The 123,686-nt window shown below is 39.9% G+C and overlaps 1 protein-coding gene and 1 long non-coding RNA gene across 14 annotated transcripts; one reads left to right on the forward strand and one right to left on the reverse strand.

Moving 5' to 3' along the window:
• Window positions 1–20,666: 20,666 nt before the first annotated feature.
• LOC142045828 (uncharacterized) lies at window positions 20,667–30,420 on the reverse strand. Of its 2 annotated transcripts, XR_012654715.1 has the most exons (3): window positions 30,307–30,420; window positions 25,070–25,305; window positions 20,667–21,203 (listed from the first exon to the last, which is right to left on the reverse strand). It is a non-coding gene; the product is annotated as an uncharacterized LOC142045828 (long non-coding RNA). The 2 variants fall into 2 exon arrangements; XR_012654714.1 differs by lacking the exon at window positions 20,667–21,203 and having other exon boundaries at window positions 22,848–25,305.
• Window positions 30,421–30,466: 46 nt separating this feature from the next.
• SFSWAP (splicing factor SWAP) lies at window positions 30,467–121,616 on the forward strand. Of its 12 annotated transcripts, none has more exons than XR_012654713.1 (20): window positions 30,474–30,847; window positions 33,376–33,545; window positions 34,115–34,252; window positions 42,636–42,721; window positions 45,727–45,952; window positions 47,724–47,836; window positions 49,837–49,972; window positions 59,431–59,668; window positions 60,352–60,501; window positions 60,861–60,954; window positions 73,404–73,572; window positions 82,851–83,084; window positions 86,377–86,567; window positions 96,976–97,047; window positions 99,481–99,749; window positions 111,477–111,619; window positions 112,826–112,951; window positions 119,044–119,214; window positions 120,218–120,290; window positions 121,194–121,616. XR_012654713.1 is itself a non-coding variant. In XM_032805973.2 (20 exons), exons 1-20 carry the CDS (start codon window positions 30,603–30,605, stop codon window positions 121,257–121,259), a joined length of 3,105 nt encoding a protein of 1,034 aa, XP_032661864.1. In that variant the 5' UTR covers window positions 30,476–30,602; the 3' UTR covers window positions 121,260–121,616. The 12 variants fall into 12 exon arrangements, 11 of the variants coding, with proteins under 11 accessions (XP_032661866.1, XP_032661870.1, XP_032661864.1 ...); XM_032805973.2 differs by having other exon boundaries at window positions 30,476–30,847; window positions 60,370–60,501; window positions 111,477–111,632; XM_032805972.2 differs by having other exon boundaries at window positions 30,477–30,847; window positions 111,477–111,632.
• The last annotated feature ends 2,070 nt before the right edge of the window (window positions 121,617–123,686 follow it).

Genomic DNA, 123,686 nt, shown 5'->3' on the forward strand with positions numbered 1-123,686 from the left:
CGTGAAACTTCATCTATTGGTTTAAAAAGCACACACTGCAATACAGACAAAACTTCAGCAACATTTTCAATATTCTAAATAGATGGCTATTTTTTTAATCTCTGAACTGCCCCAGGTTTTTTAGACTAACTCAGATTTCATGAGCTTTGGAGTCCCCAAAATAGAGGATCCCTGCATTTTCACAGAGGCACAAAACTCTCTGTAAATAATCCTTTGTTTATATGATTAAGTTGTTGATAAGATAAGTTGACAGCCATAGTTCCCTGTATAGCCATGAATATTAACATATTGGTTAGAGGTAGATGAACATGCACCTTAAAGCCTCAAAACTTTGCATTATATCAGAACCAGTCAATGTATACGGAAAAAAAAATTCCTCAAATACTAAAAGCTGTTCTTTCCTGCACTTCGCTGTTAAGGTGTTTTTTTTGTTTTTTTTTTTAAATTGTATCATTCTGCTTATGAACTTTGTTATGACTTTAAAAATATTTTGAAGGGTCTATTATAATATAAAGCAGATTACCTGGAATATGCATGCTAGTTAAACAACAGGAGAACAGGGATGTTGGTTAGAATTGAAGCATTTCACATCCCCATCAATGTTACTGGTGTGGCAGACAAGCAAGCAAGGAAATCTAATTCACCCACATAATTTAGTCAGTTTCTGAACTAAGAAAAGCTGCGGCCCTGAAATAGGGAGCAGTCAGGCTGTTTTTCAAAGCCAATTTAATTTTCAATGTTGAATGTGCGGGGAAACAAATAGACTGCACGACACTCTACCAGAAATGAAAAACAGTGGCAAGCTGTTAAATGCATAACCTTGTGACACAGAAGAAAGCATTTCTTGAATGGTTTTATTCCTTTTGCGGTTTTGATTGCATTCTAGCTCTAGTAAGGGGGAAAGCTTTATTCTTTTAAAAAGTTAAACCACCTTGATTCCTTGATGCAGAGAAAACATATTGGACTAATAGTATTTTCTCCACAGTGCAGACTACAATGACATGTCATCCGTTGGAGCACAGAAACTGGCTTTTCAAAAATCTGTAGTTTAAAGATAATATGTTTCACCTAAAGAAGAAAAAGAAAAGGGTAATCCATTGTTTTGTCTAGATCTTCTGCCTTTCTCCTTCCTTCAATAAAGCCACAATCTTTGATAGCTGCTTTCAGCTACCTGAAAGGGGTTCCAAAGAGGATGGATCTAGACTGTTCTCAGTGGTAGCGAATGACAGAACAAGGAGTAATGGTCTCAAGTTGCAGTGCGAGAGGTGTAGGTTGGATATTAGGAAAAACTTTTTCACTAGGAGGATGGTAAAGCATTGGAATGGGTTACCTAGGGAGGTGGTGGAATCTCCTTCCTTGGAGGTTTTTAAGGTCAGCCTTGACAAAGCCCTGGCTGGGAAGATTTGTTGGGGATTGGTCCTGCTTTGAGCAGGGGGTTGGACTAGATGACCTCCTGAGGTCCCTTCCAACTCTGATATTCTATGATTCAGATATTTTCTAAGGTGCTGGATTTTTGTAGCTAGTGTAACAATGCTGATCCATATAGTCATTAAAATAACCCCCCTGCCTCCATATAGGAGGCTGGTAAATACTTCCTTGCCCTACCCTTGTAATGAAGGTGTTCTGTGACAGGGGCTTGGGAAGGATGTTATCAGAAAAGGACAAGAGGTTGAATGTTTATGTTAAATGTTAGTTTTTCACTAAAATGTTTTTGCCAGTGAGAAGCTCACAGCAAACAGTGTCTTTTGAACCTCTACTGATTCCGGCTAAGATGAGGAAATACTGTCTATTTCAGTACTTCTAGAAAGTGCCATTAAATTGCATCAGTGTTTCTCACAGCAATGCTCTTGCAAACCCTGATGTTACTAGTTATAAATTATTGTATTTGGCATCACATTTTTCTGGAAATCCAGCCAAGTTTTTTATGTAGCCAATTAAAAATATTTTACTATAAAGGATTTTTTCTTGAATATATATGTGAATAACTGGGGAAAAGAAATGGTCGAGGTAATTCTAGACTAAACAAAGCTCTGTCCTACGAAAAGTGAGCATCTTGTTCCCAATTATATACAGAACGTGCACAATGAATGTGGGACTCAGTTTGCTAAATTGGATCTTTTGCTAATAGTGCAAACCGTAAAGTTTCCCAATGAACTTCAGAGGGAACAAAACATGAGTTTCAAAATTTAGGATGTTACTCCAAGTCTAATTTGCAAATCTGAAGAGAAGCAAAAATGGCACTTGCTGGTCTACCTGAGTAGGAAAAAAAACCCCTGTGTTGCAAAGTCTTCATTTATTCTGTGCTATATCTAGTAACTAATTACAACACAGGCTGTATATTAACTGCTGTGCCGTTGTACACCACAGAAGTAGCACATACATAGCCTCATGAATATACATTTATTACTTATCTGTTCACTAGAAGACACACAACATCCTGGGGTTTTAGTATGCAAAAAGAGGCATCATAGAAGGAACTAAACCAGCATGGAGATTTCTGAGCTCTTGAGTACTTGGGCAATATCGCCCTGCAGAAGTGAGCCTTCTGCTAGTGATGAAACTGAGCTTAATTAGTCTTTAGTAGATTTTCTCCTATACCTTTGCAAAGAACATTAGGCATCCGCAATACAGATCTTTTTAGCACCCTGCTCTTCTAGCACCTGAATTGCATCCATCTTCAAAGGACTGATCTACACAGCCTATGGCAGGAAGTCTCAGAGGCTAGGTCGACAGACTTGGGGCTTGCAGGACTCACTCTAAGGCATTAAAAAACCAGCTGTGTAGATGTTGCAGCTAGAGGGACAGATGGACTTCAGAGCTCAAGCCCAAATGTTTATGCAACCATTTTTAGCACTGTAGCACAAGCCGAGTCTGTCGACCTGGGCTGTATGCTTTACTGCAGCAGGTGACTCCTGTGTAGACATACTCAAAGGGCACTGTAACAGATTTGCATATGCATCGTATTCCATTTATTTGATTTAATTGAGCTGTTCTGCCCCTGTATTGTATCAGAGAGGTAGCCGTGTTAGTCTGGATCTGTAAAAGTGGCAAGGAGTCCTGTGGCACCTTATTCCATCCCTGTATTGACATGACTAAGCCCAACTGTCCTTTTCCTGATATCAGTTTAAAGGAATTAAAAAGGTTCTTTCCCCGCTGGCAAGGAACTCTGTGGGGCTGGAGTATCCTCAGTGCAGACGGAATATTCAGACTGTTTTCCTGACAGCTTTTAATGAACCTCTGAGTATGTGCAAACTTTTCAGAGTCTTTAATGATGCCCAATTTGAGTGAATTTTCATGGGAACAACAAAAGGCACCTCCCTGACTCCAGCGTTATGCCCTTGCCAAATTCCAAGTCCTAATTCCAAAGCATAGAGGTATTACAGCTTCTCAGTGAAACAGTTGTGTTTTTTTAAACATTGAGAAGACATTTTTCTCTATGCTTTTTCTCAAAAGCGTCTTAAGAATTTTTGGTGAAGCTTTTAAAAAAAAAATCAACCTCAATAGTTAGTTTGGCAAAGTTATAAGCAACTAATAACAATCTTAATATGGAAAGTGTTAGGTGACCGTAATAATAGGCATTACAGACCCATCTGCCTATGATGAATAGAAGTTTTAGGAATTTGGGTCATATTTAGAAGTCCCTACTCAAATTTTATTCAGTCTTCTCTGAAGCAAAACTCACTCAAATCGAAGAGTAAAGGACTACGTAAAACCTGATTAAGAACTTCAGAATTTAAGCCCATAAGAGGGTAGGATTTTTTACCCCATAGAACAATTTCACTCTAACAAAAATCACAACTGAAATTGATTAACCTGATTTGGGACGTTCATTCTAGTTCACTATCAATGGATTTCAATTATATCTGAGTTTACTCTAAGTGGACTCCACTGCATTTGACTAATGGAGTAATTTGGTGAATACTTACTGGTATAAGACACTGCATGCTACAGCATATAAAAGTACATTTTTCTGTTGTGTAGGTGATTTGGTCTCAGCGTATAGAGCATATGCAAGAAAAATATGGCAACTAGTGAAGGAAATATGAAAAAAATTCTGCAATGCATTAAGGACGAGAAACAAAAGGATCTTCTTATACAAGACTAACTGAAAATGCAAATTGGAGATCATGGCTGAGTGGATGAAATGCTACTGATTTTCTGTGTGTAACAGAACCCCAGGAAAGAATAAACTGATCAGGCCTCAAACAGTAATGGGAATTACCATATGAGTGGAAAGTACAGAGTAGAGTCATTAGATTTTTGGCAGCCTGAATTTTAAGCCTCATAACTGATAGGATCTTCCTTTTTGGAGAACAACATGCATTTTCCAAAGTTTTATGCTCACTGAAAGACACTAATGGAATTGGCAGTAAAAATAATGAAGAGAAGGGATCTTGGGGGAAAGCTGCACCAAGAACAAGAGACTTTGTAGACGGAGGTTAGCAGAGCAATTCTTCACATCTGAGCCAAGACAGCAAGAAATCTTTCACGAGGATGAAACTTTAATGTAGCTACTCACATAAGGAATGTATATATTTGAGAAATGGTTTTCAGGTCCTAGCTAATGGGAACTCAAAATTCCTTGCTTTTCCAGATAAAAATATTTGTGCATACAGCTGTCTATATAAAGAGAATCTGACAACCTTTGCTTGTTGCATTAGAGAAAAAACATATTATGCTTACCTTTCTATAAACCTAATTGTTCTGAACTTTAATAACTATATAGCAGCCCAGAAGACTACTGAACATGGAGCTGAGAAATAAAGATCTAAGGACTCTACAATAGTCTTTTGATGTGGCCTCAGAGGTTTGGACTGCTTAGGAACAAATATAATTAAGAAGATGCTATTAGGCTTCTCCTAGCCAGAGCTCAGTTATCATAATTATCCAGACATTAAGTCCCAAGCTCACATTTAGGGCTTGTTTACACTTGAAACGTTGTAGTGCTTCAGTGTAGACACAACCTACACTGATGGGAGGGGTTCTCCTGTTGGCATAGGTAATCTGTGACCATGTCTATATGTAAAGCACTCTAACTGCATGAATACAGCTGCACTTGTGCACTGCGTCTGGGGAAGACACTCTATGCCGACAGGTGAGAGCTCTCCCATGGGCATAATAAAACCACCTCCGAGATCAGCAGAAGCTATATCAATGGGAGACACTCTCCCGCTGACATAGTGCTGTGCACATGAGCTTATGCCAGTGTAATTTATGTGGGGTGGTTTCTTCACACCCCTGAGTGACATAAGTTGGGCCAACATAGTCTATAACTACACTAAAGCCTACCTTCCTGAGCCTTCTGTCCTTGGCTACACTGGCGCTTTACAGCGTTGCAACTTTCTCACTCGGGGGTGTGAAAAAACACCCCCCCGGGCGCAGCAAGTTACAGCGCTGCAAAGAGCCAGTGTAAACAGTGCCCCAACGGGACACTCCCATGGCAGCTTTGGAGTTTCGAGTGTAGCCAACCCCTGAGAGGTGGTAGCTAAGGCAACAGAAGAATTCTTCCATTGACCCAGTGCTATCTACACTGGGGATTAGGTCGGCTAAATTACATCACTCAAAGCTATTGATTTTCATACTCCTGAGCGATGTAGTTAAGACAACTTAATTTTCTAGTTTAGACTAGGCCTAAAGATACATTGGTACTCAAGATTAGTTTTCCAGGGCTTGGAACATCTTGTCTAATTCAGCAGCCTACAGATTTGGACATTTAGTCAAATATGTAAAGTAACAGATATTTATGAATCCTGCTATAGGGGAGATTTTTGAACAAGAGAGGCACAAAAAGCATTTTGGGTACTAAACTTTGATCTTTGCTAACAAGATGTTGCTAACTAATTTGAACTTAAAGGTGGGAAAATAAGTGAATTTGTGAAAATGTTGGACTGAGAGACCTGAAGAGCAAAGTTCTCTCTTCATCCAGAAACCGGGTAGAACCACAGTCAATGACAGTGCAAGCTTCTCCAAACTAATGTGCCCCAACGCTGATCTTGAGTGACCATGCCCCCAAACCTTTGCCTCTTTGCTCAGACTACCAGCAAATAGTCTAGTCCAAAGGGAACTAGACTTAGCCCATCGAACTTATTTCACACAGGATGCCATAGAGCCATAAGATTGGTAACCTTTTCCGTTACTGACCTAGGCTGGATCTGAATATGTAACCTAGATGTTAAAGATTTAATGTCTCATTACCAATCCCTTAAGCTATCCAGTAAAACAATGAATTTTATCAGTTTAAGGCCATGAGAGATTTGCCATCCTGACATCAAAGTTTCAGCATCCTCACAAATAGTGTAACACTTTCAGGTCCAGCTGGAGCTAAAAAGTGAAACTATGCAAATCCCACACTATGTGAGCCTAGGGGCTGAGAAATTTCAGAGTCCCTTATGTGGTAACTTTGGAAAACATTCTGAGGAGTTACTAGGAAGTCTGGACATCTCAGGCCTTTCTTAATTATCCAGAGACAGAACAGGAACCTTTGCTGCAGCAACTTAAAGAATCAATTTTCTGCATCCAAAAACTTTACTGGAGAGAAGGCAAACCAAATGTTCTCTGAAGGGGGAAAGTGGAAAGCTCTCTGGGAAAGTATTTGGGGAAATATGAGAGTGCTGCAGAGCTAGTCAACCCTCAGTATGTCATCTTCTTATGGTAAGCATGGCAGGGAGGCTGGAGATCCCGAACAGGGCAGCTACGAAGAGCACTGGGGAAATCTGAGCACTTTTCAGTGAACATTAGCCAAGTTCTGGCTTCATGTCAAAGCCAGGCAAGTTTCACCTGCTTTGGTGGGTCACTGAACATTTCATACAGCCCTGCCTACCCAGTTCCCTTTAAATGCCACTTGTAATGAGATGGCAGAAATAGCCTGTACTTCAGCAACTCCAGCACAACATATTCCACAAAGAACAATAATAACCCAAGGACATGTCCTCCAGTAGAATTATAGATTCATATGCATAGCAGTTAACTAGCTTTCATAAAAGGAGGGCAACTAGTGTTTTCAGACATAATCATCAGATTGTGAAAGAGGGGCTGAAATCATTATAATACAGAAACCAAGCAAAGCAGCCTTCTAATGAGCTTTGGCTGGAAGTCAATGCAATTGTTGTGAAAAGCAGGTAATGTGACCTGGAGGTAACTTCCAACAGAGAACTTGAGCAACAGAATCCATATTGCTTGGAAATCTGCAATAAGTTAGTTTGGAAGACAACAGGAACCATAATAATCCAGCAGTAAATCAGATGCATAAATCAATGTTAAAAGTCCCAGAAATAAGTAATTTTTCTTGAGATTGTGAAATCTTCACTTTAAGGGTAAGTGAAATAATAATTTGGATTGTATATCGCAGCTTTCATCTCAGGATCTCAAAACGTGGTAAAGATGGCTCATTATTTCCATTTTATAGATGAGGGACTGAGGCATAGAGAGGCTAAGGGCTAATTCTTCTAGACTGTCCACATGAAAGGTTTTCAGCAGTGGTGAACATCTATAATTGCTATTGAAGACTACTGGAGCCAGGCATTGTACTCAGCTTCTCTGAAAGTCATTCACTACGGGTCTCAAACTGGGCACCAAGAAACTAAAGAAACATAAAAATAAATGGACAATCTTGATTGATAAAATGGGAATAATAATTGAAGTAAACAAATATCAGGTACTTTTCCAATTAGAGTCAACACCCAGTCCCCCTTTATCATAGGCTTTGAGATCCTCTGACGGCATTAGCGGAAACTTTTGAAAATTTAGGCCTGTGACACCTCCCGCAGGTCACACTGAATCAGTGGCGGAGTCAGAAAGAGAACCCTGATCAAACTTGTGGATCATACTGCCTGGTTTTAAAGAGCAAGACAAGAATCTGATAAAAGAGTGAAACACTCTACAAGTAGGGAAGGTAAAAAATAGTCAGCCAGATTATTAAAAGTAGGGGAAATACTTAAGAGATACCAAGTGCCAGACAAAACTGCTGTTTTTCATTCTTTACTCAAACACATGTAATAAGAAACATGTGGGTACAGTGGGGTCCAAGTCACTTGTCTTTATTAACTGTGGAGAACATGCTATTCCTAGCTACACATATTCACTGCTGCGCTGGCAGGGTTCTGGTGACTTCTGAAATACAGAAGACAGTGAAGGCCACTAGAGTGCTCCCAAACAATTTAAAGGAATACATCCAATTCCTGTGCCTTACTAAAGGTAATTGGGTCTTCCTGACATGAAGCAATAAACTAAAGCTCAGACATGCAAAAATTAATGACCACGTGAAAGTGAAGACATACCCAGAAGATTGCTCAATCTTAAAATAAACCTGAATATAATGATGGGCACAAAAATGGAGAGAGAGCCAGACCACCAAATGACAGAACAAAGCAGAGGTATCTATAAACAAAGGTAGACTGGCACCAAAACAGAAGCCTTTGCTGATATATTAAACAACTGTAAGAACCGAATAGGAACCAACATAGCTAGCAAGCTAATAACAGGCTTCAAACCAATATGATGAGCTACTCCTAATTCCAACACAGAGGGAATTGATCCAGTTCCCATTGCAGTCACAGGCAGGACTCCTATTGACAACAGGAGGAGGACTGGACTCAGGATGTAAGCCAGAGCAACATAATCCCTTGATCCTGAGAATTAACTGATGCTAAAATGAACAAGGCAGATGGGCTTTATCAGTGTACACAGGCAGATTGTTAACCCTGCAGCTTGACATGACTTTATTGCTGAAGTCCATTCCAAACCCACATTGGCAATTTTCAGATAAAGTTCTTAGACAATTAAACCATTAATTGATTCAGAATGGCTTGCTCCAAAACCTGGGCTCATAAAGATGACAAATTGCCTGGAGTTAGGTGTATGACAAGTCAGAGAGCAGCAAAAGTTCCACCACAAGCCAGCATTAAAATCCATTCACTTCCTGCCCAGCAGCAACTTCTAACTGTAATGGAAGAGGGACAATAACTTTAAACATAAAATGAGACCCCAGTTACTAAAATTCTCCAAAGTGAGGGGCCTCTTCCGCAGTCAGTGGAGTTCAGGGTGCTCAGTACATCACTGGATCAGCTCTATATTCTAAAGCAAAATATTTGGTGGGATAATACACATGACTGGAATACTGGTATAGAAGGGTAAAGCTTGCTCAGGAAGGACAGGCAGGGAAAAAAGGGAGGAGGTGTTGCCATATATATATGTATAAAAAATGTATACACTTGGACTGAGGTTGAGATGGAAGTAGGAGACAAATTTGCTGAATGTCTCTGGGTAAAGATAAAAGGGGTAAAAAACAAGGGTGATGTCATGGTCGGGGTCTACTGCAGATCACCTAACTAGGAAGAGGAGGTACATGAGGCTTTTTATAAACTAAACTACTAACAGATTATCCAAGTTCTTGGAATGTATTGGAGAAAAATTTTTATTTCAGAAGATGGAGAAAGCTACTGGGGAGAGATTATTCTAGATTTGATTTTGACAAATAGGGAGGAACTGGTTGAGAATTTGAAAGTGGAAGGCAGCATGGGTGAAAACGATCATGAAATGGTGAGTTCATGAGTCTAAGGCAGTGGTTCCCAAACTTGTTCCATCGCTTGTGCAGGGAAAGCCGCTGGGAGGCCGGGCTGGTTTGTGTACCTGCCACATCCACAGGTTCAGTCGATTGTGGCTCCCAGTGGCCGCAGTTCGCTGCTCCAGGCCAATGGGAGCTGCTGGAAGTGGGGGCCAGTAGGTCCCTTGGCCCGCGCCACTTCCAGCGGCTCCCATTGGCCTGGAGCAGCAAACCACAGTCACTGGGAGCCGTGATCGTCCGAACCTGCGGACACAGCAGTTACACAAACCAGCCCAGCCTGCCAGGGGCTTTTCCTGCACAAGCAGTGGAACAAGTTTTGGAACCACTGGTCTAAGGAATGGTAGGAGGGAAAACAGCACAATAAAGAAAATGGATTTCAAGAAGGCAGTTTCTTGTAAACTCAGGGAGCTGGTAGGTAAAATCCCTTGGGAAGCAAGTCTAAAGGGGAAACAGTTCAAGAGAGCTGGCAGTTTTTCAGAGAGACATTATTAAGGGCACAAGAGCAAAGTATCCCACTGCATAGGAAAGATAGGAAATATGGCAAGACCCCACCCTGGCTTAACCAAGAGATCTTCAATGATCTAAAAATCAAAAAAGAGTCCTACGAAAACTAGAAACCAGGTCAAATTGCAAAGGATGAATATAAACAAATAACATAAGTATGTAAAGACAAAATTAGAAAGACCAAGGCACAAAACGAAATTAAACTACTTAGAGACGTATAGGGTAACAAGAAAACATTTTACAAATACATTAGAAGCAAGAGAAAGACTAAGGACAAGATAGGCCCATTACTCAATGAGGGGGAAAAAACAATAACCGAGAATGTGGAAATGACAGAAGTGCTAAATGATGTTTTAGTTTTAGTTTTCATCAAAAAACGTTAGTAGTAATTGGACATCTAACTTAATGAATGCCAGTGAAAATGAAGTAGGATCAGAGTCTAAAACAGAGAAAACACAAGTTAAAAATTACTTAGACAAGTTAGATGTCTTCAAGTCACCAGGGCCTGATGAAATACATCCTAGAATACTCAAGGAGCTGACTGAGGAGGTATCTGAGACATTAGTGATTATCTTCAAAAAGTCATGGAAGATGGGAGAAATTTCAGAGGACTGGAAAAGGGCAAATACAGTGCCCATCTATAAAACAGGAAATCAGGACCACCTGGGGAATTACAAACCAGTCAGCTTGTACCTGGAAAGATAAAGGAGCAAATAATTAATCAATCAATTTGCAAACATCTAGAGGATAATAAGGTGATAAGTAACCATCAGCTTGGAATTGTCAAAAATAAATCATGACAAACCAACCTAACAGGTTTGTCTGACAGGGTAACAAGCCTTGTGGATGGGGACGGAGGGGAGAAGCAGTAGATGTGGTATATCTGTGGTATAAGGCTTTGGAAACTGTCTCACACAACCTTCTCATAAACAAGCTAGGGAAATACAATCTAGATGGAGCTACTATAAGGTGGGTGCATAACTGTTTGGAAAACCATTCCCAGAAAGTAGTTATGAGTGGTTCACAGTCAAGTTGGAAGGGCATATCGAGTGGGGTCCCACAGGGATCAGTTCTGGGTCTGGTTCTGTTCAATATCTTCATCAATGATTTAGATAAAGGCATAGAGTACACACTTATAAAGTTTGCGGACAATACCAAGCTGGGAGGAGTTGCAAGTGCTTTGGATGATAGGATTAAAATTCAAAATGATTCAAACTGGAGAAATGGTCTGAAGTAAATAGGATGAAATTCAATAAGGACAAAAGCAATGTATTCTACTTAGGAAGGAACAATCAACTGCACATATACAAAATGGGAAACAACTGCCTAGAAGGGAGTACTGCAGAAAAGGATCTTGGGGGCGGGGGGGGGGAGGTCATAGTGGATTACAAGCTAAGTAGGAGTCAACAGTGTAACACTGTTGCAAAAAAGCAAACATCATTCTGGGATGTACTAGCAGGAGTGCTGTAAACAAGACACAGGACGTAATTCTTCTGCTCTATTCTGTGCTGATTAGGCCTCAACTGGAGTACTGTGTCCAGTTTTGGGTACCACATTTCAGGAAAGATGTGAACAAATTGGAAAAAGTCCAGAGAAGGGCAACAAAAAATGATTAAATGTCTAGAAAACATGACCTATGAGGAAAGATTTAATAAATTAGGTTTTTTTAGTCTGGAGAAGAGAAGACTGAAAGGGGACATGATAACAAGTACATAAAAGCTTGTTACACAGAGGACAGAGAAAAATTGTTCTCTTTAACCTCTGAGGATAGGACAAGAAGCAATGGGCTTAAATTGCAGCAAGGGAGATCTAGGATGGACATTAGGAAAAACTTCCTAACTGTCAGGGTAGTTAAATACTGGAATAAATTGCCTAGGGAGGCTGCAGAATCTCTGGCATTGGGGATTTTCAAAAGCAGGTTAGACAAACACCTGTCAGGGATGGTCCGGATAATACTTAGTCCTGCCATGAGTGCAAAGGACTGGACTAGACCTCTTGAGGTCCCTTCCAGACCTACCATTCTATGATTTCCAACTAGTTGATTATTTAGAGAAACACAAACTTCAGTTTTTAAAGGACAAACTACTCTCAGTACGGAGTTGTCAGGCCCAAATACACTCAATCACCAAGGCTGCCTCAGATGCTCAATTGACTTCAAAGCTCAGACGCACTTGCTTTACCCATTTCGCCAGTCCATATTCTTAGTTTGAAGCTCACTGAATGACTCAGAGATCTCCAGCATAGTCTGTAATACAACACAGCCCAGGGCCACTCAGAGAGACTGGTATCATCTCTATACCTTTCCCTCAAACACTCCATCTTGAGACCATTCAAGACATCTCTTTCATCAGGCTGTTTTAGCTTCAGAACAAAAACAGGGCCAGCAATTCCAAGGAATTGCTCTTTATTCTCTGCTTGTTAGGAACACACACAGTTTGAAATTAAAAGCTTCCCAGCAATCCAAAACCCACACAGTTGTAGTTAACGCAGCTCCATATTGCCTAACTTGCTAAATTAACACTCTTCTTCAATGATTAGCCTCTCATTCTTGTCTGCTGGCAATTGCAGATCTCCCAGCAACTGCAACAGAGAGAGAGCAACAAATTATATTCAGAAGCGGTACAAATGGGACCCTCCAGCACTGGCAGTTTCTTGCCTCAAACATGGATTGAGGTAAGAGGCAATGGCCAAAACAAAAAATAAAAATAAGAGAGAAAGGAGTAGAATTAGTAAGAGTTGTCAAAGTGTTCTAATGGAATAGCTACCGGAGGAAATTCAAGACACATTGGTTTCACCACTAGACATCTTGAACCTGTATCATCACTTATCTTATTTTTCATAGCACTTAACAACATTGCTGAATGACCAACACTTCTATGCCCCCAGCTCAAAGTTATTGAACAATAGTTCAACCATTTGTGAAGTGTGGAATTCCCTCCAAACCACAAGTGCATTTCCTGGACTAGAGATGTCATCTCTTAATTTTGAAGTAATATAATGGCAGTGCAATTCTTCTTCTCTGTCATCTAAAGAATTAGCTTTATAGGCTGACATTCTTTGCTGTTGTAGATGTTTTGTTTGTACATGAACTTGCTTAGAGTAACAGTCAATTGATCTGCCCAGATAAAAGGTTCTGTCCCTTGCCCTCTTTGGAATAATTTAAAGCCCATTTTCATTTATATCAATTTTAGTTTTTCTATCCATCTCTCCTAAACTTCACCAGCAATTAATCACCAATATAGGCCATTACACATACATATATTACAATGAAAATACTTGGAGATCTGATCCAGGTTGCCAAGTGTTACTGTTTATCCCATAAATCAAGCATCATCTCACAGAAACTAATGAAACTCCCCCAAATGTACATGGGAGTGTTTCATTTTCCTCTGGAGCACGGACAAGCTGTCAGATCCAATATGCCAAACTTTATGTTCTTAACCAAATGATGCTAAGGTATTAAATGTAGATTACTTCTGCTGGAAGGAACTTTAGGAGTGAATGACTGCCTGCTGAAGAACATTCATTTTGTTTTTGTGTTAATAGCATTTGGACGTACTCTGCTTCAGTATGACAACTATTTATCCTCCAGTAAAATTCATAGTACTTCCATATCAACAAGATTGTACAGAACAGAACGAAGGCAACACATGAAGTTTATATTGAGGGCATGTCTACACGCTGTTGGAGTTTGGGCTACAGGGGGCATGAATAGCAGTCCACATGAAAGTGCTATGCTGTAATTCCCTCCTTGCAGATGCTGCAGGTGCAAACAAAAAGGTTCCTAGTTAATGTAGAACCTTAGCATGCACAGATGTTCACACCTCTGTAGTCCAAACTGCGAGGCAGTGTAGATGTGCTCTAAGTCACTGTGCCTGCCTAAGTTATGCCTACACTACAAGCTAAGTGTTGTCTTTGGGACTTGGGTTTGTGGACTCTGTGTTTCCAAGCCTGTGCTTGAGTGTTCACACTATATCGTAAAGCTAGATTTACAGATGCTGACCCAGGTCTCAAAGCTGTGCTAATGAATCCACACTGCACTATGCAGGCCTTCCAATTTGGGTCTGCAGGTTGAACTATGTCCACACTGCTGAGTGACAGGGCTTGGACCACAGCCTCAGAAGGAACCAGGCTCTGAACCGCCACCCAGCAAAGTCCTAGGACCCGGTCCTGAGTGTTGCCTGACTCGAGTCAGACTGATCTATGTGTGGACAGAAGCAGGGCTTGGACTCAAGCTTGCGTCAGAGCCTGGGCTTCCTGGGCAATGTAGGTATACCGAGTGAACAACTTCCCTCATCAGCCTTCCATTATAACCCTCTTGGAAGAGGGAGCGTCTGTCTTAAACATTTAGAATGTCCTGGCCTCATACTTGTTCATGTTATTGCCCAGTAATAGCCATCATCAGAGAATCACATACAATTTACATGTACCTTACTTGAATGACCATACTTTATTCAGCTTGGTATTTCCCTGGGCAGCCACAGCTTTTTTTTTAAAATGAAGTTATACCTCAAGCTTTGTGCACAATGGATAAGCCAAAAATAAAGCTAATTCACTTAAATTTCCTCTTATCACCCCAAGGCAGATTTTTCTCATAAGGTCATCATTTAAAAATGTTTCCTTCCCCGCCACCGTGTTCTAGAGTATGGTGCTAATTGGAATGTTTTAGGAACAGACACTTCTAAATTGGTAAGGAACAAAAATATTGCATCAAACAAAGTCTTTGTGAACCCTCAAGATACCCTACAGCATTTTGCTTCTATCAATATCTGGTAGCTGAAAATTTTATTTTCCTAACCAGAACAATGATACTCTGGGCCTCCCGTATAGACTTCTATCTCATATTAGGAAAAGGGGGTGTCCAGGGTGGGGCAGGAAGATTTTGGAGGATTAAGATCATGCCCCAAAAATGAAAGCTCAACTAGATGTGATTACTCAAACTAGCAGTCTCAACACGGATGCCCTGGAGACATTTTAGTATCTCTGTGAATCACATGCCATTCCAGGAAATCTTACCCCTTCTCTGCACTATTGACATGATTTCAAGAGTTACAAGCCCTGAAGCAGCAACCAAAATGAAACAGAGCGTTGTCAAATACTGTTTTGCACTCTATCAGTGGTTGAGCATGTCCACCAGCAACTGCTTAGCTACTGAAGTTAATGGGTCAATTGATGTCTGTGGTGCTGCCTAGCTTGCAGAATTTGTGCTGCGTGTTTGATAGAGGTGCTTTTTATAAAGCAGTACTATGACTCAAAATAACAGAATGTTTTTTCAAGACAAACAGCTGGAAATTGGATGAACTTTTTTGTTGTTGAAAAATGCCAACTTATAGAAACAAACTTTTTCTGGTAAAGGCACCATTTTGACATATTTCCTGACTCAAAAATGGTAGTACCAAATCAATCAATCAAACCCTTGAGTGATTTCCTTCTTTGTTGATTTGTGGGGTGTTGGGTTTTTTTGTTATTGAATGTTTTAAAAAACATCTTTCTGTTCAGTTGTCACATCAGACTACTCACCTGTTACTTCCTATCATCCAACAGTAAGTTGTACAGCTGAATAACAAAGAAAAAATGAAGAGGGAGTGAAGTCCAGATTTATTCATTAACCAGCATCTCAACTTTTTCTCTCTCTCTCACCCCTCTTCCCCCAAATTAGAGAGTCAGTGAACCAAGAAGCAGCAAGAGGATTTCACAAAGAGACTTCTCCCCAGCACTAACCAAAACAGGCTAGTTAAAGCTTATCCCACCCTCCACCTCCGCACCTCTACCCAAGCCAGGTTCTGTGCTGCATCTTTCAGGCTTTGAGCCACCTTTGTCCCTCTCTTCTTCAGCTTACTCCAGCAGCCAGCCTCCAGCACTACAGAGTAGTCCTAAGTGTGGCACTAATTCATAACATCTTTGGGCTGCCCCACAGCTCAGACTAGCCAGAGAGTTCTGTACTTTGGCCACTCCCACCTCTCGGTCTCACTCTGATTCCAGCAGGAGTTATGATTGGGTAGTGTAAAGCTGTTGTGCAAATGCTATGCTGCTCCTGCCCTGGAGGGAATTCCCCAAGGGTGGTGCCATGGCAGGGGCCATAGCCTGACCCAGTAACTTCAATATGAGCTGCACCTAGAACTCTGAGGCGATAGTTTGGCCTTTTGAGCTGGAATAGGAAGCGGCCTTGACTGGATAATTCAAATAAACTTAACACTCCACATAACTGCAGCTGATGCTGAACAACAATTAAAGCAAATCTATTCCATGCTACAAACCAACATTACCCTGAATGAACGCAGTTAGAGAAATATATAGATGCTCAAGCTACAGAATTGGTCTGATATATCTCATTACTATAAATCCACTTAATTCTGGAACTGACAATAACAACTTCATTTGCCACTATAGTATCTATCGAGACCCTTGGGGAAAAAGAGCACATTTTTATTGCGGCACAATTTAATTAGCACCGCCCAAACCAAAACTCAGCAGTGAATGGCAAGCCATTTGCCAAACGATCACTTTCTTTGATGCTGTTAAGGATTTCCTGAAGGCAGTTACAGAAATGTTTCATACACATGAGACTTTGCTACTGATATCCTTGAGACAAGCAATTATACTTCAGTCAATGCTCAGGGACACATGTCTCACTGCTTGGTAATGAAGCACCCCATTGTAAAATTTTACCCCCACAATACGGCATAGCGGGTTTGTAGTTTTATTGGAAATAGTAGACATTTTAAAGGGCAAAAGCCTCCCCTTCTTTGTCCTTGTCCAACCTGGGGATTTGTCTCAATTATAGCTATAAAGTAGCCAGCCACTAGCATGGCTGCACTCATGCAAGTCCTTAGAGTAGGCAGGCAGTTGAACCAATGCAGCTGATCCCTGCTGGAAACAGGGGTAAGCCCCACCAGCGCAAATAATTGTTTTTCGTGTTTGCTCCCTCCATGATGCGATGCTAACGGCCTCACCCTCTGTGGAGAGGGCTCTAAACACCTGTTTTAAGATACCATGAACATGGCATTTATAAATTTTAAATTTGAAAACATGCGTATAACTGAGTTCTTCTACAAGCGCTAGATAAAATTTAGGTGATTAACAGCTGCCTTACCTTTACTAAAATAAATGTCACTTGATATTTGTTATGCAAACTAAAGATTATTTGCTATTCTGTAGTTTGGAAAACTAAGGTGATAAAGAGGCAGGTTATGTATTTGAGCAGTAGCTAAATAGCCTTTAATTAATTAGCCAAATAGCTGCTCATCACCCAGCTCTATAGAGATCCATACTGGCTCGATACTGACAATTACCTATATAGACTACACACTATTGGTCTTTCATGAGTGACTAAATAGAATTAGCTCAAACTGTCAGAGGCTGGCATTTTTTATTTAACTGGGAAATGCGACCAAGATATGTAGTTTAAATATGAGCAGGCTGCCATTTACTAGAAATACAACATGGGATGAAATTGATGCTGTACTTTGCTGACTATTCTCTGACAAAATTATGAGATTTGAGGCCTGTAAAGCCTAGTGTAGACACTGATTCTTGAAAAAGGGAAGAAGAGAGCTTCAGCCGCCTGGACACAGTTATTCAATTGCACAATAATTGGAAATCAAGGGCTGTGTACTGCCATCTATCTGTGGTGGAACTCCCACGGATCAAGGGCAACTGTGTAATAAAAGGCATCTATAATCTTTAATATATCAGTCTAACTGTATGCACTTTTTTAGTATATAAATGTAGGCACAAAAACGGCATTGCAAATAATTACATAGTGGATTTCTACATCAGAGAAAGAATCATTTTATATAACTACCAATACGTGTTGTTTACAACATAGAGTAAGACTGCTTTAGTGGACTTATTTAAAAAAAGATTTATTTCCCCACAGGTTTTGACTTACATATTTTTAAACTATTCATTAAATTCCTAGGTAACCATCCAAACAGAGAAAATAATAGTGATGTTCTAGGCCCCAATCTACCTGGGCAGAACTTTGGGCCTACTAGCACCTAGGATTGATAACTTTCTTTTTGCAGAAAGCCAAGCACCCTTGCCCCGCCCCTTCTCCGAGGCTACGTCCCTGCTCACTCCATTCCCCCTCCCTCCACCGCTCACTCTCCCCCATCCTTGCTCACTCACTCATTTTCACCGGACTGGGGCAGGGGGTTAGGGTGCGAGAAGGAGTGAGGGCTCCAGTTACGGGCTCTGGAGTGAGACCAGAGATGAGTGGTTTGGGGTGCAGTAGGGGGTTCAGGGCTAGGACAGGAGCATGGGAGGAGGTGCAGGCTCCAGGTAGCACTTACCTCAGGCAGCCCCCAGGAAGCAGTGACAGCTCACTTTGGCTCCTAGACGGAGGCGCAACCATGGGACTCTGCGTGCTGCTTGTGCCTGCAGGCACTGCCCCCTCAACTGCCATTGGCCACAGTTCCTGGCCTATTAGAGCTGTTGAGTTGGCACTGTGGGCAGGAGCAGCATGCAGAACCCCTGTGGACATCCATCTGCCTAGGACCCAGAGGGAGATACCAGCAGCTTCCCAGGAGTCACACGGAGCCAGGTAGAGAGCCTGCCTGTACCACCAACTGGACTTTTAATGGCCCAGTCAGCTGTGCTGACTGGAGCCGCCAGGGTCCCTTTCTAACTGAGCATTCCAGTTGAAAACTGGACACCTGGCAACCCTATTGGCACCCCACTGTAGTAAACTGCTCCATGCAAGTTGATGGGTTCTCCTGCACAAAAGAGTTCTACAAAACGGGGGCCCAAACATGGGACAAATTGCTAATTGTGAATATTCACACCTAAATGTTTGCAAGCCATGTGCAGATCTGGAGAAAATTATGAAAGTCAATATATTGGAGAGTATTGTTTATTGTGATCTGTTCGCTGACTATGCGCAAACAATGAAAAGGCAAAAAAAGGTTTTTTTATTTGTAGCGATTTATTTGCTCAGTTACAAATATATTATTTGTCCACCTGTCCTTTACAGAGCTGTCTTTTCAATCTTCTGAGCGCTGAATCTCCAGCAAGGATTGTCTATCTTCCTTGGACAGTTTGAGAATTCTTTGTGGGCAAGCTTGATTTTCTTATGGGTTGGGCCAAGCTGCCATCCACATGTGTGTCCCATACATCTGTCCGTTCCCTTGCTTGAGAGGTAACTTCCAAATTTGCCACATTGAGGACCTGATATTGATTTGAAACTTCTAGTGACATGGAATTCCTCCTGGTCTTCTTTTGGATGGCTACAACCTGCCCATCTGCATCTGTCTCCAGCCATCTAGAGCACCGCCATGACCTCCTGCCTCTGGTGATTACAAACCACCAGGCCTCTTCTGACTTCCTTTCTCTCAGATTCCTGGTGGCCAACTCCATTCTTCCTTGAACCTGGGGTACTGGTGTTTCCCGAACATGGTTGCCTAGCAACTCCTCAACTCTTCAATAGCATCTTAACCTGCTCCTGCAATCCAACAATCTTTTCCTCCAGCATAGCCACTAACTTGCACTTCATGCACATGAAATCCCTTTGGTTTTCAGGCAAACCACTATTCCATCCCTGGCCATCTTTATATCACTTGCAGTGCTGCACTTGGAATGGAAGCCTCTCCCACACTCCTTCCAAAACTCTTTTCACTGGCTCTTGAGTTTGCCTACCAGGTGGCTTTTTATACCAGTCCTCCCTGCTTAGTTCAGCTCCACCCCTCACCACCAGGGAGCAATTAACCACCCAGAGTCTTCAAACAGCTGGGCTGATCAAAGCTCCAAGGGCTAGAGCCTTGCAGCTTTCAACAAGGCACCTTGGATCTCAGTCCGCTTCAACAGAAAGCATGTGTGAAATATTTCCTTATGCTCGTCCTCCCCCTCTGTAATGTGTTTCAAGATGTAATCTGTAAGTTTACTGTTGCTATCATGCATTACTACAGCTGCTAAACAGAACTGAAGCACTCAGTATTAGTTGGTTAAGGAGTGGCTTGTCGGGGGCTTGTTTAGAGAGCCAATAGGATTTGTCATTGTTGAAAAACCTGGCCCTTAAAGGCAGGCCACTCTGTTACAGTTGTACAGTGCTACATAAATGCCAAGTATCTGAGTGTATGAAGAGTGACTTTCTTTTTGACAATTGATCTTATCCTACTTCATTAGTTCAAGTAATGTCATATCACTAGCTCAATGATACTCACTAATATTCACCAACTAGCACGTACAGCAGGCAAGCCTTGCTTAAAATAAAAAGTTTGTCTTCTGAATGTACAAATCCTGCTATGACCTTCTCTTGCAAACCTTCTCTTAATGTTTATGAAGACACAAATACTATTAGCCAGATTGTAACACAAGACTGGCTGTTCTGTTGCACATAGAATTTAATGTAAAATTTCCTTGAGGCAAGACAGCTGGGTTACCAACTTTGAAAGTGTGCCCTTAAACATATTGCTGTGCTATCTACCAAGAGGCAGTTAATTCTGATTACCGAATGTGTATGTGCAAGACAAAACATTACTTAAAAAAGTCAGAATGTAAGCAGCAATCCATTGATAACACAACACACACATTCATTATGGAGATTTTGCCAAAATGTAAATACCATGTGTTTCTATAGTAACAGAAAATCAGATCCAGAAGATGAAGGCTGAATATAAAGTATTTGTTTTAATTATAAATTGAATACATTATAAAACTGTTTATTTCCAGTGCTATGTGCAATGTAACAGAAAATTCTCTAATCATAGTATATATTGTCCAGTAGAGAAGCATGTTTGGAAAAAAAACAACTAAACAAGAAAACTGGTGTTATAAGCAACTCAGAAACAAATCCAAATGTCAACTCCCAGGGGTATGCGTAAACTAGAATTCATTGTTTTCAAACATGCATCCATAGAATGATGTCATACATTTCAGCAGTGAAGATATTAATTGTAGTTAAAAACAAAAACCACACACTGGTTTTCAACAGCTTGCTGCTATTGCTCTCTTCCAGTCACAGACTTATGAGGAGGCTTTGTAGCTCCTGTCTATTCCAGCATTTGGAAAGAACAGCCCAGGTATTCAGATTCAGAGTATGGGTCTGGACATTAGAAAGGTTCTCAGTTGTGGTCTTTAAATGTGAAAGAGCAGCAGGGTGGGAGAGGACAGGCTGGAGGCACGCAGTGGAAGAGCAGGCCTGCCCAGAATATTCCTGGAATGAAGCTAGAAAAAAAGGGTGGGGGGGTGGGTGGGTGGGAAAAAGAGAACAATATCATTTATCCTGATTGGGGTCTCTGGGTGCTACTCTAATACAAATATTTTATAATGCTAGTATCACCATGTCATGGGGTGCACACACCACTGGTGCACCTTCTTCTGGCCACATTTCGGGATTAGCTCCACTCTGGTCCAAAACCCCTTTCTGCTGCTTGCTGCAGTCACTGTCACTGCGCTCTCTCTCACTCTGCGACTTGGGGTGCTGTGTCTTTATGCTTGGCCCTCTGGCTCAGTCACTGTGTTTTCCCCCTTCCGAACGTATCAAAGTCTCTTCCTCCAAGATGGCAGTCTTTCCTTCACTTCTCCAATGGTGCCACTTCTCCAGTGACTGGTAGGGGAAGCCAAGCCCAGACTCTACCTCAGGTTCCATCTTAAAGACCCTCTAATCAGTAGCCACAGTCTGCACTCCCTTAAGCCTTCCTGCCTTTTCTCTGAGCCTTTCCCTACACAACCTCTACCTAGTGTCCCTTCTTTCCCTCTCTACAATCTAGAGAGCAGCTATAGGCTCACTCACTGGAGCCCCATTCTACTGTCAACTTCCTGGCTTTATCTTAGCCCTGCCTGTTCCTTGCCAGCTGGGCTTCATCTTCAGTCAGGCTTTCAATCCCTGGCTCTTTCCCAGGTACAGCCCATCTGGTTAATTATCTTAATTTAACCTGCTCTGCTACCTTGTGTGGAGGTGGACACCATATCACACGCCATCCCAAGTTTTCTCTGAAAAATCCCCCCACTCCAGGGGTTCTCAAACTTCATTGCACTGCAACTCCCTTCGGACAACAAAAATTACTACAGGACCCCAGGAGGGGGGACCGAAGCCTGAGATCACCCAAGCCCCCTCCACTCCCAGGGCGCAGGGTTTGGGGGGGAAGGTAGCCAAAGCTGCACTGCCACTCAGCCCCAGGCAGGGGGCCTGTAACCTCAGTCCTGCCGCCCAGGGCTGAAGCATTCAGACTTGGGCTTTGGCCCTGGGCCCTAGCAAGTCTAAGCCAGCCCTGGTGACCCATTAAAATTGGGTTGCGACCCACTTTGGGGTCCTGACCAGTTTGAGGACCGCTGTCCTACCCAATGAGAAGGCAACATAAGAAAGTTGATAAGGTGTAGCAAAAATGTACAGACATTTTTATATCTGTGGCAAAGTAACATGAGATCTATCTATTTCACACAATTATAATTGTATCCAGAGTTTTTGGAACTCATTATTCCCTTTAGACACATCAATAAATGGAATCTTGACCTCATCCACTGGGACTCATGATGCACATGAAAGGTAACAACTCACGGAAACAAAGAGGTAGAACAGCTAAACTCATGAATCAGTGCACATTCATAACAGTAACTTGGAAAAGATCCTAAACACTGGCAAGCACGCATTGCTGTAGGTAAAATATCCATAATTTATCTACCCAGGGTGCTCCTGTTACTATCATGCACTTTATGCAGTGATACTGCATTGAAAAAGTGATCTCATTCCGATATGTTTTTGGATGTGCTATGTTGTGGATCCTACCGCACTGGCAAAAGTGGCTATAACTTCTATTGAGAAAGTCAGAATTATTTAGAAAACTTTTCTTTTTTGATAATAGAATTATGAGAAGTTTAGCAGCCTTGTAAATGAGGGATTTTAACACAGGCAGCCTCTGGGCAAGTTTCTTTAACAAATCTACAACTCCCTTGCTATTCTAGCCCAGGGCTATTTTTTAACACTGCCTGTTAATGATGCTTCCTTGTGCCAAATTCTGAAGTGAACAAATGGGAACCAAGACTGGAGAAAAATGCTTTTCCTCATGTATCCTGAACCAGGTTTAAACAAAGGTCTTCAAAGGAGAAAGGCAAGTGCATGAGCCCATTGCACCAGGAAGCATCTCCTCCCCCAACTTACTGTTAGTTGTGCTGACACTAGGAGATAAAGGGAAAGGAAATCTTTCTCTTCAGCTAAACAGACACCTTTAGAAAACAAAGAAGAGTATGGGCTACTGTAGATTATATATTCATGGTGTTGTCTATAACACATATCAACACTTTTTCTAGGAAGTGATTGTTTATTCCGATTTCTCTTGCTTTCAAAAAAAAACAATATAAACATTTTCAAATAGCTGATGATTGTCAACATTATTCTAATCTGGCATTTTTTTGTAGTCTAAATATCTATAGTATTTTTAAATTAATTCTATAATATTACTGAAAAGTATTACACCATTTCAACATTCTCATCCAAAAAACATTGTCCATGCTTTGGTTATCTCCCATTTTGACCAAGGCAGCCTCCTCTCTCCTATGGTCTTCCCATATATCAGGGGTGGCCAAACGTACTGGCCCTCTGAGCCACATATGACAATCTTCAGAAGTTCGAGAGCCAGGGCACACCTGCCAGGAGCCACGAGTTGGGGCTTCAGCCCTGTTCTTGCTGAATCCCCAAGCCCTGGCTGAAGCCCCAAGACCCACCATCCCGCTGCAAGGCAGAGGTCCTGAGCTTGCCCCTACCTCCACCCCAGTCTGGTAGGTGGAGAATTGGAGGGTGTGTGGGGCGCTGTGAGCTGCACTTTAATGATACAAGAGCCACATGTGGCTAGCGAACCACAGTTTGGCCTCTTCTGCCATATAGCATAGATTCCTCCAACCTTCTGCACTAAGATGAAACTTCCCGTGCTCACCTGCATAACTCTGCCTTTCCCTAGTTGCCAGGTATTTCCTCCTATTCCTGTTTAACAGTCTACATGCCTACCCCGTCTCTCTCCTAAATGTTCTTTTTGTAGCTTTCCTCAGTTTTCACATCTGCACCTTTTCTCATGACACTGCCTATGCTGGAACCCCCATTTGTATGCACCATACAACTGCCCTCTCTTCCTTTAAATCTTCCCACATAACACACCTTTTCTACTAAATCTTTCCATGATAACCTATCAGAGAAATGTTTAAAAGAGAAATCTGCATTAATCTGAAATGGACCCGCCTATGATCATCCACTGTATTGTGTATTTGAATTGCATTATCAGTCTAATTTGGGGGACATGACTTTGGAACAGAATGTCTTTCTCTGCTTTGTGCACCACTGTATGGTGCTTGGATTATTAATCAACAGCCAGCATTAAAGTACTATTTACAGAAAGCAAAACACACAGATAACTGTTTTTTACTTGTATGGGGTGGGGGGGATAGTTCTGCATAACAAGAAATGCAGTTTCTCCTTAGCTTTCCTTTTTAGAGGATCCCTGATACGAGAGCCTACGAAGACACAGGATGAGAATGTCACTCCTTACCTAAAGCCTGGCATTAGCTTTTATTTAATTACTTATCTACACCAAGAATTCCTTCTTATAGAGTGTGAGAGTGCATATGATATGGATAGGGTACAAACAATGGTTAATTATCAACACGGCATGCTTTCTTTTGAAACCTCCTTGCAAGCACACAGGAAACCCTTAGTTCCTCTGATTTAATGGCAAACTGAACAGGGCCATGTCCATCTCTGCTAAACTAGGGAGAAGAGACAGGTGTCAGCCTCAGAAAGGGAAACTTTATTTTAACTTATTTTATTGCTTCTCTCCCGCCAAGTAAATGAAAGTAGGATATCTTACCTAAGACAAGCTGGAGAAAATAATAAATATTCTTATCCCAACTTCATCCAGCAAGAGAGAAACTAATTCTGTCGATAATTGGCTTCTTGAGGTCCAACAAGGCCAACTGGGGCTAATTTAAGATATAACACTGCTGTGATAATCATCAGGAACTGAGGCAGCATGGGCATTTTGCTATATAAAGGCTTTGTGGCAGAAGCCTGTAGTTTACCTCAGAGTATCTTCTCCCATTGGTATTGAGTTACAGTCTGCTAAAGTTAAGCAGTTTGTCTGTGTTGTGGATTTTGTAGACACTGTATCCTGTGGTTTGTTTAGCTCTTCTCCTTAATAAATGTGGTTCGTTGGTCTACTCCGATATCTGTTCTGCATCACTGTTTTCCAAGACTGCAGTAATTTGGCCAGTGACATCAATTCTATTCCCTGGAATTTTTAACATCAGTGCTGATGCTGGTGCACACAAAGAAGAAAATAAAAGTAGTCAGATTAACTTTAAACTTCATTATAAATGCTGAAGGAAAAATTATTGTTACCCAATGGAAAAGCATCAAGAGCATTGGTACATTAAGAGCCCTGAAAGTCTGCCTAATGGTTACAGTGCTAGCACAGGAATTGGGAGACCCTGGGTCCACCCCCACCTTCACTATATTCTTTCTATGTGATCTTAGGCAAGACATTTGCTCAAGATGTGCCTATGTTTTTTTCCACGTAGTTCTCTCTAGGCACCTTAATTTTCTGCCACGGGGTATGTGCAAAGCCACCTCAGTCCTGATACCACCAAGTTGCTTGGCACTTAATTCATGCTTATGCCCCCAATGGGATTCTAAAACTATAGGCATTTCCCTGCCTAACTCACTGGCTGGGATCTGTTCAGTGGGCATGCCTGGAGCATGCCTAACACACACCAGACAGCAGGGGACAACCTGGCTGGGAATTTTTGCAACTTGCTGTGTGCACTGCAGAATACCACATAGCTCAGTGGCTAGAGAAGGCCCAAAGTTAAACCCCTCCACTCTGTCTGAGTTAGAGCATGTCTTTCACCTCCCAGCTGCATGCCATAACCATCAGGCTACAAGGTATTCCAAAGTGGGATGCTCTCTAGCTCTCCTGATGAAGCTGTTTCACTTTGTATAAATTTTCATTAGAGAAGGCACTTGGCCTGACTCTCCTATAACCTAGGGGAAGACCCTGTCCATCAGGCTATAGAGACACTCTCTCTCTTTCTCATCCAATGAATATTTAATTAGTATACAGAATGGAACAACTGCAGCAGGAGAGACTGAGGAAGACCCACCCCAGAATACCTGGTAGTCTGGTGGTTTAGGCACTCACCTGGGAGAAGTGGATCCAAGTCTCTGCTCCAAAGCAGACAAAGTGGGGATTGGAAAACAGGTCTTCCACCTCCCCTGGGAGTGCTCTAACCATTGGGCTATTTGCTAAAATTGGGTGGGTATGTCTCTCTCTTGTTTTTCATGAGGAACGGCTAACCTGGCTTAGCTGCCTCACTCCAGGAGAGGGTTCATGGCTGTGAATTCTGAGCAGAGATAGCAGGTGCCCAAGTACTTTCCCTGATCAGGGACCTAAGCCTTGCCCTTTTCCTCTGCCCAATAGTTCTGGCTAGCTTAGCTGGCTTCCAGCTCAGATTTCTGTGAATCCCTTTCTCAGGTACCTGATGATCTCTGTGAATTGTATGAGGAGCCTCGGTGCCTAACTCAGGACTGTGAATTCCACTGGATGGCAGGTCACCTAGGATCTAGGCATTGACACATATAAGTCCCCTTTCCGAACCAAGCCCTTAGTCTCTCTGTGCCTTGATCCCCCATCTGTAAAATGGGGGTAACAGTTCTTTCCTAACTCATAGCAGCGTTGTAAGGAGAAACATGATAACAATTGTGACGTTCTCAGACACTAAGTTAATACCCTCTTCAGGATCAGAATGAAATGGGATTGCGTTATAGAGGCCACTGATCCCCCTTTCTGCAGAGCAAGTGTCAGATGGATGGATCCCACATATTGGCCCTCAGAAAATTGCCTTAGCTGTTCATTATTTCCTGGTTCTGCCATATGCTTACTATGAGGCTAAAATGTTTAACCAATGCTTTAAGTTTGCAGGGTAAAATAGTCATGAATGGTGTAGATGTCAACAAATGGCTTCTGCTAGCTATGTTCCATCATAGCACATGGCAAGTACCATGGGGAACTGCCAGAGCCTTTCCCCTCTGTCTCCCCATGCCAGAGACTTCTCCCACTGCTGGAGTCTTCCCCTGCAGTGGGGAAAGGCTTTGGCAGCAGGACACACAATACTTCTAAAAATAGCAGTGTAGCTAGGAGATGCACTGCTTGGGCATGTAGAGAAGCGTGTAGGGTACATACCCACAGAGTTCAGGCATGTCTTTATTCTACTCACCTCAACTTACCATCTGCACTGCTATTTAAACCCATGCTAGGTAGAGCAGTGGGCACAAAGAATGGGCAGTGTAGATGTACCCTAGAAGATGCCTTTCCAGTGCCCTACTATCTAGCCAGAGGAGCACCCCAGGGATCTGGTTAACCACTAGTGTGAATCATGCAAAGAAAATGATTTTAAGAAAAGCATTCAAAATCCTCACGTGTCTGAGAACTTCTCTAAAAGGCTGGCAGAGGTCGGAATCAACTTGACTGGTGTCCAGTGCAGAGAGCATATCAAACACCTAAAGACCCTCTACTCCAAGGATAAGGATGACGACAGCAATTCTGGCAAATCACTGTCTACCTGCTCCTGTTAGGAGGAGTTTGACTGACTGCTCACTCGACCATGTGACTGCTTTTCAGGGCTTGGTGAAATTATACATGTATATAAAATTATATGTGCATCTTACTTAACTAAATCGAGGATTGTGAAGCTTAATTAGGTTTCGTAATGCACTCTGAAAGGCACTATAGAAACACAATGTATTATTATTCAATTTCATGGCTACAGAAGCAGATGAAGTGCCCAGGGGATTTTCTAGATTTCTCCTTAAGTAAATTCACATTTTGGCAGGCTTCCTTCATACTCAGAGATGCAGCCCTACTCAGCTCTGTGTCAATATTTGTGCACCACATAATCTTTAAATAATGTATTAAATCTTTTAGCTACAGTAAGTACAAGGAAGTCAATGAGCTGTTGTTATGGGCAGAACTGGTAGCACTGTTTGTAATTAAGTTTGCCTCACACTTCCCATCATAGGACATTATAATTTTACCAAAATTTAATCATTGGGACTGAAATTTTCCATTTTGAATATCTACTTCAGCTGAATTTTTTTTGAGTTTCAACAAAAATAGTTCAATTGTTTCCACAAATGAGATTAAGGAAAAACATGTTGTTTTCTCCATGCTAAAATAATTCTTATAACTGTTTAATTGAGAAGCTCTAGCCTATATGCTTTGGTGCAAGGACTTGAAATTTGGCAGGTCGGATTGCCCTAGTGTCAGAGTTAGGGCTGCCAACTTTCTAATTGCAGAAAACCGAACACCCTTGCCCCACCCCTTTGCCCAGAGGCCCTGCCCCCACTCACTCCATTGCCTCCACTTCCGTTGCTCTCCCCCACCCTTGCTCGCTCACTCACTCACTCCTTTTCACTGGGCTGGGGCAGGGGGTTATGATGTGAGAGGGGTGAGGGCTCAGAGTAGGGACAGGGATGAGGGATTTGCAGTGCAGGAGAGGGCTCCAGGCTGGGGCAAGGGGTTGGGGTGCGGGAGGGGCTGAGGGCTCCAGATGACAGTGCAGGCCAAGGATGAGAGGTTTGGGGTGTAGGAAAGGGTTCCACGTTGGGTCCGAGGGGTTTGGTGTGCAGGAGGGGGATTCAGGGCTGGGGCCAAGGGTTGAGGTATGGTAGGGGGTATGGGCTCTGGGCTGGGGGGCAGGAGGCGATGAGGAGTGCAGGCTCTGGGCAGCGCTGACCTCAGGCAGCGGCAGGGAAGTGGTGACATGTCCCTCTGACTCCTAGGAGGAGCAGCCAAGGGCTCCCCATGCTGCCTCTGCCAGCAGGCCATGGTTCCCGGCCAATTGGAACTGCGGAGCTGGCCCTCAGGGCAGTGCCTGCAGCCAGGGGCAGCGCATGGACCCTCCCTGTCCGTCCTGCCGGCTAGGAGCCAGATATGCTGTCTGCGTTTCTGGAGCCTCCTGCCTGCCCTGCTGCACTGCCAACCGGACTTTTAACAGCCCGGTCACCACTACTGACTGGAACCCCCAGGGTCCCTTTTTGACTGGGTGTTCTGGTCGCAAATCAGACACCTGGCAACCCTAGTCAGGATGCCTTGTGGTGTATCCAAGAAAATTCACCCAAATTGGGCAAGTTACAAAACTTTGAAAAATATCTCAGTTTACACATGCTCAAAAGAAACGTATTATAATTTGGCATATACATTTTCTGAAGTTTCCATCTACACTAACCATAACCCTGCCCAGAGATGCAAGACTTTTCTTGCAGTTGGTATACTCTGCTATGCACAGGAACTGAGACCACAGAAACTCTCTCTCCTGGGTTTTCAATGCGCTCCCATGGGCTCGGCAGCATGGAGGAGGAAGACTGGGACAAGGAGCCTGAGATCAGACAGAGAATGGGACAATGATGAGGAAATAGGTGGGAAGAGACAGGATTGTGCTGTGACAGGGACAAACTGGTGCATGTGGGGCAGAGGGAAGGGACAGGTGTCAGGGCTGGGGGCAGGAACAAGGACAAACAGGCTGCATAGGCAACCACTGGCATTTCCTAACTATTGAGTGCCGGACTTTGCAATTTCCCCAGCAGCCTGGTCATAAGAGTCTCTAGGCATCACACATGCTCCAGGAACAGTGAAACCCGGGCACTGCTCTGCCACAGGGAAATAGCTTCCTCCCAACTGCCATTGCACCCTCACCTGGCTGCGTCCAGGAACCCAGCACTCAATGTGCCCCAGCCCCTCAATCGCCATGGCCCTGGCTGCCCCTGCACTATCACTGGTCCTCCCACTGCTCCCTCTGATGCCCCCACAGAGTCCTCACTTGTCTCTCTCATTGCCACTGCCTCCCCCAGCTCCCTTAGATACTGCTCCCCATATTGCCCCTGCCCCAACTCAACCACTCCCCATAGCCCCCACTGCCACTGACCCCCCACAGCTCCCTGATGCCCCTCCCCATAGCATCCACCTGCCCCCACCTCTCCCTCCGAGTCCTCACCTGTCTCCCTCATTGCCACTGACCCCCCCCAGCTCCCCTGTGGATGTCCCTCCCCATAGCCCCCACCTGCCCCCCACTGCTGCTTCTGATGCCTCTTCCTCCATGGCCCTGTCTGCCCTCCCGGCCCATCGCGCCCTCAGATGCCCCTCCCCGCCCCTCCCCCATAGCCCCGTCTGCACCCCTCTCTAGCTCCCCTCCCTTTGCTCCACTTTCCCGCGGCCCAGCCCCGCGGTTTCCGTAGACAGTTTCGCCACTCATGTCATAGCTACCCTGCCTTGCTCCAGTAGTTCCCTGCCCCTGGCCAGCTGCCTGGCTGCATCTTTCCACACTCGGCCCCAAGGCGCGCAGCAAGATTAATCCATTGCTTGTTGAGTTATGACGAATCTGCTGTTTACCGGAAGGCAGACGTTTGTTTACCCCGCCTGTGACCGGAAGCGGAACGGCCACCATTTTGTCTCGGGCGATGGCGACCGCGGCGTTGTGGACGTGGGGAGTTTAGTAGCTGGGGTGACTCGCTTCGTTCGCTGTTAGCGCGCTTCCTACCTTCCCCTCGCATCCTCCTGTGATGTACGGAGGCACTGGCGGGCTGCGCCGGACTGTGGAGGAGGCAGGGCCGCCGCCGCTGATGTTGTTGTCCAGCGGGGGCGCGGACCCGGGGCCCCCCGGAGGAGGCGGTGGGGGCAGCCGCGTGGAGCTGCTGGTGTTCGGCTATGCCTGCAAGCTGTTCCGGGACGACGAGAAGGCCCAATACCAGGAGCAGGGCCGGCACCTCATTCCCTGGATGGGAGACCCCAAGATCATGATCGATAGGTCGGTGCAACCCAACCCCCAGCCTTTGCTGCGAGATCTCCTGTGATAGCCTCTTTCTGCCCCTCCCCCAGTGCTTCGGGATGTGTGGGGGCCTCCCTCTGGCAGGAGGAGTGGGGGAGTGCTTCGTCTCTGGCAGCGTTAAGAGGAGGCCCTTCTGCCTGGCAGTTGGCTTGGGTGTCCCCGTGGCGATGCTGGGGAACCCTTTCCTCTGGCAGGGAGAGTATGGGAGTCTCCCTCTCTGGCAGGACTAGGAGCCTCTCCCTTTCCTCTGGCAGATGGTATTTACTGGGGTCCCCTCCCCCTGGCAGGGTGGGTGTATGTGAGAAGGGGTGGGGATAATATGCTCCTTTTCAAATCAAACCCCCAGGCAGCTTTTCACCTCAAAACAAGGGGGTCTCTTGCTATAAAGGAATGCTAAATTAGAAACTTAAGTCGTGGGGTCCATAAGCAAGAAGTGAGAGAGATTATTTGCACAGAGAGGGAGATTAGGCTGAGCTGAATTTCTCCATTTAATTTAGACCATAAAATGCTGATTCCTTGGCCTGATTGCTCCCTTGTCATGCCATGAGTTGTGGCAGTTAGGCCAATTAGCTTTCCTTCCCAGGAATTTCAGACTTCTAACCTCAACTAAAAAAAGTTGCTTTTTTGATTGTTTATGTGATTGTTAGCAGCTCATAGTCTGAGGAATTAACAGGATCTGGCTATTTGATCCCCCCCCCCCCCCCAAAATAGATTCAGCAACTCAGGATCAGATGGAGGAATGAATTAATTCAAAACCTGCTTTTCAGTGGTTCTTGAGAGGGGGGGATGGAGAACTAGGTCAGGACTATTTTATGGGGGCTTGAAAAGCACAGTACTTTAAGCAGTTGTGGTTGGACCTGAAGACTCAAGTGGGAAAACCTGAAGGGCTTTGATTTGAAAAGGATCAATCACATCACATACTGTAGGCATTTGCTCCCTCAATTCCCGCTTCATTAGGCCTCTTTCATTGGTTACATGTGATTTCCAGATCCTAGGTTCACAACCACATTTACTTGATTGGAATAAATCTTCACTGAAAGCAAGTGGTTGGAACCCCATTATGTGAGACTGGGCTGGGCTGAAAAGATTCATGATGTCTTGTTTGGAGTAGTTAACATAACAGGTCTTTCCCATTTATGATTTTGCTGATTGAAGTTAAACATCTAAATTGGAAAACAGAGCAGAAATTAATCAATGTGTATTACAGTGGTACGTTATTGTTGATATGGAATTTTAATCTTCATAATGGGGCCTGTCATCTAATGGTACAGTAGTTTTATTTTTGTGATGAGAAATTTCATTAGCCAGTTCTGTGGTGTAAATTAAGGCTGTTGTGGTTTCGTATAGCAATAGCCTGAGATAGAACAGCTGCAGAAATTGTTGGGAGCAAACTCTAAGTATGTGCATATATGTATACATAACATTTAAAACCAATAACAATCTACATTTGTAAGTTAAGGAGGTTTGCATTTATGAACAAAAGATGAAACATTATGCACTAACCTTATCAGCTCCTTTGGAAATTCAGATTTTTATCCCCAACAGCATGAGATCTTTTTCCCCAGTTGAAGAAAGCCTATTACTGTGGGAAGACTGGGGCACAAATTTGCCTGTGGATAAACACCTTGATTAACAAGACCAACATATCTCAGTAACGTTTTCTATTAGTTATATGTACTTCCTTTGTTTTTGATTTAGCAAGATGGCTCAGTCAAGAATTGTGTGTGTGAAGACTAACCAGCGGAGTGAAGTTTACGATCTCTTTATTATCTATTGGTTTCTAATATTGATACGTAACAGAGAAATATGTCAAATGTTATGTTAATGCAGCACTTTTTCTGTGCACAAAACCATTTCTGCTTAGGAGATGAAATCACATCGTTGGTTATTGGTGCCATTTTTTATGGTGAACCTCCTTAAATTGCATGTATATGTTACTGTTCCTATGTATGTTTGTCTCTCTATCACATAACCCAGAACTTATTTCCTCAGCCAAATGGCTAGGGGCCGAGCCTAGCCATGATTTTACCTCCAATGGACGCAAGTTTCTTTGGTGAAGATTTCTCCTGAGAGTTCGGGACTAGCAGAAAGAAGCGAGAAAATTTCGACCGTTTGGTTCTTACGGATAGGTATTTATGTATTCGGGTTTGTGTGAATGTAAGCTATTTGACTTTCCAGAAAAAGTATTTTGCAAGTGACATTGAATGGTTGGTTGAACCATATACGGTAAGAACTGTTAAGGAAATTGATCCCATGTAAACTATTAAAGGATACTTTTGCCTTTAATTGTACTCTTTATTATTCTGCTAGAGAGGAATTTAGACTATTAAAATATTTCATTTTGATAGTTGGTGTGAAATGAGTAGCAAAGAGTAAATGTAACTTCTAAAACGAGGCACGTTTTAACATATTAGTATTTTTTTCATTTTAATTGGTAAGTATTTTTAAGTAGTCACACAAACCCAAACCCTAAGTTTTCTGCATTGACCAGCCTTTTCATCTTGCAGGTATGATGGACGTGGTCACCTCCATGACCTCTCTGAATATGATGCTGAATATTCCACATGGAACAGAGATTATCAATTGTCTGAAGAGGAGGCTAGAATAGATGCCCTCTGTGATGAAGAGAGGTATTTAGCCTTGCATACGGACTTGCTTGAGGAGGAGGCGAGGCAAGGTATTGCTCAAGGAAACTTTCCTGAGTTAGAACACATTTAATTAAATTTAAATAATTAAAACATTAAATTTACTCCCACTCATTTTATACTCATTCTTTCTGATATTATCTTGACAGTACCCAGTGGATTCGAAAAACAGGAGTCTTTGCCTATCTGAGAGGACCTCAGGATAGTTTATATATAGATCCACACAGAAATTGCCCAGATTTTGAGGGCAGACTGGGATTTGAAAAAACAAAACACCCCCCACCATCCTTTTAACTGTTCTTCTTTAACAGTATTGTATAACTGAACATTCTTGCATTTTCCTTAATTATCTTAGACTGTATAACCACAAAAATCTTTATCTCAGCAGGAGGAAATGACCAGCAAAAGGCACATGCATTCTGCTATCTTTGGTTTTCACAAACTTGCTGGCAAAAATTACTATGCCTAAAGTGTGAAGAACACAATTTTTATCTAAAAGTTAGGTTGAAAACATTGGTATAGTGTTTTTTTGTTTTTTTTTAAGAAATAGTGTAGATTAATTATTTCATAGTAGTAATTAGAATTTTCATTTTTCTTCAAGAGGAAGAATATAAGAGACTGAGTGAAGCTTTAGCAGAAGATGGTACCTATAATGCCGTGGGATTCAGTTATGGCAGTGATTATTATGATCCTTCACAACCCACGGAGGAGGAGGAGCAGCAGGCCTCCAGAGAAAGAGGTGAGGAATCAAAATAAACATTGGGGATTGGTAGGGAATGGTAAAAGCACTTTCACCTACCCTTACTACTTTTACAGTTGCAAGTTGTGAATCCATACTTCACTAAAATGTGCATGTCATAATTTGAGGGCTTTTTTAAAAAGTTGGTAACATCTCAGCAAAGCTCTTATAGAAGATGCTTCAGTGAGTTCTCATCTTAAGATTAATATTTTGAAAAAATAATCTACTTTTCCCAAGTTACTGTGAAATACCATACCATACTGTACCATAATTGTCAAGATAAAGAAACAGTAAACTTGGTGATGCATTATGTTTGTTTTTTGATTGTGTTCTTATTCACAAAATTCAGTAATACACACTGGGTCTACCAGTTCATTTATGCACATTACTCTAATAATATGGTCTATAGTTGTCATCGTTTGGCATTCATTTTCTCATGTTATGACGGTAGTTTAGGGAAGATGGTTGTGTCTTATGTTGGAGATGTCATCAAGCCCTCATTGACTCCGTTAACTAGTAAGGATTTTATATGAAAGCTGGAAGAATGTTTGTTTCACTATTTTAAAAACACATCAAATGAAATAAATGCAAAATAGTTACGTAAACTAAACTTAAAATTGGCTTGAAGGGCTACATTATGTTTGAAAATCATATTTATCTGAAAAGTTACAGCTAAGAACTGAAGTTCAAGAAATTAGAAAAACTAAAATAAGTTTTTTATGCATTTTGTTTATAATCAGTAGGAGGAAACTGACTAACTGAAAAGACCCCTGGAAACATAAATAGGGCAGCTGAAAAACCCTCCTACAATTGTATCAGAAGAATTTTGAAAAATTAAGATGTATAATCTGTAGTCTATTAATAAATGATTTTTAAAATTCGTCCTAAATTTTTTGAAATTGTTTTTCTTTAAAGTGCCATTACAGGAGTCTGTAACTGGCAGATACCATGACATTCAGAGTTGTAGTCTTTTATTTAATTTTCAATAAAAATACTTTGCATTTATAACAAAATCCACTGTGTGCTTTAAAAATATTGCTGTCTTGAGTGTCTCAGCACTCCTGATTTTTACCATCATCAGTTGGGGCATCTATGAATGTCACTACATTACTTAGCAATTTGAAAATGATTGCTTACTGCAGTATGTGAGAGAGCCTGGTGTTCTGAGACCCAGGCAATAAAAATGGATGATGGAATTAATCAGGGCTGAAGAAAGAGCTCTTGATCTGTACATTTCCTGGCATTTGTCTGTTTATACTTTGGTCTGTAATGTTTTTTAAAGTTTCTCCTATTAAATCCTTTCTGTAGATCCCTGTAGAAGGTTGTGTACGTTCTTACACTTTACTGGGACTGAACTCTCAATCCATGGCAGAGTCACTGTAGGGCCTGCCTGCCCCTTATTTTCTAATACGTTTTTCTTCTGTTTTTTTCAAGGCAGGGCCTGCAAGAGCTTTCTCTCGTCTTCTGCCTATTTAGCACTAGTTTTTAATCACTATGAGACAAGTGGCTATCAGCCGTCCGAGTAAATAGCATCAACATTTGTATATATGTAAAAAATAGTTTCAAGTAAGGCTCTTTTCCAAAGGAAGCCTTACTTTTTCTCAGTGTGAGCACTTTGTAGTGATGCTGTGACTTGATGAAAACATGTATGCCTAAATCTCTTGAAAAATCCAAGGCAGTCAATAACAAGTCTGTGGTTCATCTGCGTTCTCTGCCTCACATGGGGGAATTTTGTACAGCCTTGTGAGGTGAACAGTAACTACGTACGGTCATTATCTGAGAAGCAATGGCAGGGGTCGGCAACCTTTGGCACGCGGCTTGCCAGGGTAAGCACCGTGGTGGGCTGGGCCAGTTTTGTTTACCTGTCGTGTCCGCAGGTTTGGCCAATCGCAGCTCCCACTGCCAATGGCGGTGGTGGGAGGTGGCGGCCAGTACATCCCTCAGCCCACACCCCTTCCCGCTGCCCCCATTGGCCTGGAGCAGCAAACCACAGCCACCATCAAAATTGCTATGGTGTCAGCTAAGTTTAAGGTAAGTAACTTTTCAGTGAGAATCATTACCAAGCATATGGAGAAACAGATATTCAGAAAACGCAGAATCTTAGTATGTCACCAAGATAGACAACTGAAGAAGAAAAATACTGTCACAGAAGAAAGTCATATTTTGTAAGGTTTCTCAATCCGGTTAACAACCAGACAGCCACAAGTTGGATGAAACAGAGCCAGAAAGATGCACAGCTTGGCTGATTGTGCACTGAGGCTAGGATTTAGGCCTTGAATCAGAGATTTATATAGATTCAGAATGTGTCAGCGCTGCAATTTACAACTTATTCATGTTTGAAAGTTTTTGTTCACAGCTATTAGGACCCTTTCCATTTGCTAGGGAACATTTATTACCCATGGTGATACAATCCTACTTACTATATTATTTGTATTTGTTCAGTCTCACCTAGCTGGGAGATTCATGGAGTGAAAGACCCTTTCTTTCCTTAGAGAATACAAAGACTGAGGAAAGCTATTACCAATGCTGGTCCTCCAGTTCTTCAGTCGGGGCTCAATCAGAAGAAAGAGATGATTAGTGGTTCTGCATGCCAGGATTCACTAGAGACTCACAATGTTGTTCTGAAGGACTGATCCCACGTCTGAATTTCAGGAAGGATGCTGTGTTACCAGAGCGGGTCGCACATTGAATATCTGGGTGGTTATGCTGTTTTGATATTAACTTTACACAGAATCAAGTAAAGATCATGTTCATAATCAACACATCTCCGGTCAGATGAGCGTGCTACCGATGCAGAGTGATTCATCTTGGAATGAAGATGCTATCCATCCTCATATCTTCAGCTGATAAATCCATCAGCCTATTCACGTAGCAATACAGGTCTCTGTGAACATATTGCGCCATAGCACTATTACAAGGGATTGGCCCAGGCTGCTTGGGAAATTGGTCCTCCCTTCATGATGACGACTTCCCATGATAGTTATGTTCCACTAAAACAATAGAACTGTCAGTGAAAACTCATAAATGTGGGGAAAAAGAACTTTCACAGGAAGTGGACCTAAACTTCTGAGTTCACTCATACTGGAGTGAAGAATGACAATGGACTTTCAGAATTATTGTAAAACTCTGTTTTAGTTTAGGTGTCCCTTAATTTCTACGTGTATGGACAATGTGCACACGTATACAAACAGAGTTGTTTATAGATTTTTCTCCTGCTTGCTGTGTAGCAATAAGCAGATTGTTTCTCTTTGGAAGGTACTGGAATAGTATAATGCTAGGAGCCATATAAATACATAGTTACTTCTCTGGAGAACCTCCAAAGCAGCAATTTTCTAGACTCAAAGGCAATAATTCTGGATTGGCTTTCTCATTCCAGTAACTTTAATAAAACATGCCCCAAAAATGTTGAACAGCATGTTTTCAGATCTATAGGTCGACTGTGGAGGGCACTTAGAAGTTCTGTACAATAGAAGGGCGAGGCTGGCAGTTAAATGGGAAGAAAAACATGTGTTGTCCACCAGTGGCTTTACGCATCTGAGGGAAGTCTGACATGCCAACTGAGCAGGTCCACCATGATGCAAGGGAAGTGAAGCGTCAAGTATCTTTAGCCAGAGAGTGGTTCTGTGGGAAAACCCCTTGGTAGAATTATATCAGAAGAGAGTTCAGAAATGAAGAAGTTCGTTGGAAGGAAAAGACATAGAAACCAAAATTAACCAAATGGAAATTCCAGCTTTGTGTGCCTACTCGTTCTGTGTACACTGGAGAGAAACCATAATGAAGCAACTGAGTTGATGCCACTGGTACCAAGAAAACTCAAGACCTTTCTATATATTCAGACTCTTAGTGGCAGAGATTGTTCAGTGCAAGATCCAATACTTTATTAGAACTCGGTCTTTCTCAAGTAGGCTGTGCAGTTTGAGAGAGTTGAACAAAGTATAAGGTCATTTTAATCACTGGAAAAGATGGTATCGACTACGTAATGGAAGCATCAACAAGGATTTGGAATTTTTTATATATGTATATAAAAAGGCAGAAATATAAATGCCAACAAAGTCACATTATCAGTTACTTTGAAGTTCTTACACACAGATTGACCATTGTACTCAATGTAAGTTCTGTCAATCACTGCAGGTTATCTGTTGCAGGTTTCTTTTACTCAGCAGGACCATCAAAGTTAACCAAGTGTCTCTTTGTGAATCAAGTAGAACCTTTTGACTTAAAAATAAGGTATGCTTCTTTGAAACGTAACTTGCTTTTCAGTACTCTGATATCACATCAGTTTGAGACCATCATTTCTATTCATTTTCCATGTTGTTGCCTTTCTGATCAATGTAACTTGGCACAGAGATTATCTGAGCTATTGTAGCTGTATTGAACGTAAGTCCTTCACAGAGATAATTTTGAAGGTGTGTGCAGACCAGAGTTTCATAGAAGGTGGATAAGGAATTAATTTCCTCTCAGGAAATATTACTCCTATTTTCCAGTGTTCAGAAAAAATAAAATTCCTGGCTTAGCCTGCACCTTCCTTCCTGATGTTCAGAATATTTGAAATCCCCCCCCCTTTCTGTGTAGATGCATGGGGAAACGCTTCCTATTCTGTTAAGTAGATCTGAATGCCTCTTGGAAAACAAGGCAAAAGGTTTATAACCTCCATGGGAATTAGGACATATTCGTCAAGATTAGTGGTCATTTTATGGTCTGAAAAGGCCTGAGCAATTTGATGAAATCTGTAAAGCAGCCACATGATTATCAGCTCACTTCAGAGCAGCATTATGAGATCTATCTCTAGCTATGTCTTCACTGCAGAGTTAACTCAGCTCAAGTGAGAACAGCGACATTACAAAATAACACAGGCTGCACAGAGTGATTGTTAGCAGCTGTCAAGTTTTACTAACTCGACTTGTAGCCTGCACCCCATAAAAAGCCAACCAACTTGTCATAAAACCACTACCGGTGCAAATTAATTTGGCCGCTTTCTGCAGGGCATTATGTTAGTCTTCAATTACATTAAGGGTCGGTAACCTTTCAGAAGTGGTGTGCCGAGTCTTCCTTTAGTCACTCTAAGGTTTCGCGTGCCAGTAATACATTTTAATGTTTTCAGAAGATCTCTTTCTATAAGCCTATAATAATTAACTAAACTATTGTATGTAAAGTAAATAAGGTTTTTAAAATGTTTTAAGAAGCTATATTTAAAATTAAATTAAAATGCAGAGGCCCCCGGACCGGTGGGCAGGACCCGGGCAGTGTGAGTGCCCCTGAAAATCAGTGTTTGGCACTTCTAAAAACCATTTTTTTTTTGTTTAAACATCTTTTAAAAAGCCCTCCTTAAATAATGGTATGATTTCTGTCAAAAAGAAAACATAACACCTCCCATCCTTCCCTTCCCCCCCCCCCAATTCTTCTTTCACTAAGTTTAAATAACTGTAAAGTTTTATAATGCTAGAGTACATTGCATCAGATCTTGCACTGCATTTTGAGAGTCAGTACTGCTGAAGGGAAACAGATGTTCCTAAGGCAGTTCATTAAAATGGAATCCTGACAGTGAACTTGTTTAAATGTACCTTGCGCAAAATACTTTTGTAGAAACAAACGGAGGTAGCAAAGTAGATTTTCTTGGAAAAGGGAAGACAGTTGTTATAGCAGATGAAAAGATCTATCTTCTGTAATTTGCTGTATTTTACCGTGCTATGAACTTTCAACAGAATGGTGCAGTTAAGGTTTCCCTTAATGTTGACCTGTGAATTGTAAACATGCCCTATTTACAAGTCAGCATGGAGCAGAAATTTAGTTACTGGACTATATACACCAGTGTAACCTGTTAATGTGAACTTTGGCAATCACTTTAAAGAAAGCGATTTTAATCTAGTTCTGTTTTGGAAAAGTACATAACAAGCTCATTACTTTAAAAAGCCAGTTAATCACAATTACAAATTTACAACTCTTTGCTAGTGTCAAGGGGTAGCCTAAACTTCTTTAGTATAACTTTGCTTCCACTTTCAGGGTCTTATTTTTCTTATCTGCAACATTTGACCTAAAATCCCCTGGACTTATTTTTTTTTTTTTTTTTTTTTGAAAGAGTAGAAAATGTTTGTAATTTATTTTGAGGCTTTTTTGTAATTGCCCGTTCTGAACTATGGATGCCAAATAAAGCAAATAGTTTGTAGGTCACGAACTTGTAACAGACTTAGACTCCGACTTTCCACACAAATAATAAAGTAGTCAACAAAGCCATCATATCTGCATCCCATCAAACACGTCTTCCCTAGAGGCCTGAACAAAGTGGACTTTCAGTGCCTCCCCTGAAGGAGGGTTCTGGTTTTCACAGAAGTTCTGTGCTTTCCTATTCTACTCCTTCTTTCTTTATTTCCACCATAAAGTAATTATTTTTATTTGGATTAAAGTTTAAATCAGAGAGTTGTTTTATTCAGAATGAAATACCTCAATTAACAGTTCACTTTCTGGATTTTTTTTGATGTACATCTAATACAGCAAATGACAGATTGCTGTTTTCTGCAGGATAGTATGGAGGAGCAACACTCGCTTCAGTTCTAAAGATTACTAAATAGAATACCATTTTAATGTTGCAGTCATGCTCTTCTTTGTACTTTTATCTTTTAATACTTTCATATCTTTAAGTTAATTTTCAAAAATGGTATTATACATAAAATCAAATGGACAAAACATATTTTTCTAAGATTTATTAAATATACAGTAAAAAATAAATATGTTCTGTATTATTGCTTCCTTTTTTATATTTGTGCAAAATAAAGTTTGTATAATGTAAATCTATTAAATATCTACAGTTTTATTCCAAAACAACGTGAAATGAAAGGAGCAGAGGAGAAAGAGACCATTACAATTCAGAGAGGGATGAGACTTGTAAGAGTTTAAATATCATTTCTTGAATCTTCCACTTAAAGTATGTTCAGCTAGAGGGAAGCGTTAGCAGTGTGGCCTACAGCTGTTTGAAATCAGACCAGCATGTCTCCATGCATCTTTCTCTAATGTGTGAAACTGTGTAGCATTAATATATCGTAGTAGAGGAGAACTGTTGCTTTTTTTAATATATTTGCTTTGTTTATCTCTTCATATTAGCAGTATTGCAAATATTAGCAGTATTTTTCATAGGTCACTGAAGCTGAACACAAATAATAAAATATTGAACCTCACTGTGTTGATTGAACTGCTTGGAAGTACAAAAATAAAATGCTGTTTATGTTGCCCATTTTCTCATCCAATCCTTCTCACTGTTTGCATTCTCTAGTTTGTCAAGGTGAGAGTGGATTCAGTCTTGTCTTGAAGCTATTTAAGTCTAAACTAGTAAAGTGGAGCCTTCTAAAACAACGACTAGTTAAAATACACATTTTCTGTGCAAACAGTAACTACATTTTAATAAAGTAAATATTTAGTAGAGGGCAAACATTTTTAGTCACGTATACTTATTATTCCAAATAACGGAAAGCAATAGAAACTCACCTTTGTGTTTAAAAGAAACAAAACAAAAAACACTTTTTCCCTCACATTCATGCTTGTCCTGATCCTGCAATGCATTGCATATGAGTAGACATATGTGCCCACATAGAGCCTTATTGAAGTTAATGAGATTACTCACATGAGTAATCTGCACATGTGCAAAAATTTTGGTGACCTTGGGAACATAGGAGCTCTTCAACTTGCCTAGTCGCAGAAAGGAAATTTGCGCCTTAATTTTGGAAGAGAAAAACTTATTTAAAAAAATAGACATAGCAAAGTGTTTCAAGATATAACGAATGTTCCCTGCAATATCAGACTTGTTTATGTTCAGTGCTGGATCAGGAGTTGATGATTTGTCAGATATTCAATCTTTAATAAGCCACTGGTACAATATCCTATAACTCAAAATACCGGTCCAGTGCTTAATATAAGCAAGTTCCATGTTGGAGAAAAAAGCACGATAGTAATTAGCATAACTTGATTCTTAACGTCCAGTGCCTTTGGAGTCACTTCATGGTGAGTAGTGCAAATACTTTTCAGCACTTGTCCTGGTCCAGCAGTTAGAGCAGGGGTTCTCAAACTGGGGGTTGGGACCCCTAAGGGAGTCGCGAGGTTATTACATGGGGGGTGGGGGGTTACGAGCTGTCAGCCTCCACCCTAAACTATGCTTCGACTCCAGCATTTATAATGTTGAATACATTTAAAAGTGTTTTTAATTTATATGGCAGGGGTCGCACTCTGAGGCTTGCTATTTGAAAGAGTTCACCAGTACAAAAGTTTGAGAACCGTTGAGAATTCTGATTCTTTGAACCACAGATCCTATCAGTATTCATAATTTTAATACATATTTTGTATTTCTAATTTTTGACTAGTTCTGTACTGTAGCATTTCGCTTTGTCATTTACTGTAGAAGCAGCTCAGGCAGAAAATGTCGAAGAAAATGAAGAACCTTTCATTGCTCCGTTGGGACTGAGTGTACCCCCTGATGTAGAACTGGTATGTGTGTATATTTAATACTGCCTTTATTGCTATAAAGTTTTATGGCCATGCATAAGGTTTTAACTGCATTTTTCCATTGACTTTGAGTTACAATCTACCCAGCTATTTTAAAATTAGTGGGTTAATTTTAACTGACCAAGGTAATGTGGAATTAGAACTGTCATATTTTACTTGCTCCATTGAAAAAGAGTGTAATTTTTGTTGTAATGTGCTTTTAGCATCACTTACAGTATTGATTAAAGTACTCTGGAAGAAAACGTAATTGTTTTTATATTTATTTTTAAAATTGCAAAATGTATCCGCCAACAAACAAGGTTATGTGCTTATAAAATGGCAAACTTTTGCAAATTCTTTAAAATAAAAGCATAAAGAACCACATTAATATAATTTTTATCTATCTTCTCATTTGGAACAAAGATAAAACCTTGAGCAAAAATGTATTTAAATTCAACTTAATTTACAAAAAAGAGGAAAAAAATTTAAAATAGGGCTTGCACTAAGTAAGCAAACATCAGCTATAGCCATGTTAGAGAGCTCTTCTATGATGGAGTGATGGAGAAATGAATAAATTCTAAGAAATATATCCCTTTATTTTGGGAACATCATAACCACAGAAGTTTTGTTTTCATTCAGTGTTGTCACCACAGTCCATGCAATGTAATTTTTGAACTTGATACAATTTACCTGTTTTCTATAAAACAGAGACTGAATCAACTCTTCCTTCTTCATGGAAGTTTGATTTCACTGAAGTGAGGTACCATTGATGGTTGACTACATTTGTAAACGCTTGGAATTCAATATGTTTCACGTTTTGTATAAACAGAGATTTTTATGATATAAACAATCCCTATGTATTATAGAATATTTTGAAAATGTTTCTGTGGAATTGCCTCAGCTCAGAGGCAACAGATTACTTAGCAATTTGCTGATGAGATCTTAATTGGCAAAAATTACTAGAATTCTGAGTAAACACTGCATTACTAGTACAATAAATACTGGAACACGCAGTATACCATAGCGTTGTCTTCATTCGGTATTCATTGAAGTATTTCATCCTGTTTAATGTTGGTATCATGTGGTACATATCAGAGCTATTCATTTAACAGATCTTATATCCTTGTTTTACCATTTGAAACTTTTGTTTTATTAATGTCATGTTTTTTCCAAAGGTTTCTGTGAAATGTTTATGTAATGAAATTACGGTAGACGTATAATAATGTGCCATAAATATATCTTCAATGCAATTGTCTTGGCAGTAGGGTTTCTTTGTTATAAATGTTGGAGGTTGAGTTGCTGTCAGTGGTGGAACCCATTAAATTGTATTTTCCCATTGGTACATTAAGAATAAATCCAGATGAACTACTGTGACCACAGTGGAATCTCTTCATTCTGGGCTCCCATTTCTCTCTCCTTTCAATATCGTTTTTTCTCACCTGGTAGACTGCAGTTGTGATACTGCTTTTTGATTTTATGAGGGCATACAGATGGCTGATGGTGGTGTGCCTCCAAGGACCCTCTAGAAGTTGCTAGGGTCCTCTCTTAAGTTTGTGACATGTGCCAAGTGTCATCAGTCCTTTTATCAAAAAATCCAAGGTTACTATCTAAAATGCAAGTTTTCTATTTTTTCAGAGTTACTGTCAATCCCAAACCCCATTTTTAAAAATACACTTTATTTTACAGGCCAGTAGTACTAATAATCTCAGTAATAAGTTTCCCTGTCAGCATAGCAGTAATTAATCATAGCATATATTTTTCAGTGGCTTGTTCTGAAAGGAATACCATGAACTCTTTCTCTAAATATACTAGATTTAGAGTTAAAAATAAGTTTGATACATCTTCTGCCTCCTGCTGATATTTATAGCTTCGATAATATTTTCCTGTTTTGTTTCTCTCGCCTATTGCTGCTCAAAAGGGCCACCAGAGACCAACTAATTAAATGATTGCATTGTGAAACTGGCTGTGCACATAGTTCTGTCAGATACACAAGTAAAGAAACTGATACTGTAGAGAACTTCTTTGCTAACTTTTAATTATAATAACCTCAGGTGTTACTTGTAACAGTTGGGGAAAACATTAAACAAAAGTGTGATTATTTTTCAAGTTAATATTTTAATAAAGACTTCTGTAGAAATAAACTTGCCAAAATAAAGATCCTTTATGTTTCAAGGTGATGTAAACACAAATATTTTTCCACATTTAAACAAATGGCACTAATCTTAATAACATGGTTTGCCTTAGCTATTTTGAAGTGGAATCTTGCTGTGCTCTACTCAGATTTCTGTATCTGTCTATTGGTGCAAAAAATGTAAAAACACATAGAATGAACCATTAATGTGGCATCTAGTTCTTCTTGGGTATCAGTAATCATTTTAATTGTAGAAATTCATCATGTGTAGTTAAGAAAAATAGACTTAACCAAGTAGCGAATTAAATAAAGACAGTGAGCAGTACTGTTTATGAAGCATTTCAATTCTTAAATTACGTTCTTGTTCTCCAAATGGTTTGATTTTATTCAGAAGTGTGGGGGGCAGCTTTCATTCGTCCTCACTAGTGAGTGAGAATGATGTAGTGCTGTTTAGCTTTATTCCTTGAAAAAAGCATTCAAACTTTGATATGTTTGACTGTGGTTGATTGTGGCAGCACAGAAGAATTGCAGTTCAGAGGACACTGTTCAGATATGATTTCCTGGAGGAAGTCTTGCTACTTTATATCGATCTCTCTACCAGCGTAGGACACTATTTGCATACTTCGAGAGTATTGTTAATTGCCTTCAGCAGAAATAATGGTAACTATGTTGAGAGAGACTAGTGGGAGAAGTTTACAGGAAGGAAACATAGTGAATCTTCAGGGTTTGTTCAGATATGGAAGCTGAAGAAGCTTCTTCCAGATATGGAAGCTCTTCTTTTGTTTTAACTGTAGATAGACGTCTCACTAATTTACTTAATTGTTCATGGATTGATTGGTAAAATATGTTCATAAGTATTTTTACTTTGTTCCCATAGCCACCAACTGCAAAAATGCACGCAATTATAGAGCGTACTGCAAATTTTGTGTGCAAGCAGGGAGTTCAGTTTGAGATTATGCTGAAAGCCAAGCAAGCCCGCAATTCTCAGTTTGACTTCTTGCGATTCGATCACTACCTCAACCCCTATTACAAACTCGTTCAGAAGGCTATGAAGGAGGGACGATATGCTGCTCCTTCTGAAAACAAAATGGAAGAAAGAAAGAGTAAGTTATTGTTTGATATAAAATGCATGTTTTGATCATGTGTGGTTTTATAAATGTTCTCTGCTTTATTTTGCAAAAATGAGGCAATTACCTGAACTGGAATAAGGCAGGGCCACATGCGAGTTACTACATTCTGTCTATGTAAATTACTCCAGCAGCTTCATTTGAGTAAGGTGGTGATCACTGCCTGTCCTAAACTGTTGTGCATTGCTGCTACACTTCTACCCCGATATAACACCACCTGATATAACACGAATTTGGATATAACACGGTAAAGCAGCGTTCCGGCGGGTCTGTGCGCTCTGGATCAAACCAAGTTTGATATAACACTGTTTCACCTATAACGCAGTAAGATTTTTTTGGCTGCTTATTACCTCAGAAGTGGCTGAATGTCATGGGTACATGAAGTGATCATTGTATATAGCCTGCTTTTGGATGAAAGTTGCCACATGTTTGTAAAAATGCTTTTGTTTGGCTTGCTTTCTGCACCTTTCTGGTAGCATTTGCTTTTTGTAGAATTAATTGCATAATACTGTTTTCTAAATCTTGTGCAAAGGTAAAAGAACTGAAGTCTTCGTTGAATTATTTATTGATCTTTGTTTCCCGAAAGGGGAATACATTGCGTAGAGGGGGAGCAGGGCAATCACTGAGAAAGCATTCAGCTAATTAATACACAGGAAATACTGGTTTACTTAATGTTGACAAGTTAGTTATATGTAGCACCAGTATGTGTGAGCTGCAATATTTGCAAATAAAATTTTAGAAATATGTAAGTAGTACTGTCAAAATAAAATAGTTTAAAAATCTGCCGTGCATCGGCGCACCCTCACTCTAATATGGAATGCTCACTCTGTGAAGAAGAAAAGAAATAAACAGCCACATTTTATTTTTTTAAGCTGTCGTCCTATAACTGACATTGTTACAGTGCCTCAGGACAAAGGAAGTTTACTTTTACAGCAAAATAATTTAAAAAAATCTCTAAAGGGAGAACATTTTATATTATTCAGATCTAAGAGCTGCTGTGGTCTTGGAGCACCTATAATAAATTCTGTTCGCTTCTAAAGTCTATTAGTCCATTGGAAAAGTACTCCATGCAACTAAATATTGGTCTTAATTTGATAGCTAACCATGCTTGTTTGTGTCTCTCATTTTTAGTAGTCTGCCTGTAAGACAGTAAATGGTTTTAAGACTTCCGTTTGTCCGATAGATTAATAATTTATGATGGCCAGTAATGCTACTGTGCCTCTTCTGTTTTCATCCTTTTTTCAGAGTTTAATAATCTGTAGCCATGGGCTTGGCCTACACTGTTGAAAAAACTTAAAACATAAAGCCTTCAACTACATATACAAGTGAGAGTAGAAATTTACTTTACACATAAATTTCATTTGAATTTGAACTGCTGTAAATTATGCTTGTTCAAATATGTATGCATCTGTTGCCAACTTTTAAATGGTCACAAGAGCATTTTAATTGTATTGTGTAATAGTTTAGTTTGTCAAGATTCATTAGGCTTTTCATTTTTGTTCTGTAGCTGTTACTGAAGATAAAAGGAGATACAAAATACCAGATTTAAAGAACTCAAAGTTCATTCACACATTAGAATTTCTGTAGGTTATTCCTTGAATGACTGAGTTTCTTAAAGCCATAGTTTCTAATGCTGTTCAAAATTAACTCTATTCCTGCTCCCTTTCTCCCTACTTGACACCTCTTAAAATGGCAAGAGAGAGAAATCAAACTAAAATCCCCCCTCTAAACATTGGCTTTTATGTAGATGCAAAAGTTAACTCTGATGAAGAGGAGGATGACGATGATGAAGATGGCAACTACCTGCATCCGAGTCTCTTTGCCTCAAGAAAGTGCAATAAACTTGAAGAGCTTATGAAGGTAAGCCATCTGGAGAATGGACTGTCTTTTGTTCTCTTTGTAGAGTATCAATCACAGTGGGATCCTGGTCCATGACTTGGGTTCCAAGGTGCTACTGTAATACAAATTACTACTACTAATAAAAGGTATTTGACCATATTAAAACTATGGTTCTAGGTTGTAATGCTTCAAGTTACAATTTCTGATTTGTATCCAGTACAGTCTTTGTAATGCCATACTTCCCTTGCTTTGTTGACACAGCCGGAAAAAATAGAGCCTACATATTGGTAAAAACTTGGGAATATATAACTTCTGTGCTTCAGTTTTCCTGCCTCATGCTTTCTTAATTTCCTGGACACCCTTGCTAATTGCCAAGATTAGTAGTTTGAATAGTTAGTTCTGTTCCCTAACAACCAGCCTTCTCCTCTATTTTATTTTATAGTGAAGTAGTTGTGCTGAAATTGTGACATACTTTTAATGATAAAAATCTTATGTCCCAAGCACAAGGTTGAGCAGCACAAGAAGCTGGGTTGTGAAAGAGAAACTTCTCAATCACAGATCTGCTGCAGTATTAACGTTGATTTAGAAATTATTGGAAAAAAAATTGCTTTTTATTTTCAAGTTAGGTTTGCCCTATTAGGAAAATAGTTTAACATTTATTTCCTGATCACTTGAATAAAAAAAATCCTACGTGAACCCTGACATGTAAATCATATCATTTTTAGCAGTCTACTTTTATCTTTGAGGTGTTCTGACTTTGAATACACCTTTTTCTGTTGCATAACAGTAAAGGATTGTTTTCATATTAACTATGTATCAGCGATAAACAGTTCTTTAAGAGATCTTGTCCCTTCATACATTGTCTCAACTTTATGTTTTCTTTTTACACTTTGATAGAATCCTAGTATCTAATGATGGTTTAATTAATGTTTCCTGTATTTATTCAAGATCCCTTGCTAATGGTAATGGCATAAACAGCTGTAAGAATGTAATGGAGACTAATCTTTCACTTATATTTTTGAGGATGTTCAAGGGGAATGGTAAAAATGCTAACTGGCCAATAATAAAAAACCCTGGCTGGAATGATTTAGTTGGTGTTGGTCCTGCTTTGAGCAGGGGATTGGACTAGATGACCTCCTGAGGTCTCTTCCAATCATAATATTCTATAGAAATACCTCATATTTTCACAAGACCCATCACTGATATTTAATGCTAGCTTTGATAGCATGTTGCTTGTAAGGCAGCTACAGAATTCCTTATCTTAGAGGTTTGTTTAAAAATGTAGAAATACAGGAACTCCTCAGTTAAAGTCGTCGCAGTTAACATTGTTTCGTTGTTACGTTGCTGATCAATTAGGGAACATGTTCATTTAAAGTTGTGCAATGCTCCCTTCTAATGTTGTTTGGCAGCTGCCTGCTTTGTCCACTGCTTGCAGGAAGAGCAGCCCGTTGCAGCTAGTTGCACCACCTCAAGCAAACTTCACACTCATCATAGCTGTGAACAGTATTAAATTTTTTGTTTAAAACATATACTGTTTGTATATATAATATAGTTTTTTGTCCGGAGAAAAAAATTTCCCTGGAACCTAACCTCCTACCCCCCTATTTACATTAATTCTTATGGGGAAATTGGCTTCGCTTGACATTGTTTCACTTAAAGTCACATTTTTCAGGAACATAACTACAACACTAAGCGAGGAGTTACTGTATGCTGTTTTATCATTCTTATTGCTCACTTCAGGTATGCTTTTGTGATAAATCTAAGACTTTTCAGCAGGTTTCTAGCCAGGGTGACACAAAAGGTATAAAGGATAGACCTTTAATGTGTGAGAGATCCATTCAGACTTGTGTTCCGAACACTGTGTCATTATTTCTCTAAAGCATAACAGTGAGGCATTCTGAAGTCATTGGGGGAAGGGGGTGTGTTGTTGCTGTTCTTCGTCCTCAAATTCAGAAGTGCTAAATGCTTGTAGTTAAAATTGTTGATCAAGTGTTAAATTGATGTCATTACAATTTCTGCAGCCTTTAAAAGTGGTGGATCCTGATCATCCACTTGCAGCACTTGTCCGCAAAGCTCAGTCTGACAATAATTCATCTACCCCACAATCAGCAGATGGTGGAGCCATACAGACATCACAGGTGGACTATCCTGCAGATTGTAAGTACATTGTGACACAAAGATTATAGTAAATGTGAGAACTGTCCTTTTTATAGATGAAGGTAATGAGAGGTGATAGTATTGATCTATCTTTCCAGATGGATAGTCCTTTTATCTAAGGACTGGTAACTTTCCAGTGTAAGTTTTACACCAAGAACATTATTTTTCTGGTTTCTTAATTAAGCCTTGAAGAGGTTCTGTTTATTTTTATTTTGAGAGAAAATGGAATTTCTTTTATACCATATAATTTCAGCAGTCACAAATCCAGTACCTGTACCTGATTTCCTAGGGGAGTGTAGGCATATGGAATCTCAAGATCAAGCCCCATGCTTTCTTGCACTGCTGTATAATTGGTAGTAATTTATCTTGAGATCGCTTAATAATGAATGGAAATTACTTGGATTTATACTAGGTCCGTAGTATATGCAGATGGGTGTCTAGTAGGAATGAACAAAACTGTCAATGCGTTCAGTATGAAGTACACTAGCAATATTGCACATATATATAAGTTATGCCATCAGTGTTTTAAACTTCCCACTCTTGGGTGCTAACATAGTAGCAATAGAAAGAAATGCCTCTTCCCACCTCTGGACACTTCCATTCCATGGTTTCATCACTCCCTAATTGAGATCACTCCGGTCCACCTCATTCTGTGTAGAATTGACTAATGTATTTGAAACTACAGCTTATTTAGTGTCCACCAAATTGCTTTCTGGACAAGAAAGACCAACATGAACATCTCACACCAGGCCTCCTGTGAGCTTCTCAAGCTCAGTGTCCAATTCCAGATTCAGTTCAAAGTTCTGGTGGTACTCCACAACAAGTATTCCACTGGGTTGAGGCCTACTTATTTTAGAGACAGATGAACCTATTGAGAGAGAGAGAGACTGAATGCTCTGTTAATTGCTGATGATTGAATCAGAAATGGTCTGTCTTCATGCTGTCTCAGTTGCTGCTATGTGCCAGTTCCATTTCCTTGTCGGTTGCTCTTACCAGAGGACAGATTTCAAGGAGATTCAGAGGACGGTTACCGTTGTAAGATCAGTCCTGGTACTAAATTTGACATTACACACAACTCTTGGAGTTCATAACCTTCTGTGCATGTTACTATTTTTTCCAGACTCAAAATGAGAACCACAGTAGATGTTGAAAACAATGTACTTGTCCCACTAACAAGATACCCATTCCGTGCTGGCTGTGCTTCATGATGATCTAGTGGACAGTCTCAGAGAACATCTGATAGATGTACAATTTTCTCATCCTCCTGCTAGTCTTGTCACAAATGCATCTGCAACTGCTATTTTTTGATTGGCTGAACTGATCAGTTTGCTCAGAATATCCCAAAATGCAGTGACTGATTGTCCATATGACCCAACTTGTTCAGTGCCTCCTAGCATAAATTTCAAGTGATTATCCTGGAAAATATAAGCAGTACAATTTTTTTGAAATCTATGCCTGAATAAGAGGCTTTATAAATGTGAAATAAGATCTCTTTTGAGCCTGGGAAATGGAGAACTTTGAGAAAGAAAGTTATTTATTTTGAACGTATCTATGAACAGGGAATTAGAACCTGTGAAGTGTTTTCTGTATTACGTGTCTCTCTCGATCACCTTTTGCCCATAAGTGGGACAAGATTCATCAGCTGAGAACCAGAGAACTGACACTGTGTCAAGTTTTACCTCTCCAGTTTTCTGTTCATTTGCCACCATGAAAACAACCAACCCTTGCTTGTCTCCTTGTAGAAACATTCTAGTTTGGAAAGGACAAATAATATCATTCACGGCCTATCATAAGCCTTTCTCCCAAATCTGGACCGTAGCGTCCAAAATCTGGGTGCTTAGCATGAACCTCCAAGCTTAATTACCAGCTTGGATCTTATCTCGCTGCCACCAGACAGAATTACAGCGCCTGCATCGCTCTGGTCACCCCCCAACTTTCCCTGGAGGGAACACAAGACCAGAAGCCTGAGTCTTACGGCAAGGGAATACATCCACTTCCCTTCCCCCTCCCTTTCCCACCCGACTTTCCTTTCTGTTGCTAACCTGAGAGTATGTGATGCATCTCTTACATCACAATACCCAAGAACATATCTTCTCTACTTCCAGCAAAGAGACAAAACCACCAAATACAGGAAACCAGAAATGGATCTCCTACTCATCTTTCCTCCTCTCACCAATTCTCCTGGTGCTGCAGAGCTTACCTCCAAAAAGAAGAAAATGTAGATCTAACACAAGAGAATTCCCTCCCTTGTTCCTTAGGCCTAGCCTCAGAGAGAAAAACTTAAAATCAAGTTCTTAAAAGAGAAAAACTTTATATAAAAAAAAAAAAGAAAAGAAAAAAGAATCAAAATTTCTCTGTATCATTGATGAAAACAAATACAGGATCAATTGCTTAAAAAAAATGAATAAAAACAGTCTGATTCAAAAAGAGATCCAATTTGAAAACATCAGATCAAGCTACCACACATTAAATACGAGTACCCAAAAACAAACATAAAAAGCCTATATTGTTTTTCTAACCTGTACTTACAATGTGGAAACAAACGCTTAGAAAGATAGAAAGAACTTCTCATATGAGATAGAGGGAGACAAAAGACTCAGACCCCAAAAATCCCCTCCCTGACTTTTGAAAAATCCAGTTTCCTGATTGGTCCTCTGGTCAGGTGTTTGGTTCCCTTTGTTAACCCTTTGCAGGTAAAAGAAACATTAACCCTTAGCTATCTATTTATGACACGGCCTTCCTTATGGAACTCACTTTTTATCAGAATAGTGCAGATGTTTGTGAATGTGGCACAGCTTGTTAACTACCGTCAATTACTATGATTTATATATAAGCCTGTGGTGATTTAAGATCTGCCAAGTTTGCAAGGTGGGAGACTTTTTTGAAACGTTGTTCACTGTATTAGAGTGAAACTGCAAAGTAGTCTACCCTTGAGCATGCAGCATGTATAACTATCTTACACATAAATGCTGTTTATTGCGTACCATGTTATTTGTGCTATGGTTTTGAAGAGGATTGAGTATTGATTTTGCTAAAGGAATCAGTGTGTGAAACACTGCATAAGGTTCTTTGTGTTTGGGGTTTATTTTGGTTATGGGTTTGGAGTTTGTTTGGGGTTTTTTTGTTTTTTTTTGATTCTCCCCGCCCCCAACTTCCAAAAATATGGCTTTGGAGAAGAATTAGTTAATTTGCTTTCACTTTTAGTGTAGCTCCACAAGAAATACTACTGTAAATGCACTCTGGCAGCACTTTAATGCCAGCAAGCCTCATTAAATACTCAGCTCATTATGCTTGGTTTCCCTCTTTGTTTTATTGTATAGATTTAAAGAAAGCAGCTCTAACCATGGGTTGTATATGAGCATTGACTCCATCTTCATATGATCAGTCTACTTTTCAATAGACCAAATGCACAGAGTTGCTGCCTAAATGACTTCAAGCTTTTATCAAACGAAGTACAGCAGGTTTAAATAATTTCTGAAGTGTTTTAGTGATCATCATGTAACTTGATCTTTCTTGGTAGTAAAAATTACCTGGTAAATTGTTCAAAAAGGGCATAAATTAGTGAAAATTATTTGTATTTATAAATCCCCATTCAACTTGGGAGAAATAAAACCACCAATTAAAGAAAATAGCAAGGTCTTAATAGTAATTTTGGATGATTGCACTTCATATTACCTTTTTCTTACAAAATGGCCTTTTCTCTTAATCTCAAAATAGATAGCATGGAAATAAAAAAGGTCCAGCAAAAGGTGATCCTCTCCTAGGAGAGACTTTAAAAGTGAAGTCAAGTTAGAATGCAGAGCAGTAGGAGATAAAATAGAGTGGTAGTATAAACTATATAACTAAAGAGAAAGTGTTATTCATTTCTGTGATAAATAGAAGACTAAGAAACGATATGATGAAACTAAAGCATCAAAATTAAAATGTGTAAATAGAATAATAGTTTGATGCAATATAAAATTAACTTGTGGAACTTGGTATTGCAAGATACTGTTGAAAGGGATAGTTTTAATCTGAAAACAAGATTACATGTAGGAATAGGCATAGCATAAATTGTTGCACTAACTAGAACTAAATTACAAAGGGCTCTTCATCTTCATATTTCTGACGATAAAATGATCTCTTGGGTGTCTCTTCATGGCATGATATTGCTCAGTTATGTGTGTTAGTGGTTAATGACAGTTAAGAAAAACTGTTTTTGGCAGTATCCTAGTAATGCATTCTGGTGATTGCCCTGTTAACTTGGGTTACATGGGTTACTGTAACGTCATACTGATGTTAAAGCCTGTTAAGGCATGACTGTTGTTTTCTTGATTAAGATTTTATAACTAAAGCTATGTGATGCATTTTTTCAAGGGGTTTATAGTGCGCTCTTGGTGGTTATTCTTTCAGACCCTGATCTTGCTGTTGACAACATTCAATAGCCCTGCGCTCATGCAAAGCATTAATTTAAACATCAATCCTTAACAGACTTAAGTGTTTTGCTTTAAAATGTTGCAAGCATTTTTTAACCACCTGGGGCAAACAGTGTACTTCTATCTTATTGCTTAAAGTTTGTGAGTTGTATTTTGTCTAGATTTTGTCTGCTTTTGGAAGCTGACAACCCTTCAGCTTGTTGATGCCATCACTTAGTAAAGAACCTTTTGGATAAATGTCTTAGCAAGCTGAGCCAGTCCTATGCAAGCTGCATTTAAACTGCAAATCTGTAAACTGTTAATAACTTGATATTTCTTTTTTTGGGCATTAGCTACTAATTAGTTACTTTCTAAGACCTTGCTGCATTTAGTAGTTGGAAAAATTCAGATTTCCACAATACCTATATTAAAATCATCCACAGTTCTTGCACAGTATTCATTGACACAGTCATCGGACTAAATTAAGCTCCTGCATAAGAGGATACAGGTTTCCTTGAAGTGAAAGGGAGATGTGCCCATTTATGTGTAGAGGATCCATTGTAGCATTGTGCTAATCTTCATTTAAAATGTTTGCTTTGTAGTAAGTAGATAGGTATAAAATATTTAGGTAGGGCAAAGTAAAGGGTAAATGGGTTACCTAGGGAGGTGGTGGAATATTCATCCTTGTAGCTTTTTAAGGCCCGGCTTGACAAAGCCGTGGCTGGGGTGATTTAGTTGGTGTTGGTCCTGCTTTGAGCAAGGGTTTGGACTAGATGAGCTCCTGATGTCTCTTTCAACCCTAATCTTCTATGATTCTCTGAAATGCTAGAAATTTGAAGGAAATTTGTCTACTTCCACAACTCAGTGGTAAGAAATTGAACATCTGTCTTTCTACTTTATGATGCATAAAAAAGCCATTGCAAATTTTTCTTACTGGGGGATAGGGGATGGGAGGAATATTGAGGGGTTTTTTTTACATTAGAAAGTCAGATGGTGTCCAGTTTGAGAATTCTTTGACTGTGGTTGTTTATGTGATAATTCAAGATAATCTATGGCCGTCTTCTGCAATCCATTAAATAAATCTGAATATGTCATGAAAGATGACATGATTGTTTCATGCTATCTACACAGTAACATCATGGTAAGTTAGGATGGATCATACCTGTGGCTAGTGGTTGATGTTTCTAGAGAGGACTGAATCAGAATCCAAAACAGTTGAATCCAAATCTGGAAGTTCATTTTGATGGCAGCATTCAGGCTCAAGTCTTTAATACAAGTCTAGCTAGGTGTCTGGTAAATTCATTGCTTTGAGCTGATTGCTTGTGACCTACATTCTCAAAAGAGTGGGTAGTGATTTGGGGAGATTTAATTTTGAGACATCTTAAAGGGTCCTAATGTTCAGAAGGCAAGTGCTTAGGATTCCTTAAATATATGGTCCCTTTCAGCTGTTTTGGGTTTAAGCAAATGGAAACTGAGGCACTCAAAATGCCAGTTATGCTTAAATTTGTCATTTTCTATAGTTCGTTTTCTTCAGCTCTCTAAGCAGGCATATTTTAAATGGCTGAGCGGTTGAGGTGAGTTATTCACACACACAGTTCTGTCAAATGCATCTTTTTAAGGGAGGAGCGTTGGAAGATCTGTTTCACAGTAAAGCAGCTCTTTTGCTCACTAATGAGTTGAATTTTGTACAGGTTAAAAGTTTATTTTGCAATTTTCAGATCCACCAAAAGCAAAGTACAGCGTACATGATGAAACAAGATGGTCTAGAGACCTTAAATGAGCCCCTCTCGAGATTAAATAAGGAAGTAAGCAAGTAACAGATTGCAGGGGTATTCTAGATTTGCTAATTATTAGAAAAGAAATTTTTTTTCTAGGGTTGGTTTTTGGTACTTATACTTTCAGGATCCAGCTGTCATAATTTGCTACTTAACAAAATCAGAACATAGCAGTGGCTCTTCCGTAAATGTAGGGGAAAAAAGGAACATTTTTGTTTTTATAATTTTTTCCCATCTAAATGACATCTTTATTATGGTGTGGAGAATATATTATATGTGCTTGTGCTTAAAAGTTATATGTTAAAAAGGTGGTGATAGGACTAATTGGGGAATTTTGTTACAATTATATCCTTCCGTGTATAAGCATTGAATCTGTTTGGCTCTGTCTGTACAGAATATGTTTCTATCTTGTCTATCAGTAATTTAGCTTAGTAAATCGCAGTGCAGTACAATTTGTTTTTCTTCAAGACACATTCAAGAATTCGATGATAAATTTTAGAATCGCATCCCTCAGAAGCAAAGCAGTAACAGCTATAAATTTTTCTGTAGATTGTTGTCTCAGAATCTTCTAAACACGATGGCCAGGTAGTCAACCTTTTGCTCATCTATGGAACGAAGTTCCTCGGTGGTGATTTAGTACCAATAAATTCAGTGCATTTAAGATGTTGAATGTGAGTCTTTTTTCTCTTGCTATCTTTTACTGTAAGGGAATATCTGGAGATGTGATAGGCTCTCTGCTAAATCAGGCATTCTATTAAGCAGGGATGGGAGTAGTCAGATAATTAGACAATCAAGAAATGCACCAGTCTTTCCATATACAGAGTATTGGATGTTAAACGTTGGTCATAATTTTCAAATCTGTATCAAGTTCTAAAAATTTACACATAATCCTGTTTGTATTTTGCAGAGTTTTTACTAAGTCACATCTGAAATTATTGCATGGATTTTTTTTCTGTTCCATTGTTTAAATTTTACAAATATTGCTGCATAGTAATTGATAGAATACTATCAGATAAAGATTTAAGTTTAAAGTCAGATAAAGATTAAACTAAAATTTTGAATTTTGTGAATGTGAAATCATTGCACTGAATTTCCTTGGTTTCTAAATCTGTTAAGCAACATAACCAGCTATTGATAAATCACTAGCTAAAAGGTGTATCGTTCTTACTGCAGTACTTTGCGCGTATTATGAGTAAAGTTTGGGGTAAAGGAGAGGGGAAGGATTGTGGAATTTCAAAAACTAGACATTGCAATTTTCCGTGGTAAAATAAAGAACCTCACGGAATGACAGGAACCTCTTGAATTAAAACCCTGTTGAGCTAGATGGAGGTAGTTCATTTTTCCGTGCATTTGTGGAATACCACCTTATAGAAGAACCAGGGCAGTTCTCCTGTACAGGCATGGGGCAGTATATGAGGAACCTGATACACTCTCTGCATTGAAGCAGATCAGCTGTGTGGGGGTTTCATTGTTGTCAAAGATGGGAATTGGGGGCAGGCCTGCTGAATTGAAGATTCCTCATGCTTATACCATGTGCATTTACCTGTAGGAATCTCTCTCAAGTTGAAGCCCTGGTTCTCTTTTCTGTACTTCAGAGATAACCTCTTTGATCTGAGAGACAAGTCTAGCGCAGCTATTACCATTCCTATGCTGCTTCGTTATGGAGATTGCATCTTGGGTTGCCACGTTTACCCCCCAGTTCTCTTTTGAGACTATTTGGCTTCCACTGGATGCCATTTCTTTCGCAGTACTCCTTTGTTTATTCCTTGGTGCAAGACAGAATGCAAGGGACAGCTGTGGTAATTCTACTGTTAGATTTTAAATATGGGTGAAATACAGGGCTCATGAAAATGAAGCTTTTAAAGACCTGACTTTACAAGTATGTGCCATTCAAACTTCCTACACAGGTCTATTGAAGCATCTCAAGCTTAGTGTAAGTATCACTACTTTTCTAGTCCTGAGCCTTTCTAGACCAGCCTTTCTAGACCTGCCCTTCACCCAATCATCATACATTTTGCTTTGAATAGAGACTTGAGTTAAGCTTAAACTCTCTCTCCAGACCTGAACATCTCTGAACTTTGGAGTTTGTCCTCTCTGCTGGAGAGAGAAATCCACTGGCAATGGGATGAGACTAACCAACTTATTTTCACAACTGAAAATTATGCTGTTCATAACTAAACACCAGTGGCACATTCAGCTGGTGTTTAGTTAGGAACAGCAGTGGTACACCAGTGGCACATTCAGCTGGTGTTTCATAAATGAGGGATTCATACATCTATAATTAATAGAATAACACATTAACAGCTGTGAATTTTGTATTTTTTGTCTCTTGAGAATGAAATTATAATTTTGTTGTGCCACTAGCGCATATGAATTATGCAGGCTTTTGCAGCCCATGACAGTGAGGCTATAAGCTAATGCTGAAGTATTCTAAATAGACATTCCTCTGTAAGGCATATTCCAGCTACAACCAAAAACGCTTGCAAACTTTAATGCTTCAGGTTTTGTGCATGCATATATAGTTTTTAAGCTAATTAATTGGCAAATTGTTTCTTATTCTACATGACTGGATACAGATTAAATTGTAACTTTAAGTCCAAAAGTTTGTAATGCGGCTATATCTTTAGTATTAAAAGGAGGGAAATTGATTAACCAAGCAACCTGGATTTTTGGCAGTTTATGTAAACTAACATTTTACTTGTCCTGGGTAGTCTGGAAAGATTCATTAATCTTTTTTTCTAAAAGTATTTAGAATTAAGTAAACTTTACTAGAACTTTTCTGTATTAAAATTAATTTTACTCTACTAGTACCTCTCTGATTAATGTTCTAATTTTCTTTCCTCAAATTAAAGAAGCTGATTTTGAGTATAAAATACGGATTATTTTTCCTAATATTTACAGTGCACATATGGTTTTAATTTAGCTAAAACTTATAAAGTATTAACTTTCATGAAGAAGAAAAGCAGGCTAACATGCAATTTATGTGCCTTTAGTGGTTCACTTCATTGCTCATGCCTCTTTGGTTTCCAGTTGGCCTTGGATGTGCTCTGATGCCATGTTCAATATGTCTGTCTCATTTAATCTAAATGTGTTGATGTGAACCATATTTCTTTTCCTATACCAAAAGAATAAATAAAACGTTACTTGATTTGAAATATGAATCAGTGACATTCTAGTTACCGTAGCAGTGCAGAAAATCTGTTTGTTTTTTTTTTACCATGTGCTTTTTCTTCAAACTTCCTGAACTGTTGATCTTAAAACAAATGGGGTTTTTTGGATTTCTTTATAGCAACAGTGGCAGCCATGTATTACAGTTACTATATGCTACCCGATGGAACCTATTGCCTGGCACCTCCACCCCCAGGAATAGATGTTGCTACCTATTACAGTGCACTGCCTGCAGGGATGACTGTATCAAGCACTACGGGAGTAACATCAGTACCTCCACCTCCTGGTACTACACCTCCACCTCCCCCAGATACAACTGATTCCAATAGTGGGTTAACTTCTACTACACCTGCTCCGAGGTACCATACTTTCATGTTATATGTATGTTTCCTATAGTCAGCTTGAAAAAATATTGTTTTTAAGCAATGAAAGTTTAATTTTAGTTTCACCAATGTAATGGAATGTCTCTTATTGACAGTATCTAGGGGCGATGGTTAGTTTGGATCAGATGTGGTCAGGAACACACTACAAATGCATTGTAAATTCCTAGAAACATAATTATTACCACACACACAATCCATTTAAAATATTAAATATGTTTTTTTCCTGCATGAAATTGATCCATATCTGAGGCATGTTTAATTTAGCTGTGTGACATTAAAAACATACCAAGTTAGATTGCTTGTGATCACTTAGACGCCTGTAACAACTGTTTTTGTTTTAAAGCAGCTTGGATTATTTGCACCACTACTGTATAAACCAGTGTAAAATATTTTGAAACAATTGTATTAATCGCTGTATTTATGATTTGTTTCCAGAGATTCGTCAGATAACATTGATGCAGAATCTCTCATTTTTATGAGACTAGGTGAACCAGATGATTGATTGCATGTATGGTTTATCATAATGAATTTTTTGCTTGAAAGCAAATATTTAATCTCTAGAAGTACATAGCAGCCCAAAGAGTGAACTTCTGTATAAAATTTTTGGTAAAGCAATAATCAAATTGAAATGTGTTCATATATCCTATTTATAAATAAAGGACTTCTGATGTTTGCAGCACAATTGCTCCAGTGGTTGCCATTATCCCACCACCTCCAGATATCCAACCTGTTATTGACAAGCTGGCTGAATATGTTGCTAGGAATGGAATTAAGTTTGAAACCAGTGTTCGTGCCAAGAATGATCTGAGGTGAGAAAGTCTTCTCTTAACTTTCACTTTATATTCTTTTTAAAAAAAAAAAAAATCAGCTGGACTGTTTGTTTTTATTGGCAATGCATCCATTTCTGAAGAAAAGTGTTTTAAGGAAGGTATTTGGTAATTTTTTGTGTTAAAATTCAAGGGACCACTTAAAGTTAATGCTAAAACTCAGAATCCAGAAGTTGTGCTTCTGAATGCGTGTATCTCCTGGGAATTTAGGGATAAGCTGTTATATTTCAGAACACCAAATAGTGTTCCTGTGCCTGAGGTGGTGAGATGGTAAATGATTGTTCGCATTTGCTTTGTTCATGTGTCTATTTCTCAAATTACTTGTCCTTCTCTCTTAATAGGTTTGAGTTCCTGCAACCATGGCACCAATATAATCCCTACTATGAATTTAAGAAACAATTCTTCCTTCAAAAAGAGAGCAGTGACAGCTCTCAGGTATGTTTATGATGGGACAGGTAGTGGGGAAGGTAGATCATTTTGTTCTCTTGTATTCTACATTCAGAGAGTAATATGTAAAACTGATTCCTGTAGACTGTGTTTGTGTTGGGGGAGGGACTTGGATGCCTTTTATTTCGTGTAATATACATCTGTCAGATTTGTAGCTTTAGTCTAGTATAGCATAAGCAAACAATGTTCATGACAGTGTGAAAAGTGAAACATCCTGAGAACCTTTTGAGCAAATTACACGGCTGTTATGTGGAGATCCAAAACCAGTGTGGTACTCTGCTCCCATGAAGCTTAGGAGCATAGCAGTAGCAGTTACCTCTTCCTGCATGCCTGAGTCTGCTGTCCCTAAGGCAACTCTTAAGTTTTTTCTGATCCACTACCTCTCAGAGAAACTTTAACTGAGACGGTCAGTGTAATCTGGCAGCTGTCCTGATTGTTCTTAATTGAGAAGACCTGCTTCTTTCTGCATCCCACTGAATTTCTGCTTTTGGGGAAAACAGAACACACATGATTGAAGATAGAGAAGCAAAGTGGAAGAAGGCAAGAAAATTACAGTTTTTGTGGATTTATGAAGCTTTTTGGCTAAGTAGTAAATTGCCACATGAGCAGGTTCAGTATTCTCACAGGCTGTAGCTATAATAGGACAAAGCAGCATGTTGAAAGTGATTCTAAAAAGGAAGTTTAAATTGCTCTTACCAAACTACCCAGTCAAGAACAACTTTTCCTGTCAGGCTCCTAGTAAGCTGTCTGTAGAGCAATGGCAGCAGCAGGAGGACCCTTTCTAGAAGCAGTGATGACATCCATACAAATGAATTACTGTGCAGTAATTAAACCCAAACCCTTTCTTTAGAGCATCTGGCCAAGCAGTTTGGTCTCATGACTCTCAGCAGATGCCTATTTTTAACTCTCTCATTAGCCGTCTACGACTGCTATAGAATCTTTCAGAACTTTATCTTCAGATATCTTCTAACCAGAAGCTTCTTTTAAAGCGTCAGTAACTTTGTATATAACTCAGTGAAGCACGTGTAAGGATTAAATATATGCATTTCTATTTTAGAGAGTTTACAGTGCAAATTCAAGGGTATGTGAACTTGGGTTATAGAGTGGCAATATTGCAGCTAAGGAATTACTCTTACTAACAAATTTTTCATTACATAGTGTAGGCTCCTCTTAAATTGGTCATTTTTATGCAGAAGTTTCTTTTCTTTAATATCCAGCTATTCTTCATGACATATACTAGCAAAAGCAATGGGTTTACATTCTATATTAGTTGCCTAGATTAATAAGAATTTATTTTAAAAAAATTGTGAGGAAATGATGCATCAAAGAAAAGTGATATTAAGGATTTCCATTTAAAATTGAAGTATTGTAACTTTCAGACCTAGTGATCAGTATAGCTAAGAAGCCAATGGAGCATGATTAAATAAGTTCCTTGGGATTTTGTGTAACTATACGAACTTTCCCCTGTGTCGTTGTGCAGATAATTCCCTTACTTTTCAAAAAGATGAAAGCTATTTGTGCTTTTAATATTATGGCTAATGGTATTTTTTTTTTTTGCATACTTTATTCATATAACTAAATATAAAGCCTTTGATGCCTGCTTCTGCATCACTTTAAATCAACTTTTACCATTAACTTCAGCGAGTACTGGATCAAGTCCTTAATGCTTTTTTGTTATATATTATCACTATAAACTGTTTATAGATTAGTTCATGCTTGGCCAATGAATGGCTGCAGAGGGAGGGATGGATGAAAACCTCTGATGGCTGAAATATAAAATATGGAATGAGTCCTTCCTTAACATTTAAAATCTTTAAACAATAAGTATATTGAGAAGCAGCCAAACAATCTGTTACGGAAGGGTCATTGGAATAAAAAAGTTTTTGCTTTTGTTCATATACTTCTGAGATCCTTCAGTCTTTCAACTCTTTTTTTTTATGGAGAACATGCCAAATAGCCTTCATTTAATATATATATTTTTACCTTGGCATTTTCCCATACCAGAATAATTGAATCGTATGACAATAAAGCCACTTGTACTTCTAATAGTATCACCCCTGTTGAGGATTTCAAAGCATCTAGGGAGTTGTGTTCTAACAATTTAGTTCACAAATACCAATGGCAGCTCAAAGTATCCATAGTAAGAAAGAGGCTTCCTGTTTCTCTCTCCTTATTGAAGACTGTTGCTAATTATTTCACATGGATCGTTAGCTTAAAGTGTTGCACACAGCCAAAACAATTGTGCTCTAATGTGGGAAGCTCTTAAATAATTAAGCCCCAATCTGTGTTTTTAATTTCCATTTATAAGTTACTTTTTACACTGAAATGGTTTCTTAATGACCCTGTCTTCACTTTCTGATTGAGGGGAAGGGTTAGGTGATCTTTGAGACTCAGACAGGAGACTGTCAGACGGGAGGCCTGACAACAAGCAAAGTCCCAGCTTCTGTCCTGTGACCCTACACAGATGTCTTCTCCCAGAATCAAGCAAGGAGCGACTCAAGTGGTTCCCCGTATCTCCCCTCTTACCCGCCTTCCCTCTTTTTTGCATCCCAGTAACTTTTGTGGGAGTTATGGCAAAAACTAGTGAACAAAGGAGGTTTCAAGCCAGTTGTGGGAGGAAGAGGTGCTTCTGCTGCTGCCATTGCTATTATGGAAGAGGATCCAGGTGTGCATGAAAACCAGCCCTCTTCTTGAGAGATGGTTTTGTGAATACTTCCAATCTGCGCTGAATTATTGCTTAAAGCAAGGAGCTCACTTCTTAACCCGCTTCACAACCTTACCTCTTTCCTTCTCCCTTCAGGGGGCTTCAGAGCAAGAAGTGGTAATGATGTAGTGCTGCTGCTGCTAAGGAAATAAATTTTCTCTATAGCAGCAGCAGCAACTTGGAATAGTTTTAAAGTCACTGACGAGCTCCCCATGATCTTTGTCAAAGAATCATAGAATATCAGGGTTGACGTCAGGAGGTCATCTAGGCCAACCCCCTGCTCAAAGTGGGACCAATTCCCAACTCAGTCATCCCAGCCAGGGCTTTCTCAAGCCTGACGTTAAAAACCTCTAAGGAAGGAGATTCCACCACCTCCCTAAGTAACCCATTCCAGTGCTTCACCACCCTCCTAGTAAAAAGTTTTTCCTGATATCCAACCTAGACCTCCCCCACTGCAACTTGAGACCGTTACTCCTTGTTTTGTCATAGGTACCACTGAGAACAGTCTAGATCCATCCTCTTTGGAACCCCCTTTCAGGTAATTGAAAGCAGCTATCAAATTCTCTCTCATTCTTCTCTTCTGCAGACTAAACAATCCCAGTTCCCTCAGCCTCTCCTCAGAAGTCATGTGCTCCAGCCCGTTAACCCTTTTTTTGCCCTCCACTGGACTCTTTCCAATTTTTCCACATCCTTCTTGTAGTGTAGGGCCCAAAACTGGACACAGTACTCCAGATGAGGCCTCACCAGTGTCGAATAGAGGAGAATGATCACGTCCCGCAATCTGCTGGCAATGCCCCTGCTTACACAGCCCAAAATGCTGTTAGCCTTCTTGGCAACAAGGGCACAGTGTCGACTCATATCCAGCTTCTCGTCCACTGTAACCCCTAGGTCCTTTCTGCAGAATTGCTTCCTAGCCATTCGGCCCTAGTCTGTAACAGTGAATGGGATTCTTCCGACCGAAGTGCAGGACTCCGCACTTGTCCTTTTTGAACCTCACCAGGTTTCTTTTGGCACAATCCTCTAATTTGTCTAGGTCCCTCTATATTCTATCCTTACCCTCCAGCGTATCTACCACTCCTCCCAGTTTAGTGTCATCTGCAAACTTGCTGAGAGTGCAGTCCACGTCATCCTCCAGATCGTTAATGAAGATATTGAACATAACCAGCCCCAGGACCGACCATAGGGGCACTCCGCTTGAAACCGACTGCCAACTAGACATGGAGCCGTATAAATACAAATTAAGAATTATTAAACAGGATATTGTATGTTAGAAGTGACATGACCTTTTCATTCTGATCATTGTAAATAATCTTCATTGATTCTGCTGAAGGCCCCCTAAGGAGCTTGAGACCAAGAATAATACAAATTCGAGGGAGGGAAGCTTTGGGCATTAATTTTGAAACTGCTGCTCCTCAAAAAAAATAGCTGAAGTAACGCTACTGGCAAAACAAATAAATTCATGGAAAACCATTCTTTTCAAATCATCCCATGTTACTTAGGCATTGCAGGCAATTTGTGTGTGTAATTTTTGGTTCTTATGTGTAATTTAATATCTGATATATTCAGAATTAACCAGGAACAGCAGAACGCCTCTTTATTCGCTCATATTTTTCACTGCTTAAACCTTTAATACATTTTACTGCATTGTTTGTGGTTATTAAGTTGTTTAGATTTACTTCAAGTTCAAAAAAACCCAAAAGAAACATTACGTCTGTTTTTTTACCAGCAGGGTTACTGATATATATTGCAGCTAATATGACTATTCTTTTGAAATGGCTGGAAGAAATAGACTGAATTTTATAATATTAACTCTGGTCAAAATGGCTATAATATGATGGAGCTGCATATTATAGCCGTTTTGACCAGAGTTAATATTATAAAATTCAGTCTATTGAACAGCATGAAGTGAGAATTATATATATAATAAGTTATATGTTGGGTATCATCTAAGCAAAATTGTTGGTAAACTGACTTTTGTAGTGGTTCTAATTTACATATTTATTGGAGAGGAGTGAGGGAATGGGTTTTAGGTAATATCTTACAATTAAGACACGCAAATCTAGTTTCTGTTCTGTTAAATTCGTGAAGAGCGTATATTTTGTAGTAATTGTACTTGATGAAATGTTACAAAAAATAGATAAAATATTTGACTGCAATTTCTCTGAGGGAAAATCTTATGCAACATGCATCCTTTCAAAGAAAAAGTGGAAAAAACATTTTTCTCTAAGTATAATTGACTTTGTATTGAAAAGTTCAGCTCTCTCAAAAATGTCTGTTTCCTTTTCAGAATATATCATTTGTCCTGGATCCTTCTATTATATAGTAAAGCACACTGAATAAGTGAAAGGGTTAAGAAAGAGGCAATGTACATGAACAAAATAAGTCTGCTTCAATAACAGACTTAGTATGAAATGTTTTTGCCTGCCTTGCATAGGCAGCAGTTAACGAAGGTCGCATTAGTTTGCTATTCTTTAACATCTGTATTCAGAGGAAACAGGTTATAAAACCCTTGCCTGTCCTTACTGAGAAACTGAATACATGTGCTGACAAAGTAGAGAGAGGGTTATATGGGTTATATAACATTTGGGGTTATATGTATTTGGATTTTTTTCTTCCATTTCTCTAGTGTTCCTGGGTAGCTCCTCTGGAAATGATGAAGAAAAATATAAGATCTGCTCCTCATTCAAAAGTAGATCTTGTGAGAACAAGGAAATAAAATTTGAGCTCTTGATGACAAATCAAGCCCTAAGACCAGCTTCTGACCCTGGATCCAAGAACTATCTTGTACACCAGCGCTGGGGGAGGTAGCTGGAGGTGGGTCTGATTTCCCTTTGAGCATGATCATGCATGGGAAGAGGAAGTCCTGTCCCTTCCTAGCCCAACCAGGACTAGCAGCTAGGAGCTCCTGGCTGGGGCGTTCCCTGCAGCATGTGGGAGATCAGACCCACTTCCACCTCTGGCTGCAGAAGTGCTGCAGCTGCTGCCTTCAGAGTCCAGCTCTAAAGGCAGCACAGAAGTGATGGCGGCAGTCAAGCAAGACCCCACAACAGCTTCATGACCCTTTTTTTTGGGTAGGAGACCCCCATGATTACAATACTGAAATTTCAGATGTAAACATCTGAAAATGTGAAATTGACTAATTTTAATACCCTCTGGCCTGAAATTGACCCTGATTTTGGTAGGGCCCTACCCATAAGGAGGTGACACCTCATACTAATATCTCGTCATCATCGGAGACTGCAATGCCCCCACCACCTTCCTTGGTAGTTGACTTCAGGCAGTTACAGGAGCAGATGAAACACCTTTAGTAGAGGTCCAGAATTCTTTTTATAAACTGAGTGTTTTACATACTTCTATACATATGGCCTGCCTTGTCAATAAAACTATGCTAAAGCCTGCCAATACCATCTAGCAGACTCCACCTACTACTTATAAACTTGCTGACAAAAAAAATTTGTGTGTCAGCTCCAGTGTCAGAGTTTTATTTTCACATCCAACGTCGTATTCCCAGGTAGTGGTTGCAGTTTAATGAACATGATAGACAACACAATACTAAGTCTACCTCTTATCACAAAAACTGACTTGACGACTTTGGTCGTAAAAGTTATTCCTCTGAAACGTTACAGTTCAGATCAGTGAATCATCAAGCACTTATGTCAAAATATGACTATCTGAATTACTATGAGTTTAACAGTTTTATTGAACTTTTACCAGAGAATCCACACGAGGAGTTGAAGACCATGAAGTGCAACTCTTAGCAAAAACATGTTGCAGGCCTCCTTAGATGTAGCCTGTACTGCAGCCTGGACCGTTTCCACCGTGATCATGATGCAACGAATATCTTGGCTCCAGTTATCCATCTTCACTAGGGAGGTACAGAGTACTGCAGAGGACCTTCCCTTTGATGGTCACTATGTACAGGTGGTCATTTGACATCTTGAAGGATTTGAAGGCCATGCATAGGTCCCCTCAGATTTTTTACGCCTGTAGGTAAGAAAACGTAGCAGGTCTCAAACAGCACAGAGATCTCACCCAGTTCACTTTTCTAATTTCCGTAGACCACCTGAACCAGCAGCTAAGAGACAAGGTATTCAAAAAAGTCAGCTGTTGCTGCCACCAATTCATCTCAGCCACCTATGTTGTCTAAAGGTTCGGCATTTGATGGTTTGGTCGAGAGTCTGAACGTCTGCTTTATACTGTTCTTCAGCCTCCCCCTCCGCTCCCCTTTGGACACTTCCCTGTTTTCAGTCTTCATGGGGAAGAACAACATCTGATGTATGGATATTGGAGGTCATAACATCTAGTTATTTTCTGTCTTTCACCTCCATTCCTTTCTCATATTCCCTCTTCCCTGTCTCTTTTCAGGGACACATCTCACGATTAGTTGCAGAGACAGGAAGTCACCTCCCTTCTATGCTCCCTTCCACTAATCAGAGCCAAATCTGTCAAGATCGTGACACTGTGGCCTGTATGTTTTGTATGTTCAGTTGTCAGAGTGGATGTGCTCAGTCTGTCTCTCCCTGGAATTGATACATAGCTAACTAGACAGTCATTTCAGCTTCCTATGTTCTACATATATAGAACACCGTGACTGATGACCTCAGCAGATGCTTCTCCTAGAGTTGTGAATGGGAGGTGGATTCACAATTCCTCAAAATATTTCTAATGTGGGGGTTTCCAAAAGTGGATCTTTTTACCATCACAGCCAGTGCAGAGTGCATGAAGTTCTGCTTGAGAGGTAGACTTTGTCCTCAATCACTAGGAGATGCCATCCTCATTTCATGACTGAAGGGCCGCCTTTATGCTTATCCACCAACACTCTTGCTCTTGAGAGTTCTCAACGAGATCAAGCAGGACAAGGTCATTTTGATTGCACTGACTAGGCTTGGTATCCTTACCCAGTTTGATTCACTTCTCGTCCACCACTGAGACTTCCACGCAGTTGCCACTTGTTGTCTTAGGAGAACACTCAGGCACTTCATCCCAGTTTTGATGCTCTGCGATTCTAAATGTGGCTTTTAGATGGTTCTCGGTAACAAGGATTGCCTATTCAACAGAGATGCAGCAAGTATTTAATAGCAGAAAGATCGATACAAGAAATACCTTCAGTAATGGAAGAGATTTCACCATTGATGTACCCGTCATCAAGTCTCAGCTGTTCACTTTTCCCTTGCCACTATCCTGGATTACCTGATAGAATTAAAAACATCAGATCTCACTGTGAGTTCCATCAATCTCTGCTGACCGCACAGTGTCAAGATTCCTTAGAGGACTGAAATCTTTTTCCACAGATTAGGCAGCCTATTCCAGTGCTGTGTTTGAATTGAAGTGATTATTAACTCTAGTTAAAGCAGAAAGCCGCTGTGCTTTTGTTTCTTAAAGGAGCAATGTACCTCATTACTTCTCTGAATGGTCCAGGTAAGGACTGGACATTTCAGGGAAGACGGTTTGGGGAAAATTCAGGTGGTGGGTGTGTTGGTCTCCACCAGCTTTGGCTACTAGCAGCCAAGTGAGCCCAGAGTGTGACTATAGTGTAACAAGCAGGTTGCTGGAGTCAGAGTTGCTAAATCTGACCTGCTCAACACACACACACTCAAGGAGCTGCATGTTTTCTGCTGGCTGATGACATCTGAGCTGTGAGCCACCAACAGCAGAGCATTTAAGCACCCAGGGTTCCACGCAGTAGGTGATACAACCTCTCAGTGGTCTGCAGTGCACCCCAAAATGGAACATTGGCATAGTTATTATTGGGGCATTTAGTGTAGTGCATAAAGTACACTTCAAGTTGTATATGCGGGTGAAATGATACAATCACTACACTCTCGAATGAACTCACACAGAAAAATAAGACAAAAACACCATAAAAAGAGAAATAAAAACAACCAGGAAACTACAGACCAGTTAGTTTAACTTCTGTGCCAGGGAAGATAATAGAGCAAGTAATTAAAGAAATCATCTGCAAACACTTGGAAGGTGGTAACGTGATAGGGAATAGCCAGCATGGATTTGTAAAGAACAAATCGTGTCAAACCAATCTGATCGCTTCCTTTGATAGGATAACGAGTCTTGTGGATAAGGGAGAAGCGGTGGATGTGGTATACCTAGACTTTAGTAAGCCATTTGATACGGTCTCGCATGATATCCTTATTGATAAACTAAACTAGGCAAATACAATTTAGATGGGGCTACTATAAGGTGGGTGCATAATTGGCTGGATAACCGTACCCAGAGAGTAGTTATTAATGGCTCCCAATCCTGCTGGAAAGGTATAACAAGTGGGGTTCCGCAGGGGTCTGTTTTGGGACCGGCTCTGTTCAATATCTTATTGCATCAGACTGTGGTGAGGAGTTGAGCAATAGAAAGTTGTGCTTATGTAAAGTTTGCGGACGATTACCAAACTGGGAGGATGCAACGCGTTTGGGACAGGTTCAAAAGTCAAAATGACTGGACAAATTGGGAGAAATGCTTCTGAGTCAAAGGATGCAAGTTCAACAAAAGACAAAGAATAAAGTATGCTCTCACTTATGAGTGAAGCCTAAGTACACATACAGACGGGAAAACCTGTCTAGGAAGAGTGGCAGAAAGAATCTAGGGGTCATAGTGATCACAAGCTTTAAAATATGAGTCAAACAGCTGTATACTTTCAAAAAAGCAAACGTGATTCTGGGATTGCATTAAAGGTGTGTTGAAACAAGACACGGAGAAGTCATCTTTCCGCTCTAACTCTGCTCTGGTTAGTCCTCAACTGGAGTATTTGTGTCCAGTTCTGGGCACCGGCATTTCAAAAAGATGTGGAGAATTGAGAGGATCCGAGAAGAGCAAACAAGAATGATTAAAGGTCTTGAGAAACATGACCTAACTATGAAGGAGGCTGAAAGAATTGGTTTATTTAGTTTGGAAAGGAGAAGACTGAGAGGGGACATGATAGCAGTTTTCAGGTATCTAAAAGGGTGTCGTCAGGAGGAGGGAGAAAACTGTTTAACTCTTAGCCTCTAAATGAAGAACAAGAAGCAATGGGCTAAACTGCAGCAAGGGAGATTTAGGTTGGACATTGGAAAAAGTTCCTAACTGTCAGGGGTTGGTCTGCCACTGGAATAAATTGCCTAGGGAGGTTGTGGAATCTCCATCTCTGGAGATATTTAAGAGTAGGTTAGATAAATGTCTGTCAGGGATGGTCTAGACAGTATTTGGTCCTGCCATGAGGGCAGGGGACTGAACTCGATGACCTCTTGAGGTCCATTCCAGTCCTAGAGTCTATATGAAAACCATATCACCCATGGGTGAACACTTTTCTCATAACCATGGCTCTATATCTGACCTTGGTCCTCATTTTCCAAGGAAACTTTCAAAAGACTAGCCTTAGAGCTTAAATTGATAACTTTACAAGACACTAAAAACTGTGGACTTAAGAAAGGCACTGGATTTATGGTTTATTACCACAATCTGTAACCCACTGACCTTCCTTTTTTCTATGACTGCAGAGGTGTTAACTGGCCACTTCACCTTGCAGTATGTGTTAACTTGTGTCTTACAACTTATGGAAAACAATTCCACCTTGTATTTCACTTTGGCCCTCCATGACCTGTTCTACACTATGAATTTACTTAGGTATGGGTTGTCTCTTGGAGGGTGAAAAATTCCTGTGAGATACCAGCTTAACCCCTGGTGATTCTTCCATCAGCCTAGCTACCACCTCTTGAAGAGGTAAATTATCTACATTAATGGGAGAATCCCTCCCATTGGTGTAGGTACTGTCTGTACTGATGTGCTGCAGTGGCACAGCTATGCTACTGTAACATTTTATGTGTGGACATACCCTGAGTACCTTTCCCAGACCTGAAAAGAAATTCTGAGTATGCCTGAAAGCTTGTCTCTTTCACCAACAGAAGTTGGTTCAGTAAAAGATAATTACCTCACCCACCTTGTCTTTCTGAGTTTGACCTTTCATCTCCTGATTTTTTTTCCTGAACCCACATCAGATTAGGCAGGACGCTTGAATGTCAGAAGAGCACTAGCCTTCTATTTGGACAGAACCAAAGCATTCAGAAAACTTCCCACAGGTTCCACCCACAGACTTTCAGATTGGATTTCAGGGCATATTGCCATGTTATGAGCCTGTCAGCATTCAGTCTCCATCTGAAGTGCTAGCCCATTCTATGAAGCCTCGATTTATCTGTATGACAACTTGGATTTCAGTACATACTTTCTCCAAACACTATGCTTTGGTTCATGCCTCTAGGTCAGATGCTGCAGTGGGCAATGAAGTTCTGTCCTCAGTATTAGACTCCGCTCTGAAGCGCCCTCCTTCCTGTTGGGATACTCCTTGGCAGTCTCCAGAAGTGGAGTACCTTTAGGGACCCTACTCAAAGAGAGGTTACTCACCATGTTCAGTGACTGGAATTCGAGATGTGTACACCTCTGGGTGCTCCACTACCCACTCACTCCTATCTCATTTCCTCTCTGGGTCTTTGTGGTAGAGCAGGTACAGAAGGGTGGTTCGCCCACGCAGCCCTATACATTCTCAATATGGGGCACAAGGCTGTATGACTTCAGGTGCGGGCTGAATGAGCACTTCTATTGAAAGCCTCCAATTGAAGGCACGGGAGGCTCATGCACACCTTAAGTGGAGTACCCTCAGGGAGACACACTTGAACATCAGTGTCTGCACAAGATGAGTAACCTCTCTTTTTGATTAAAATTGTTTTGACAGAATTCTATGTCACCAAAGCTTCAAAAGGTATTGTTTTTGTTATAATGCAGAACAACAACAGATTTTAAAACCTTGAAATTTGCTGCAAAATGGAATTTTCATTATCTGCAGAGCTCTAACATTTAATTCGGACTAGTATAACTAACTTAAAGAACAGTGGAGTGGTATCATGTATGAGAGAGTTGATTTGTTCAGAGACTGGAAAAGAAGAATCCATGTATTGCACTGCAGTGTGAAAGACACAGGTTTGGAAACGATTGAAGTTAGCTTAGTTTCAGTCAGTGGAGGCCAGTATATATCACGGAGCTGACACAGAAGAAACAACTTGCATATACTCTTTAATGAAGTGAACTGTGACATTGCAGTGGTGTTAATTGACTCATCCAGAAACCAAATGAACGTTTAAGGTGTTTGTTCTGACTTAAACTCCTACATTCAAAGAGTCCTTAATACTGTTTCTTTCCTTAGGTGAGACTGACATTTGTGATTAGCTGTGGTGCTTGATCTAAGTATCTCCCCAGTTTGATGGTGGAGATGACTTGTGGTAGAGCATTTTCAGTGATGGATGTGCTGGAACTTGCACTCCTCTCCCTCTTTAAACAGTGCTCAGGCTTGTTGGTCTTTGGAGTACCTGATTTCTTAGGCTTTTCCTGTGTGGGTTAGTTAATAGGGTGGGAGTGGATTGAGGAAGAAGATTAAGATAAAATAGTTAATTTTAACAGATCTTTCAAAGAAATAAATAAAGCAACGATAGTAAAAGTAGTTGCATGTGTCCTTACCCAGAGGAAAGATGCTGGAGTCATGAATTGCTGTACATAAGGACAAACAAAGGAGTATATTCTGTTCCTCTTGCCACTCTTTCTTGTCATTTTCTAGAACTTGTCTTTAAAATGTTGTATAAGAGGATGGAGCCATTTGGGTAGTCAGCTTTACACTGTATATTGTGAATGGATTGCATGTCAGACGTTGTTATTTTCAGCAATTAGCTGTGGTCATTAACATTTTGAATTTCTCTTTGAAAAGGGTATATCTTTACCAGAAGATGTTCCAGCAGATACTGCTTCTGACGCACAGGGTGAAACTCAGTTTCTGGATGATCACAGTTCTGAAGATGCATCTGAGATGGGTGCTCCAGGAATTAAAAAGGATTCACCTGTCAGTAAAACTATCAGCGATGGTAAATTGGTGAAAGGTAAGTTGAGACAGTTGGAAAATGAAGTTTTTGTAGGCGTACATTTAAAAGAAATCTATAATTAGCAAGGAAAGGACTTCAGTGTAAAGGCATCAGAAAGCACTGAACTGAATAATTAGATTACTTTCATACTTCAGTGTGTCAAACTTTGAGTTTGAAACCCAAGAGGATAGTAACTTGAATGTCAGAAAATTTGAAGAAAGCAGTATTATATACGGTTGAAAACTAGTATGTAAAAGGAACTGATATTTATAGACCAGTTACGTAAAATTTTGTGGATAGTAATAATTTTACATATCTATACTACACTTGCACAAATTGCATACATAGCCATACTACACTTGCATAATTTCTAAATGTTAACAAATGTTATGTCTTGGCTCACTGTTAAGTTTAGAAACCATGATATAAATTTTCAGATGGCCAAAGTCCTAGCCTCCGTATTTGTGGGCCTTCTTTGTTTTCAAAACCGATGCTAGGTGTAAGGCCATGTCTGCACTACAAAGTTAAGTCGACTTCATGTGAGTTGACGTCGAGCCTCCAATTTAAACAAGTCAGTCTTGCGTGTCCATGCTACGCTCATTGTGTCAGCAGAGTGCATCCTCACTAATAGGGCTTGCATTGATGCACGAAGCAATGCACTGTGGGTAGCTATCCCACAGTGCACATAGCCGAGTGGAATTTTGGGTTGGGCTTGCAATGCTTTATGGGACCAAAACATTGGCGTAGATGGTTATAGGAACATGGTATTAGCCTCCCATGATGCACTTACCTTCCTCCCTCTCTGACATCAACAGCAAACAACACAAGCGTTTTTTGCGCCTTTTTTCGTAAGCCTAGGTTACACGTGCGGACACCATAGCACAATAAGCATGGGCCCCGCTCAGCTGTACGCTTTTTATGAGCATTACAAATACCTTGTGCCTTATCCTGCACTATTTACCCAGCTGACACAGGAGCCGCTGCACACAACCATGTGATGCCACACAAGCAGCCCTGCTGGAAGACATAGAGTGGAGCAATTTGCAGTTGCTGGCAACAGTCACACGTCATCTTGAAACAGTGAAACAACCACTGACTGATGGGACAGCATTGTTATGCAGCTATGGGATGTCGAGCAGTGGCTACAGAACTTTTGAATGCGTAAGGCCACTTTCCAGAAACTATGTGGAGAGCTTTCCCCAGCTCTGAAGTGCAGCAGTACTAGAATGAGTGCTGCCCTGACAGTGGAGAAGTGAGTGGCAATAGCTCTGTGGAAGCTTGCAACGTCAGACTGCTACTGGTCAGTGAGGGGCATCTGTTTGGAGTGGGTAAATCTACCGTGGGATCTGTTGTGATCCAATTTTGCGGGGCCATCAACAGACTTCTGCTAAGAAGGGTCGTGACTCTGGACAATGTGCAGGACATAGTGAATGGTTTTGCCGTGATGTGGTTCCCTAACTGTACTGGAATGCTAGATAGAACGCATATCCCTATCTTGGGATCAGACCACCTTGCCAAAGAGTACATAAACCGAAATGGGTACTTCTCAATGGTGTTACAAGTGCTGGTGAATCACGGGCTGTTTCACTTACATCAATGCTGGATGGTGGGAAAGGTGCAGGACAGGACGTGTGCATCTTTAGGAACACAGGTCTATTCAGAAAGCTGCAAGCAGGGACTTTCTTTCCAGACTGCAAAATAACCATTGATGGTGTTGAAATGCCAATCATGATCCTGAGAGACCCAATCTACTCCTTGCTTCCATAGTTATGAAGCTGCATGCTGACAACCTGGACTGCAGTAAGGACCCATTCCACCATAGGCTGAGCAAGTGCAGAATGGTGGTTGAATGTGCCTTTGAACATGTGAAAGGTCGCTGGAGTTGTTTGCTTACTAGGTTAGACCTCAGTGAAAGCAATATTCCCATTGTTGTTGCTGCCTCCTATGTGCTCCATAATATCTGTGAAACAAAGGGAGTTAAATTTTCAGCTGAGGTGGTGGGGGTTGAGGCAGATTGCCTGGCAGATGTTGAGCAGCCAAAAACCAGGGCATTAAGAAGAGCACATAGAGGGGCTTTGTCTCCTTGAGGCTTTGAAAACCAATTTCAGCAATGAACCAGAGTAATGTGATGCTTATCTGTGTTGTTCCTTACCAAACTATTCCCTCCAGTGCATTTTCTCCCCTACAAACTCCACCTGTACCAACCACCATGTGTTGAATGAATAAAGAGCCTTTTCTCTTCAATCCTTTAAGTTTTATTACACACACACACACACACACATGCACGCAGAGGGAGTCTAGCATCCAGCTGCCTTTTTTGAACCTCAATCTGATGAATCAACATGTCTGATTGCTTCTTCATAATCCACAGCATCTCTTCCTGCGAGGCATGCTCTTGTTCTCTGCATGCTCCCCTGTCCTCCCTGTCCATACCCAGGTTCTCAGAAAGTGTAGTCCTCCATGCTCTGAGCTACGTCTTGTCACTCTCAGAGGCACGCATTGACTCATTAAACATGTCCTCCAGAGTCGTCTTTTTCTGCCTTCTAACCTGGGAAAGTCTCTGTCCCTGTATGGAGGATGCGCTGACGGATAAGGTTTCAGCTGCAAAGAATGCAAAGCACAAGGGTAGCATTGACAGTTCATACATTGTTTCTGGTACAAGGTTAATTTTTTTTATTAAAAATACACCCCTCAATATACTTCACTGCAAGCTACAGTATAATCACAACCACTGGCTATTGCAAGAGTAAGGCCATGGAAGCATGGGCGAGAGGACTTGCGCTGCTGCTTTTGTGAAGACATCGTTGGGATCACAGGTTGGAACTTGCATAAAGCCCACTTCCCCTAGCAACCAGGATGGTGCTTGAGGACAGGCACCAGTGTAATGCCCCCCAAATAGTTTGTTCTTAATAAAAGCGGCACTGTGTTGAGGGGGAAGGGAGACAAACAGGAAGACGCCACCTCCATCCTTTTTTTTTTTTTTCTTCAATGCTGCTTGCAATACATGGTCAGTCTTTCCAGCCACAACCAGGGTACATGTGGTTGTGTGACCCAGATTTAATCAAATAGGGCAGATTACTTGCTTGAATTGTTTGTGGTTTAAGGGCTATCGTTGAAAACTTTCTCCATATCACATGGGTTACCTTATGCAAAATCACTCTCCTGAGGGTAACAGAAGCAGCAAGGGAGCAGATGCTGCAAGCGTCTGGGTACAGACCTGGTCCTCATGCTGCAATGATGCCAGCAGAGTTAATACTGGAGTGGCGCAGGAAAGTGTCCTACCATGGTGGACAAAATAAAGCAGCTCTTCCCAGAAACCTTCTGCAAAGGATTGCAGAGTACCACCATGAGAGCTTTAAGATCTCCATAGAGGATTCCCAGGCCATCTCCATGCACATAAGCAGTGTTTTTCAGAGAGCACCTTCTGTGTCGCTGGAGTGGCCACCGATACCCACTACACCTACTTTTTTATTCAGATTAAACACAAATAATAGCATGTAACCACTACAGTTTGTTTGGAAATGTGTACTCACCAGAGGTGCCTTCCCCAGCATGACACTCTGACACCAACTGGTCCTGTGAAGGGATATGCTCCAGGGTTAAAAACAGTTCTTGGCTGTTGAGAGAATGGATCCTCTGCTTGCCTGCCTCACATTCTTCTTATCATCCTCAACAGTGTCCTCCTCGTTGCTTGAGGTTGCCCGGGCTCCTGGGAGGTATCTGTGGAGTGTTTAAGGGGTAGTGATGGGGTTGCTGCCAAGATTCATATGCAGCTCCTCATAAAAGGGGCATGTCTGTGGGACAGAATCAGAAAGACTGTTTGCCTCCCTTGTTTTCTGCTACGCTTGCCGAAGCTCCTTTATTTTCACACGGCACTGCTGCGTATCCCTCATGTAGCCCTTCTCTTCATGCCCCATGTGGTCTTGGCATAGATGTCAGCATTTCTTCTGCTGGATCGGAGTTCTACATGCACAGATTCTTCTCCCCACACAGCAATAAGATCCTCCACCTCCTATGTACTCCATGTTGGAATGCGTTTGCAGCCTTAAGTCTCCGTGATCAGCTGTGCTGGTGAGCTTTCCACACTGGTCAAACAGGAAATAAAAATTCAAAAGTTCCCAGGCCTCCTGTGTATCTGGCTGACGTGCAGTGAAGTTGAAAGTGCTCTCCAGGGCAGTCACAGTGGAGCACTGTGGGACACCTCCTGGAGGCCAATTGATTCGAATTACACAACGCAGTTGTCAACCTGTGGATGTCGAATCAAGTGCCACACCTCTCACAGAGGTGGAATACCAAAGTCAACTTTTTAGGCCACTTAGGTCAGCGGAAGGGACTCAGTAGCGTAGACGTGTACATTATTAGATCAACTTAACATAGCTTATGTCAACCTAAGTTTGTAGTGTAGACCAGGTCTAAATCTGAGTTTGTGCCTCTTAACTACCTGATTTGTGCCTGCAATAATAGCTCAAATTTGTGGATGGTTTGTGCATTGGTAAAAGGAAGGCTACCCTCATGAAATGTTCTCTCCCATCTTCCTTTCCGCGCCCCCCATTGGTATCTATTATATATTGCCAACTTTTTCTGTACAAGAAACTGTACTGAGTTATTTTATACACAATATGAAAATGCAACTAGCCTCAAAATTTCTAATGATTTGTAACAGTTTGTATCTCTCAGGATTAGTTTATTTCAGATGTCTACTGTTTGACAATAAATAGCATACAATTTTTAATAAATTTAGTTCTACAGCACTAGACTGTATTTTTATATGGTGAATGTTTGAACTTTGAATTGCCAGGCAATTTAAAAACATAAGGACATAAGTGTGTTTTGTTTAATCATTGAAAGCACTGAGCAAAATAGGGTTGTGGATAAAATGGAATCTTTAAGACTACTGCCTGATTATTTCATCTGGAAAATGCTGTAGTCTAGTTGAAACTGCTACAAATATTGGAAGTATATTAAGGTCACTTTCCACAATTACTTATCTCTTCATTTGCTGGAAAAAAAAAAGCCTCGCTGAAGGAGAAGTCTATTTAATGCTAGATGAATTTTCTGCATGTGAGATTTTAGCAGTTAGAGGACAGTGGAGAAGATATGTTTCAGACCAACCTTGCAAAGTCAGCTAATGGAGTTGAAATGCACCAGGGCTGTGTGGTAGATGTATTTCCATTGAAGGGCCTGTTTCCTGGGCTGTTGGCATCCATTTACTTGATTTATTGGGAAAGGAAGCAAAAAATTATTTCCCCCCTCTTTTTACAGCTTGCTGCAAAGATAAAAGCACATTAGATCATAATTCTCTCTTGTTTTGTTGACAGGACTCTTAAATTGTTTAACATGAATTATTTCTAATGTACAATTTAGTAATCTTGTTTAGACAAGATTCCTGAGCCTCCACATGATTTATGCTAAACAAATGGGCAAATAGAACAGCTAAACTTCTGTCAGTGACTTCTAGTGTCTTTTTAAAGGAAAAATCTTAATCCTAGAGTAGAGCAGCTCATGAACCACAGAGGTCTTCAGAAATCTGAAGTCCTTGGGGTAATTAAAGACATTACACAATCATCTTAGTAAGAACTGGGGTTTTGAAAATTTCTCTTCCAGTAGATGTCAAAGGGCAGATTTCAGACCCAACCTTAAAACCTTCTGGGGGCTAGGAAGAAGAGAAACAATGTATGGCAGAGAACACCTTCCATCTCCATACAAAGGTCCTTTAACAAGTAGCAAGTCTCAGACCCATGCAGACAACCCCCTTTCTTCCAGAGGCTCCAGGTAATTATTCCTATTGATTTTTCCCTTCCGTCTTCTAGCTCTGTTTCCCTCCCAGAGCTTTCTGAGCTCTCACTGGGAACCTAGATCCCTTGGTCTTTTCGGGGAGCCACAGTCACTTCCACTCCAGGCCTGTCCCAGAACTAATTTATCCAGGTCTGCGTCTTTTACCCCGGACCAAGTATGGATGAGTTCCTGTCCAACTACCCAGAGAGCACTTCTGCCACTGACTGCATCCTTAAGCAAATCCACTTAAGATCCAAAGTAGCTTCAGGAAGCATCGCCCATCACCCCAATCCTCAGCCCTGAGCCCCCTCACACCCAAACTCCTGCTGCTGGGGAGAGGCGGGGCCCGAGACTGCCACAGCAGCAGCCAGTGTGACTGGCCAGGGGTTGCCCAAGCAGCTCCTGGGGCAGCCACACGAGGCTGCTGCAGAAGTCACAGAATCTGTGATCTCAGTGACAACATGCAGCCTTACGTATAGATAAGTTTTGCACATAGCTTTTTGCTAAGTTTGTAAGGTATCAACTGATGAAGGCTATACTATAAATGTGTAAATTGCCTATTTAGCCATATGGTGAAAAATGCACAGGTTAAAAGTGAGTAGTGCAGACTGCTGTTTGCTTTGTAAGAGGGAATCCTGCTCTCATGGACATTCAGACAGCAGTGGGAAGGTTTTTTTCCCCTGGGGGCTTCACAAGGTGTGTTCTAGTGGTATCTAGCCATTTCTTCCAGAACGTAGCCTCTTTTTGTATTTTTCCCTGTCCTTTTATTTTACTTATTTGAATATACACACACACAAATGTCAATAAATACTCCCCCCCCCCGCCCCAAGGACATCTACAAAAAGGTTTACTATTAAGGTTGTACAATTATTTAAATCAGGATTGTGTGATCAGCTGCAGCTCTTTCCCTGTCTGGGACAAACCCTTTTTGTTTAAAATAAAAACACATAGAGAAGATAGGGACTAAATAATGTCTGATCCAAAAGACCCACAGAATGATCTGCACAGAACTCTACTTATATTTCTTTCAGATCGTGGTACGGTCAGCTCATATTTCTGAAGAATCTGGGTCTTCCAGACCTGATGTTGAGACTGACTCTATATGGCAGATATTTCTTTCTCATTATTCATACCATTTTAAACTTCAGCATTCTGTTTTATAGAATGTCCTGTTTTGTCCAAATGACAAGTAGAAATTGCATGCTATTTCCACTTCTCAGTATTTTGAGTATACTAAAGGTATATTCAGTATTATTCTGTTTGTAGAGTGCTACACTGTTATGGAAAAAACTATTTCCTGTGAACTTTTTCATTTGCCTTGGAATTTCATCTTTACTTTTTTAGCATATTAGTTAGATTCTTTTTATAACAGATCTAAGCATCTGAACATTTTTGCCTTTTAGCAAAAAGAATTTTCTGTCTAACTTGCTTGTTTATATCTCAGTCATTTTCGTTGGGAAATTCCAACTGCTGATACCAAAGGGTTAATAAAAGCTTGTGTGCTCCATTGGCCTCTTGTCCATGTGTTTTTTAGAATATTTTTTCAACCTATGACTTGTAACTTTTTTATACAACTGATCCATTGGATGACCAAGGGCTTGTCTACACTGCAAATAACAGTGCTGCAGCTTTCTCGCTCGGGTGCGAAAAAACACTCCCATCAGCGCAGCAAGTTGCAGCGCTGTAAAGTGCCAGTGTAAACAGTGCCCAAGCACTGGGAGCCGTGTTCCCAGCGCTGGGAGCGACGCCCCTCGTTGAGGTGGGGTTTTTTTTAGAGTTCTGGGAGTTGCCAGTTTTTTAGAGTTGCCAGTGTAGACTAGCTCTGAATGTGTTCCTGCTGTCAAACCTGGCGGCAGGTCAGAAAAGGCAGCTCAACAACTAGCAGATAAATACTAAACTTATGTCTTTTCATTGGAGTTTGAGCTAAATGAACATAAGAGAGGCCATGCTGGGTCAGACCAGTGATTCATCTAGTCCAGTATCCTGTCTTCTGACAGTAGTCAATGCCAGGTGCTTCAGAAGGATTGAACAGAACAGGCAATCATTGAGTGATCCTCTGTCGTGAACTCTGAGCTTCTGGCAGTTAGAGACTAGGGACTCCTAAAGTTTGGGGCTGCATCCATGACTATCTTTGCTAATAGCCACTGATGGACCTATTCTCCAAGAACTTATCTAATTGTTTTTTGAACCCCATTACAGTTTTGGCCTTCACATGTTCCCCTGCCAATGAGTTCTACAACTTGACTGTGCACTGTGTGAAGGATTACCTCCTTATGTTTGTTTTAAACATGCTTCCTATTTATTTCACTGGTTAACCCCTGATTCTTGTGTGAAGGAGTAAATAACACTTACCAGTACTCATTTTCTCTACATCATTTGTGCTTGTACAGACCTCTTAGTTGTCGCTTTTTCAAGCTGAAAAGTCTCCGTCTTTTTAATCTGTCCTCATAATGATTTAACAACAGTGTAGTGTAGTTATTGCCTTTTACAGGCCATTTTTGTACTGAGATAATTTAGTAACTGCTTGTCTGCTTCAGTTTTAAGGTGTAAAGTTGTGTGAAATGCAGAGGAGGAATGTATTTTTACCCCCACGCAGCAAGAGTTGTAAGATATAAAGTAAAAAAACACAGCCTAATATAGGGGTCGGCAACCTTTCAGAAGTAGTGTGCCAAGTCTTCATTTATTCACTCTAATTTAAGGTCTCGCGTAATACATTTTAACGTTTTTTAGAAGGTCTCTTTCTGTAAGTCTGTAATATATAACTAAACTATTGTATGTAAATAAGGTTTTAAAATGTTTATTTAAGAAGCTTCATTTAAAATTTAAATTAAAATGCAGAGCCCCCCGGACCAGTGACCAGGACCTGGGCAGTATGAGTGTCACTGAAAATCAGCTCGCATGCCGAAGGCAGCACACGTGCCATAGGTTGCCTATTCCTGGCCCGATACTACAAATCTAGATGTCTCAAGCATTTCCAAGCTACAAACTTCATGAATGTATTTTTAAAGTTCTCCTTATTTCAGCTGTAGCACACAATGTATAAATTATGCCCAACCTTAAACAAAATAATTATTTAAGAGTGTAGAAAACATCAGCATGTGCTGGTCTTAAGCACTCAAAAGCTGCATACTAGTTTTTGCAAGGAAGAGATTATACAAAGATTTTTTTTTTTATTTTGACCAGATATAAAAATTAAATTTAGTTCTATTTAACTTTTTTTGTGATGAATACAGAAAACAGCATGTAAATGTATCTCTAATGAGAAGGCTGAGCAATTTATAGAAGCAGCTAGAAAACATTGTCTAGGGGGGAATGATCAGCCATTTTCCCTTTCCCCAGAGTAGTATGTACTGCTAACAGCACACTGTGTTTTGGGCGAGAGGATTGTAAAAATGGGGCAGTCATGTTTCATCTTTCAGAATTTAATCTGCAGAGGTGATGATTAATTAAGCAGAAGAATTTAACCTGCTTTCCAAAGTAGTGCTAGTGATACGTGAAAGTATTACTCTTTTATCCAACAGCATCATTTGCTCCAATAAGCTTTGCAATCAAGGCCAAAGAAAATGACCTCCTTCCCTTGGAGAAAAACCGTGTTAAGCTAGATGATGACAGTGATGAGGAGGAGGAAGAGGGCAAGGAAGGCCAAGAGAATGCTAGCAGCTCTTCAAATATTAATCCAACACTCACCGCTCCCTGTACTGCTGCCGAAGAGAAAAAACCTCAGCTTACCCAAGAGGAGTTGGAAGCCAAACAAGGTATGCTGAATAATACTGAAAATGATAAATTGCCTAAACTAGTCTGAATTTTTCAGACCTCAAAAGCATTGTAAATAAGACTTGGTTTTAGTTATTTTGGATCTTAAACTATATTTTCTGTTTTCGAAAACGTTTTGAATCACTGTTCTCTCTACTTCCCCTGCTAATCTCCTCAAATAAATAGATTTCCCATACATTGCTGTTGTCAATTTAGATGGTAAGGAATCAAGCTGGCATCCCTACCAGCAACAAATTAATAAACTGGAGCAGAGTGACTTTATTAGTCCATATGATATTTCTTTGTTTTGATTATAGCTCCTGAGTGAATGTTAAACTTTTAGTTTTAAGGCTGTATTAACATGTATGGACACGCCTTTCTTTATTGGCTTTCTCTGTAGAACCCTTAATGCTTCCAGCTTTCTTGCAGTCATGTATCTTACTCGTACTCTCTAAAGACATGTTGCTCTCTTGTTACTGGTGTAATGCATTGCTGTAAGCTTTTGCCTGTTGCTCTGTTTATTTTGTGTGTTTGGGGGCAGAGAAGATTTGAATTAAGTGATCATTTAAGGGGATCAGACACCCTCAAGCCATTTCACATTATGTTAATTTTATAAATGTGAAGATGCTGGCAATGTGTATGAACAAAACATTGATGTAGGTTGTTTTTAAAACCTTGCTTTTATATACATGTCAGTATTCATAGTCACCTGTATCTTTTTATCCTGCAAATGAATATTGCTATTTCAGAAAATGTATCATGGAATCGCTTAATAGCATATCCTTTTTGCATTATACTCTACTGCAATGATGCATATCTGTCACAGATACAAGGTTTTTGATTTAGTAACTAATAAATATAAACATGGAATACAGTTCCATGTTTAACAACAAGAATTGTGTACCACGTAGAAAATGTTAGCCATTAAAAGAAAATACATACCAAAAACTTGACACAGCAAAAATATCCATCCAGCATGTGTGTGGAATGCAGGAAATTATAGTGGAAACTGAAAATGACTATACAAACTACTGTGAGATTCACACAATACATTAAAACTTCTTTTCTCTAATCATTAGTGAATGTTGCCTGTACTAGTTGTATGTTTAAAAAGGGGGGGGGCAAGCTGCAGAATTTATATCAACTTTGAGGAGCATTGGTTATAAAGAGGGGTGAGGATCAGTACTGTACTGCAGAGTGGTTTGTTGTTTTTTGCTTGGATTATTACTTTTAGCTAAGAACAGAAAACTGGATTTATATTAGCATTTTTCATGGCTGGCAAAGGTACTTAGAGAATATGATAGGTGATCTTTTATTCTGTATTTTTAAGTGCAAAAATATCATTAAAATAGTATTTTGGAACAATGTATTTTTCTCCAGCACAAACTCCACAAGATATGGTGCAATCTGGAAGAGAAAAGTTTCTTATGGCAGGAGGTCTAACTGCTGTGGCTTCTAGTACAAACCCACAGCATGTAAATATGCCATATATTACAGGTCATGAGATTTAAAATATATATTTTAAATCCTAATTTGCTATTATACATATAAAGTTTGTCTCTATTTTACCAGCCTATTTCAATGCATCTTCTGTTGTTGAATCTGTAGTTAATCCTTATCTTTGAGTGTATTTTATTTTAATTGAAAAAAGTGATCACCTTAATGTGCATGAGAAAAAGTGTATTTACTATTTGTGGATATGAGAACTATTTTCACATATAGGAATGAATTCTCTTCATCTAGCTTGTTTTTTTTTATACCAAGTCTAATTAGGTTTTCATCTAAGGAAAATGTCTCAGAAGCAAAGCACTGCAAAGTCTCTCAAGAAATGAGTTTTGCCCCTTATAAAAAGTTTCAAAGTATCTATTACTAGTTATTAAGCAACTACATTTCTACACTAAAAATCACTTTTATTTTGTAATCTCATAATTAACAATGTAGTTAAAAGAACAGGAGTACTTGTAGCACCTTCGAGGTTAACAAATTTATTTGAGCATAAGCTTTCGTGGTCTATGGCCCACTTCTTCGGATGCATAGAATGGAACATATATTGAGGATATGTATATACACATACAGAGAGCATGAAAAGGTGGGAGTTGTCTTACCAACTCTGAGAGGCCAAAGGGACCCACTTTCATAATGCTACAGAAGAATAATTCCCTAAAGTCATGTCCTAAACTGCAGTTACAATGGTTGTACTTCTGAGAAGGGCTGTTGTAGATCTTGCAGGACAGGAAGTGATGTAAACGAGAATGAAGTTGAACTCTTGGGAATATCTTCTGAGTAGATAAGAAACACTTATTTAAAAAAAAAAATCTAAGCAAAACTTCATGCTTATGAAGAAAAATTCCCTCCTTCTCGCTCTCCCTTCCCCAAGGTGGCTGTGCTGGGCTGTGAGCATCAGCGCCCCTTCTGTCTCCAGCTTGAGACGTTTTGGGGAAGAAGGGAATGGATAGGCTTTCACTCCCTAGGACTCTCCTCCACTTCTATATTCAAGATTTGTAAAGGTTTTTATCTGAGTTTAACCATTTAGTATTAAAAGCAGTCTACATTTAAAATGGTAGCAGCAACACAAAGCCTTGTGCTGCCACTGAAATATGTATGTAAATGGAGTGAGGAATGGCAGGAAAGAGATTAGTGTCCCTACGCAGGTTTGGTGGGTTTGGGTCCACCTCTCTTTTTGTTGAGAAGACCCTAATAATCCACAAAAGAGGAGCAGAAAAATTCGTATCACTCTCTGCCCCCCCTCTCCAACCAAAGAAATTTAAAAATAACAATTGGGACATACTATTGAAAGGGTTACTGCCCATTTAATCAGAAATTTTATTCTTTGAAAATTAGTCCATTTAATGGTATCTGTTCAATATTTGCCTAAGCCTCAATGTAGACAGTATCTACACGTGAGTATAGTGAGTTGTTATGAACGCAGTAACTACAGCTCAGAAAGAAGTTGAAAACCTTGACATGCTAGCTTATTACCTTTTTGTAAAAACAACGAGGAGTCCAGTGGCACTTTAAAGACTATCAGTTATTCTTTAAGGTGCCTCTGGACTCCTTGTTGTTTTTGTAGATACAGACTAACACAGCTACCCCTCTGTTACTTGATACCTTTTTGTAATATATAACATTTGAAGAAAAACAGCCATTCTTTTTATAGACTAGTAGTTTCATATTGTGACTGCAGACTAATGTGGCTTCATATTGTCATCCTTTCCGAAAGAAATGTGAAGATACTTGAGTTAGAGACAGTTTTTTTGGTAAATTCAGTGCACGTTTGTATGTTCTTCCCAACAGCAAAGCAAAAACTAGAGGACAGACTGGCAGCTGCCGCAAGAGAGAAGCTAGCACAGGCCTCCAAGGAATCAAAAGAAAAGCAGCTTCAAGCGGAACGCAAACGGAAAGCTGCACTCTTCTTGCAGACCCTGAAGAATCCCTTGGCAGAAGCAGAAGTTGAGAAAATGGAGGAGAATTCCTTCAATATAGAGGTAAATTAAGAGTAAATTCCATGTACCATAGTGGTTAATAGAGAGAACCTATGCATAGAAATTCTTTGACTGTTGTTTTTTAATTAAGCTGATTTAGAAGTTACAATTTCTTCCTGGATAACAGAAACCTCAGTTTAGAAATCTGTCTTTTCAGATGCCTTGTATATTTTTTTAGATCAACAGAAATGTATCTATCACAATTGGTAGATAAATTTGAGAAATATTATTACTGTGTCAGTTTGTATGTTCTATATAGTCAAATGAAAAAAACCATGGTCAGATTTAAATCTTAACGCTACATTGAAAATCAATGGATCAGTATCCGACTAACTCAAGATTAAAGTACATCTGATAGCATTTTTCATTTTCAGTTCCTCTGTTGCTTGTTAACTTATAATTGGGTTTTAGAAGAGGCATTTTGAGGTTTCAGTACAGTTCAGCTGTGGTTTGCATACATGTGGTTTATCTAGAGAACTGAAAATTGAGTTAAACTTAGTGTTAAACTATGCTGCTGGAAATGCTAATACAGGACCCAAACAAGGTGTGTGCACAATAAGCCCCAGGCAATTGGACACTGAGTTATATTGAAAGACTGGCAGTGAGAGAACCCAGGGGCCTAATCATCCTGTCAGTTGCATATCAGTTGACTTCAGTGGAAGTTGCATATGCACAACTAATGGGATCACCTGGTCCCTTATGTTTTATTTTTGCTGCTGTTGTTTTCCACTGAGCCTTTATATAGTGTAAGGAACCTGTGTTTTTGGTACTGGAGGAACTTGCAAGTTGGTTTGAAGTATCACATTGCACATTTCTTATAAAGCTCAATCTTTGATCAGTGGGGATGATTACCTCTTACTGTCTGTCAAGAATCCCAGCAAGAAAATTATGATTGGTCTACACTGAAAAGTTAAATCAGCACAGCTACAATGCTTGGATGTGAAAAAGAGACATAGTTAAGCCAGACTAACCCCTGGGGTAGACACTTGGTCAACAGAAGAATTCTTTGTTCAAGCTTACTACTGCCTCTTAGGGAAGTGGATTACCTACAGCAATGGGAGAAGGGGATTACCTACAGCAATGGGGGAGGGATAGCTCAGTGGTTTGAGAATTGGCCTGCTAAACCCAGGGTTGTGAGTTCAATCCTTCAGGGGGGCCATTTAGGGATCTGGGGCAAAAATCTGTCTGGGGATTAGTCCTGCTTTGGGCAGGGGTGTTGGACTAGATGACTTCCTGAGGTCCCTTCCAACCCTGACATTCGATGATTCTACACTGAAGTGCTACAACAGGGTAGCTGTAGACATTCTGTAGCAGTGTTTTGAGTGTAGATATAGCCTTTGACATGTGGCCTGTGAGAGGCTGCTTTCCTACCTCTCTCTCTCCTACCACTAAAATATTTGTCTGCCGATATGGTTGTCAACCTCACTAGATCTAATACAAGGCAAGAATCAGCTGGGAGTTTTCAAAATCTTTTTTGAGGGAGTCAGTACAGTGTTGCGCTCTCATATAGGCAAAGGCTGAAAGCTGCTTGAATGTTGATGATGTCTTAAGATCTGATTCTGGGGAATAATAGAACTAGCAGTAGTGTCACCTCACTGCCCTAAATGCCTCTCTTGATCATTGTCACCAAAGAAATTAGGAGCAATTGTTTTGTCAGTGTGAGCCGGTTACTAAATTTACCATATCTGGATTAAAGATGATTACTGAATCATTAACCAGTTTTTTTCAGCAGACAATAGAACGGCCAAATAATTTATCACTAGGATAAGACTATTACAAGTTAGTCTACTGGTAACAGCTGAGCATAACAGTATGTTGCTGGCTTCTTAAAGCCCTGTAGTTTTAAGAATTACATAGATCCTTTTTATAAGATTTGCATTTTAACTAGCCAAGCTTTTAAAGAAGCATCATGGATCAAAAAAAGTTAAATGCTAACACACATTCTAAAAGTATATTTGTTTTTAATTATCAGGAGGCTATCCTGTTGATTTTTAAGGTAATGGACTAATTGAATAACTGGAAGCTCTGTAAAATGAGATAATCTTGCATTTTTATTGCAGCCATATAACTATCTTTTGAGTGAAAATGTATTTGCTCTGTCACCGCATGAAATAATTATCATAGACAATAGTCGGCATCAATCTTTGGTTCGTAATTATATCGTGAAATAGTGATCGCAATGCATGTCCCATCTTATAACATAAATGAGAGCTAAAATTTTACCAGGCTAACTGTAGCTTTCTTTTTTACTCTAGGAGACTCTTTAATTTAATTTTTATTTGATTTTCATTTCTACACAATAATAGAGACTCAAACTATGACTAGTTCAAATTAAAAAAAAAAGTAAGAGAATCGAAAAAATGCCACAGTGGCTAAACAGAGTAAAAAAAGATTCTTCAAAAAAGAATTAGGTTCATGGATGATAGGTCCACCAATGACTGTTAGCAAGCATGGTCAAGGACATAACTCCATACTCTGGGAGTACCTAAATCTCTGACTGACAGAGCTGGGAGAGGACAACAGGGATGGATCACTTGGATAAATTGTCTGTTCTCTCTGAAGCATCTGGCACTAGCCACTGTTGGAAAACAGGATACTGGGCTAAATGAACCATAGGTCTGACCCAGTATAGCCATTCTCATGTACTTTTCCAGCTTTGCACCTAAGGCTTTAGCTTGCACTTTTCGATTACAGATCTTCAACAAAGTAGGTGTATATCTAGACACTAGAGGATTATTGCCTATGTCAGGAACTAAAGCAGAGCCTGCATTCTTCATAAAGGGAGAATAATAGCATTCTCAGGAGGAGGATTGATTAAATAAATGCATTCATGGACTCAGGAGCAATCCTGAAATAATATTAAAATTCAACTTGGACTTGGTTGCTGAAGGGCCTTTTTGTTGAAGTATTGGAAGTCCTGGGAACATTAATAAAAAGTAATCAGGGAATCCAGTAATTGCTTGTTTATATTGTCTCATATTTAGTATGTGGTTTTATAACATGTAGAATGATCGGAACCCAACCTGGCTGAGGCCTCTAGGAACTCTTGACTTTTCATTTTAACTGCAAGACTTCTTAGAGGACTGGAGAATGACCAGTGGGATTATGCAGTGTTGTTGTAGCCAGGTCGGTCCCAGGATATTAGAGCGACAAGGTGGGTGAGATAATATCTTTTTTTGGACCAACTTCCAAAAAATTTGGAGAGAGAGAAGCTGATCAGTGGAGAGGAAAGAAAATAGGTCTGGTCAGACTGTCTCAAACTTCATGTTCTTGGTTGAGTTAAATAAATTAGAACTAAAAACACCTTCCTGCCAAACAGTTAAATTAAAAATGTCTGTGAAGTGCTCTAGTCCCTTTCTACATCAGTTGAAGTCTGAGAGAACTCTACTTCAATTTTCCATTGCTTCAAGTGGGTGGAGAGGAAGCAGCACTTTAACATAACTCAGATGATCAGTATGTGCTTTGTAATCTTAACCATATGTGCAGAGTAAATCCAAAGATAAAGAATGAGAGCTATATTTAAAAAAAAAACAGGATAGCTCTCTGTTAAGGAGCGTTGGAAACCAGCAAGAACTAGAAGACATTAAGTGAAGGAGATGAATATCTAGTGTGCATAATGGAAACTTGATGGGATAATTCACTAACTAGTATAAAATCCTTCTAAAAAATTATAGTAGTCATCCTGAGATGTTATCTTTGTATTGAGAGGTGAAAAATAGTTAGCATTTTCTATGGATGAATGTACTTTTGCACACCATGTTGCCATCAGCCTGCTACTGCCTGAAATTTGACAACTAGGTGTGGCAGTGGTTTTGTGCCGAAGTTATGCTTATCACAACTGTGTAGATAGCTGCAAAGACTGAGCAAAGCTGTTTTACCTCTATCAAACAGGTTTTGAAGTAATGCTAGTGCTGAGTTTTATTTTATACCTTCAAAACTGATTCCTCTGGTACCACATGTGTAGGATAGTTGATGCTATTGAGACCAACTGACGTTTTAAAGCCTTTTTGCATTAAATTGTACCTTGAAAATAGTCAAATTGGTTTCTGCTGAAGTTGCATTTTTACTACTGTTTGTGTGGTTCTCTTGTAGCATTTTATCTTGACTTATTACTACAATATACATGCACATCTCTTGAGGCAGTTAGCACCAGAAACAATTTAGGACTTGATGAGTAGAGACCCAGCACCAAAAGTTACTGAGAACTCTGAGTGACACTGGTAGCCAGTGGGAATAGAGGGTTCTCTTCACCTTTTCAAGGTCAGACTTGAAAGGGGACTATTTCTTCAATGTTTTGTTTTCTGCATGTGTATTTATTTTTAAAAAATGCACCTATACTATAACAAGAAAACCCTACCCATCAACTCATCTCCTTAGGAGATATTTGAGGAAAGAAAAAGTGCAACTTGTCCTGAAAGTTAGCAAAGAAGTTAGCAAATTGACCTAAGATGGGAAGCCCTGAGGAGGACTTCGGAGTATCACTTTGAGCAACCCTGGTTAAGATAGTGATGCCCTTTCCGTTTTCAAAAAATAACACCCGTAAGATAGCACTGAAAAGTCAGTGTGTTTAGTTTGCTGTTTTATGAGGAGCCAGTGTATACAAGGTACATGGAAAATTCTGATTATAAAAGATTTACCAGTCACTTCCTTACAAAGAGTTTCTCAGCCTGCACTTCTAACATACTCTAAAAAAATTTTGAAAGCATTTCGTATGCTTTTAAATTGATGAAGATGAGACTTAATACTTACGAATAGAATGGAAACATTTTTGGAAAATGTATGTACCTACCGTGAGCTGAGTTCATGGTTTTGTGTTCTCATGATACCTATTTTGAGAACTGCAGCTTCATTCTTTTTTGTTTATTTGCATCAGGAAATAGATTAAATACCTAATTCTGACTCTTTGTATTGGTTTAACTCTAAATATGTGTATAAGTATTGATAGCCTCTGCTGACCAAGAATGGTGTTGAGACTTAACTAGACACATTCATCTTTCCTTATTGCAGTCCAGATCAAGTTTCACTACTGGTACACTAAGTGAAATCTCTTTAGGATGGCAAGGAGCAATCAGTAAAGTTGCCATAGGCATATTTGGGGAAGAGGAAAGGAGGGATTTTGATGATGCATTGGCAGCATGGAGGAGGCTCCTTGAGCTAGATCAGGCCATGGAGAAAGCCAGTGTCAGGGCAGGCTGCAGTTTACTTCAGAATGGCTGCAGCCTGCTGGCGACAGCCAGTTTTGCATTAGTGGTCCAGTTTAGGTTTCTGTGAACAAGTCATGATTTACCAGATATTCATATAGCTGGTAAGGATTTCCTTACCAGTCTTCCTGGTATTATAAAATATCAAAAATTTGGGTGATAAAGTAGCATGAACCACAGAAGAGGGGCTATTAGAATTACCCAAATTGTAAACAGTAGCACTTTGTAAATACCTAAAAGAAACAGGGAGGGAAACACAATCGTAATGTTGTGAAACGCAGTCAAACATCTAACTTGAAAGTAATCTGTTTCAATGGATTGTCTCAAATGTTGTCTGTTTCTGCCTCTTTGAATATGACAGTTCTGTAGCATGAAGCAATCTCTCTTTTGGCCTTTCATTGTTTTAGGTTTGAAGATCTGTTCTTTGTTCTGTTCTTTTAGATGTTTGTCCTTATTTTTGTGCTGTGTATGAGTATTCTTAACTTTATGAAGGGTAACATGTTAACAATTGAAATGAAAATTCATAATGCAGAGTCTAAACGTTGGAAGCTATTCAAAATTTGCCAAGCCTAAGCAGTACATCTATATCAATGACATGCGCACATTTTTCATATGTACTAATGCAGTTGGGAGTGTGACAATTAAGTAATACACAGTTGGGGGTTGCATGGATTTTTGTGTGTTTCTATTTATTTGTTTTTTATTAAATGGATAATTTAAAAAACATAAATTAGTATGTTGTCACCTGCTTTGATTGTGGAATGGACTTTAATTTCTTAATGGATGTTATGAGATCAATGGCCTTAGGTAAAATGTGAGTCTTTTCAGGGTCTTCCATTTCACCATGTAATTAATGCATTTTTCAAAATATTCTCATTTAAGCCCTGATTATGCACCGTGGAAATGAATTAAAGTTTTGCCATACGAGCAGTATCAGGGCCTTAATCCTCGGCCATTCTTTTAACATAAATAAATAAATAGCATAAAATATATTTACTTAGTAAATGACAGGTTTCTTTGAGGGAAAAAAAAAACTAAATAAAATCTACTAATTAACATTTTGAGTCATGTGGTCTTTTGGCCCTAGTAATAGTTCAAAAACTTCACAATGTACACACGTTAAGTTTTTTGGTAGCCGCCTCCTCAGTTCCAAATCCTTTCTCTGTTCCTTCTGCAATGACATGTCTCCTCTGTGATTCCATCATCTACAAGGCTGTCAGAAAATCTCACACCCTGCAGTTTTGTTGTGGTAACCACATGACGGAGGGGAGGCCGGGCCAAATTTGAGTGAGTGGCATTCTGACATGGCACAGGAGGTGAGATGCTATTTCAAGTCAGGTGGTTCTCCTTATTGCAGGGGGGGAGCAGAGGCACACACAGCCAGCTGTGGAGACTCTGGTCCCTCCCACTGGCAATAGCGTCAAAGGGATGACTGTGCTGAAATGAGCTGCCATTAGGGAGCAGAGGCGCAGGGGAGGGAGAACCTGATGCCCGGTCCATGTGCCACTGCCCATTTTGGGCTGTGATAGCAACTCCTTTCTGGGGACCCTAATGGTGGGGAGTAGGGCTAGATGTGGGGCAGAGCTGTAGTTTTGATGTGACCGTATCAAAACCACAACTTTCTTATAGCCTTGTTTATCTGCACTTTGGGAAAACCTTTGACTGTTTTTACTAAGGGCTCTCATCTAGTCTGCTAGATGAGGCTCCCATGGGGACTTATTGATTTGATCCTAGCCCTTCTTGGAATTTAGCTGTAAAACATCAGAAGCTACTGTTCAAAATAAGGATCAATCATTCTGTTCTGTTCATAAATCCTGAACTTGACTGCTTTGTTTCTGGTTCCTGTTTTTGATCCATTCTGCCCTTTGTGGTTTCCAATATGTCATTCCAATTGTAGTCATATACTTATGACCAGTATTCTGTCCCTTCATTTCAAAGTTCATTTGTCTCATAATCTGTCCTTGTGAGAAGATCCCACATGTTTATTCTCACGGTAAGAAATGGCTGTAATTTGAGGCCCTATAGCAAATTGCTTGACAGTTTTTTGCTGAACTGTCAGTACTGAAGTCAAGTGTATGCTCTTTCTCAAGCTGCTGTTTTCTGTTTTTTTTAATTTGTTTTGGTTTTTTTGTGCTAGAATGTCTTTCGGATTTTGTTTTCATGGATTTCAGATTTTTTTCCCCCATGTGTGGCTATTAATTGACTATTGGCTTGTATTTATACAGCAATTCAGTGGCAAGGAAACATGAAATTAGGTAAATGATACTTTAAAAAACAGAAGCATAGAATCACAGGATGATAGAATATCAGGGTTGGAAGGGACCTCAGGAGGTCATCCAGTCCAACCCCCTGCTCAAAGCCGGACCAGTCCCCAACTAAATCAGTAAAACACTCATTCATCAGTAATATTTTTTGTCTTTCATATTGTTAAAACAGCATTTCAGTGAAATCTCACTAATTTTGCTAGAGGATGTTAAAATACAAACACATACAATTACATGTACAAAATACACAGAACTTTGCCTTGATAAAGTTTCCCCCCAAAAAACCCATCATGATAGTTTTCTTCAGCTGTTTTACTTTTGTTTATTGGATGGAGATGAAACCAGATAATGCCATATTATGGAATTTGTTGACAATAGAAGGTTCTCGTTTTAAAAACAAAACAAAACTATAAAATACACTTGCTACAAGATAGCTCTGTTGAATCTGAAGATACTCATCTCCACCCTATGAAGATCTAAATGTAGACAGTGCATAGTGTACTGTGCAGTGAAACCTGTTGTAAGGCGCTAATAAAACCAGTAAAAGTTGTCAACTGCATAGTGATGGTCATATATAATCATTGAATTTAGGAATACTTCAAAGTGGTCTCTCAAAATATTTACTGGAGGGCAAATTTACTACAACTATCACTATAGGGCTTTAATTAAGTAAACAGGATGGTTAAACTCAGTTGATGCACTTCATGTACAAGACATACAATTTATAATTTCAAACTTTTTATTATTAATGGACTGGACCAGAATATTGTAACCATGGAATGTGCCAATATAATGTTATGAAAAGTGACTGTCTCCATTTTAATAACCTCAATCCACAACCACATTTGAATCTGTATATAGCAGTTTGATGTATTTGCTGGATTATTTTGAATTATAGCCATTTCATTTACACTTCCAATGAAAGGTTAAGACTTCAGACTATTAATCCTGCATATGACATATTGTGCAGACCTAAGGTGTGCAATAAGTAGTACGTTCATTTTCCTACCTACTTCTAACAGCTAAAATCTTGATTGTTACACAGAGTTTTAGAGCAGTGTTGTGTTTACACCTCTGAATTGTGGTAGCTGCATGAAAAAATTAGGTGATCCAGAGGTGTAAGAGTTGCACTAATGGAAAACATTTGATGCTTAATACAGCATTTCTTCATGAGTTGGATGTTTCGATACTTTAGTTAATAAGTGTATTGTTTGATTTTTCTGTTCCAGCTGTGGTATTTGTTTGTTTCAAAATTTGTGTATAATTTAAGGCAAAGGCATGTCAAGTTGCCTAGTTGTATAATCCTACTCATCTATTGTGTAGAATATCACCTACAGGGTAGTGAGAGGCCAGCTAAGTGGTCCTATTTTCTCTGGACATTTTTTTTAAAAAAAATATCCAAATTATGACCTGTGTTGCCTTGAAATGTAGCAAGTGTTAACCTTGTCTCTACAACAACAAAATACGAACAAAGTTGATAAACTGTGGGTTTACTGTTGATGAACAAAAATTTTTTGCTTGAGTTAATCTATTGCGTGAAAGACAAATCGAGTATATATCATGGTTGTGTGCATTAATTTGTGGTGAATGAGAATCAATAGGTAAATTAGATACACCCCTCAATCTCTAACAGATTATCAGGGCCGCACTAGGTGTTGTGTTTGGGTATCACAGTTTTATGTTAAATATTTTCTGCAAATGTAAATTTTAATTTCAAAGTTATCTCTGTTTAAAAATAACAGGCTGTTCATTACATTGTTGAATAGTGTAGTGTTATGGTATTATGCAGAGCTTACTTCTGCTTTTTAGGTTCATATATGTTAGATTTGGGATTTCTGTGTATAACTTTAGCTGTGGTGGTTGGAAAGGTGATTCTTTAAAATTCTCTAATTTTTCAGGATTGCTTAAATAATACATTTGAAAACATAATTTGTCATAAATGTTTCTGACCAGCCATCATACACCAGCAAGCTTTCTACTGAGTGTGCACGTATTAAATGAAATAATATCCTAGCTTTAATTATATAATATAGGGTCTGAATTTCCTTTCTTCTACACTAGTATTATGCTAGTGTAATTGATGTATAAACAGCAATAACTGTTCTGGAGATTCAGGTCTATAGTGTGCATAAGCACATATATATGAAAGACATTAAAGGCTGGTGTTCTCTCTGTTCTGCCTTCTGAAGAAGAAATTAGCCTTAAAAGTTCAGCAGTTCTTGTCTACAAAGGAACTGCATTAAATAGCATAGTCATGCTCCTCTTGATACAGTAAAAGCCAAGTTTAAGTTCTGGTGGCAAATTTCATTAACAGCTGTTTCTCCCAACTATACTTCAGACTGTTTTGAGTTTTGAATGCTTTTAACTTCCAACAGGATTTCCCCACTATCGTAAATGTATAAAACTCACAGGGACTGTTAAACTTAAATCTATAGAATTTCAGCAAAGGGAGTGCTACGTTAATGTTTGAAAACTAATTCATTCATCTGAAAAGTACTTTTAAGTGTTTACCTGACGCATGTCATTTGCTTTTTTTTAATTTACATGAAGAGCCACTTCACGTGATTTGGCTTGTCTGGTTTATAATGTTTAGGTTTGTATGTACATTTTGTTCCCAGGTGACACGATCTTTTTCAATAGCTAGATTTAAATTACGTCTCAGAATTCTCTTGCTCTGGGTAGTGTTTGGTTCACAGCTTTTTTGCCTTCATGTCAGTAATTTGATAAGCGATGGGACAGCTACTCTATTTTCATTCTGTGAAATGAATTGTTGGTGTTAATTTGATTGCTTAGTCTGTGGATATCTACCTCATGCAAACCATCAGAACATGGCACCCAGACCTGAGGCAGCCATAGTCATCATAAGTAAGTGGTGTTCCTAGTCACATGAGGGGAACAATTGCCCTCCTGGATTGTCAGCCAAAAACTTGGAATTCTTTATTTCAGAAATGCCAAGAGGGGAAGTGTCATCAACCAGGGAAAAGAGTCAGAAGGCTTTGCCATGAGTACTGTAGCAAGGTAAATTAATTTAAGCCATACTAGTGATAGGGCCATTTGGAATAATGACATAGTACTTAATACTAATGCCTTCATTCACATCCTGTTTAATTGCCGTTACAGTCTTGGTTGCGTCATCCTTTTGGCATCTGCTTTCTCACTCAGATCCTATTTAACATTATGATACAACATTCTGAAGATGCCTTTGTGAAATATATTACAATATTGGAAATTATAATGTATTCTAAAAATATCAAGGAGAGCGAGGAGCAGCCCATTATTCTCACACTGGGGAGCTTTCGCATAAACACAGAAATGACTCTTGCATGAAGCTAGTAAAAGATTGCATAACGATGTTATGTGCCTGATAGCATCAAGATGAAGCAGATAGCTAAGTGTTTAAATGTTTAACTGAGCTGTGTATATATTTTTAGTTTACATGAGCCTTTTTTGGTAACTGGGAGTTGTACAGTTGTATTGTACCCATTATTAAGGGGCTATTAAGCTATTTTCAGTGGTTCCTCTTTTTCTCAGATTTTCTTTACTTTTTTCAGCTTCTGTTAGTTTCCTAAAGTTTTTCTCATCCCTCCTTTTGGAAAGGCATGGAGCACAATTGCTTATTGATTTGGTGTTTTGGAGAGCTTAGACATCAGCCTTGGGAAGCTGAAATGAAGAAAGGTGACATGGTAGGAGGGAGAGAAGCCAGGAGAATCTCTTACATAATTGTTTATGTTGAAAAAGAAAATGGGGAACTTCACTTGTTGATGTATGAAACATTTCCAGAGAACAAAAATAGGCCCATAGTAGTCTGTTTGGGAACGTTAAAGATCAGAGATGATAAAGCTGTAAGGTTAGCGTTATTTGAGATGGGTTTCTAGTAAACTAATCGTCCTGAAATAAGAGGGACAGTCTCATTTAATTCAAGTGTTGATGCTGTTGTCTTTATGGTCTTTGAAACATACTACCACAGTAAGCTTTATTGCCATGTTTTTTGTAAATATTGTAAAATAGCTATCATCAATTAAAGCTCATCGAAGAAACATGACTTTGGCATAATATTTGACATGAAACAGAGCTTCCAATTATCCAAATGTTTTGAAGTGTTGACTTGACTTAATCACAGTAGAGAAAGGGGGAGAGCAAGAAGGATCACCAATTTCTGATTTGCTTATTCTAAGTTTTAATATATTAGTTGCTGTTCAAGTCACAGCAGGTATCCCAGTATCAAGTGGTGGAAGTGTCAGACAAAGCAGAGTGAAAATTATGGCGGGATGAATCTGATTTCTCCAGGTGCCTTGAAAAACAGTAGTTTGAGGAGTGACAGAATTTGAAATAAGGAGCAAACCTGCAGTGGCTAACTTGATTTGTTCTCAGCAAGCCATTTCAGCAGGGTTCTCTGAGGCAAAAAATAATAAATTGAAATTATCTTGGGGTGTACAGTGTTTAATTGACTGCCGTCTAAATTATTCATTTAGCATGAATTTAGCAACGACCCTTTTGAACTATAGGGTAAAGGTAGTTTTATGGGTTCACAACCCTTTTTATACAAAATGTTTACTTTGCAACTAGAGAAGTGATTTGTAATGGTATTTTTTCTTCATTTTACAACTTTTGTGAACATTGCAGTCAAACTAGTCATGTTGGGTGAAAGGTTGCCTTGTTAGATTAAAACTGAATATTGACTGTATACAGATATTACTTTTTTAGAGTAAATATGTCCAGTTTATCCTTTCAAATTGAGGGCATAAACTGAGGAAAACCTGTCTATCTGATACTACCAGATTCTTCAGAACCATCAGTAATCTTTTAAAACCAAGGCTGTAATCTCAAAATTGTGCACAGATTAGGTACGCACAAACCTGTTTGCATGTGAGTATGGGAAGCAATGTCGACCTATGTTAAGCTCTGGCAGAAGCATACATACATTTTAAAAGATTTCAGCCTTACATCTCCAGACTGTGTTTTATATAACGTTTCTGCAGCATTTGAAAATGTAAAGTATTGACAGGGGGTTATGCTTTGGTAGCTCTTGTGGAGTTAGCAGCTAATTATTTTGTTCTAATTTGTGTTGGGGTACCTAGGGCTTTTGATGCCTCAGTTTATACTTTCATAACTCAAAAGAAATACTTAGTAAAATAAATGAGTGTTAATTTTTAATATGACTGCTGAAAGACTCCTCCATTATTCCTTCCCTCAAAGGTCAGTTAAGTACATATAGCAAAACCATTACAAAGAGATGCTAAGTGACTTTATCAAGGCTACACTGCAAGTAAGTGGCAGTCCCAGAATTAGACCTGAATATCTGGCTCCTAGCTCTTTGCTCAGTGTACTAGGCTAGTCTGTTTCTAACGTGCATATGTGTGAGATCTGATAAATTTCCTCGCATTGAAAATCTGCATAATCTTAGCTGAAAACTGCAAGCCATGTTAATAGTTGATTTATTCCTTATTTCAGGGTGTCAGTAACATGCCATATCCTTTGTTGTCTGGAGTCAGAACTTTGCCCACCGTGGAAGTTAAATCATCAGAAAGACCTTCAAGCCAAAGCAAAGATCCTCCCAGAGATGAAGAAAAGGAAAAGAAAAAAAAGAAACACAAGAAAAGATCTCGGACAAGATCTCGGTCCCCTTCCAAATATCATTCATCATCTAAGTCCAGGTCTAGATCACATTCAAAAGCAAAGCATTCACTTCCCACTGCCTATAGAACTGTCAGGCACTCAAGGTGGGTTTGGAAGTGGAAAGTATGCTTTACTATTCTATTTGGGCTAGTATTTTAATTTGCCTCTGCACCTTTTTCTATACACATCAGAAAGAAAACCAACGTGTATAATATAGATAAGAGAACTGGAAAACTTTCAGTAAATACATAATCTTTACATTTGATAATGTTCTGAAAGATTTCATTTAAGTATTTGCAAGATAGTTTCTAATCACAATTTTAGAGTGAATCTACTAAATGATTCTCTCACTGGTCCACAAAATGCTTGTTGATGGTCTGTGGTTGTGTTAAGTCATAGGGCGCCGACTCCCTCTGTTTCCAGCTACTTCTACAGGTGGTTTTAGTCTTCATTTCAAAGAGGAGCCTGGACGCCTATAAAATAGCTGGGAACAAAGGTGGGGAGCCAGTTGGGAGGAGGATCTGCAGCTGCCTCAGCAGAAGACAACGTATGAGCTGTCCTCTGATTAGGGCCACCAGCAGGACAAAATGCAAGTAAGAGTGTCAGGAGTTGGTACTGAGATAGAGAAGTAGAGCAGAAGGGAATAAGGAAACAAGGTGTCATGTCTAGGTAAGCAGTGGAAAATAGAAGAGCAGGTGGTAGAGCAGCACACTCAGGAGAGAGAGAATGAAACTAAGCAGTTGGTCAGTGTGTGCCGAGATGATATGAAGGGCCAGTAGGGCGTCCAAGAGAGAGAAACAGAATAGACTGGAAAGGGAGACAAGAAAACCGCATAACTAACTTTGTTAGAAAAACCCATTACAGTCAGTTAAAAATACAGAACTGCATTCCTGTTACATTACCACATAAGCAAATACTTCAGTCAACACAGGAAAGTTGCGTGATTGCAAATGGGAGAGGCGGTGTCCGTGAGACACTTGAGATGTGGTCCACACTGTGAAAAAGTCCCCAAACCCTTTTAGTAACTTAGAGTTCTTTGGGTAATTTTCCACGCAGATTCCTCTCTTCGTGCTCATGCAGCTTATGCAGTTCATCAGATTCTTTTGGCTAGCTGTGTCCCTTGGGGCATGCTTGCACCCAAGGTCCCCTGATGTCATGCCCTCTCAACTCACTCATCTGAGGGCATAAAGGGAAAAGTCGGCCCAACAACCTCTCAGGCTTTTCTTTACTGCCTGTGGCTGTGAGGTGGAACTCCTGGCGTCATTGCTCCCTCTGCAGTTCACCTTAGATTTAGGAGAGTGTTAGTGTTAAGTTTCCTTTGCTTGTTTACATGTATATAAAACCCTGAATTTGATCCTCTTTCAGTCACTCACGTTTCATTTTGTTGAGGACAGCCTCCTGTGCCCCATATGGAGGTGCTATGACCATGGCAGAGGCTAAATCACTAGGGCATTAGACATGTCTGTTAGATATGTCCCCCAACTAACTCTGCTGGGCCAGTCAACGATGGACATTCTTGGTGCCTAATGTGCCTTGGGGAAGGACACTTTCTGCAACATTGTTCCATATATCATTTCTTCTCGAGGTGTATCCAGAGAGTGAGGGACATGAGAATGAAACTTCTCCTTGTGGAGAAGTCAGTGCAGATGTTCTCAAACTGAGAAATCTTGGGAGAGGCCTCAATCTGTGGATTGGTCAGTGTCCTGGTGAGCCATGACTCCATTCTGAACTCCCAGGCCACTTCCTGTCTTAGCCCTTATTCATCCCCCCACTACATCAGCAATGACATCTGGTAGAGGCAAGTGATGAGGCAAGGTACAGGTTACCTTTCTCAGCACCTAGCAGGAGGCACATGAGTCGTCATGACTTGGCCCCAGGCTCAGTCAGGAGTCATAAGTAAGAGAATACCTTTGCCAATAGGTCAGTACTGAAATCTGTGGCAGCTCATGTGATACTGTTTAAATCTAAGGACTGCACTGCCTGCAGTACTGGCCCCTCAGCACAGGCTTCAGTACCCAGCATGTCCTCGTTGACTACCACATTCTTGCTGATGACTGTACCCATTACATCAGTACAGACTCTCTTTTTGGGACCTGAGACATTAGTATCAACTTCTTTGGCACTGAAGCAATATAAGTTGCCAAGTGATGTGTTGGTCGGCTCAGTTCTGGAGTTTCAGAGAGATTTGGGGAGGTTATTATAAACCTGCCTACCGTAGAGCTTCTGCACCTGGCCCGGGAAGTGTTCTGTATTCTAACCCTCTGGTTCATAGGCAGGGCACTCCTGACAGGGCTGCCCCTTCCTTAGAGGAGATATGCTCCTTCCCCTTCCGTGAACATAGCAAGGAAGTATCCCTTACCTGTCTGTCTTCTCCCAAGTAGCTCAACAATAATCAGGGAGAGAATCCAGAAAACAGTCAGTATGGGGAGCTAGGAAGAGCACTCCACTTAGCATCCCTCACTGTGCCACTATCCCCCTGCTTTCTGGGGCGTTGAACCCTACTATAGAAGGGTTACTATAGAAAGCTAGTGTCTTCCACTGTATTTAAAGACAGGTCATTTCACTGAAGAAGCAAATGTAAGCTCCATAGGCAACTCCATCCATGGCTGCTGCAGAGTCAGGAGGAGAGTGGCAAAGAACAGCAATCTCCCAAGCAGAATCATCAAATTCTGGTTCCAGTGTCTTCCTTTGCAGATGAAGCAGGGAACCCATTTTCATTGCTCTTGACAAATGAATTCAGAGGTATCTAGGACTTCATAAAAAGTACGGCTGACATCTTCAATATCTCTTTGGAGATTATACAAGAGAAGGAGCATAAATGCTTTGTTCTCTGATGTGCAACTCCAGAGAGATTGGCTGTGCCATTCCGAGTCTGTTGGAACTCACCAGATCAGTTTGGCCCACAGCAGAGATGGAAGCTGATACCTCCAAAAAAGCAGAAAGAATATGCTGGATTCCTGCTAAGGGGTTTGAATACTTTTACCAAATATCCTATATCTGGCTCTCTGGAGGTAGAAGCTTAGAGGAGAGGATAAAAGAACGAGTCTACAGCTTGTGAGGCAGACCCCCAAAAGCTAGGATTTTTTGGTCAAAGGGTATATTTGTCTGTGAACCTACAAAGGAGGATAGCAGACTGCCATGTGATACCCTCAAAATGTCTATTTTTGAATTGGTACAAACTATCCAGTGTAGTGCATAAATTACCCAGTGAGCACCAACTAAAATCTGTTATGACTGAGGGCCACCTAACTGCCAGAACATCTCTGCAGACTGTGCTGGTTGTATCTGTCACTCATCTGAACAAAGGCCACTGCAGCTGCTGTGAAAAGATTGTCAGGGCTCAAGTTATCTGGGACCTGCCAGGGGGTCTAGACAACAGTCAAGGACCTCTTCATTTGAGGGCAACAATCTCTTAACAGTGGCACTAATGCATCACTCCATATTCTGAAAGATTTCAGGGCAGCTTTGTGCTCCTTGGGATTCTGTCTCAGCTCCAAAAAGAAAGCAGCCAAGACAAACCATACTTCAGGCATTGTTCTTTGACATGATTATCACTAGGATCCTCACAGCCTCCAAGAAAGAGGCAGAAATGAAAGTGGAGGGCAGCCCTCTGCTCGCTCCTCAACTGTTCCACAATCTGGGGCTTCAAATAAGCAGAAGAATCAATGCTATTGTCAGGAGCCTGCTTGGACCACCACGGGATCTGTTTTATTTTTTTAACCCCACTCTCCCAGCTCTCCTCCTCCCGCCCCAGTAGCTGCCTATCTTATTTTCAAGAATCTGTGCTGTGATTACCTCAGACTGGAGGGTCCTTAACATTGTAAATAAAGGGCATCCCATCCAGTTTCAGTCCCTTCCAATACACACACTCCCAGGGACCCTCTCTCACAAGAAACTCCCCTTACCTTTCCCACCACCCCCACAAGAAGCAAGATGTAAACTGCCTCTTACAACTGTGAGCAGTGTAGAAGGATGCCCTTGGAGTTCAATGTGTTAGGGTTCAATTTAGATTACTGATGAGATGTCCGATAATCCAGGCCCAATCAGCGTATTAATCAAAGATTATTAGTCAAAGATTAATCAGCATGATAAAGAAAAGCAAATACATTACTGATCTGGGGAAGCAGTGCTGCTGCCTGGTCTATTCCAGCTACTGTTCAGAAGTTTACCCTGGTATATACCATGCATGTCTATGAAAGAGACAGAATTTCATTCTCATGCCCTATTGAGCCATGGAGTTCCCTTCATGGCCTCTTAATTTACATAATAGATAAGCTAAAGACATTGATCACAGAAGGGATCTGTAACAAGTATTCCCTTTCTTGATTTTCTGGACATCTGGACACATTTTCTGAGTGTCAACAGGTAAGAGCAATGAGATGAAACACACTTAAGATTTAGATGCAAAGCATTATGGGACTTTGGTTCATCTATAAAGGCCTCTGGGAGTCTGATTCATCTGCTTACCAGGGGCAATGGCTTTTATTCCCACTACCTCTTACTCTCAAAGCCTTCTCTTGTGAAGGCTCATCCTCAATCTTCGACATGTCCACACCTTCATCTGCAATTTTCAAATTTAGAATGGTGACTTACTTCTGACTTTTATAAATTCTTTCATTAGATCTACAGACTGATTCCCGCAGCTCTCAGTCACCAAGGCACCTAGTTTCCATATCACTATTATCCAGCTCACAGGAAGTAACAGATTCCTTCTAGGAACATCCTACAGCCAATAGAGTTCGGCCCTTCATCCCCTTTACCTTGCCAAGTTTTTATCACGTGCCATTTGGTAGTGGCAAGTAATCCAAAGAGACAGGGAATCCAGCAATACTCTTACCTAGATGACTGTCTAATTCAGGAAAGATCTCTATAGGTAATTGATCAATACAGACAGACCTGAAAATTTTCACCTTGTTAGGTCTCCCTGTATAAACAGGGAGAAATTCTCTCTGACACCATAGCACTAACAGAAGCATTGTTAGACTCCAGATCAGTGAGATCCTGCCTTCAAAGTGCTGGTAGACAGCTCTGCAGCAATGCACTGTATCAACACGCAAGCTGCAACATGATCATCCCTACCATGCCAAGATGCTGTATGCCTTTTGGAGTGGTGCATTCTGCACCAGATCTTGCCAGTAGCTCTGTACCTTCTGGGTCTTCAGAATGCTCTAGCAGACCAGTTTCTAGCAGACCAGTCCCCTCTAGCAGGGGACTTTTCCAAGAACTACAAATAGTCTATCAAAGACTCAGTTCTGCACAGTGTCTTTTGCAAGTAGTAGATCTATTTGCAACAAATGAGAACAAGTGTCAGAATTTCTGCTTCAGAGGAGGCCCAAGTCCCAAATTCCCTGTCAGATGGCTTCTTCATTTCTTGATCCCTGAGATTAATATGCCTTTCACCAAACCCCATGATACCAAGTTCTGTGAAGAAATGGAGGCAGAATGCAAGATGCGTAATCATAGTAGCCTCCGCATGGACCAGGCAATTCTTCATATTCAGATTTGGTGACTGTCAGCACAACCATCTTATCTGTTCTATTCAGGTCTCCCAGAACAACGGTTAGCTCCTGCACCCGCACCCAGCATACAGGCATGAGACAGCCTGGATGCTGGTTGAATCAATCCCATAAATAGGACCCTACCATAGTCACAGCTGTGAAAAATGTCATGGACCATGAAATCTGGTCTTTTGTGTACTTTTATTCTATACAATGGCAAAAAAGTAAACAAAGGTACACAGTGTTTCTCAAACTGGGAGTCCCGATCCGAAAAGAGGGACAGAAGACTATTGTAGAGGAGAGTCATGGTATTGCCACCCATACTTCTGTGCTGCTGCTGGCAGCAGCGGTGCATTTAGAGCTGGGCACCCGGCCAGCAGCTGCTCTCTGTCCGCCCAGCTCTGAAGACAGTGTAAGGCTAGCCTTAGAACCCCATTTTCGGGTTTATATTTTACCGTTTTAAAATACACACGTTTTGTTACAACACTGTAAAATTTAAGATTTAAATGTCTGAACTGTGTAATTCAAAATTTTAAAAATGCTGTGACTGTGAAATTAGCAAAAATTGACAGTGAATTTGGTAGGACCTGACTTATAAATCAAAACTGTTTTGCTGCAGTTCAGAACGTTGTGCTCCAGAGCAGGAAACCTTCAGCTAAACTTATTTGCAGAGCTAAATGGAGAAGGTTTTCTATTTGGACATCTCAGCACCAGCTTTCTGCCTTCACAACGCCACTGTCAGTTTTGGACTATTGCCCTGAAGCAATCTGGACTCCATCTGTTAATAAGAATCCATCTGGCAGTATCATCGCCCTATTCATGGCCACACTGTATCTTCCCACATTAGTGACAAAATTCCTGATGTGGCTTATGCATCTTTCCCTCAGTTCAAGAGCCCCTCATCCTTGGAACCCAAGGCTGATGGGTTGTGCACGCCCTCCCTACCCTCTCAATTGGAGCCAGGGTAAGGAAGCAAAGCTAGGACGGTTAGGGAGAATCAGGCTCCTATGCCAGGTTCTCCATATATATTTCACAAAGAGAGGGTTATTCTTAGACCTTACCCTAAGTTTCTACCCAAGGTGGTCTTGGAATTTCATGTAAATGAGTTCTTTCTTGTTCTGTTGTTCTTTCCTAATTCTCTCCCTACCCTGTGTGAAGCTTGATATAGTGACAGCATTAAGAAATTTAGGAACACCCTTAAACTTTGAGTTGCATTTACTGACAGGCTAAGGGCAACCTATGTCCTCAGTGGTTATCCTAGTGGGTCTCAAACTGTATAAGAACTTACTACAAGTTAACAGGAAAGAGCCCCCAGCCATATTAGAGCTCATTCCACAAGGGTTCAGCCTTAGGTGCCTTTTTGCATAACATACCCATACCTGAGGTGTATAGAGCAGAAGAATGGAACTTGATCCACACAGTTACTACTCATTCCCTAGTACAGGACTCCTAACTGGTTGCCAGTTTCAGTAGATCTGTCGTGCACTGGCCTTTAGGCTGGACTCCACATACCCACTGCCAAGCAAATAGACAACTGCTTGTTAGTCATCAACGGTGGAATTTGTGTAGACAATCACTTGAAGAAAAAAGAACACTTACTTATCCTACAGTAACTGATTCTTCGAGATGTGTTGACCATACTGGTCCCCTGGCTCTCTCTCCTTCCCTGCTAATGTGGAGGGGTACTCCTGTAGGATTAGTATTGGCAAAGGAACCATGGCCCCACTTCATCCTTTATACCTTTGGGACTGAGGGTGCAGATGCAGCCCCAGCGAACATAGAAGAATCTGATCTCGAGTGAAGGGGTCTCAAAACAGTGTTTTGCTGTCTCATATGTATTTTGTAATGTTGGTAGTAGGGTTTTACATGTTTGTTATGTACCTATGTAGATGCACATATGAATGTATATAACTTCAGCTTTCCTCATGCAACTCTGAACAGGCCTTGGCTTGCTTTCCTTGTCACTTTCAGGCCAATGTAAGCATCAGGGTGTTTTCCAGGCTTGCTCACTTACAGAGAGGAATTCATTTACCTTTGCAGAGTATTTAGTAGGATATTCTTTTAAAAAAAAACACACACAAGAAACTTCTGGATACAGTGTCTTTTTCTTTCTTTGCCAAGTTCTAGACAGAAAACGATTAATTGAAAGACAAGAATCCTTTAAGTAGGCAATGCTGCTTTGTTTTAGTTTTTTAAGTTTAGAACCAACTGGCACTAAAATTTTATAAATCTTGTTGAATATGCTTGGTACTTGTCACCTTCATAAAATCTTTTTTTTTAAAAATAGCTCCCGTAACAATATCTTGATAGGCTTTGCATGCATGACACTGCAGTGTTGAAACAAAAGTATAACCATCATTGTGTGTGTTAATAAGTTCTGTGATCCCAATACATTGGGAAGAGAGTGATTTAGATATACATCAAAAAGAGGGAAGTGCCTACTTGGGGTCTTTGTACCTTGGACGTAACTGTAAAAGTACACTGACAAAAATAACAGCTCCACAGAACAGCAAACCTCAAATAACCAGTTAGAAATGGCAGTCCAATCCAGACCTATCAAATTGCCCTGATATTCATCAGTCCCCAGAAATCTGGGTTAAAACCCAGGGTTTTGTGTTGTGTTGGAATGCCTGTAGCTACAATTTTACCATATCAGAACAATGTCAAATTATTATCAATGCAAGGCTGTGAAGATGATGATGACATGACCACACTGATAAAACAATTTAGCTGAAAGTTACAATATTAAAATGGACAATATTACAAAATGGTTTCAGCATAAGTTTATGGAGACGTTCCAGTGTCAAAATGTCAAAGATGAGCTTTAATACCAATGTAAAATGAAAAAATTCTAAATTGAAAAAACTCAGTCTATCACTTAATACTAAAGCAAGTTTAACACCTTTGCAATTGAATGGGTAGGTAAGTCAAATCTTTTCAATAGTGCTGTTAAAGCATTGCATTGTCGTTGCATACAAAATGTGGCTCTTCATACGTCTGTCTTGTTTTGTATGCCTAAAGTCAGACATTGCAATAAGTATGTTGCTCAGTCTTTAGATTCCCACAAGACCCAGTGTTAGGACTTCCTACCATACCACACTTTTTGTTTAGATGTAGAGACTAATTAGAAGTATATTGTTTCCCACTTGTATTACATTACTCTAAACTATTTGTAAAGATTGATCTGTGATGAGCAGCCCCACTCAGTGACCTGGGATAAAGGGCTATCCTATAATGCCTGGACACTGTTATTAAATTACATAAATTCTAACAGCCTTAGACTTTGTCTGCACTAGCACTTTTGTCAGCAAAACTTTTGTTGGTCAGAGGTGTGAAGAACACACATCCCGACCACCATAAGTTTCACCCACAAAAACACTGGTGTGGACAGCACTATATCAGTGGGGGATGCTCTCCCACCAACTTACCTACCGCTTCTCTTTGGGGGTGGTTTAATTGTGCTGTTGGGAGAGCTCTCTCCCACCAGCATAGATCCGCTACACAGGAGACCTTACAGTGGCACAGCTGCAGCAGTACAGTTATGCCACTGTAAGGTCCATAGTGTAGACGTACCCTCAGTTACTTTATTTGTCTGTGTCAACCTTTAAAACTATTTTAAACAGATGTGTTATGCTTTTGTAACCTTCTTTTGTGCTGTGCAGCAGATCCTAACCTTTGGACCTTAACAGAGCAGTTGTTAGTGATTACTTTTCACTTGGAGCAGATTAGAATGATAGTAACTATGGAGAGACAGACTTCCTATTGAACTTTTTCTTTTTAAGTTTAACTAATGGTCCTGTTCAACAAAGCACTCCAGAATACGGATATCTTTTCAGGATTACCAAATTTCATGGCTTTCTGACAGACTAGCACATTAAACTTGATGTATCTACAAAGTAGTGATTTGTGTCTTGGTCCTGAAGCTGTTTAAATTATTAGTAATTTAAATTAATTGTGACAGCCAAAAGAGGAGCTGTACTTTTTCCAAAATTTCTGATTAGGGTATGTTTTAATTGAACATTAATGAACTCTACATTGTGAAATGTAAAAACAAATAATGACCTATTGGCACACGTTCTGCTTCATTTGGAAAACTTTGTTTTGGTTTAGAGCTTTTCAAATGTTAAAGAATTTGTGTATAGGTGTTAATTTGACTTTCCATTTACCATGATATGTGAATTACAGGCTCCATGTTGCTATTGCTTATGTAGTTGTAAAAATACATTGGGCATAACGTTCTCCAGGGATAATTTGGTAAAGCATAAGAATTGTAGTTAATTTGTTGGGGCAAGTTAATAGGAGATGAGCTGAGGGAAGTGAAGCTAAAATATAAGTTTGTTTAACTTTTTAGAGCATATTTAATTTTTGTTTTGCCTTTTTTTTTTTTGTATGAGCGATAAGCCAAATGTGTGTCTCAAGCAAGTGATTTTAGAGGCTTTTACATAACATTTAAAAAATCCTTATGTGTAATATTTTATTTTTAGAAGTGTAGCAAATTGCAGTGGCAAACTGCTATTTGGTATAAAGGAGACTAAGCATGCAATATATTTTTATTTGTTCTTATGCTGTTAACATACTAGAGTCACAGCTTAGTAAATATATGTGATGCATCATTGATGTTAATATAGCTTAATTTTTAAAGAGTTTACTTAATTTAATCTTGTACCTTACAGTTGAAGTTGCAGAATTCACTTCCTGTTCAAATAACATCACTGATTCAGGGTGATGTAAGATATTTAACTATATATTGCTTAAACTTTGATCAAAGCAATTCTCCTAGACAAGGTAAAAACTAGATATGCGAGGAACCCAGCTGTATCAATTTTATTGCAGTCCTTTTCATGTTAACAATTACTCCTCTACATACATATGTATTCCTTCCATTACTGTTCCTAAATGTGTATCCCGAAACTAGTTCCTAAGGCTCTCGATAGACCAAGGATTTGACTGCAGACCAAGAAGATGCATCTAGAGTTTTAGAAAGCAGTAAAACATGCACAATAGCCCCATAGTGTGTTGCAGCACTGCTTCCTGTGGATATTTTAGCTCCATAAAGATATTGCCTCAAGTTCACAAATTAGTAACTAAAGTCTAATACAAAAAGATGTGGGTGAATTTGTTAGAACTGTTTTGGAAAACAAGCCAGTTTTGAGACCCTCTTCTTTAGCTATGGTCATCACTCCATCAGTGCCCCTTTTTCCTAATAAACTTCAAAGCACCATAACAAATTTGATGTAAATTGTATCTAATAGTGGTGCTCTGATTTAGTAGCATAGAATGTCAATCACTGAAGTTTTACACATGATGTTCTAGCTGAGAAGTTTCAAATTTCACAGTTGGTGACCAGTAAATGTAAATAATGACCATATTAATAAGTATAAATCTTCTTATTTTGTATGAAATAGATCGTCATAGCACAAAATCTAGGATAATGCATGGGGCATGAGTGGGAAGCAGGGAGGGAAAAGGGGCTGCAAAGCAACTCATTACACAGTGAATGATTTAATGATTTCGCAGATAAACTGTAAGTCTGCATTTTGAACTTGTGAGTAGAGCTGGAAGCTCTAAACTTCCATTTTGATGTTAATAACTTTCCTGGTATATTTTAGTAATAGCTTACTGCTAAACCACCTACTTTGTTTATCCAGTTAATGAACCATGGGTAGTAATTAGGAGCAGGGTGCATCATTAAAGGGTTTGTAAACCAAGCTGGATGGAATAGGTAAATGTTGTGCTATGTTTTTCATTGGCCCAGTTTCAAAAATTCAACTAAAATTTACCTCAGAATAGCAATTCCTCACCTAATTTGTAAAATGGGTGGTTCCTGTTGCTCCAAAATCCATCCATTCATCTTGGAGGCAATATCTATTCAAATACTTCCACTTTCTTCAGATGTAATGTGACCTGACAACTTTATAGAATAATGAATTTCTGTGAGAGCCTATTAAACAATATTACTGGTATTAACTTACTTTATTTAAAGGAGTACAATGCCTTATGAATTTCTCATGAAGTCTAGTTAAAATAATAATTCCATGTATTCCAGTGAAAAAGTTAAGCCATTTTTTAATCATTAAAGGCTAGTGGCTAAATCTCTTCAGGTTGAAATGATTGGAAAAATGTTATAGAACCAAAACAATCATACCCAATTCATAAATATTTTAAGCTAATGCATTTTTCTCTGATTGTTTGGACTTTTGTAGGCTGGTCCATATAAGCATGCTATCACTAAAGTTCAGCTTTGGTTAAGGGATTAAGTCTTTTCAGGATTCTAGTTAATACCAAAACTAGAACATTTATTCTCAATGTGAAGTGTGTGCCTCCATATCACAGACTCACAGCATCCACAGGGACACTGAGCATGGAGCCGAGTCTGAGCAACTCATCAATGGCAGCAGCAACAGAGCGAGAAAATTATCAGGCAGCTTCGACAACGAAAAGATTTGACTGCTGGAGCTCTTTAGAGGGAAATCCTGGTAAAACGTCAAGGTGTCTGACTGACCTCAAACTTTATAATCTGTTTTTTCCTTTAATCCTTCTGAAAGGCCTGGTAAAGGTCAGATTTCTAAATTGAAAAGCAGTTAAATAGCAATATGGTACTTAACTGCTGTTGTGATTTTTCCTTTCAGTAGGTCTGTTTGACTGTAATAGGATCTATGATTTACAAATGGCTTGTCTCTTAGTCATTGCAAAATTAGGTTTTCTGAAGAAAATGAATGCTTGAGGCACATGGGGTAAAGTATCTTGTATAAAGGAGAGTGGAGTAAAAGTTCAAAATCCCTAAGCAAAATGATTAGATCTACATATCTTATTGGGAACAGAGCTAACTACTACTAAGATATTTTTCAAGTAAAGGAAAGATTTTTGCTTTTTTCCTGTTGTATGTATTCTCTATTGGAAAATGCTCAGGTGTTACTTTTACAAACACTTAGTGTTAAATCTTTGAGATAAGCATGCGCTCTTACGTTGATCTCTGATCATGACTGGGCACACTCTGTTTCTCTCTGTAGGCCAGACATTTCAAGCTGAAGTGCTAATGCTAAACAGTATTGGTCAGGAGTTGTTAGTCAGTTGCATAGGTAGAAAGTATTGAGTAATCAGGATTTTCCTGCAGAATAAGGAACAGAGTTTCTTTGACTTGTCAATATTCAGATTTTACAAATTTCAAAACAAAATGATCTTTTTAACTCAGTCTCTTCACTGTTTTCAATTTACTTGCATAATGCAGTAACACTAGAGCATGCTGCTAATTTGGAAAGACAAAGTCAAGTCTAACTTAAGATTCTAGGCTTTAAACCAAAATGGACTTAAGTATAACAGTTAGCAAACTCTGTCTCCCACGAGAGGTAGCTGATTAACTGCACTCTGACAGCCCAATGCTAATATGAGTTGAGAGTGGTTCATGTGGCACCTCTTCCCCTGTTGAGAGTGAAGAGCAAGTCATTCATTCTCATACATATTAATATAAATAAATAAATAAAATATTTTGATGGTGAGAAACCCTCATGACGCTGGCAAGCCTGAGAGACTAGGAATATCCCATGTTGATATGAAATCACATAAGCATTTGAAAGGCACCATAGTTGGGTTCGATGACAACATAATCCAGTGAAATAAAAATAATACAACAAATTATGGCATTAACAACAACAACAAATAAAACTTTTTTCCTTCCTGTTCAGATCACGATCGAGATCTCCTCGGAGAAGGGTCCACTCACCTGAAAGGCGAAGAGAGGAAAGGGCTGTCCCAACAGCTTATCGCATTAGTAACAGTCCTGGAATGAGTAGGAAATGCACACGTTCGAGGTATGTGCACCAGTCATGATGAATGCCCCATTTGGGGTTTTAAATATTGTGGGTTGCTTTGTGTGTACTGTTTATGTAAAGCTTGTTTCTTTTGTGAGCTGAGGCTTTGTTTCAGCCATGAGTTATATAATGATTAACAAGCCAACCTGCGAAAAAACAGTTTGCAAGTAGAAACGCTGGTCCCTCATGTATAGAATGTGTGTACAGGTCTACAGCATAAAGTGATGAGCGTGTACATGTTTTGGATGTATCTAGTACAGTGACAGGTTATTTTACAGTTCATGTTTGTTGCTTGGTGCACTGTAGTTGGAGTATTCTAACCCTTTCGCAGTCTGAAACATCTTTGCTGTGCTTTCCTTCCTGCTAATACTGGAAACCGTTCAGATTTGTACTTGGAATTCCCAGGGGCTGGCTACACTCCTTACCCCTTGGGTAAGATTCTTTGGCTTTAGTTGCACAAACGGAGCGTGCCAAAATGCCATGTCATATTGGCATTTTAGTTGAGTGAAAATTGCATAGTCATGATTGGATCTAAAGCTAGCTGATGGGGAGGGGGAACAACACACTTTAGCACACTTTACGTTTTAGAATAAAATATATTTTGAATATACAAGTGGAACTCATCCTACATGTAAAACGGTCAGTGTTTTTTCCTGTAGGAGTTCTGGTTTCTTTCTACCATGTATACTGCAGCTGCCTATGTACTGGAAATGTGGAATTTCTGTTTTCAAGATGAGAAAAATAAATGCTCAGTTACCTACTTTTGTCAGAGATGCTTTATGCAGCCTGTGCTCTGAAGAGGAGAAACTGCAGTTTGTGTTACTTTAGGGACATTAGACCCAAAAAATTTCCAAAACCAAAAAAAACATTGTTTACCTGGGGCTTTTTTTTTACTGTTTCACTTTTTGTACACTTCACTTCTCTAGTCATGTGCTGCTTTTATGGTGAATATTTATTAATAAAAGTATTTTTCAATATCTTTCTATAAATTAAAGTAATTACATACCTATCATCGTCTTAAATTTTTAAACAGGTATATTCTGAAAGCATTGTGAGATAAACATTACATTTAAAACACCTGTTGTAAAATTTGATTTCTTCTGAATCTTCATTTTTGTGCTAAAATGCATATTTTACTAAGGGTAAATATATTTTGATTACATTACTATGGTTATTCAATCAATATAAAGTCTAAGCATACTGAAAAAATGATCACTTATTTTAGCAGCCCAAAACACAGTAAAAATTTAATATTACTGCTGTGTTCTTTCATAAACCATGAATCACTTTTTCCATTGCCTTTACATGCTCAACACAGATGCGGACTTTGTGAAATGAAAAGCTTTATCTTGTTTTAGTCTGTGATGAGGAGATTACATAGGTAAAATATCATTTCAGGTCAGTGAGCTCCGTAGAACAGTACAGGTTTGCAAAGTTTTTAAGGGTTGATGGGCATGCACTCTTGCACCGTCAATTTAGATGTGCAAATATTTCTGCAATGTGTGCACTCCTCAGTTTGGGAGCACACGTGCACATGCACTCACAAAGCTAAATTAGATGCACTCTTTGGGGTAACTGCACCTAAAGTGTGAATGTCACAGTTTCTTATGTCCGTCTCTGAATCCTACTCAGTCCCAAATTCAGATTGCTTATCTGTTTGGGGGTAGGAAAGGAGCAAATTGGACAACAATGAAAACATGTTTGATTAAAAAAGTACTTGGTCTCCACTTGTCTTTTTAAAAAAATGAGAATAATCCCTATTATGTATCCTATTGCATAGCAGCGGTGCATCCAAGTTGAGGAATTTTATATGTCCTTTTACTCGCTTCCTGACAGCAAAAGTTAAAAACATAGTAGGATCCAAGTTGCATACTCCTGCAGTTTATTAATACAGGGGGTGATCGCACAGTTTAGAGGAGCGATTCTCAACCAGGGGTCCACAGGCCCCTATGGATCCATGAGGAGAAGCCCTGAGCCCATGGGTTAAGTTGGACAGGACACCAGGTACATTGCCCCCCAAACTGCAGTGCCTTAACCAAAGTAGGGCAGTCCCAGGGGCACAGACGCACACCCCACTTCCTCCTCTTCCCTGCCTCCTGGCCAGCTTGGAAGCAGGAAGCTGAAGCCGGGCAATGCAGGGCAGCTGCTGCTCTTGCTGGTACCACTGGGCAGACAGCTGCAGCACACCCCCGTCTCCTACTGCAGGTGTCCAAAGCCCCAGCTGCTCCTCAATTCCTAGCCCCCTTTGACTGCTCATGTAGCCAGTGGGGGACCTGGCTCTGGGATCAGCAGAGCCCGTGGGAGCAGGAACCACAGAATGCCCCTGCCTGCACACAGCCCCTACCTACCCTCTCCATGTACCCTGAGCTACCCCCCGCCTGCATACAGTTCCTAGCTGCACCTAGCCTGCCCCCTGAGCAGTTTTCAAACTTTTTGAGCTCAGCACACCCTCCCCTTTAAGTTATTTTTGGTTGCACCACAACGTAACTCAGACAGCCTGGGTGGCCTGCTAAGGTGAGTCAGGGTGGAGGTGGCACACTCTCCCCTGGCTCTGCCATGCAGAGCTGGCCCAAGCCCCACCGGGCCTTGCCCCAGCAAAATAAAAGTCAAACTATGCCTATGGGGCCTGGCCAAAGCTCCGGCACCCCACAGAGCTAAAGTCCCGAGGTGCCCTCAACACCCCCTCTCCTCTGGGCCTTGGAGTTACTATAACATGTTGGAAAGGGGCTCAAAAAGAAAATGGTTGAGAACCACTGGTTTAAAGGAAACCTCGCCAGTTTACTTCATCTGGTTAATTAGTTTTTCATATTTATTGCCTCATAGTAACAGAAGACCCTGTTGCGTACTCCTGGTTGATTGGGTCAAGTAGATCAGAAGACTCAACATTCATAAGTCTAAGATTCTCCCTTCCGTGAAAAACCAGAATGTCAGGGAAAATGATTCCTTTCCCCCAAGTCATGCACTAAGTGTGCATCCACTTAAGTTCAGTATTTAGTGGCATGATTTGCTGACCATTCAGTAGTTTAAATGAATAGAGGATTCTACTGGGGTGATAAATTGTGACTGCTTGCTTTGAAGAGCTTCATGATTCAAGAAGGAAATCTGTTTTTACCCTTTAAAATAATTTTAAATAGCATTATACTCTTAATATGGATAGAAACCATATCTAGCACATCTCCAGCACAAAGCTGAAACTAAGATCTTGTGGATATGGTTCACTGAACAATGCATAATAAAAACTGGCAGTAAATGCCAAAAATTTTAAAAAAAATGGGGAAACAGTATTAGACAAATATGCATGCAGCCAGTTCTGAGAGCTTGCCAGTCATATTACTAGAGTTCAGTGAAAGATTTCTAGGCAAAAAAAATCATGAGTGATGCTGGGCTGTTGGATTTTTATGAATGGAAAACATACTACTTGCAAGGACCTGGAAGCCACCTTTCCTTCTGTCAACCTCAATGAATTAGCGACCTCCTGTTCATTAAGTATAGTGAGACATATTTCTAGAGATCACGTGATTGCTTTTTCCAGTGTAGGTCCTCTTCCTTTATTTCTAAATTGTCTGTAATAATCAACCTACAATGAGACTGCTGAAAAATGTATATGTTCAAATCAAAAAGTGACAAGAAATGGCCTTAGTTTAAGAATGTGTATGGTACTTCCACTCCAGATATATATATATTTGGGACACTTTTTATAAGTACCTCCTGTTTATGGTATGGGCTGTTGAGAAATAAGCCATGGAAAACTGAGATGTGATTAATATGATATTGTTTGATATTTTACTATTAGAGTGTCATTACATGTTGTTAGAATAAAAACTTAAAAAATAAAAAAGCTTGCAGAGAAACATATTTTTACTTTTAAAAAAGCACTATTAAAAACTTGTGCTCTGTGAAATATGTTCACAGCACAAAATTATGGCTTGCTGCTTAAGAAACTCAGCAATTAAAATACAGAGCTTACCAGTCAAGAGATGGCTGAGTCCCATGGCTTTGCTCCTTATGGTAATGAGGAGCTTAAATAGGTCAGTGAACCTGTCTGATGTTCAGTATCACTTGATAAGTATAAGTTGTTAATGTATTTGTTTTTTGTCACAAATAGTGTTTTCTATTTTAAATGCAAGTAAAAGTGTAACAGTTTTGTAATTATAAGATTGTGTTTAAGTTCCAAATATTAACTGATATTTCAAAAGTGAAGTCTCTTCCTGGATTAAGTCTTAAGTATCAAAGATGTACAGTACTTGTTTGCCATCGTTCATGTTATATTGTTTCAACAAAATTGATGTTTTATTCCCTAAGCAAGTTATTGTTTAATGTTATCAGTTATTCATTTTATAGAATGCATTAATTACCTTTGGACTGTGCGTAGTATTTATCTAAAACGTAATAATTATCCCACTGACTGCCCTGAACATTACCTTTGGTTGCTAATGTTAGCTCACTGGAAATGTTACCCAAAAGAATAAGATGTAGAGAACAATATGAGGTGTATATATAGTGCTTTAAAGACTCTACTTTTGCAACTTTACCTCCATTCATCCTGAAAACTACCAAGCACAGAAATGTGAGACAATTTTTTCTTTTATCAGAGGGGTAGCCGTGTTAGTCTGGATCTGTAAAAGCAGCAAAGAATCCTGTGGCACCTTATAGACTAACAGACGTTTTGGAGCATGAGCTTTCATGGGTGAATACCCACTTCGTCAGATGTGGGTATTCACCCACAAAAGCTCATGCTCCAAAACGTCTGTTAGTCTATAAGGTGCCCTAGGATTCTTTGCTGTTTTTTCTTTTCTCATCTTCCAGAGCTGTGTTAGGTTTTTTTATGCAATCATAAATTTTCAAGAACTTCATTCCATACATTATTATAATTTTCTGATTAAAGATACTCTTTTAGGCTAGTAAAAGTACATTAATTGGGCTATTCAGGGGCAAAAAATTCCGTGGAAATTGGAGTGAACTAATAATGGACATTTAGAATGTGGCTTGAAATGTTAAGGCACAGTAGAAGGCATCAAGCAACTTGTAATCTACTTCCAATGAGTAGACTGTAAAAGTTATAGCAGAACTTTTTGGATTCCTTAGTGGACATTAATAGTTTTGTTTTCTGTTAAGCTTTTAAAAATAGAGAGAAAGTAAAGTAGTAGAGTAGGGGGACAGAAACCCAATGAATTGTTGCATGGAGGTTGATTCAGTAATCTTAATTACACAACTGGGATGTTAGTCTGTAAATTCATAGCCACTATAAAGGTCTAGATTACTCAGTCTCCAGGGTTACCTGTAGAATTCAACACTAGAGTTCAGTGCTGGATATAGTTTTAGAATATTTGTGTTGTTCCCTTCTTTTGTCAACAATAAAAATAATTTTATGTACCCATAAATCTTTTTCTGTTTTTTTAGTAGTGATTGTCAGTTATAGCTAACAGTCATATTGTCTACTCAAAGCAATCCGAAGCATATTGCTTTGGGTAGGACTATTTGAGAGATATAGTAACTCAAATGTAATTTTGTTTCAGACTGAAGTTTGTCATGCAGTAGGTTTGGTCATAGAAACCGATTTTTTGGCTTAGAGGAAAATGTACGGTATCAGTTTGCCTTTTTGACGAAACTGTTTATAGTTCTATCAGAATGGATTGAAAAATAAAGACTGTGAACACTCATATTCCAGGTCATTAGGGAGTTAGGATCAAACTTTCCCTATAACCAGGTTTCTATAATTGTCCATTACAAGATTTTCTTGCACCTTGCTCTGAAACATCCAATTCCTGATCAGTATGTTAATGCTTGTGTTTCTGTGAAGGTCAAGTGAGGGCTGAGGAGCAAGTACTCTTAATGCTCAGGACTGGGTTGGAGTCTGGGGATCATAATGTATAGGTGAAGTATGAGGATTCCTGGGAATTTTTCCTTCCTACTGTCACAGGAATATAACCACCCATGGTGTATGATGGTTACAGTGTATACTCAGTGCACAAGGAGCACGGCATCCAGGAGGGCTAGAAAATCTGCTAGAAATGTCTAATACGATTTCTGTTTAAATTGGTTAACAACATATAATTTTAAATCTCCTCTAATAAAATCCTTCCTTTTTTCAGAAGCCCCCATGAAAAGAAGAAGAAACGACGGTCTAGATCATGTACCAAGTCCAAAGCTAGGTCTCATTCACCATCCATGTCACCTGGCAAACAGTCCACACATAAGAACTCTGTACATTCAACTAGTGTGTCTCCTGTGGAGAGTAGGGAATCCAGCCAAGAACGCTCCAGGTAACACTCTTTCACAATGGTGTATGGGGATACAGACAGCTTTTGACCATGAATGTACCTTTTGATTGGATTTGTGCGGGGAGAGTTGTAATGCAAGTTATGCAAAGCTCCAGGAAGTTAGGGATGTGTGCCACTGTGGTTTTCGGGGGGGGAAGGGGGGAGGGTACTAGAACTGTGCTAGAGACCTGAGATTGTGAGGAATCCTATGAGACTGTCAGGGCAAAATTTCAAAAAGGGTGAATTTTCTAATAAACATTACAACCGGGAGGAAATGATGGAGAACTCAGTTGCCCAGGGAAGAGCGTGTGTAAAACATGAGAGATGAAATAGTCATTTAAGGGAGGCACAACAGGAATAGTGCAACTTTTCCGTATACACATCTCAGTGCAACTTGAACCAAAGTGATCTCAGTAATCTAAATCGTAAAGTTAAAATGTGGTTAATGTTACCAAAAATCATAACACTTTGTTGGGATGATTTCTTTAAGTTTCTCCTTTTGATTGTAATTGTTGTTGAGGATTCATAACTGAATTACCCCATTGAGCAGATTCTGTTCACAGTTCCTGCACTGATACTCAGAGCTCTCTGTAGCAGTAGTTCTCAAACTTTTGTACTGGTGATCCCTTTCACATAGTAAGCCACTGAGCACGACCTCCCCCCTTATAAATTAAAAACACTTTTTTTTATTTTATTTAACACCATTATAAATGCTGGAAGCAAAGCAGGGTTGCAAGCTGACAGTTTGTGATCCCCCCCATGTAATAACCTTGTGACCCCCCCCTGGGGTCCCAACCCCTAGTTTGAGAACCCCTGTTCTATAGCATTGGCCACAGGTATGTGAGAGTGAACCTCTGTGCCAGTGACCTGTATTGACTATAGTCCATTGAAACATGAAAACTATTGAGCAATATGAGGGAGGCTCATGCACATACAAGACAGAATTATTGCATGAGATACAGATAGAAAATATATACATTTCTAATTCTTAAGTTTTAATTTTTAGGGGCGTTTCTCAGGAAAAAGATGGCCAGATTTCTTCAGCAATCGTGTCTTCAGTGCAAAGTAAAATAACTCAGGTATAAATTAAGACATTCTTTATTGTTTACTGAAGTGTATTACCATCATTGTAGCATGCTCCTTTAGGTATTTTGTGTAATTGTATGATGTAGAACAGGGATCGGCAACCTTTGGCACGCAGCTCGCTAGGGTAAGCCCCCAGGCCAATGGAGGCGGCAGGAAGTGACAGCCAGCACATCCCTCGGCCCACGCCGCTTTCTGCAGCCCCCGTTGGCCTGGGACAGTGAACCATGGCCAGCGGGAGCCTCAGTTGGCCAAATCTGCGGACACGGCAGGTAAACAAATCTTCCTCTCGTGTGTATTGTCTATAGCCACTTCCTTGTTTCCATTCTTTTCATCTACTCACCTCACACACTTTCTACCCTATCATTTGTTGTTTCATTTCTTTCGTATTGTTGAGATTATTTACAGTGAGATTTAATTCTTAGCTATTTAAAAGTTGCTAGCCAGCAGATATATTAGTTTATAATTATAGTACGTGGTTTTGTGAAATCAAGAGGCCAGTGCTCTGGGAAACTTACCAGTAGGACTGCTGACTTCAGTGCAGAGAGTTATACCAGGGGTAGGCAACCTATGGCACGCATGCCGTTGGCACGCGAGCTGATTTTCAGTGGCACAGAGCTCTGCATTTTAATTTAATTTTAAATGAAGTTTCTTAAACATTTTAAAAACCTTATTTACTTTACATACAATAGTTTAGTTATATATTACAGACTTCTAGAAAGAGACCTTCTTAAAATGTTAAAATGTATTACCAGCACGCAAAACCTTAAATTAGAGTGACTAAATGAAGACTCGGCACACCACTTCTGAAAGGTTGCTGGTCCCTGAGTTATACATTTCAAACTCTTGATTAAAAACTAAGGAAACTTCTGACTATTTTTCCTCTATTCTCCCTACAGGATCTTATGGCCAAAGTGAGAGCAATGCTTGCAGCTTCCAAAAACATACAAACTAGTGCCTCCTGAGACTTGTTGAATTGACCATCAAGAAAACGGTGTGAAGAGGAACACTTCAAAAAACTGCCTCATCTCAAACGTACAGCCGGCAAATTTAGCTCATTTTGGATCAGTTCTCATTTGTCTAAAGTTATCAAAACCTGAAGAACTGAAAACCTTATCAGTACGGAACTGTCCCCTTGGAACTCAATGACTTTTTGCACCCAGAATCTCTCTTGACAGCTTTTGGTCTTTGTAAATTGATTTTTTGACTAATTCTTCAGTAAGATTTTATGATCAGCTGTCTGTCTGTATATATGTAAATATCATGTTTCTGTGATAAAGTATTACACAATAAAAGAGGAGAGAAACACCTTTTATTAGCTACGCACTTGTTGGAGGTTGATTAATTGTGAGTGTTTTTTCTTTACTTTCTTTTAAAGCAGTTCCTCAGGCAATGCTGTTGCTAAGTTGAACTGAAACACACCTTTCAGTTTCTTTCGTTCATCAAATGATCTAAGCACATACATTGCTAGGCATGTTACACCAGAGTTGGTTTTCACACGGCCTTCAGAATTTTTTTATCCTTCATTAAACTCCAGTGTGCAGAGCACATTGGAAATATCGGTTGTTTTCAGTGACAGCCCCCTTCGTTCTTCAGGATGAGCCTCTGCATTTTCACGCTTAAGGGATTAGTGTCCTGCCTTGTGAGCATCTGGAGCCTTCTGGAACCTGGGCCAGAGGGGCCACTTGCCTCTCTCTCCACCTCCCATCATGGAGGATTCCCAGGTGGGGTCTGATATACGCTTGATCTTTCTTTCCCTTGATACATGAAGACAGGACTTTCATTGCATCAGCCAGGAGAGTGAGTGAAAGGTTATCTATGTAAAATGCACTATATGTTTTACAACTATGACCCAAGAGGGTCAGCTGTCTGGAAATGTCCGTCCTGGTTCAGATTCTGAGGCATCTCCTTGTGCTATATTCATTGCATTGTTGTTACGCTAGCTACACCTCTACCTCGATATAACGCTGTCCTTGGGAGCCAAAAAATCTTACCGCGTTATATTGAACTTGCTTTGATCCACTGGAGTGCACAGCCCTCCTCCCTCCCCCCTCCGCCGCACTGCTTTACTGCATCATGTCCAAATTCGTGTTATATCGAGGTAGAGGTGTATATGGTTTTAGCAAAAATTCTTCCTTGTTAAAATTTGATTTGGGGAGAATGAGATTTTTAGTGGTCTTTATTCAGTCATGACCTGGTATCCAGGGCCAATGCTTCTTTTCAGAGTTCTGTCCTTATTTATGTAGAACTCCTCAGTCTCTCTCTCTTTTTGGGAGCTGTACTACTCAAACTCCCACAAATAGGAATATGCAATGGCCACTCAAAGGAAAAAAATTGAAATATACACCGCTACCTCGATATAACACCACCTGATATAACACGGTAAAGCAGTGCTGGGGGGTGGGGGAGGGCTGTGCACTCTGGTGGATCAAAGCAAGTTCAGTATAACATGGTTTTACCTATAACGCGGTAAGATTTTTTTGGCTCCTAAGGACAGCATTATATCGAGGTAGTGGTGTATCTGTAAACAGAGTTCTTTGAGATGAACCTCTCCATGTTTACATTCCCTGTCCACCTTCCCCACTTCAGAGTCTCAGGAATTCCTCAGTTAGTGGCAGGAACTGAGGGGTGGTAGGGGCCACTCCCTGTTTTATATCCTTGGAATTGTTGTAATAATTGGAGCTACACATTTGCCATAATTGGGAGCTCAACAGTAATAAGTTCACAAGATGTCACAATAACCTATAACAAAATTTGATGGGAAAAAGGAGACTGAATTAGTCCAAAGAAAAAGGCCTACAATATAACTCAAGGCCTGTGTTTAAAACCATGCCTGATAAACCAAAAGAGTTCAAGATTAATAAACCAAAATTGTCATTTCAGATATTAGGCCTAATTGGTGGACAAAATAATGAAGAGATGGGCTATTCCACACACCACTGCTTTTTTGGAGTCTTTTTAAAGAAGGATTTCAGGGAGAAATATTGGCTGTGGGAGCAAGCATCAAGATCTTGGCTGCCACCCGCCATCTCCTGAGGCTGTGGATATTCATCCTAATTCTGAAATGTCCTGACCAGACCGGGCCAGAGAGAAGGACCCAGACAATACTTCCACTTGTATTGGCATTGGCTGAATCTAGGGTGACCAAATTGTCCCAATTTTATCGGGATTGTCTCGATATTTATATGTGAATTGTCTCAATATTTTGCCCTCTGGCGCACAGGTGATGGGGCTTGTGCCCCCCCGCCCCAACTCCACCCCGGCCCCACCCCAACTCCACCTCTGCCTCCTGTCATAAGTAGATAGGTAAGGTAAGGGTTAAGTTTCTTTTACCTGGAAAGGGTAACCAAACACCTGACCAGAGGACCAATCAGAGAACTGGATTGTTTAAA

Source organism: Chelonoidis abingdonii, chromosome 22 (genome assembly GCF_003597395.2).
Source record: "Chelonoidis abingdonii isolate Lonesome George chromosome 22, CheloAbing_2.0, whole genome shotgun sequence".
Lineage (NCBI taxonomy): Eukaryota > Metazoa > Chordata > Testudines > Testudinidae > Chelonoidis > Chelonoidis abingdonii.

What these genes read in the sequence shown, in the direction of transcription:
- SFSWAP (XM_032805972.2), top strand. Translation starts at nt 30,603, where the DNA reads ATGTACGGAGGCACTGGCGGGCTGCGCCGGACTGTGGAGGAGGCAGGG. An exon ending in GGAGTTGGAAGCCAAACAAG is followed by an intron (nt 83,085 to 86,376) that starts GTATGCTGAATA and finishes TCTTCCCAACAG; the next exon opens with CAAAGCAAAAACTAGAGGAC. An exon ending in TCCAGCCAAGAACGCTCCAG is followed by an intron (nt 119,215 to 120,217) that starts GTAACACTCTTT and finishes TTTAATTTTTAG; the next exon opens with GGGCGTTTCTCAGGAAAAAG.